This window comes from Dermacentor andersoni, chromosome 3 (assembly GCF_023375885.2).
Source record: "Dermacentor andersoni chromosome 3, qqDerAnde1_hic_scaffold, whole genome shotgun sequence".
NCBI lineage: Eukaryota > Metazoa > Arthropoda > Arachnida > Ixodida > Ixodidae > Dermacentor > Dermacentor andersoni.
The window spans coordinates 60,742,573-60,868,135 of record NC_092816.1 but is presented as its reverse complement, the minus strand read 5'-3'; the positions used below and the strand labels follow the sequence as shown (position 1 = coordinate 60,868,135).

Here is a 125,563-nt window from a genome sequence, read left to right as displayed (position 1 = left end):
ACGTGGGAATCAGCCTCAAAATTGCTTGTTACTGATGTTTTTCTTCCTGAGGCAGGATTTTTAACTTATTGCTTTTGTGTAGTGTTTCAAAGTGATGATGTGCTTTTTAGTGCAATTTTTCCGATTTGTGGACGCGTTCTGAGTGCTGCTAAACTACTGTAAGGAACTAGGCAGCAGTATAAAAGGGGGAAGAGCCTGGCAGGGCTTAGTGAGGGTTGTGCCGTGCTTGCTGACTGAGCGGTTGACTTTTGGCGTGGTTCTAACGCTTGCCGGAAACGAGAACAAAAATGTCAACTCTCCCGAAGTCACTTTGCAGTGTCCTGTGTGCACCTGAACGTGAGAACGAGGCCTTCTCTGTGCGCTGCGCTCAAGAAACGCCCAAGGACGCCCAACTTCGGTTATGAGCATCATCGAGCGACATCCCTCCGGACAGCGGATGCAGTCCCCTGACCATCGGGATCTCCTTCCCCCGGCGGGGCGGTCTGTTACGTTTCGCCTACAACGCGCGGTAATGCCGGCGCGGATGCAACGGACGCCGAGGCTTTGTTCAAAACGGCGGACATTTTGGCCTGTTCGACGCCGCCGCAACGCCTACCCGCCAAGCGTGTCCAGGCGTGTTTCAGTGCCACGTGTCTTCGTGTGTGCGTGTGTGTGTGTGTGCCCTCGCTTGTCAAAGCGCGGCAGCCGGGGAGCGGAGTTCCCCGAATGAGGAGCCTGGAGGTCTCTCGGCTCAACAGTTCGCGCCGTCGTGGGCTCCTGCTGCGCCGTCCCGTGACCTTCATCCCGTGACCTTCCCTCCTTCCCTTTTGGACCGCGACGCCGGGAGTATAAGAGCAGCTGCCCCCGGACGCCAGAGAGAGGCTCCGATTTGTACTGTTGAGTTACGTGCTCTCCCGTCTCTCCAATTCGGTCGACCTGACCGGCCGCTCTTTTGCTATGTTAGAATAAACCAGTTGTTCTGTTACCAGTCTTCTCATGCTTTGCCGGGACCTTCGGATGCTTCCAGTGCCCCAGGCCGCCAGGCCAACGCTACCCTTGGGGCTCGCGACCCATTGGCAATAACGGGCGTCAGCACCGAGACCCCATTCAACTCGTGCCAGCGGTACGATTACAACATCTGGTTGCCAGCGGTGAGATCGCGACAACGGAGGCCAGCAGCGAAGAGATGCGGTTGACTGTATGCTGAGCAGCACAACGACCATCCGGGAGCAGTGCAACGAGCCCTGTGTGATGACTGGTTGCCTGCAGCGGAACGACTGCGCCGAAGTCTTGGCTGCGAGGTTTGGTGAGTGCGGGACTTTCTTCTGCTGAGTTTTGCCAGGCTTTTGTTAGTGTTAGAAACAGAGCTGGTAATTGTGGTTGTCGTTGCTACCGGGTTAGTTTGCGGCAAGACAATAGTAGGCAGTAGAGAAAGCAGCATTCAGAGCAGCCATGGATTTGAAGTCGTTGCGCAAACCGAAATTGCTGGAGCTTGCAAGAGAGTTGGGTCTGGATGTCTCAGACAAACTCAGAAAACCAGAACTGCTAAGGGCTATTCTTGAGTTAGAAGCTGAGGATGATGAGCTGTCGGAATGCCTTGAGACCATTGAGGAGAGGGAGACGGCAAAAAGACAGGAGCGCGAACTTAAAGAACAAAAAGAGAAAGAAAAAGAAGAGCGCGACCGTCAACACGCGTTGGAAATGAAGCGTCTCGAGTTAGAGATGGAACGCGCTCGTAATGGAAGTCAGGCACACGGTGCAGGAGAACGAGTATTGTTCAAAATGACTGACCTGATGCGGCCGTTTAAGCTTGGAGAGGACATTGGTTTGTTCCTGGTTAACTTTGAGCGAACGTGCGAGAAGCAGGGGTTCTCTCGGGAAACGTGGCCACAGCGCTTGCTCACTTTGCTACCCGGCGAGGCGGCCGACGTAGTCGCTCGCTTGGAGAGAGAGGAGGCAGAGGATTTCGACAAAGTGAAATCGAGTCTGCTAAAAAAGTACCGGCTGTCAGCGGAGGCGTTCCGTCGGAAGTTTAGGGAAAATGAGAAAGGCAAAAGTGAGTCATATACAGAGTTTGCGTACAGGCTTATGTCAAACATGCAGGAGTGGCTCAAAGAAGAGAAAGCGTTTGGTGACCACGAGAAAGTTCTGCAGTGTTTCGGGCTAGAACAGTTTTATAGTCGGTTACCTGAGAACGTGCGGTACTGGGTCTTGGATAGGCCAGACGTTAGTACGGTGGCTAGAGCGGCTGAGTTAGCCGAGGAGTTTGTGACGCGTCGGGCTCGCGGAGCTAAGGACGGTCAAAAGGGTGAATTTGGCTCCAAGTTTGAGAGGCCAAAGTTCACGCCCATGAGAGCAAAGGGGGATACACGTAGTGCGGATGCGAGTGAAAGCAGTCCGACCGAACGTAAGGAGACGGCGGCAGCCGAAGCCGAACGCAGAAAGCGGTTCGAGGCGAGGCAAGCGCGCCTGTGTTATACGTGCCAGAAGCCGGGTCACTTTTCGGCGCAGTGCCCAGAAACAAAACCAAAAGTCGTGTTTTTTTCATTAGGCAGCACTGACGAGAACATCAAGCTTCTCGAGCCTTACATGCGAGACCTCCTCGTGAACGGGAAAGAGTGCCGAGTGCTTCGCGATACCGCAGCTACGATGGATGTAGTTCACCCCTCTTACGTAGAACCCGATATGTTCACGGGCGAGTGCGCATGGATCAAGCAAGCAGTGGAAGCTCATAGCGTGTGTCTGCCGGTAGCAAAAGTGCTTATTGAAGGGCCTTTCGGAGCGCTTGAGACGGAGGCCGCAGTGTCATCTATGCTGCCCCCCCAGTACCCGTACCTATTTTCGAACAGGTCCGATCACCTCCTGCGCGAGAAGGGGCTTTTGTTTGGTGAGGCTAGCGTTCAGGCCTTAACCAGATCGAAGGTTCGGGAGCTCGCTGCAAAGGCGGTAGTTGCGGGGCCGACGTTGTTGAACGATGAGAAAGGGTCAGAGGCGCAGCAAGCTAGTATTCAGAGCACGCCCGAACGGGATAAAATTGAGCCTGTAGCGTTAATGGCACCAGATACTGGAGAGGAAATTCCCGATGCGGGAAAGTTAGAAGAGCTTCCGGTCGAGCTTCCGGGACTAGGCTCAGTGACGAACAGGAAAGACACCGATCAAGTCATTAGTGACTTAATAAGTAAAGCATCGCTGTCGCCTGAGCAGAAAACAGAACTACACCAGCTCTTACAAGAGTTTCAAGGTCTGTTCTCTGAGAGGCCTGGTAGGACTTCTGTCCTTACTCATGACATAGAACTTACCTCCCCAGAGCCAGTACGATCCAAGGCGTACCGGGTGTCACCCCGCCAGAGCGATATTATGGAGGCTGAGGTAAAGAAAATGCTACAGCTCGGTGTTATTGAAGCGGGTGAGAGTGATTATACCTCCCCTTTGATTTTAGTTGAGGTACCGGGCAAGGAACCTCGTCCTTGCGTCGACTACCGCAGGCTTAATTCCATCACTAAGGATCAAATTTATCCGATCCCTAACATCGAGGAGCGCCTTGAGAGAGTGAGTAGCGCTCAGTTTATTTCCACCCTAGATCTTGTCAGGGGTTATTGGCAGGTTCCACTTACAGAAGAGGCTAGTAGGTATGCGGCGTTCATTTCACCAATGGGGACATTCCGTCCTAAAGTTTTGAGTTTTGGTTTGAAGAACGCGCCATACTGCTTTTCAAGCCTCATGGATAAAGTGTTGCGGGGACAGCAAGAATTCGCTTTACCGTATCTAGACGACGTAGCGATATTCTCCGCATCCTGGCCTGAGCATATGGCGCACTTGCGGGCAGTGCTAACCCGCCTGCGCGATGCGGGCTTGACAGTCAAGGCTCCCAAGTGCCAGTTAGCACTGGCCGAGGTTGTCTACCTCGGACACGTGATTGGTCGGGGTCGTCGCCGCCCCTCTGAAATAAAGGTGGCCGCTGTGCGAGACTTCCCGCAACCGCGCACGAAGACCGATATTCGGTCGTTCTTAGGTGTCGCCGGCTACTATCAGAGGTACATCCCCAGGTACTCTGATATCGCGGCTCCCTTGACGGATGCGCTGAGAAAGACAGAGCCGCAAACAGTCGTCTGGGACGAGACAAAGGAAAGAGCTTTTAGCGCCCTAAAGAGCGCCCTAACAAGCCAGCCTGTGCTACGATCGCCCGACTACACAAAAGGGTTCGTTGTTCAGTGTGATGCTAGTGAGCGAGGCATGGGCGTTGTACTGTGCCAACGGGAAAATGGAGAAGTAGAACACCCCGTCCTGTATGCTAGTCGTAAGCTGACGAGTCGTGAGCAGGCGTATAGCGCCACCGAGAAAGAGTGTGCGTGTATCGTGTGGGCCGTTCAGAAATTGTCATGTTACCTAGCTGGCTCGAGGTTTATCATTGAAACGGATCACTGCCCTCTCCAATGGCTGCAGACCATCTCTCCCAAAAATGGCCGCCTCCTGCGCTGGAGCCTCGCTTTGCAACAATATTCCTTTGAGGTGCGTTACAAAAAGGGGAGTCTCAACGGTAACGCCGATGGCTTAAGTCGAAGCCCCTAACGTGGGAATCAGCCTCAAAATTGCTTGTTACTGATGTTTTTCTTCCTGAGGCAGGATTTTTAACTTATTGCTTTTGTGTAGTGTTTCAAAGTGATGATGTGCTTTTTAGTGCAATTTTTCCGATTTGTGGACGCGTTCTGAGTGCTGCTAAACTACTGTAAGGAACTAGGCAGCAGTATAAAAGGGGGAAGAGCCTGGCAGGGCTTAGTGAGGGTTGTGCCGTGCTTGCTGACTGAGCGGTTGACTTTTGGCGTGGTTCTAACGCTTGCCGGAAACGAGAACAAAAATGTCAACTCTCCCGAAGTCACTTTGCAGTGTCCTGTGTGCACCTGAACGTGAGAACGAGGCCTTCTCTGTGCGCTGCGCTCAAGAAACGCCCAAGGACGCCCAACTTCGGTTATGAGCATCATCGAGCGACATCCCTCCGGACAGCGGATGCAGTCCCCTGACCATCGGGATCTCCTTCCCCCGGCGGGGCGGTCTGTTACGTTTCGCCTACAACGCGCGGTAATGCCGGCGCGGATGCAACGGACGCCGGGGCTTTGTTCAAAACGGCGGACATTTTGGCCTGTTCGACGCCGCCGCAACGCCTACCCGCCAAGCGTGTCCAGGCGTGTTTCAGTGCCACGTGTCTTCGTGTGTGCGTGTGTGTGTGTGTGCCCTCGCTTGTCAAAGCGCGGCAGCCGGGGAGCGGAGTTCCCCGAATGAGGAGCCTGGAGGTCTCTCGGCTCAACAGTTCGCGCCGTCGTGGGCTCCTGCTGCGCCGTCCCGTGACCTTCATCCCGTGACCTTCCCTCCTTCCCTTTTGGACCGCGACGCCGGGAGTATAAGAGCAGCTGCCCCCGGACGCCAGAGAGAGGCTCCGATTTGTACTGTTGAGTTACGTGCTCTCCCGTCTCTCCAATTCGGTCGACCTGACCGGCCGCTCTTTTGCTATGTTAGAATAAACCAGTTGTTCTGTTACCAGTCTTCTCATGCTTTGCCGGGACCTTCGGATGCTTCCAGTGCCCCAGGCCGCCAGGCCAACGCTACCCTTGGGGCTCGCGACCCATTGGCAATAACGGGCGTCAGCACCGAGACCCCATTCAACTCGTGCCAGCGGTACGATCCCAACAGGATGTATTCAAAGACCTGGATTGGGAAGAATTGGGGATAAGAATTAATGGAGAATACCTTAGTAACTTGCGATTCGCTTATGATATTGCCTTGCTTAGTAACTCTGGAGACCAATTGCAATGCATGCTCACTGACTTGGACAGGCAAAGCAAAAGGGTGGGTCTAAAAACTAATCTGCAGAAAACTAAAGTAATGTTTAACAGTCTCGGAAGGGAACAGCAGTTTACGATAGGTAGCGAGGCACTGGAAGTGGTAAGGGAATACATCTACTTAGGACAGGTAGTGACTGCTGATCCGGATCATGAGAGTGAAATAATCAGAAGAATAAGAATGGGCTGGGGTGCGTTTGGCAGGCATTCTGAGATCATGAACAGCAGGTTGCCATTATCCCTCAAGAGAAAAGTATATAACAGCTGTGTCTTACCAGTACTCACCTACGGGGCAGAAACCCGGAGGCTTACGAAAAGGGTTCTACTTAAATTGAGGATGACGCAACGAGCTATGGAAAGAAGAATGATGGGTGTAACGTTAAGGGGATAAGAATGCGAGTTAATGACATATTAGTTGAAATAAATGAGGAGGGAAGATAACCGATGGTCATTAAGGGTTACAGACTGGATTCCAAGAGAAGGGAAGCGTAGCAGGGGGCGGCAAAAAGTAAGGTGGGCCGATGAAATTAAGAAGTTTGCACGGACAACATGGCCACAATTAGCACATGACTGGGGTAGTTGGAGAAGTATGGGAGACGCCTTTGTCCTGCTGTGGGCGTAGCCAGGCTGATGATGATGATAAGTACATAAAATTCAAATGGCTTCAAGTTCTGAAAGAGGGCATATAGGCAGAAAATTGTTTTCATCAAAGGTTCGAAGGACCGTTCCAAACACTGCAAGGAGGAGAAAAAGGAAAATGGCCAATAGTGGTGAACTTGTAATAATTCAAACTCTGATCATTCAATATTACATTAACTTAAAGGGGCCCTGAAACACTTTCTGACTAACCTCACAAATAAAGGACATCATCTCGAATCTCATGCTGCAAGAATGTTGCGAATCCTTCAACTATAATGATAAGTGGAGTTACCGTTGTAGCAGGGGGCGGCAGAAAGTAAGGTGGGCCGATGAAATTAAGAAGTTTGCAGGGACAACATGGCCACAATTAGCACATGACTGGGGTAGTTGGAGAAGTATGGGAGACGCCTTTGTCCTGCTGTGGGCGTAGCCAGGCTGATGATGATGATAAGTACATAAAATTCAGATGGCTTCAAGTTCTGAAAGAGGGCATATAGGCAGAAAATTGTTTTCATCAAAGGTTCGAAGGACCGTTCCAAACACTGCAAGGAGGAGAAAAAGGAAAATGGCCAATAGTGGTGAACTTGTAATAATTCAAACTCTGATCATTCAATATTACATTAACTTAAAGGGGCCCTGAAACACTTTCTGACTAACCTCACAAATAAAGGACATCATCTCGAATCTCATGCTGCAAGAATGTTGCGAATCCTTCAACTATAATGATAAGTGGAGTTACCATACCGATACTTCTTTTTCATCTCTGTTAGTGTGCTGGAAACTATACAAGGGAGAACCCAAGAGGGCAAAGCCCCGGCCAAAAGTAGGGTGTCCCAGTGGCGAAAGGGCTTGTTGCGGCACCCCATAGCAGTCGCAATAGACTACATGACGTCTAACCAGGTGCAAAATACAAATTTGCAAAGAAATTGACCGTTTTGCGCATTTTTTTTTTCAGAATTTGCATTTTTGCATCGTCTGAACATTCTTCTTTCATTATAAAACAGTTTCATAACATAACTATGTTTCTTATTCCTTAGCACCAAGGTGAAACTGTGCAAAGTATAGCGTTTTTGGAAATTTTTTCACCAAAAGCAGTCAAGGCAGAAAACCTGGAATTACTTTTACAAAACTTTCCCTAAAATGTACAATCTTGTAAAATATTATTTTAGCCTTTTTGCGGCTCAAGGAGTCTAAAATAAAGACCCGAATTTAGCAAAAACACTATTTTTGCCTATGTTTAGACGTTCGTAACACACTAAGGTTTTCCATGAAGAAATAAGCAGAAAAGCAGATATAATTGAGAAGCATAACGACTTTCTCCACAGAAATTCTAATCAAAGTAATTTAGGTCTTTATTGAGAAAGATATGTTGTAATTTGTCCCACCATTGCATTATTTTGGTTCGCGCTTCAGCTTCACCTGATCGCATGTTGGCGGGAAATGCAAACCAGAATGGTGCAGATGGTGGTCTGTGCGGTGAGGAATAAAAGCCGAGATCACCAGGAGTTCATAAAAATTTGAATCTGGAAGGTATGCTTACTGAAGGTAGATTGACATTGCTCACTTCCATGCTACTGGAAGTATACATATGCGGCTGCCGATGCGTGAAGTGATAGATCGGGCCACAAATCACTTTCACGAGCATGAATTGGGAGCACCACTTGAATGTCACACATTCAATTACGGTGTGAGAAAAGACGAATACACTTGGTAAATATTGTTGATATTGTTGAGCTTTATTGAGAATCTTGCAATAGTACTGTGATGTCCCTACTATTCTTCCAGCTACTTCAGGCCAAATAGGAAGCAGTCGGCAAAGGTTTTGCTAGGACACGCACCACAGGGCCTGTGCGATGTCCCGTCTTGGGAAACTATTTTCTCAGATTACTTTTACTGCATGTCCTCATTTGCAGCTTGATCTAAATCCGCTTTTGTTTAGTTGGTCACGTGACGTTTCGCAAATGTGAACTTCCTCTGTTGAAGAGTAGGATGTCATTTCAACAAGAAGCGTGAAGCTAGACCACAGCTTGAAGTGGTGATACTGGCGTGTTCTTATCACAGAAATGATATTCCTAAACCTAGCGGAGAGCTCTGCCCCCCTTTTTTTTTCTGCGGTAGTTCTCGGTTCCTGGATGGTCCCAATACCTTTGATATTATCCTGGGTCCATGTAAAGAGTTGGTACAGTGTAAGTACCTGTCTGTCACATGGTCTTTGCAGGCTGGTTTTCGTCGCTAGACACTTTACTGTTCCACTGACGCTATCACAAGCACTCTTGCTAGGGGATGTGGCGAAGATGTTCCACTCCGCCGAGATGTTTAAATCTGTTTTGTGGTGGCAGAGGTTAATGAGGTTTCTTGTTTTTATAGTGCGAAGCCACCCGTCTGAGAAATAGTGAATGTGCTTAATGAATGGAAGCTCTTTCTTGAGTATCTTGAGTATCGCAGTTTGAAATGTGTAAACAGAAGCCGTGTCATGTTCTAAAAAGTCTAAAATCACAGCAAAGCACAACAGAAATTTGTTCGGAAGTGTCGTCTCTTTGTTGGTAATAAGCAACCACTGGATGCAGTGATGCTGGCGTGTTCACCCAGTGAAATTTCTGTGGTGCGTCCTGTACTAAGAAACTAATTTTCAGCAAAGTCCATCAGCACAATTGCTTCAGTGTCATCCACCTTTTCCTTCATCTCTCTCAAGTACTGTGCCTACTGCTTAGACATGAAGTGGCGGAGTTTCATTTTGCTTAACATGTGAATGGATCTTTCCAAAAATTCATCCTGTGGTAGGAATAGCGTCTCAAGATGAAAGTGCGTGCCGTGCCGCTTACCCACTGCTGAACCTGGAAGGTTTCTCTAACTGCTGGCTCGTGAAGCAGCCAGTTTGCGAGCAATTCTTCAATGTAGCTTCAATGACAAGTGCCCATGCCTCGGCACTTGTCACATTTCTCGAGCATGCAGGCCTCATTCTCCAGACTGCACACTGTTGTCGCCAGTAGCTCTTCTTGTGTTTTTCGTATTCCAGAAGCATGTAGTATCAACTTGAAGTTTTGGCGAGTTGTACAAACGCAAATCGTGTGCATGCCGGCGCCGCCCGGTAAAACACAATACGAAAGACGCAGGCCTGCAAATGTTGAGAAGCCGCATGTCATTTCAGAGTTTTCCTTCCAAAAATCTTTTAGGTTCATTAACGAAATGCACTTTTGATGCCCTTGTAGCACATCCTTCTTTCCGAGAAGGCGGTGTGAGACACTGTCATCTTCAAAAAACTGTTTGACCAAAGACTTTACTTCCTCCACTACTGACCTTTCTTCTTTGGTGGCATACTGAGTATCCCACTTTCAGACCTCAGTTTTATAGCCTTACTTTCTCTTGCTCAGAAGCATAAAAAAAAACTAATAATCTGCTTGCATGTCCATAGTGCAGGTGCCAAAGTCAGTATTTGTATTCTCTTTGCGCGGTTCTCCTCCTGTGCAATCTTGCACCTTAATTCATTAATTAATGAAATGAAGTTGCTGAGGGAGTACTGTTCGTTGTTGTCTGCCGCAGGGTTGTGCGACTCATCCAAGCCCAGGTGCACGGAAATGGTTTTCTCCAAGTTCTCCTTGACTTTCTTAATTTTACATATGGTACTCTGTTTCTGTTCCCACTTTCTGTTAACAGGACTTTCGCCAGTGGTTGCCAGGGCTTCGGTCACGTGGCCCAGAATTCCAACGTGCAGGCCAACTGGATATTTTTGCTCGCTTTTTGTACCTTAGGCGTGATCTTCCGGAAGCAAAGCATCAAAAGCTGTTGTGGTTTGCTGCTCGTAACACCTTCGTGAGCATATCTGGCACAGTCTGTCTCCAGGAATCAAGCCTAGAGAAGGATTACAGTATACGAGAGTCATTGTAATCTTTAACGCTCCGCGACAAACTTCTTTTTGTGTGTGTGCTCTAGAGCTGGGTTAGAACACCATTTTGAAGCAAGAAGTGATGAATAGTTTTTCACGTAGACCTGATAATGGTGGCCACAAACTGCCATAATTTGTTCCTTCTGTTTCGAACGGAGCGTCAGGAGGCGGAAGTCAACGTCACTCGAGTCCTTCACGTTGATTAAGTACTGCTTCTTTGTTTAAGAGGTTCTGTGGCAACCATTGGATCTGAAAGAGCATGGCATTAACTTTTTGTCTGGAGAAAAAGAACGATAAAGCAAAAACGATCTTTTAATTTAGCATGAAGTGTCAACATTTTTGCTGCCCCTCCGTGCAAACAGTACCAGCAGCACTGACCCATTAATTGTTTGATGTGAGCACGCAGGCTTAACCAAACTAGGCCCAATTAATTTATGGTAATTGCTTTGTGCGTCTCTTCATGCGTCTCCAACTATGTTGTGTGTCTCTCTTCATGCAAGTGAATCAACTTACACTTGGTAAAAGAGACCATGACTGTGATTCAAATAAGATCGTCGTAGCCATTAAATCCGTTTCTTCCGTGCGTTCACATAGTCATACCGATATTTTCGTATAGGGAGAAAGAATGCCTCGAATCTATTTCAGTTACTGGCTACGTTTTACAACGTGTGACTTCGTTTTACGGTAATGACTTGCCGTAAAACGGCAATTGCGAGCTAACGCAAAGTGGCAGCTAAAGCAAGAAAAATTGTGAAGTCCTTTGCTTGCCTTGGACAGAAGGAAGTGAAACGTCATGCTGGTTGCCTTCAGAAGACACACTTTATTCTTCCATGTCTCTATTTCACACTTATGCTCCAACTGTTCCAGTTGCACCGGATTGAACATTGTGATGTGGCCACGGAAGCGACGAAAGCATGTCTGACGCATGCAATTACAGCCACGCTCATGCCTGTTTCCGGTTCACGTAAGCCTAATTATGGTGGCTAGAGGAGTAGGCGTGTCGAACGACACGTCTGGAGCGTAGTTCACCATTTCTCTGTATCATGGCCCAAAGTGACGCTGTGTTCAGTACAATGGTTCTCAGCGGCGCATGTCGTCTGGTGCTTGTGGCAGACGGCACGCAAAAAACTAAAGCATGGAGAGTGAAAAACTGTTGTCTGTAGCCGTCAGTTCGTACAACGAGAAGATACAGGTCTCTGTTATAGCGTGTTTGCAAGTTGCTAAAATATGTTGAAGCTTCTACAATGAAAAGATGAGCGGAGTCCGCGCCAAACACATTTCTTCTTCAGAGAAGATTAACAAATGCACCTATTTCCTTGCTCTGAACTATAAATCACGAGGGTCTAACTCAACATTGTTCTCAGTGCCGATAAGAGCAGCAGCGGACATCGCTTGTGGGCGAAGGACACTTTTAGGAACAGCTCCTGGAGCGTGACTTCACCCATTTTTGTCGACTAAGAAAAGTTCACCACAGGTACAATAATATAGTATTTCCGCTCATCTCTATAATGTGATGCCCAAGAAAATAAGAGCGAACATTATTTTGGACTGTGATCACAACCTGATTATGACAGCAAACCCTTGGAAAGATCAGTGCAACAAGCTGCGAATGAACCATGCACAAATCACGACGTCGAGATTTCTGTGCTAGTGCTTGCGGAGCTTGTCATCGTGTACGTGTCGCGTCATGCTGGGTCACTTTATCTGGAAGTGCAAGGTTCCACGGCTACTGCATTTGCTCTTCGAGCAAAATTAGTTTTTAACATCCCGCTCAATAAAATTCAATTTTAAGCATGTGAATTTCTATGCAAGGAACTGACGGCTGCACCCCCTAACTCTGCAGGAAAGATAAGTTCGCTTGTTCCTGAAATATGTGAAATATTGCCATCTACGGCATAAACGGTTGTAAGCGTGCATTACTAAGTTTCAGGAAAGGCAAACAACAATTAATTACATGGGAGCTGTAATTTCAGCACCAAGTGCAACATCCTTGCTCCAAATGGAGTTCTCAGCAGCTGCGATGGCTGGGTGGTTATTGTTGTGTTGCTGATTATGAGGTCATGGGTTCATTTACCCGCCACAGCGGCGTCATTCTAATTGGGTCGAAATACAAAACGCTCATGTACTTAGGTTTAGGCCCACGTTAACGACTCTCAGCTTTTGCACAAAGTATTCCGAAATTCCCTACTGCAGCATCTCTCATAGCTAGCCCGCGTGTTTCTGGATGTTGAGACTCATTATTTGATTCAAACAATACCTGGCTGCACCAAACCTACAAAAAGACTACTCACTAGTTCATAAACAAAACAGCCCCGCCCTCGTTCAGAACTACTTAAGCTTTATTGTGAGGTTGTTGCATAGAAGCTAAAAACATAATACCAGCACTTCGTGTTTTCTGACAATAGCATAATTACTCGTACAGCTTTGCTTGCATTTCACAGAATGGTATTTGAAGCATACATCATAGCTTAAATTAGCGGCAGCAATATCCTCAAACACTCATTTTGTCTTCCCTGCATATGGAGATTACGCCTGCAGGAGAACCGTTGTAATGACCGCAGCGCCATTTTTATGGTCATGATGAGGAGAAGTGATGAACTACACTCGGTCTGTACACCTACCTATCTAGCCACCAAAGCCTCATGGTTGAGACTTCATTTCTTTTTAAGCCAACTGACTGTCAGAGCAGCATGACATAAGTACAGCTTTTAATTAATGGGGACATAGGGATATTTAGGCCAATAATACTGTTAGTTTTTTACTTGTGTTTGAAATCACATTTATAAGTAATACACAAAAATACAGTACAGAAGGAACAACCGAAAACCATATGCTACGGATACAACACCATATTCAGTTGGTTTGTATTTCCCGCCAACATGCTATCAGGTGAAGCCAAAGCGTGAACTAAAATAATGCAGTGGTGAGACTCAAATTCAAAAATGTTATATCAATAAAAACGTAACTTACTTTGATTAGAATTTCTGTGGAGAAAGTTATGTTCTTCAATTATATCCACTTTTCTGCTTATTTTTTCATGGACCACCCTAGTGTGCTACCAATGTCTAAACATAGGCAAAAATAGCATATTTGCCAAATTCAGGTATTTATTAATTCAGTTTTAGGGAAAGTTCTGTAAAGGTGATTCCAGATTTCCTGCCTTGAGCACTTCTTGTGAAAAAATTTCCCTAAACGGTATAACTTTCACATTTTCACCTCGATGCTAAGGAATAAAAACAAAGTTATGTTATGAAACTGTTTTATAATGAAAGAAGAATGTTCAGACAATGCAAAAATGCAAATTCTGAAAAAAAAAAATGCGCAATATGGTCAATTTTTTTGCAAATTTGTATTTTGCACCTGGTTTTCCACCATTTCGTCAAATTGAAATGGCCCTCACGTGGCCCAAAATATTTTACCGCTCAAAATATCTTTTGGAAAATAGCGTGCAAGTAATGCTGACATACGTGTAATTTGAAAATAATTTTTTTAGAGAAATTATTTTTCTCGAGTGCCTCGGTTTGGACAGTTGGCGTGAAATGACACGCTAATAAAACAAAAGGATGAAACTGTGAATTCGGCATCTAGTGTGCCACTTTCCGAAGAAGACCGGAACATTACTAGGATGGCCTAACACATCACAACAAAGCATGCGACATGTACATTGCGTGCTGACCTCTCACGATGATTTTACCATTGGGCCAGAGCACAGTGATGTGATGGAAGTGGCGAACAGAGGCAGTGGCGAAAGAGCACATGAAGGCATGCATAGCCGTTGCCTATCACTTGCAATTGATAATTGACAAAGCAGCATTATTATTTTAACATCAGAAAAGTTTATTTCATAAAGTCTTACAAAATATTGTTGCAAAGCAGTCCGTTGCAATCAGCAATACAGCTGATTCTGGGCCCACACGATCATGTAAAAAACTTGATGCAATTCACTGCGTCAATTAACTGCATCGGCAAGATATGCAATGCTTGCCAATGCCTCATAAAGTAAGACATCATGCTGGCTCTCATGGGACCAAGTCTCTATGTTGGCACTGGCAAAGCGCCACGTCAAGAATTAGACACGTAAAATCCACGTGGCCCAGAGCCAAAGTACTGCCAAGGGAAGAACGTCTCTCGCAGAAGTGTATGTAGAAACTATTTACATGTAGAGGTGCACAAAAAGGCACAGAGGATTGTAAACAAAAAGGTTCAAGTTCGATGCCTGTCACAACTTTAAAAGCTTGTCACTTTTTCATGCACAAGCGTCTTTCTCAAATCACTTCACAACAGTACGATCACAGTTACGGAAGGAACTGAAAAGTTCATAAATGGCACTTGCAGCACTACTTTTTTTCAAACGTGCTTGGGTGTCTGAGATCTCATCGTCACAGCCATGCTTGTTTTCAAATGCAGAAATTTTACTATCCCTTATTCTTAAAGTCCTGCTACCTCAACACTGAACATGTAATCTTTTTGTTTTTCTTTTAATATGCCTGCAGCATCCTTGACTTGTATTGACGCTAAGTGGTCCAAACGCAAGGCAACCTTGAAGTGAGTTCCATAAATTCCACTGATATATGGCATAGAAAATGCTGTTGTACATACAGTTTCAACAAAAGGACAAGACAGGGGTTATATTTTTGGTCAACTACACAGTTATAATTGAAGGCTTTCATATCTCATAACCATATCTGAGCTTAGAGAGATTCTATAGTGGGGATGCAAGATTCATTTTTACCACCTTGAACTTTTACATATTGCGAGTATTGCAGATCGCAGTTACCTAGGCGTCTCTTCATGCTGCCCATACTGTAATGAGGCTGTTTTAGCTAGGAAACAATACTGAAATCTTCGTGCTATAAACAAGCCGAAACAGTCGTCAGCACAAAGCACAGTCCTTGAAAACTAAGTGTTTTTCAAGGCTGCAATGAAAAACTTGGATATAATCCTAACCTTTGCTTTATAGTACTTCAGCAAATGCACTTAAAATTGCAATAATTACCATGCCTTCTCTCTCCTCACACCAGGGTCACTGTGTGGAGCTACCCATTATGTCACATGTCTTGAGTAGGTTTAAGGTCATTCTGAAACATTCAACTGGTATTCTGGTTCATTCAGTTGTTATACTACCTGCAAGAAAGGAGCCACTAGATTGCTTAACATTGTTTAAGGATGTTCCAGCATCGAATGCCATTGTCTTCACGATGGATTTAGCTGTGTTTCGTTTTTAACCCAGAGAAACATGAAACTGTTACAAATTTTTGGTCAGAAACTCTAGTCCTGCTTGATGCAAAGACCACAGATTAAAACGGTGTAACTGACTCTGCCTAAATATAATGGGATGGACATATGTAAGCTAGAATGAATTGGCACTACAAAAAGTTATACTACACTGTCATCATTTAGGAAAGAAGGCTAGATCCATATGTACAAAGTCTAATATTAATTTGCTGAGCTCACAAATGGTGGCCACTAAGATTAATGTGCTTCAATGTGGTCCGTTTGCCTGCATGGCCTCAATGCTAAGTGAGACCTGGCTTGGCCCCTTGTCGTAACGTCTTGTCTCGATTGGTTGAGGGGGTTTAGCATGCCAAAGCAACATACATGCTATGAGACACTGTATATTGGAAGGCTTAAGATTAATTTTGGCTACTACCTGGGTTCGCACATAAGTACATAAGTGTTCTTGCATTCAGTCTGCTTCAAAATATGGCCTTCGCGGCTAGGCATCAAACTTGTGACTTCATACGTACCAGCATAACGCCATACCCACTTAACCACCACCACGACAGGAGACATCTTCCACAAGCTGGCACGGATTTCCTGACAGTCCAGCTCATCTGCAAAATGAATCCAACTTTCTTGTCGCCTATTACTCAATACTTTGTCCATTTTTTTGCGCCCTCTTTATAGATTCATCACCACGCCCATCATTTTGTGTCACATTACCAGTGTACCAGCTTCTGGGGTCACAGCAGTAGCCATTGTGCTCCGACTTAATGTGGCAAACAGGATGGACCAGTTTCAAGTTTTCAGTTGTGAACAGGAGCCGGTAGAAATACTCCACATTGATTGCTCTCCCATCAGCAAGTTGAATGGCTTTGGACATGGTTGGCAGGATCGATCTGGACCTCTCGATTCTGCACATGGAGTTTGGATTAGCAAGCACAAGAACTGCCTAATGCAACGTTGACAAAAAAACAAAAAAACATGTAACTGGTTCTAACTGGGCATGCAAAATTGGGCCGTCTAGTTGGTCCATTGTATTGCTATATCCGCTTCCACTGGTATCAGCCAACAGGCTCACATTAAATGTGATGCCTGCTACAGCAACTGATTGATAATGTGATTGTTCGATAACAGCATGACAGTACGCTCATAATTTACATGCGGCACACATTTTTACAAGTCAGATGCTCTATACGAGTTTCTTGTAGTTGGGATTAGACTGAAAGCAGAGTCACTCGCCTGTGATCCAAATTCCATGTGCTGAAGATGACCAGCTGCTCTCTGCTGGCATATGGGTTGATCATGTGAAGCCGCCCAGAGCACAGGTCCTTACTGAACGTCCCCTGGCAGTTAAACTGGCCATCACTCAGGCAAAGTGCACCCGTGTCGCCACGTACAAAGTAGTGGCCGTTGTGGTCATTTTGCTTGAGTAGCCGCAGAAACTCCTCAAACAGGTGGCGCACGCAGCCCCTGTCATTTTCGCCAAGTCGCTTCTGCATCTCATCTTTGGACTGTACAACCGCAAAAGAAATGAGAAAGAAGTGCGTGACACGTACCAAAGTATTTCACAAAAGCAATAAAGAGCTAGAAGGTTTCTAGTTTTGCCTAGACCACTGTTATGAGAATGGCAAACGATAGAGCAATACACCACGAACTATAATTTTTGGCAAAGCTGTCCTTGGCCACTTGGTCCAATCATAGGGCACTGTTATTTAGATTGTTCAGAAAGTGTATCATGGCCTTTAAATATGAAAGCAACTAGCAAGATTAGTGTCAGCGAAATGTTGCACTTGCCTCAAACTTGTGTTCTTGTTGCCACACTCAAAGAGATTGAAAATAAGCAACCATTCCTTTATTTTTTCACAACTATGGTGTAATGCACGTTGAACACAATTAACAAGGAGAATAATGAACTGCATGTTTCGAGAAAGTGTGGGTAAACGCTAGAGGCAACCAATGGGCAAGAAAATTAATGTAAGGGCAGTGCACTTTCTAGCTATCCAATGTCTAAAAACACACTTTTCCGAATAATGTCTTTATGAGCCCAATGAGAAAACGAAATTAAATACCAATATGAAGAGTCCCAAACATACCTTATAGTAGTAGCCCTTCATTCGTGTCTTGGCCCTCTCTCTAAGGACAGACCTTTTCGATACTGCCCGCTTCTCTCCTAGACAATGAAATGAGATAATAAAATAATTTTTTTGGTGATCCTTCATAGCAGAGGCAGGTACTGCACTATTTAAGCATTTTCTGTTTTTATTTACATAGCCTCGCATAATCAGGGTGTTATTGTACTAGAGTTCTCGAATATAGCATTTAAATATTGCGTTAACCAGATCTTTAATCCATGGCTATGCACAGGTGTTATCTATAAACACTAAACCTAAAAGTAGGTGCAAGTTGTAGTAATCAACTCTCGGCTAAATAAACAGCCTTTTAATTAATTACAGTAAAAGTGTAATTTATAACTACAGCTTCATAAAATTCATCCAGAATAGCAACACACAGCAAAACAAACGCAGAGAAAGAGAAAAAGATGGGGCAAGCACTGTCCTTTCTTTTTTCCTTCTGCGTCTTCATTGTGCCATGCTCTGCCATGATGAATAAGTTCCAAATGACTTGATTTGCCATCTTTGTGCAGGTCATAAGCTTGTTTGTTTCGTGCATTAGTTCTTAGTTTATTGATATCCCTAGTCAAGAATACTAAATGAGTAATCTCTGACTCTGTTTTTCATCAAATTGAAATGAAAAGCACCCCTCACCTCCACCAATATGTTACGCCAATGAAGGATTAAGCACTGGAGACTATTTGCAGAGTATATTTACAAAGGATAACTGCAGCCCTGGCCAGTTCAGCCGACAGCTTGAGAGCCTGAGAGCGTTCGTCATCTTCATCGGGGAGTTCGCGTGCATCGTCCACAAGAAATACACAATATACATGTATCAGTATCCCCGGCGGGCAGAAGCACCATCCCAGTACGTCTAAATGTCGGTGATAACAGGCGAGTAGTATGGTTTGAGGTGTGCGACATGCACGACGTCAGTGGAATTTGGGGCAGATGAGGCACTGGTACTGACAGGGGCGATTTCGTATGTAACTGGAGTTACTGCACGCAGCACTTAATGTGGGCCTGTCTACCGAGACAATATTCACATGGTGGTTAAAGGGGCACTAGAGATAAATAAGTTGAGTTGTATCAGCAAATTACCCTTATACCAAATTACCAATACCAAACAATTCCAGGGAAAACACGGAGATTGCAGGAGATAGAAATTCAAGACGGATGAGCAAAATTAGAACAACGCGAAAGCAGGAGCCAATGTTTCATCTTTTTCAAGGTGACATATTCTCTCCTCGGTACAGTATGTATAGGCGCGGTTCCCCCGGATATCAGTAAACTATCATCTCTCTGGAAGAGAGAATAAATGTAGTGGCAGAAAATGGTGCTCGTGCGAAAAAGAGAAAGAAAAAAACAGAAGAAAAAAATAGAAAATAAAGATGAGCAACTCAGTGAAAAATAACTATAAGTGCTGTTTCCTATAGTTTGAAATTTAGCATAATGAACAAATTCTAAAGCTCCCCTTGAAACGTTTATACCTATTGGTTGCAATGTCATGAACTTATGCATGAGATATGATTCTCTGTGTTTTCTGTCTTGTACAGAATGGAAGTTCGACTGGTACGTAGAGTTTAAGTTATCAAAGTGAAGACCTGGTTGGGTGAAATGCTCGGTGACTGCTTTGAGAAGCTTTTCGCTGTGTCCACATAATAACCGTTTAACCTGATTTTCACTGATTGTCCCGTATCACCAATATATTGTTACATGGATGTTGGGAGTATAGAAAGACTATTTACAATACATATGCAAAATGAATCATAGTAGTTAAGATGGCTGACCAACAACAAGACGTAGCAGCCAGCGTCTCTCGATCTTCTTCCTCTCTCTTTCATCCTTATGTGACAGGACCCCCAGGTGGTGAAGTGCCATCTTGGCGCATTGTAGGCGAAGAATTGCAAGCGAAGTATGGCTTCAGCCACGAGCGTGCACATCAACAGGCATTGGACTTCAGGATGCATCAAACTATGGCAGCGTAATCTTGTAATTTATGTTGTTAACTTGACGTAGGGGCTTTGTAAGGCCCTGTGTAGCGAGAGGGAAGCTTCTGGGAGAGGCCAACCCGACGACATGGTGACCAAAGGAGCATCTAAGCACCTGACGGGAACTTAACATCGCGATGGCAGCAGTCATAATGCTCTTTTTGTATATGCTGCAAGGCTAATAAATGAGATCGGGCGACTTGACATGCCATGTGAGCACGATCGATGACTTCACGAGCGTACTCAGTTGCAGCACATGGCACAGAAGGGAGGATGGTGTCAAACGGCAATGTGGGGTCGCGACCATACAAAAGGTAAAAGGGTGAATATCCTGCGGTGTCATGTCGGGACAAGTTATACACGAACGTCACGTAGGCCAGCACGGCGTCCCAGTCGCAGTGATCGTTGGAGACGTACATCAGTAGCACCTCTGTGATTGTTCAGTTCAGACATTCCATAAGACCATTCGTTTGCAGGTGGTAGGCAGTGGACAGATTGTGCTCAGTGGCACAAGGGCTGAGGAGGTCGTCCACATCTCGAGACACGAACGAGCGGCCGCGGTCTGTAAGTAACTGTCGAGGTGTACTGTGCTGGAGAATGATGTCATGAAGGAGAAAATCAGCGACGTCTGTTGCGCAACTAGTCGGCAACGCCTTTGTTATCGCGTAGTGTGTCGTGTAAGCAGTAGCGATGGCGATCCACTTATTCCCTCTAGTCGTTGTCGGAAAAGGGCCTAGCAGGTCAAGGCCTACGCGAAAGAACGGTTCAGAGGGAACTTCAATTGGATGGAGTTGTCCGACAGGTGGTAGGGGAGGTTTCTTCCAGTGCTGACACAATTTACAAGTTGCGACATAACAACACACAGAGGGGTAGAGACCCGGCCAGAAGAACTGGCGTCACACGTAATCATATGTACGCAAAACTCCAAGGTGTCCCGCCGTCGGTGCATCGTCAAGTCGTTCGAGAGCAACAGGCTGCAGATGATGACGAAGGACAAGGAGCAACTCGGGGCCATCGGGGTTGATATTGGGCTGGTAGAGGATGCCATCGTGCAGCACGAACATGTGACACGTGCCGTCAGTGCTGCCAGATAGCACTCCAGCAACGATGGACTGTAAGGATTCGTCGTGTTGTTGTTCATCACGCATGTCGGTCATATCAGTAAAAGCCATCACGCAGGTCACCGGATCATGTGCAAGGGGATCGACGGTGTGATGAGAGAGGCAGTCAGCATCCTTGTGGAGGCAGTCCAGTCTTGTAATTGACAATAAATAAAAATTCCTGAGCCGCAGAGTCCAGCGACCAAGCCGTCCTGTTGGTCCCAGAGGGAAGATAGCCAGCAAAGTGCGTGGTGGTCCGTAACAACTGAAAACGTGCGGCCGTACAAATATGGCCGGAACTTGGGAACAGCCCAAACTAAAGCCAAGCACTCCCACTTGGTGATGGAGTAATTTCTCCCAGCAGGTGACAGCAGGCAGCTGGCATAAGCTATTATGCGCTCTGTACCATTCTGTTGTTGGGCGAGAACAGCGCCGATGCCATGGCCGCTTGCGTCAGTATGGACTTCGGTCGGTGCAGATGGATCAAAGTGGTAAGTATAGGGGGGGGGGTTCAGAAACCCGATGAGAGCGGCGAATGTGTGAGCTTGCTCCGGGCCCCGTAAGAATGGCGTGTTCTTCTTTAGAAGATCTGTCAAAGTCTGAGCAATGTCGGCGAAGTTTTTGATGAAACGGCGAAAGTAAGAACAAAGGCCAACGAAGCAGCGCACATCAGAAGCAGAATGTGGCACAGGGAAACTGCGTATGGCACAAACTTTTTCCAAATCTGGTTGGACCCCGGATGCATCAACGAGGTGTCCCAACATGGTAATCTGACGGTGCCTGAATGAACACTTCGTGGAGTTCAGTTGGAGGCCGGCTTTTCAGAAGAGTGCAGGAATGGCAGCGAGTCGGGTAAGGTGGCTGCCAAATATGGGAGAAAAAACAATAACGTTGTCAAGGTAACAAAGACAGGTGGCCCATTTGTAGCCTCGCAGAAGAGAGTCCATCATATGTTCAAATGTCGCAGAAGCATTACATAGGCCAAAGGGCATGACGTTGAACTGACATAAGCCATCCAGCGTGATGAAGGCTGTCTTCTCACGGTCCATTTCATCGACTGAAATCTGCCAATAGCTGGATCAAAAATTGATGGACGAGAACTATTTAGCACCGTGCAAACAGTCCAAGGCGTCGTCAATGCGTGGTAGTGGGTAGATGTCTTTTCGCATGATCTAGTTTACGTGGCAATAATCGACGCAAAAACGCCAGGTACAATCTCTTTTTCACAAGGATGACAGGCGAAGCCCAAGGGCTGGCTGATGGCTCGATGACCCCTTTGTGGAGTATTTTGTCCACTTCTGATTGGATGACTTGACAATCAGCATGCGATACATGACAGGGACGGGAACGAATAGGATTCGTGTCTCCAGTGTTTATATGGTGGTGAACAACAGATGTTTGGCCTAAAGGCCTGTCGCCAAATCAAAGATGTCACTAAAAGGTTCAAGCAGGAGATGTATGTCTCTGGCCTGTGCAGAGGTGAGGTCAGGTACAATCATTTTCACGAAGTCATCTGTTAAGGAACCAGAGCTGTGAACTGTAATTGGTGCTAATAAACCACTCTGCATTCAGACTCTCAGTGTCAAATTTGGAACCACTAGAAATGCTGGCCAAGGACATGCTGGCCGGAATCACTTGAGGGCACAGGCTGAAATTCAGAAGTGGTAGAATGATGTCGTTATTAGTAACCGTGACCAGCGTACGCGGAATAGCAACGCTCCGGTTCAAAAGCACATCGGTCATGGGGCAAAGCACACATTCACTGTTAGGAACCTGTGGCTGGGTGGTCAAAGTGACATAAGTAACTGCCTCGGGTGACAGACACACATCATGAAGCGAGCACAAGTGCGGTGGGGCGGTGCTCGGAGCATCGGCGAGTTGAGGCAGTTCTAACTGAAGAACGCTGGTAGCGCCGTCGATGAGAGCAGAATGAGTGGATAAAACGTCCACTCCAAGGATAACGTCGTGAGGGCAGTTGTCGATCACAGCAAAGAGAACAGAAGTAGGGCGGCCGGCTATACTTAAACACGCAGTACACATGCGAAGAACAACCAGCACGCTGACGTCAGCCACACGAAGCACTCGGGCAGCTGCTGGGGTGAGGACCTTCTTTAAACAACTATGTAGGCAAGCACTCATCACAGATACGTGGGTTCCAGTGTTGACGAGTGCTTGGACAGGTACGCCGTCTATTTTAACGTTAGTTACACTTCTCCTTGTGGGCACAGACAAAGAATTTTCTGCAGTAGTCGGCAATGCAGCACTACTTCGGAGGGCTGCATTTCTTAGTTTTCCGAAAGGGTGCGGCCAAAAGCCACAGGAGACGAAAGGCGATGTGGCTGCGGCGAACGGGAAGATGGGCGACTTGTTTGCGGTGAAAGAGACTGGTGTCTGCACGGCGATGGTAAGCAACTGTACCCTGTGTTCCTAGCAGAGTTGTTGGCGCTGTTAGACTCAGCGGTGGGTGAAACAGTGCGGGCATTTCCATCAAAACGGCTCAGGTTGGTGGGCGTGCGAGGTGTTGAGGGCCACAAGTTGCGACAGTATCGGGCTACATCACCAATGCGGTGACAGGTGAAACATATCGGCTGGTCGTCCGCAGTTCTCCACTCATTTGGGTTGCGATAACGTGGAGAGAAGTGTCAGGGTGGAGTGAAAATAATAGAAGGGCGTTCGTTAGCTCTGGGATTGGTGACAGCACAGACAGAATGTAAACCAATGTTTTCAACTTTCTCGTGAGCGATGGCTTGTATGAGGGGAACTGAAAAAGTTGTAGCATCAGGGCTACGCGAACAGAAAGCTGCGGGTGCCATTGCATCCAGTTCACGTTGAATGATTCGCACCACGTCCTCTGATGGCAACGCATGCTGCTGTGCGGGGTGATCTTCACACGTTGACGTTGCGGCAGTATTGGGAAGTCTCGCGAGTGGTTGCAAGACGCGTCGGCTTTTGGCCTGCTCGAATTGTCGATACTCTTTAATGATAGCATCAACTGTAGAGCAGCTTTTGCACATGATCAGATTAAAGGTGTCGTCAGTGCAATGCCCTTAAGCACGTGCCCGACCTTCTCCGCTTCTGATATGTCGTGATTGGCTTTATGATAGAGTGCCAACACGTCCTGGATGTACGAGACATAGAACTCCGTGGGGGATTGGTTATGGGAGGCCAGTTCCTGCTTTGCGGCAATATTATGGCTGGCAGGTTTGCCAAACAACTCTGTCAACTTCTCTTAGCATTGGACCCAGCTGATTAGCTGCTCTTCGTGGTTTTCGTGCCACACCTTTGCCGTGCCTCTTAGGTAGAAGAACAGGTTAGCTAGCATAAGCGTAGGGTCCTATCTGTTGATTCCACTCACGTGTTCGTACATAGCCACCCATTCGTCAACGTCGGCGCCATCAGTCCCGCAGAAAGTTCCAGGATCCTTGGGTGGCACAACCACAACCAAAGGTGACAGCGACGTAGCTGGCAACGGTGATGTTGGAGGCGGCAACGACATTGATCCTGCATGCTCACCGTCATTCATGATACGGATTGTGATGCGACATCCACTGCGGAGCTCCGTTTCCAGCCGCGGTACCCTGCACCTCCCACCAATATGTTTCGGGGAGATTGGGAGCATAGGAAGGCTGTATTTACAATATATATACAAGATGAGTCAGAGTAGTTAAGATGGCTGACCACCAACAACACGCAGCAGCCAGCGTCTATCTTCTTCTTCCTCTCTCTTCTTTCATCCTTCCGAAACAATATTGTTCTTTACAGAAGGAACATTCAAGCAGATAAATTACATCGGAATTAGTGCTAGTAAAGGTAGTTTTCACTTCGTGTGTGTAGCTATTTGTGGTGTTTTTAATTTTAACATCACTTTGAAGATGCTTGCATGTTTTGCACCTAGGGCGAGAACATGCTTTTATTACGGGGGAACGATGCTGGCCTACTTTTGCATGCACTAACATGTCCTTAAAGTTTCTGTTGCGGCGATAGGTCACCCTTGGTACCATCAGGAACACTTTTCTCTGACGCTCATTACCTGATAATATTGGATGGTAATCTCATAGGATGCTGTTTATGGTTGGGAGGACATTAGAAAATTTTGTTATAAAGGCTGGTGGTCTATCAGATTCTGGTGCAAGCTGTTAGCTAATTTCGGCTGCCTCTCCAATCTTGACGCAATGTCATAAGCCCTGTTGAGAGGAACTTGTGGATAGTTTTTTTCTGCTACCATTGTTTTAAGGTCATTTAGGTTATGGATATAATTTTTTGTCTTCGCTAGAGTTTCTCCTTATTCGTCTTGCTTGTTTGACAAAAACTCCTTGTTTGCAGTATCGTGGGTGACGACTGGTGTAGTCTAAAGGCTGCTGGCTATCCATAGGCTTTTGGTAGAGTGTCATTCTCAGTTTTCCATTTCCTATGTAGATGGTCGTGTCGAGGAAGTTGATTTGACAAGGAGAGTGGTGAGCAGTAAATTTAATACTCGGGTGAAAGCAGTCGAAAGGGCTACTCACGTCAGTTAGTGCATTTGTGCCGTGTTCCCATATTATGAATATGTTGTCAACGTAACACATTTAATTTCTGATCTATTTCAAGAAATCGAAGTTTGGCTTTAATTTCCCCTTCTAGCAATCAACCTCTCATTGCAAAATTAATTAATGCTATAGACTTTTCACAGAATACTTTATCAGTTTAAACTGATGAAGTGTTTCTTTTCAATGTCCCTTTAACAACTAAGCTTTTCACAACCACAAAACTTGGCGTAGGTTAATAACAAACTTTTGGAGTGGGGATCACATTCGGAAATGAAGCCAGTCTACCACCATCTTAGTTGAGGCATGAAGGCTTATCGTGGAGAATAAAAAGTGCTTTCTTCTCACTTCCTGTGTGTTTAGGATGGCTAATTTTGCTGTACAGATTCTACTCAACATGCATCATTATGTCACTGGTCTTAGAATAAAACCTAACTGTCTCTGCAAATTTCATGAGAGATCATGATATTGGTACTCAGCCAAAGGTGATGTATCAGCTACAAATAATGTGCATTTATTTTCCAATTAGCCCAGCATTTGCATTAGCAGAGCAAGAGCACTTGAGTTGTGAGCGGACTCTAGCTGGTGGCACGGCTCCCCTTTAGAGAAGTATGGCAAGCGCTGGCTTCACCTCTGCTGGCAAGATGCCGTGGGGGCCGCCAATCCAAAATCAGAATCGAATGATGCAATGCTTCAGAATGCAAGTCTTACCTTCAAACCACTTCGGATCCTCTTCCCTGCTGTCAGCCAACAGCAGATCCTGGGGAGCTTCGAGCGATTGAATATGCCCGAGCATCTTGCTGACAAGTTCATCTTTCACAGGCTTGAATATTTTGTTGAGTTGCTGTGGGTCAGATGCGAGCAACTTCCCAAGGTTGGCAATCATCTGTTGTGCTTTCACTTGAGTGTCTGCAAATCAGTGAGCAAGCATAAGGTAAACCATGGGTGATGCCAAGGAAAAAAAAAGAAAAAAAAACATGCATAGCACATTTATTGGTTCACGCTACTGTTGTAAAACTTCACTGATGGTAGAGTTCAGGCATTAAATTGAGGATGAAATTGAAATCCTGAGGCAATGCAACACAACACATTCACCCCTTAGTAGCAATGCAGCACAAACCTTTCTCCACCAGTCCAAGCAGCTCTTGTAGTATTATGTGAAATTATCTTTGTGAAACTAACAAAACTTTACAGTATGTACATCTTCTTCCGTACTACTATAACAATTGTTTGAGTAGTGACCCTTAAGGTATATACTGCATGCATAAACTTGACATTGTGCACTTTGTCTGCAGAAACAGATGACTGCAATAGCATCAAAAGAATGATGGCCATGCCAGACGCACACTTTATCTGTTCAGGTGCTCTCAGGATGACCAGTACCGTGTAATCACCGCAAGTAGCGAGGTACTCATCGTCGACTTCAGTGCCATCCTCCAGAACAAGTCTGCAGTCCGTCCTGGGCACCTACAATGATTCAATTATGCAGATAGAAGCTAACACAGTTCACATTTTACACCTGTTGCTTGTGTAATTTATCACCGGTGTAAATTATCGCCTTGATTAACAGAAGACGATAATCTAAAAGGCCTACCCATGGTTCGTACCGAAATGCAAATCGCGCTTCCTAAGAAATTTCTTATTAAGAAATTTCTCGTTCATCTTTAATAACTTTATTAGCATGCAGACTCGCGTGGTTTCATTGGCAAACTTCACTACCTTCCCCCATTCCAGACAACAGAACGAACAACCGGGCTAATGATTCCTTACGAGTAAGGTATAGCGCTATTTTACTCAATGAATTTCGCACGGAACAACATACGTTAGTTCGCTCTGCATGGGGCAAGATAAATTTTTTCATTGCTTGACCCGAGCAACCGAACCTGCTTAAGTTAAACATCTAAACATGCCATCGAGTGTCGAACTACGCGTTTTCACATTTGGAGCAACACAAGTTTCCGAAGCTGACCAACGTAAACATTAGCCTCCGGAGATGTTGGCCAGGAAGAGTCGATCATAAACTCGCGAAAACCGGTAATGCAGTAGAGTTCATAACATACGTCAAAAAGTTTGCAGCCAAGTGACAAGAGATCTTCACACGTCGACCCCGTCACCAGCTTCCTCTGTCCTTTAAAATTGCTGACGATGTAAGGTCTGGGCTCTGCCTTGACGCGTCCATGTTTACACTCGACGTGCTGAGCCCCATTAACTTTTCGAGTTTGATGAGTGCCACCAGTCATGTCTCAGCGTTTCATTACCACGGTCAGAGGACAGCAATAACAAGCGACGGACTACACAATAAACTCAGCGCAGCAGAAACTAACTTTTTACAAGCTCACGAAACGACGTGTGACAGTGACACATGCAGTACGCATGCAGTGACAGCTGTTGTTGTTGTCACGTGACTGCTTCAAATTTTCGCCGCAAAAATAATTTGAATGTCCTTCTGGCAGTAAATGTATAAAAAAGAAAGTTATAAATTAATAATATTTAGCAAGTAACTGGAGCGGTTGTCCACGATTAGTCTGTGGCGCTACTTACCGCTGTTGCTGTGGCAACCAGTGTTTGTTTACAAATAATGAGGGGCTGTTTCGTTGGTCGGCGTTCGGCAAGAGCGTTTATTTCAATATAACTGGTTCCTGTAAGGAAATGAGCTATAGGAAACAGCGCGAGGAGCTAAAGAAGGCTATCACGAGACATCTTTCCATCGACATCGAACAATGCATTACGCAAAGCGACGTGAGGACCGTCGAACACATCGTCGCGCAGGTAGCACGCGCGCAGACGTGGCGAAAGTTCCAAAAATCGTACCTGCTTCGCATGGATCCAAACGAAGAAGGCGAGGAAAAAGACTTTATTGCACAGAGCAGCCGCGAGATGGTGGGCACACCGAAAAAAGACCTGGTTCGGCAGGACAGCACAACGTCTATCGCGAGCATACTGAGCGAAAGTTCGTTGATGGGAGGTAACGTCGCCTTGTCTACCGATCACATTCGGGAAGTGTGCAAGCTCATACGGTCACCGTCGCCGTCTTCTAAGCTTCACGCCATTGATATTTTGAACAACGTCTCCAACTACGAGAACTTAGTCGCCAGTGGCGAGTGGCCCGTACTCGAAGAATGGATCAGGTCTTTGCTGCTGCACCCTTCGACGGTCATCAAGCGCGAAACGCTGCGTCTGTTCTGGACAATGCTATCCTCCGGAGGCGTAGTGTTCGAGCAGACTTATACCAGCCTACTGCACGCAGCTAGAGACCAAGTTTGCCAGCACAATTCATCCGCGCCGTCATCAAAACTCCACGGTCGCCCAGCGGGGCCGGTCGACGTTGTGGAGTTGCTGAACGTGTACCATAGAAACTTACCGCGCCAATGGCTGCGATTTCCGCGCAAGGCCATCAGGCACGTCATAGAACAGGCTCTCGCGCTCATGGACGACAGCATTTACGACAACTTTTCTCGCATCTGGAAGTCCTTCGCGTCAGCGGACACCCAGGCGACGTGGCTCGGCAGCTGGCTACACGGTGCCGAGAGTCGCGCTGTGGTCTTCGAGTGCCTCTCCGATCACACGAACATTCTGCTTCACGCCCTACAACTAGTCACCAATTACAAAACGTTTCCGGACTTGTGCCAGCGCGACACGGCGAGCCACGTTTACGCAGCTTGCGTCCTCTTGCGCGTGCTGATGTACAGGGCTGGCAGGGAGCTTTTCGACTCCCTCAGCTCTGGCGGGAACACAGAAAAAACGTGGTTCGACGTTTTCATAAAGGTTGTACTATTCTCCAAAGTTCTGTGGGGATCCAAATTCGAAAATTTCCCGCTACTTCTTAACGTTATGACTAGAGCGGTGTCATTGATTTGCAGCCTCACTGAAAGTCCAATCCTCCCTCAGCAGGCTGAGGCCCTCATAAGCAGCTTGGTAGATTCAAGCAGAAGTAGCTCAAACGGCCAATGCAGCACGCACATACTGTCGGAATGCCTCGGCGCAATGTGCTTGTCAGCCTCCGGCTTGGTGCTCATCACAAACTGCACATACAAAGCTTGCAAAGTACCTCAAATAATACTGTCCTCAACAAAGCGAGCTATAGAGAGACGCAGCGAGCACGGTCTGTGCACTCGGTGTGTGTCTAATTTCCTGAGGGCGAGTGGCAGGATTGTCCAAGATCCGGGACATCTCCTGTCTGGGGGATGCGCAGGCGTCGTCAGGCTCCTGTCGTGTGCATCGGAGCTCACCGCCGTGGCAGATGAAGAGCTGAAAAAAAGTTTGACAAGTTTTGTGAAAGCCCTGCTTACTACCAGTCTAGGAACTGCTCTACTTTGTGTTGGAACCATCCCTGAAGCCTATGAGAAGATTGTGCTAGAGATCACGGATGTGTCTGAGAAAGTAAAATATTGCACACTGCACATGCCTTCGCACTATTCTCACAATGATTTGGTCCTTTGTGCAGGCTGCTGCATATGGAGCTCAAAGCATGAACTAAGGTCAAGTCCTGAAAGAGTTCAGGAGCAGCTGCTGCATATGATGTCACCATTCCGACAGTGCAAAATACTGCTTGGAAGAAGCGCTCAAGACTCTGCTGAGAGCCTGTGGAATGCAGTAACCCTTCTTGCCCCAGAGCAGTGCCTATCGGAGGAACATTTAGTGGTCGCTCTTAATGTGCTTAAAGGACTTGTATGCTGCCTAAAGACTTACGTGTTTCTTCACGCCAAGTATTGTGTGTGTCAAAAGCTACGAGAACTTATTGCTGATTTTTGCAACAGTGAAGGTAAGCCCATTATCTGTGAAGTGACGCTTAAAGCAAACGAAGTTGAAGAAAAAATAAATTCATTCAGCAGAGGCAAACCTCTAACACTGCCACAGGTATCACAAGCATTTACAGGCCAGAAGAAAGCTCGCATTATTGGATTAAAATATGCCAGCAACAAGAAGGAAGATTTTGAAGCTGTCTTAGCGGATAATGGTATATCAGCTGCAGGGTTCTCTGACATCATTGACTTTGAGGACAGCGAAAAAGATAGCATCCTCTCATCTACTAGATCACTCACGGCTGAACAGAAGCATGGTGTTCAGCTGACTGTTGAATGTGGGCTCCACCTTGGACTTCTGTCACATGAAAATGAAGATCATGCAAAGAACCTCGAGAAGCTCATTCACAATGGACGTCACTACTATGGTTCGTCGTGCTCAAAGGACAGCTATGACTTTCTGCTGGCAACCATATTCTTGTTACTAAGGGGAAATGTGACTAAATCTTCTCAACTCCACAAGTTCTTATGTGACAGAGACTGCTATGCTCTTTATTTTCATGACATGGGTGGTATCTGTGACACTTTAGTGTGTGCCTCCTTTTGCCAATTGTTTGTAGTCATTCTCAGGGACCAACTGCCAAGACTGTATCACGCATTCAAGATGTACAGCTATGAGCCCAGCAATGTTCTCAAGCACTGGATAGGGCAGTTCTTTTGGGAATGCCTTTGCTTTGATGAGATAGCAGCGGTGCTGCTGATGGTGATAACCCTGGGGGCAGAAACACTCCTCTATGTCTGCCTGTCAATGCTAAAACACATAGAAGAGCAGGCATTGCAAGCTGCCAATGAGTTTCGCTTCATTGCCATGCTGAGAGAAACGGAGATGCCTGACTTCAAGCTCGCATCCTATGTGGAGTACATCAAATCATTGCTTGAAGAGTACGGAAGTATGGTACAAAAAAGTTTACACATGTATGCACACTAGGTGGCGTACACCAAGTAGGCTACCTCAGTTGCAGTCTTTAGACTGGTCACTCCTTCTCTTCCAAACCAGTGATTTCTCTTGCCCCATTCCTTTTGTTCTTTAAATGGCCATTGTACCCTTTCTGAATGCATTTGCAGCCTGTTTCCTGAATGCTCTCTTTGTTTATTTGCTTTTTATGATACAAGTAAGACTGGAAATTGATGTGTGGAAAGAAATTTCAGTGCCCATGTCGCTATGCAAAGGGTTTACAGCCAGTGTCTGCCTTCGCTATGTGTTGCCAAAAATCAGCACTAAGGGAAAAATTTCAACTAGTTCATTGCTAACTTTGGGCTTCATCCTGAGAGGAGTTGCAGCCGATGATAAGTAAATTTTGTATATGTTTATAGAAATGAATTCCTTAAAAGAGCACTGAATAATTTTAGATACAGTTGTGAAAATTGTGTCTGCCTTAATGAACCACTTGTCATGCATATTCAGCCCTTTCTTCACTGACTGGCATTGCTACAGTAGCTGTATGAACAACGTGCCCATTTATATAGAATAATAAAGAAAATATTATGCAAGCAATGTACTGTGACTGCCAAACCAAATTTGACTAATTCTGTTACAGCTTAAAAAGCTAAGCTGATATGTTACTGAGATCAAAATGCTGCGGATGTAGTGGCGAGGTCGATTATATCACACTACGACATTTCTAAATTGTTGTCTCTGCCGAAAATTGGGAACACCCCACTGAAAACTACAAGCAGGAGCAACAGTGCTCCTATATCGAATTCCATCCGCCGGTACATTCAGTATAGCGAATTCGCCCCTGTAATGTTTGCTTTGCCGCAACACTTTGTTCGGGCTACCTCGAACGATCGCGACACTTGCCGTGCACACAGCCTTGTTTCAGGGCACTCAGCGTTCAGAGGACGATCTGTCGAGACATTTACGCCTGGTGTTGCGACGAGCAATTGACAAGTGTTTGTTCGAGACTGTTTGATATGCCTAGCAATTCTATTCGTGACCCCTTCATATGCACGAAATACATGTTGCTTTCATTCATATACGGCAGTGTTTGCGTTAGATTACAACTTTTGCCAAATGAATGGTGACCACGGAGGTTTAGCCATTCGGTGGCCGCGATCGCACATCGGCGAGTCGCGCGCAGTCATCGCATTTTGCACCGCAATGTGGATCGCGCGTTGAACGCCATCACGTTTGGACACTGTGAAGACGTGGCGTATACTTGCGGCGTTTAAAACGCACGCTGTTGTGGGGTCGTGGAAGCGAAGCTACACGAAGTAGCAGACGGGCGAGCTTAATTGCTATATATACAAGTACAAAACTATAAATTGTCTTTACGCATGATATATTTACCTTGCATCCGCTCACGCCTAGCTGAGCGTTGATCCTTCAGGCAAGCCATCTGAACGACAACAATAAAAAAAAAGAAAACAACGTTAGAGCTCCCGTATACATAATTACCCAGGTTAGGTAATTCAGTGTCATTATCCTCACCTTCCTTCTCATTGTCCGTGCACAGTGGGCCGGACAGTCCGAAAGGACAACTGCATTGACCATTTGTGGGATTACATTTCGAACCACGAGGACATTTGCAGAGCAGAGCGCAGCCTGGGCCGTAGAAATTGTCGGAGCAAGCTGAAAGTAATGACGGCAGATGTAGCACGGGAATCATCACAAAAATAAAAGCTTTTACTGAACTTCTAGTTCAAGCCTTCCTGCACAACAAGGCACCGTAGCGGCGCGGCCTCTCCTCAAGGCCAAAGTGCAGATGCTTTGGCGCGTGGGAACTCGTAGCTGACACTTGCCTGTTTTAGAAAAAATAACGGTGGTTCGCAAGTAGGCGATTTCAGCTGAAGTTAGATACGGACGCGCAATAAAAGTCTCTTCATGGCAGAGTCGTGCGGAAATTTCGATCGCCTTTTGATTTAAGCTACACCCGGGGAGCCTATCCAACAGTGCACCTATTTTTTTGGTAGCGAGGTCAAGCTACCCCGCCATTGTGAGGGAGTTGTAGCATGGAACAAGACCTTGAAGCTTTGCTTACGGGCCCGCACGAACTATACCGTGCAAGATGAAACCGCCTGGCGTTATCGATTTCGTTGCTGCGTCTAGTGCGCCAGCAACGATCGAGGTGCGTAATGATTGCGCTTTGCTGTACGCGCGCAGGCGCCTTGAGTGAAGCATGCGTAATACGCCCTGGCGCTTGCCTTTCTCGCAGTGGCGACCAACACGCCCAGGGGGACATCGGCATTTCCCCATGACGCCGTCGCAGCCGTGGCCACCGCACGAGCACCGAAGCGCGCAGTGCTTGCCGTAGCGGCCTTCGTCGCACGCTGAAATAGACGGAGAACGAATTCATTTCGGCCAGGTCAACCGTATAGGCCCGGAAGAAATAAAAGCCAAAACGCACGCAGCAATGGGACGACAAGCCACAGTGTGACTGTGGCCGTTCGACACGTCGTCCACGATTCTAGTACATGAATGTTGTACGTCATTCTCGTATGGAGGGGTCGTAATTTCTTTTGGTCCCAACCCACCGGCCACCCCCCTTATCTTGTTCAACTTTTGTCTTACCGTTTATAGATGACATGGTTTAGCTCTTTCGCGTTCCCAAATCCTGTGTCACGAGCGTTTAGCCTTGAACGTACAAGAGTTAATGCGTGGGCGCGCATTCTTGTTCGGCAGAATGGCAAAGATCTGTATCAGACAAAAATGAGTAACTTGCGGTTGAAGAAAATGAAAACCTACTATTAGGTTCTCATGCAACAAACTGTGACTTCTAACTAAAGATAAGCTTTACAGCACAATTATTTTGCACATTTCTCTCAGCTGTCTAATACCAGTATTATACTAGTATAATACTAGCATAATACTAGTATTATATTATACCACTATAGCATACTTCGCAGGTGCGAAGAGCGTTTTGTTCGTGCATCTAAAAATTTTGTGTTCGTGACTTAATCCGACGCTCTCAAGCAATTTGCGGGCAATCAATTTCAGGAGGTGGAAAGAATGTTTGCGTCAATTTAGTTCGGTGCCAGCCGCTGAACTAATTACGACGTCTTTGCCAAAAAAGCAAGTCGCAGACAAGGTTCTAAAATTGGTGTGCTAGAGTTCTTTTGCTGCTCTAAATTTGGGCAGCGCACAATGTGCTCTTTACCAACACTCCATCATCAGCCTAATTTAGGTCCGGCGCGGGGCCAAGGCCTCTCCCAGCGTTCTTCAAGTACTCCTGTCTTGAGCCAGCTGATTATGTCCTATGCCTGCAAATTTCCTAACTTTATCGCACTTATTATCACATGTCACGCAATTTTATCGCGCTCGTGGCCTGCGTTTTCCTTCCTTTGGCGCCCATTCTGTTGCTCTAGTAAATTACTAGTTATGCTCTCTGTGCATTGTAAGTATAGCCTAGCTCCCAATTTCATTTCTTCCCTAGCAATCTCAAACAGAATATCTTCGCGCTCTTTGGCCACTTCTGGCCCTTGCACCAATAAAATCCATCGATCATAATTATCAACCAAAATATTTTCTACCACTGCAAGAAGCTCCTGTATTCGTACAACAAACTGAACAGAAGTCCTAGTAGAAATAAGGCATAGTATATCCTCCTCAGATCAAGGAGCTAAGTGACATAACCGCTTTTAAGAAATCCCAGATGATACCTTGTACTCGGAGAATACGGGCTGGAGGGGACCTTGCACTTTCCGTCACCTGAGTATGGGGTCAAACACCCGAAAACCCGTTGAACTGTCCAAAGTGTGCCGCTCCAGTTCGTGCACAGCGGAAATTCACCACCCGTCGTAGCTCGGTCCGACAGAGGGCTACTCGAGAAAGGATACCAAGAGCTACGGAAGGATACTAAGAGCTAAGTTCGCTGAGCCACTACTGCGATTTCTGCGTGAGGAAGGCCTCCACGCTTTTAGTTAAACAAACATATATGCCGCAGGACAAGCTTTGCGAAAAAAAAAAAGCGGTTCTTATTGCCGGCTGTTATGTTAGGAATGCGAAATATCACATTGTTGAATTGCCTGGATTAGATAGGTAGGAGAAGCATGAAAAGTAAAGGTCTTTCCAGGTTTCTCTCTCTCTCTCTCTCTCTTTTCTTGTCGTAAAATCCGTTTTTTTTTTCTTCGCTCTTTTCGTACCTTAGAAAAAATGGCAACTTTTTGAAGGCTTTATATCCTTTATAGTTTCAGTATGTATAATACATATCTTATAGACAGCCAAATAAATGTACTTTCTGAAGACATAGATATCAAAAATACAAGTTAGGATTTATTATAATATGTGGAAAAGAAAGTTTACAGAAGAGTGCAGCAAATGCACAGTGTGAGAGGCTAAGCCATTAATTTCACCAGGGCTGACAAAATAAAGAGTGAGCCGCGATGCTCGTAATGTATGTCCAAGCACTCAGCCCTTCCACGTCACCACCGAAACAAGAACACAAAATAAAATGTTATTGAAAACCAGCGCTACCTTGGCGCTGTTGCATGCGGAAAATTTATAATAATGAAATGGAGCATTACAGAATGAACTCCCGTAGACGTATACAAAGACTCAATGTTATAACCAGCACGGCCAGAGGACATGATTCGTATGAACCAACCGGACCCAATTCAAGTCTCGGTGTCAGCTGCGTACGTGGAACAACAAATAGCGTTTTCTTTTTCTGACAAACCCTGCATTCAACTGTCATCGTTAGCTAAAATGCCCGAGTTTCAGACATCGTAACTATAACAAAAAATACTCAGGACGCGAGGGATTCAGGGAACACATGCTAGCTTTCACCATAGCCAAGTCCGGCGTATGCCTTGCATCCATCTACTTGTGATCCTGCGTCTTCTATATGTCTGATATAATTCTGCGTCTAAGCATACAATTTCCCAGTCCTCGAATGAGCGCCAACTAGGCCGCCATCTTTCTTCTTTGTAGATAGTGTTATGGTCGGCCTCTCAAGTGTGGGAAACATTCAAGCGTGCTTTCCCATGTCGAGATAATTGCCCTCTTCCCCGAAAAATCGTCACACCTCTACGACCTGAGCGCGCACCAAGGGTAGGACCCAAAGGGAAAGACACGAAGGGGAAGAGGTCGTTGACTACACCACCCGACAAAGGCTACGCACTGACACTTCCACAAGTTTCCCAAAGAGACATCGACTACCACAAAACCCCAAGAGGTTATCTAAGGCCGTCCTGGCCCCCGTGTTGGTCAGAACCGCCCGAGACTCGGATAGACCCACAACCATGCACCAATGAAGTGAACGCATTCTTTCTATTTTTTTTTTTCATCATCACGATGCCCGCCTTCGTCTTCTACCGATTCTCGCGGTGACGACCCACCTCACCTAGTCGAGATCGTATCCATAGCTATATAGTTTCCCGGGCTACATGCCTCCCCTTGTCACTCTGCCGTCGACTAACAATCGTAATCCTAGCCAGATAACCTGCCGAGTTTACTACGCTCCTGCTGTTTACTGTCATATAGTATACTTATGCTGATAGCCGTAGTTAACGAGAAAATGAGAGCCCTATCATGATGCACTTACCTTGCTCGCACGCTTCTCCCGTAAAGCCATCAGCGCAGCTGCAGAGTCCTGTCTTTGGATCGCATCGTTCGCCATTTTGGCAGTGGCAGCTCATTGCGCAGTATTCGCCGAATGTGCCCTTCGGACATTCTGAAAAGGAGCGAAAGAAATTACGGGGTTAAATTTCCAGCCACTTTTCGCCTAAGAGAACGGAAATAATGTTCACGGGTGTTAGCACAAGGTAAATACCCAGCGCACCACGTGACCAGGACGTCACAACTTCATTGGGTAGCGCGGCAACGCGGAGGTATACCCATAGATATCTTCGTTCGGGAGACACGATGGAGTGATTAGCGCCCCAGCTTTCGTAAGTGCATCTTGTTGGCAATGGCGTGCAACCCTGCTTCCCGTGGGGTGGAGGGAATAAAGATGGCGTCCACGTCACATCAATAATTTATCTGCTATTCTGCGTCACTCCAGCTCCCCGCAAAGCTTCTCCTTCGTCTCCTGCAAAGTTGTCTTCTTGATGCGCACACAAGGTAATGGGCAAAGCCAGCTTTCCGTACGCCGCTGAAGACACGTTCACGCTAGGGCAGCAGATGTCTAGAGCGGTGCGGAATCAAATTCGGCAGCGGCGAGTTTTGTCGAAAAGGCCTTCTCTGCGCCGATCGGTTCTATTCCGCCGCTACCGCCGGATTCCCTCACCGCGGGCGAGGGAATCCATCGACAAGGAGGTTACAGGAATACTATAGTAGACCGCCATGAGCATGCCAAAATGTTCGCAACGCAATGCGTAATACGCAACCGTTAGGCACTGCCAGAAGTAGGCGTATGCGCAGGTGGAGCCTTGGCAGCACACGTCATGGTGGCTAATCGTGCTCCGCGGTATGCTGAAATGCACTCTTTCAAGTGTAGACAAAAAAAAAAAGGGGGGGGGACACGAACAATAATAATAGCCGGCCGACCGTCGCGCGATGAAAACATGACGCCATAAAGCACTACTGAAGCTAGGGCATCGTAATATGTACAGTGACGTTACTTTGATATCGTCCTAGCAGCGTTTTATTACTCTGTAATCAATGCGCTTTCCCTGAGAAAACTAAATCGAGGCCAAAAATTATAAACAAGCATCATCGGAGCCACTTCTACAGTGTCACATTGCACGCTGATTCTTGAGTGAGAAATATACCCACATAATTCACACAAGTCTTGCATGCAGCACTGTTTCTCCTAAGAAAAATCTAAAAGTCTCTCGAGCGCTTCTTTGTTCAAAAACTTTTGCAAAGGTATTTTAACGCACCAGTATAGCATAAGACGTCCACAAACATATACCAAGAAAAATTCTCGTTGGAAATCGGTCTGCGTCCACCGGCCGCTCATTCGATTCACTGAGCCGCCAAGCGAAGTGAGCGAAGTAGGGCACCGGAGAACCGTCTGAAAGAACTCGTGCTTCGAGATGACGGAACGTACCTTTCGAGCATGTTGGTCCCGTGAAGCCCGGTTTGCAGCTGCAGGCCCCGCTTACAGTGTCGCAAGAAGCATCATTGTGGCACTCGCACTTGAGGGAGCAGCCTGGGCCGTAGTTACCCGGAGAACACGCTGGAGGAAAAGATCGAGAGAGAGAGAGAGAGAGATAAACGGGGTGAGAAAGACAGGGAGGTTAACCGCAGAAGATTCTGGCTTGCTACCATGCATTGGGGGAAGGGTAGCGGGAAATGAAAGACGTCAAGAAAGCGGAGAGGGAAAAAAAAGCAATGGCACGAAAAATAAATAGTGGAGGTTGGGAACGTCCGCGAGAGCTAGAGTCTCTCAAATAGGTTAACGGAACGCAAAAATTTCAGGAGTGATTTGACCGTCTTGTGGTGGCGGGCCGACTGTATAGTTGAGCACTGAAAGAAAAGATCAGGTGTTCCATTCCGATGACCTACCTTCGGAGTTGAGAAATACCGAAACCTTACGCACGGGGAAGCTATTGACTTGTTTCCATCTGTGTACACATACAAAGATACGAAAAAATATAAAGGATGCTGCCGGTGGCCTACGCTTTCTGATGCTTAACATATGGCGGCTCTGGGGTGACGATGGCTGGGCGTGATGTTGAAGGCGTGCACAGTATTGTGTTATGATATGTAGTACCAATGTGCATTCAATCACGAAGAATAATAAGAAACCTTCCTACTTAATCGAAAAGGCTATCACAAGAAGGTATAATTGCTTCTAACATGTGAATATGTGCCACTGGAATCTCAGTGGCAGGCTCGGTGCCAAACAACAGGCTCGACTCGTTCCCGCTCACGCAGCAGCGGGCAAGGGTAGTTTGGCCTACGCGAATTGACGAGGTCTGCAGACATCACAAGAAAAAAAAAAATGACCGCAATGGTATAGAGGTTAGTGGAATAAGCAGTAGTGAGAATGTATCTCTCGAAATGTCCCGCAGGTTTCCAATCCGACGAGGGTGGCGCTATGGGCTTGTGGGTCGGTCATCATTGAAAGGTGTATCTGTACAGCGCAACAAAACAAGGATACAAGAAAAAACGAAGATGAAGACAAATTTTGTTGCGCTGTACAAATACCTTCTAATCCGAAATCCGACACAGTCAGAACCTATTTCACGTACTATACGTAGTTGTGAAATGAGTAGTAAAACTGGCCGCGTGACGTGCGTGTGTGTGTGCGCGCGTGTGTTCGAAATGTAAACACCTTGTGAAACATACGGAGGATAAAGTGAGACAGCCGTTGTCTCGTTTGTCCGAGCGCTTGCGCTTTGGAGTGCACGTATATCCGTCTAATGTACACGCTCACCCTTGTCGCACCTCGTTCCTTGAAAGCCAGGCGAGCACAGACATGCGCCCGTCTTCGAGTCACAGTGACCGTGAGAGCAGGAGCAGTTCAAGGAGCATCCGGGGCCGTGCCTACCAGGTGGGCAGTCTGTGGAGTGCGCGACACCCGAACAAGCTATATTGCAATCTGCTTTCACTCGCAAAAAAGTTATCTGAACAGTCTATAGAAGGAAAGTCTGCAAATGTAGCTAAGCAGTCTGCAGTATTCTTACGAAGAGCCTGCAGACTTACGGTCTTACACATTTTGTCGACCTATAGTTGTATAACATTTCTCTAAACAACCTGTTCAGAACTATGGAGCCCAATAGACCAAATGAAGTAGATGTCTCTAAGGCCTCTGTGTCTAGACAGCGTGTATACATACAAAATGACAAACATATAAAGCGTCAAACATTCTACTTGAAGTGTATATAGATAAACTATTCATTTTTATAAAGTTGACTTCATTTCACGCTGATAGGAGAACTGAAGTTAGTTGGGGAATATGGGATGTGTATTTGCCAGCGTTGTCAGCGAAGACATTTATAGACGGTGACGAAAGTGGTACACATGTGGCATCTATTTAGTCCGTTTATTCTCCCGTGTCTTCTCCAACAGCACTGGCAAATAGGCATCCTGGGGCGCTATAACGTAAAAATATTCCGAAGTTTTCTATTCCTATCCTGCAATAAACCATCCACCATTGGCTAAACATTCTCGGGCTACCCCCACTTTGTCTTTCTGTCACGCGACGTCGCGAAAACCGCGATAGCTCCCCACCTGACATGAAGTGTACGCATTGATTATGCATGATTTGACCGAGCAAAACAAAAATGATTATTTCTTATTCGGCGCCTTTTCGCCATTAGCCCTCTGCTATTGGCCAAAAGCTTTCGGGCTGCGCTCGCTTCGCCTGTCGGTCAGCTGACGTCACAAAACGTCACTTTGACACGGTGAAAACTAACCGTGTCAAAGTGACGTGCACGCTTTAAGGATACGTTAATATGCCGAACAAAACTGCTTTTCTTTTCTGAATAGCCGGAGACTGCGCCGTTCCGAAAGAAATAGAAGATGGCTGCCGGCCATTCGCTCAGCCACTGGATACTCTCACCTGCCGGAGAGCATGGATTTATTTGCCTATAATAAAACTTTTTGCGTGGCAGTATTACGTTATCGAGCCCTTTCGGCACGTTTACGAGCTCGCTCATTCATCTCTCCTTTGTTGAGGATCCGTTTTAGCGGCATTCTTAACCTTCCGTTGCATGCCGGCACAATTTTAGACCAGCCATCACGAGCTAACTAAGGGGAAGCGGACCAATCGCAGACGCCGACAGGACCCTCTTCATACGGTTATCTATTTTCACTGCGATGGCTCGGCGCCGTCGAAACCCTATATACTCGGGCGTGCTCCTTGCATCTTGTCAGCCAATCATATTTAAAAAAACGCTCCATGTAGGCAATTTTATTTGTTTAGAAAGCAAACAAGCGACCTCCTATAAACAAGGAGAGCGTTTGATGGGGCTGTTCAGACAACACTGCGGGTCACCGCCCGACGCTTGCGTCGGCGGTTACGTAAATTTGATGTCAGGAGATCAAAATAAAAACAAATGGGAATAGTTTTACGTTATAGGGCTCCTAGTGCTTTTAATTCATCCCTTCGTAGACGGGTAAGTGTGAAAAATACAGCCGCTAAGCGGTCTACGTTGCACACGTGCCTTTTTCGCAACGCTTTCCGGTGACGCCCGCTGGACAGCGACAACTGCCATCGGTGGAGTCGCATACACCGCCGTTCTGGCAGTTACAGGAGGCGTTGCAGTACTTTCCGAAGCTACCATCAGGACACGCTGCAAGAATGGGAAGTGGACACATCGCTCGACCGCAGACTCCATTGAATATATGTGTATCATATTCATGGCAAGAATAAAATAACGCAGTGACCAAGTGAATTATGCTGTCGGTTATTGCGACAGAAGCTATTCAGGTCGTCATTAATAAAGAGGTAACTTGTGGCATCGGCTTCATGTACAAGCTAATTCACGAGAAAGAACCCACCATAGCTCAACCATTTCTTTGTTGTTCGTATATCTGTGGATCTTCTCGTCATAGAAAGAAGCGCTGGCACATATATCTTTGTTTTAGAAACCCTGGGACACTCTCTTTTCGCATAGAAAAAGACGACACTCAACAAGTACGAAGGTTGGGAAACACTGGTAATTTAATACTAAATTCGGTCAGGAAATATCACCTCTGGCGTTATCGACATTATGGTGATGTCATGACACTGGGCGAAATCAGCTGGCGTCGTGTAACAATACGTCTAGGTAAAATGACGGGCTACTGAAAGGAAAGTTCTCGCAGAACCCATCACTCGCTGACTGTCGACATTAATGCGATTAGTATTCAAGCAATGTAGTGACACGCCCTGGTATTGCCACCACCAAAACGCGTCATGTATGAGCCGTGTACTACAAACGGGATCCTCTCTCTCGTTCCGTGGCGCAACTATGTGGAGGGTATGGACCAACGCCGTGTGCAAACAGAGTCCCGTCGCACACTAACCTTGGTCGCAGATACTTCCGGTATAGCCGGGAAAGCAGTCACATTTTCCGGACGCACGGTCGCAATGTCCGTGTTTGCAGAGACATTTTCGTTTGCACCACGATCCATACGAGCCGATCGGACAAGCTGGAAAGAGATGAAAAGTAACAAGGGCACGAAATTGATACTATGAAAATGTCAACCAGCCCGCGGAAATGTTATACATACTACAGCATAACGGCGGTGCACGCCTTTGTCGCGTGTTTTGCTTCGCGTAATTCTACTGAAAGGCGGCCACCAATGCTTCTACCCACTAGCGTTGCCAACCAGTGCCGGTTGGCAGCACAGGTGATTCCAATGCAGCGTTAATTGTGTCTATTGCTTAACCACTTAACCACCGCGCTGCGTGTTTCTTCTCTCTCTCTCTCTCTCTCCCCGCCCTTTGGGCTAATGATGATGATGAAGACTTGTGGCTGCGCCCTTTGCATCAGATGGGCATTTGGAAACGCCGCAGCTATTTAATTAAAAAATAACATAAAAAATAGCTGCATCCAACAGTGTGCCCACAACCGAAACAAACTGCATGTCACCTTTTCGTGGTATTGTAACTCCTCGTCGCCCGCTACCATTGCACTAGTCATTTCTTAGAAAACAGCCAGAACAGTACACCTTCTTGTATCACTTCTAATCCCCTTCGTAAAGGTCACACGCTGCGCTGCGCTGAGACCAATAAAGGTACCACGATTCTTACCGTCTCACCTCGAGTTACCTGTGGACTCTGAAAGTTCTCCCGATTACTTGATTTGTCAGCAGTTGTGAAGGTGATTGAATCTCTTCACCTCTCAAAGGATTGTGCCGTATGTTCCTTCATAAGCGTCTGCGTACTGCGCCAACGGCACAACCTCGTTACTCTGCGTTTCACTTGCTCGCGGCTCCTATACATGATGATCGAAGTCTCTCCTCCCATTCCGCAAGAACGCACACGTTATAGCGGTTAACAGACGTGGTTTTCCAGACGGTGTCCAGAAATCCCGCTCTTCAGCGTGAAAGGCATGGACCGCCTCGCTTTCTCGTTGCGGACGTGAGACGGTGCGTCAACCATAGTTGTTCTTGTTCATCGTGACTATAGAAATGAGAGGGCATTCATTCCGTCCAGAATCCAGCGTTACCTTCATTGCACTGTTTTCCTTTGAAGCCGCGACGACATAGGCAGTCTCCACTTTCGTGGTGACAGGCGATGCCAGCGGGACAGCTGCAGCGTTGCGAACAACCGTGACCATACCAGCCGACCTTGCACTCTGCATGCACGTGATAATAAAGAAATATTCATTAGTTATTGCGAAAACCCTGTGCTCCCGCCTCTCTTTCTTTTACTCTTAATGAACCCTGAGCTCATTTAAAAGAAGGCACGAGATCAGTACTTTACACGGCAGGCGTGACAATGTAAATACCGGGATCCCAAAACTGATCTCCCGAGGGCAACGTAACAGCGGCGCAAACTTATGCTGTTTGTGACAATGGCTTTTATATCGTCGTTTCTTTATTTATTTCTTCATTTCTTTTGTTACGTCGTCTCTAAACGTTCCACTTTAGTTGGCTATTACAATTCACATGTGAATGTGAGGTTTTTAGTGTACCGGGAAGATTTAAACAAAAGTCTGAGGACGTAACTGAAAGGAGACTAAACGCTAAATCATATTACGCTGACAAAGTATTCCTCCAAGACTCTATTTTCGCTCATTTCGCGGTAATAGGTTAATTATAACATGAAAGAAAGTGAGGGTAAACGTTTCATTTTTTTTTCTAATTTCGCGCCATAACCCACGCGCCGCAACGTCAGTGTGACGTCACGATTTTTAAAGTGTATTTTTGTAGTTGGGACACTTTGGTTAGGTAAATGTTCCCGAAACTTTGCGTGTTCAATCTTTGGCTCGTTTCGAACAAAATGTAGTCCATTTTACCCATAAACAAATAACTAGGCCCTAGCAGACGTGGTCAAAACCCATGACATCACAAGCTGGTGCGGGATTTTCGAGGTACGTGGCATCGCCACCCTTTCATTCCATTCCACACTTTTTATGGCTTACCAAGCTTCTGCTCGCGATACGAATGACGTGCTTTTTTTTTTGTTAAAGGGTAAATTACTTACAGGTGGACGCATTTGTCTCTTTATTGTCTCTTTAAACACGTGAATACGTCGTCGTACAATATAACTCTGTCATGTAGCGTTCCAGGTGCATTAGTTCACTTCACTGAAGAAACAATTATGGTATATATGCAATACCAATGCCAAGGTGCCAGCTGGTATGTCTAAGTTGTTGACTTCGACAACTTAAACGTCAGCAGGGCTTTGGGGTTCATCCTGTATGTGACGTGAACATCCGCTAGCGTTTTGAAGCGCCGACTGCGTACACCTTAGCGTGCAAACGTGACACATATGATGCAGGCGTTAGTAAACAGAAGCTTACTTTGCTCGCAGCTAGGCCCCTCTTTACCGGGCTGACAGCGGCAGGCTCCGGTCACGTGATCGCAGGGCTCCCAGGGCCTACAGTTGCACCTGCGGGCGCATCCTTCTCCGAAGGAACCTTTCGGACAGACTGCATTTTCAATGGCGGGAATATAATGAGAATTGTGTGAGTACGTGGCGAACATTTATGAGCCTCTGGTAGTCATTGTGTATGACGTGTAATAGGCGATACCGTGTGAATAAGTACACCTGGACAGTTGATTTCGCATGTATTTGGCTTGTGATGCATTTGAGACGGCATTGGGAAGGGGTGGGGGAGGGGGGCTACGTGGCACTTGCTGGCGCCATCCGTTTAATGCCATCGAGAATAAACCGCAAGTGGCGAGTTCTCCTTAGGCGCTTGACACTTTTAAACTTTGCGTTGGAGATAGTGTCAGCAAGGGAATTCTTGGGTGGTGAGATTAATTTTGCAGATGTTTCTGTATTATAGCATAAGTAGGTTAGAAAAAGCATTCCTCGAAGAATAAATAATTTGTAAGTGCTCTATGTATGCTCGACCGTTTTCATAAGTCGTGCATGAATAAAAATATTTGGACTAAAGGCATGTGGAAGAAGCTTGGGCTGAAATAAAGGCTATGAAGATAGCCGTTCACGAAGAGAACCAAAGCTTCATATGGATGTCCTTATCGAAATCGAAAAAAAAGAAGAAAAAGGAACCTAGAGACAGACGCTGCAAAATAAGCACATGCGGGAGGGAGCAGAAGGTCGATGTCTCTACGGACATGCAGATGTACCCGACTCCCCCTACAGCATGCTTATTTTGCAGAGTCGTTAGGGGCGTCCAGGGCGGCTTGCACGAACATTTAATAATGAAAATAATAAGTAATTTAAGAACGCTTCGTTAAATGTGCCATAGACAACGCTTAGTCCGCACAAGAACGCGTTCTTAAATTCGTTATTACTTTCGTTATTACATGTTCGTGCAAGCCGCCCCAGGTGTTTATTTCTCTCCCTCTATCTTGCACAGCGTTTCACGTCATTGACTCTTGCCTCTGGGCAAGGGGGAACACGAAATGGCTTTGGTTGCTCATTCTTCCAGATGAGTGAGCAACAATAGTGTCACTGCTATACGCGGAATACAGCTTTCACATTCGTGTTACGATTGATTCCTTAAAAAAGAAAAGGTGTTAGCGGGCCATTTCTCGCTTAATGCACATTTCACTTAAAAAGGCTCCTATGGTGTCTGCCTTGAGCGTGACAGTCGTGGTGTCCGCGCCAGGGCCTTCTTGCCAGCCTTAGAAGCCACATCAAAGCCAATTCCGCGTCGCTATCGGGCACTGGAAGCGTGCGGTACATCTCACACTGCTTACCCGATTCGCAGTGGCGACCTTGGAAGCCCGGTCTGCAGTGACATGTGCCGTCGACTTGGGAACAGGTGGCTCCGTGCTGGCAACGACAATGGGGCTTGGCAGCGATGGGGACCGCAATCAAGGCTTCCAGCTTGGTCTCAGTCGGAGGACTTCTTTCTGCAAACAGCTCCTGAAAGGATGCTGTAAGCAACCAAGGAGTAACTTATGGGTAGTTCAAACGAATCAGGCAAACTTTATTTATCAGGAGAAGGAAGGAAGGAAGGAAGGAAGGAAGGAAAAAGTGGAGAAGGAAAGGCAGAGAGGTTAGCTCCACAAGTCCCGTAGGCGAAGGAAACAGAATGGGAAAGTTCCTTATCGGCTCGGTGCATTTTACAGACGGAGCGCTTCCCATCCGACCTGACCCGATTCGATTGCGGTTCCGTGCACTTTGCTAAGCGGATCAGGCTAAATCAGGCTGCCACACGCAAACAGGGTGAGTCTACCATAGCGGACAATCGCCCATCCCGGATGCCGGTCGTTTGCAAGAGCTCGACAGACAAATTCCAAAACTGACAAAATTGCTCGAGCTGCTTCTGTTGGGTTCCAGTATTGTAAGTGAACCCTACTGGTAGCTTCCAGCTCGGCAAGCCGGCTACACAGTCGAACCCAGTTTTTGCGACCAGGCACATGCAAAAATAGCTCGATGTAACAGGTAAGTAGATCGATATGCCCAAACCCACCATAACTAACTTCTGTGATGTGTTCTTATATTAGGAATAATCTTCAGCAGAGAGGGAATGAAATGCATGCAAGGAATCCATTTGTGCGTAAAACCATAGGGAGAAAGCAATAACCTTTTCCTGTGCCTTGACCTGTTTTTCAGTATCTCTAAGGACTGCGTTCTCGATGCGCGAGTTTGTGTAGGCCACTATGTCGAATCTTGCTTCCATGCACTTTCCATACGCTTTTGGTACGCCTTCTGGCGAGCTACCAAACATTCTCGCACAAATGCCTGAAAAAAAAAAAAAAAAACTCGCCACGATGAATAAATATATTTTTTTCGAACGCGGCGTTCGGTGCATACAAGAAGATTTCTGGAGCTGGCAGGGGACCCGCCGAATTCCATATATTTAGTGTCCAGTTCTTTATGAGCGATGTATTTTGCATTAATATCGTTCAGTAGGTTTCGGGCGTTCGATATAGATAATAAGTTCATTCATCCGCATGCGTTATATCCCCTCAGTGTATACATTTCTGTACGCGACTTATGTTTACCTGTTATGGTTCGACAGCATAGACACTAAACATTTTTACACGCTTAAGAGTGTTAAAAAATGTTGTTCATGTTTACACCCTCAATTACTTGAGCACCCGTTTTACTGATAACGCGCAGTAATAAGGGTGTATGCGAGACATCGCTAGGGTCGCTTTTGATGGGTTACGGCCTGAAAACACAAGCTTTGTTCGTCCGTAACCAGAGCAACTGAGCGAAGGCCTTTGACCATGACTTTGCATATCAAGAGCGACGCCTACGAATTATACTTTGTCTCACCGGTCATGCATGGTGCGGCGTATGCGGTTGTTGCGTCACAAGCAGCATGAGCTTCGAAATGCTCAGACAGAGTTATTACAGCAACGATGTGGTTTTACGTATCATCACCAGAATGTCGGTTTGAGGAGAAGAGCAGAGCGTCAATTCGAGGTGCAAATAAAGAAAAAAAGAACACCAGATAACGTCGCGCCATAATACCAAGTGTCATCGGAACGTTGTCATAGCACCAAAACGTCTGCGTGCTTCTATGGTAATCCTGAATAGATCCTGGAGGTGCATCATGACGACAAAAAAGACCATAAACCTCTATCTGACAGTCACTTAAGTATCCTTACGCGATTTGAACGCGAAAGTATGAGGACTTGTCTAAGTTGTCATATTAAATTAAAGCTCCACCTTGCTCTAATTTGTACCAACCTTAATTAACTATAATCCACATTAATCCATCCCAATCCACTTTAATCGTCCCTAATTCACTTTATTCCACCTAAATCCAATTTTTGGAGTGGGCCAGCTCGGTCCTAATGGGTGTGGGCCCCGGCGTCCAACCGACGCCGCGGCAGTATACCGTGACATATCGCAGTGTCAGCCGCAGCAGGTCTAGCACCGGGAACGTGACATCATCATTTTGTCATGTGTTTTGGTACCATCGGATAACAACGCTGGAGGCCGGATTTTCCGCTTGATGGGGGCATATAATGCTTTCGCATTAGAAGTCGCACAGAGACATCCCTCGTTTACACACCAGCTAAACAGGCCGGTCAACGCATTCCTCGCAAGCCGGTTTATCGAACTCGACGCACGCTCGGCCCTACCCGTTAGCGTTTACATGAACCCGACAATCGATGTTCGGCCCGGCAAGCCCACTCGGCTCGTATTAAAATTGGGTTCACGAAAACATAACTTATGTTATACGAGTTTTGAACATGGACAGTCACAATGTTGGAGGTGCTTTTTGTTACAATTGTTTAGCGTTTTTTTTAATAGTTCACGTATTGTTACGATCGACCAGCGGGGGTCTTCTGGCCTCTCCGACCCCGCTGCGACGAATCACTTAGTGGAGACAACAATGCGCCTCCTTTGGACAGCCCCGCGGTGCCAGTAAGGCTAGCCACGTTTGGTGGACCGAGTATCGTTAGTTGGTCGCTGTCGCCTTCACGGACTAATAGGAGCAAGAGAACGTCTGGAAAAGGGTGTTTTACGGCGCTTTCTCTCCCCCCCCCCCCCCCCCCCCCCCTGTAATCTTCACGGTCGTTTGACAGACACGGCAGCTAACTGCGGGGTCATCTCGAGAATCAAGACGCGCCAGCTTGAGTCAAGCGTGACAACCAATGTCTACGAGGCCCCTCTTCGCTTGGTGTGTTCGGTGAAACAAAAGTACGAGAGTGTGTGTGTGTGAACCCTCGCCCTCACAGGCGGGTCCTTCGGCGACTTTGAAAGCTCTGAATGGACGAAGGTCTAATCGGGGTGTTCAAACAGAGTGGGTTTTAAGGAGTCGTTTTCGGCTGCTTGGTGGGGTTCACTTTCAGTCATGCTGGAGTGATGAAATGTAACGTTCTCCAGCCTTCATGTAGATATTGTAAATAAATCCCGTATTCCTCGTCCTCGATGAGGACAAGTTCCTCCCTTCAACAACGTTCTTAGCGTGGACGAGTCGGACGACGGCAGGGGCAAGCTACCTTTTATTACATGCCCGACCCCAGCTCTTACAGCATTAACTCGAGGGTCTGTTTAAATGAATTAAGCAGCTGCAACTGATACATCAAAATAATAAAAATGACATAAAATGTTTTAAAATATTACCATTCAAATTTAGGGAATTCACACAAAGCCACCAGCTACATTTATGTGGATTGGAAACACTGGACCACCCGAGCTCGAAACAGCGCACGTTCTACGCTTGAACGGTTGTCGTCGTTGTACAGTGTACATGAACCCTACGCGAGTGGGTCGAGTCAGAGATCGGGCTGACCGCTGCATGAGGCGACCGAATTTGCATTTACTCGCCTTCTGACGGCCTTGGACTTCGGCAGCACGTAGTGCCGAGCCGAAACCGAAACATTAACGCACTCTGCAACAGCCCTTGCACCCTGCAAAAGTTGTACTTGATGTATGGTATCGTTACATTGAGGTTGCACTGCACAGTGCTTGTCTTGGTCTTGCCCTGATATCATTCCCGCTGCCGGCACCTAAGAACGCTGACGTCGCAGTGGTCCCGTGGAAGTCTCATCGCTGGCTGGCGCGACTCGGAGACGTTTACATGCGCGCTGCAAACGGGTTTCAACTTAGACTAAGATATGTTTAAGCGCGTAAGAAAAAAAAAATGACACGAAGGCGTGGAGGCAAAAATAGACGACGGGAAAGGTGGAACGCTGCGCTCGACTAGCCTCTTAGTTAGCTCAGACGTTAGAGCAACCGCCCCGAAAAGGTGCTGGTCCCGGGTTCGATGCCCGGGCCAACACGAATTTTTCTTCAACTGCGAAGCTTTCTTCCCGAGGAACCCATTTATTTAGTTTATTTCAGTGCCTGCCCAATGCTGTAAAGCCTTGGGAACAGCTCATTAGTACATACAAGAGAGAGAGAGAGAACGAGAGAAGAAGCTTTCATTCTGAGCAAGAACAGTGTGCGCCCTAGGTTGGCGGGCGTTCCTTATTCCAGGTATCCGCGGGCCTTGGCCATCTCCCGTGCGCGTTCTACCAGGCCTGCCACTGCTTCTCGATTAGTGATTTGATGTCTACAGTATCATGTCTTCGTACACATCCCTATACCATATGGGACAGGGTGTCTGGGTCATCACAGTACATGCACATGTGTGGGTGCTCAGTGGGTGAGATTCGGTTCAATAAGACCCCGCCGACGCAGGTATAGGTTTGCAATTTCCCGAGGGTTACTGTCACTTCTTCTCTTCCCTAATTAGGTTGGGGCAGGTTGGGGTGAAGCGGCGGGTAAGTTCTTTTGCCTAGCCTGTAGTGTTGCAAAATACTGGATGTACTTTCTGGGGACTTCATGTTTCCTCCTCAGCGCGTCCTGCAAGAAAGACCGATGAACGTGAGCCCGGGCAGAGGCGTCAGCTACCTCATTCCCCAGCAGGGGCTTGTGGCCCGGGATACAAATGATGTATATAACTGGTAGATGCTTCTTTGCCGTGGCAGTGAGAATTTGTAGGGCTTGCCTGGAGATTCTCCCTTTCTGAAAATTTCGGCAAGCCGCTTGTGAATCAGTGATCATTATTGCTACTTCTCCACAGGCTGAGATAGTCAGGCTTTTGCTGTTTATTCTGCCGTATCTATTTCTGTTGTTAAGATGGTAGCTGCAGTTTTCTCTTTACCCTTCAGTCGACGACGCTGAGAGCACGTGTTGGAGTTCCTGGACATTTCGCTGCATCGGTGTGTCGTGTGTCCGAATTTCGGCTGTAGCTTTTACAGCGAAGCTTTATACCTCTACCGTTCAAGGAAATTTTCGTGTCGTTGTTGGCGTGGTAAGCGAAAAAACTCCCCATACGTGGGCCGATCCCGGAGATAGTGCAATGCCGGGCCGACCCGCGGCGGAGGTGAAGCAGACGTTAACATTCCCCATACGTGGGCCGATCCCGGAGATGGTGCAATGCCGGGCCGACCCGTGGCGGAAGTGAAGCAGACGTTAACATTCCCCATACGTGGGCCGATCCCGGAGATGGTGCAATGCCGGGCCGACCCGTGGCGGAAGTGAAGCAGACGTTAACATTACCCATACGTGGGCCGATCCCAGAGATGGTGCAATGCCGGGCCGACCCGTGGCGGAAGTGAAGCAGACGTTAACATTCCCCATACGTGGGCCGATCCCGGAGATGGTGCAATGCCGGGCCGACCCGCGGCGGAAGTGAAGCAGACGTTAAGCACTCCCCATACGTGGGCCGATCCGGGAGATGGTGCAATGCCGGGCAGACCCGCGGCGGAGGTGAAGCAGGCGTTAAGCACTCCCTATAACGAGACATTTACTCAAAGATCCCGGTTGTCATACTTTATTTCGTGACCATTGTAATGATTGCCTCATGATCACTGTGGTACACGGCAAGTGATTGCACTTTCACTGTGTTAATCTTCTTTCCGAAGGTTAGGTCGATGCACGATCGGTGACGAGTGGTGGTTACGGTGGCATCGATGAAACACTTGAGGTCAAAGCGTTCAAACATGAAGGTAAATATCCACGCCCGGTCGGGTCTGCTCACATCGACATTGATATCTCCCACGTTGACGATTGATTTTTTGTCGGCGGGCTTAATCTTCCCGAAGACGTGAACCATATATATGTTTTGATCGCAACACGTCCCACACACAGTCTCTTGTACCACGTCTTCGGAGGAGACGCACTGCCGCAACGCACCCGCGGCTTCTCCACGCTCTTGCGCAACACGCACGCCGCCGATCGTGGCCAAGTGTCCCGCGAACCAAAGACGGTCACACACGATTGGTGGATAGAGAGAATGACGTTTTATTATAGCTCGGCTAAGCCAATCACGGCGCGCGCTTTAGTGCGCCGCGCAGGTGGCCACCGAAGAGCGGGCATCGCGGTATTGCGCAATGTCGGGAGAGAGGCAGCGTACGTGGTGTAAAGTATACACAACTTGGGAAAGGGGCGCCGGCGGTGGAGAGGAGTATATATCGTTGGTCTATGGCCACGGAGACGAGATCTACAAGAACCTAGCCATAAACAGCTTCGCTGTAATATTGAGACTACATATTGAATATTCTAGAGAAACTAAGAACACAACCTAGCGAGTTTTGATACAACTTTCTTCGCAAACACATGACCAAAACCCCGCGATGATACTTGAAATTCGTTGCGTTGCACTGCCGTGTCGGATCTGCGGTTTGCTGGCGAAATTCGTTACTAGTAAGTCAGGTTGTATTGCTGAAATATATCCTTCTGTTATAGCAAGAAAGTCACTTTACTGTAAGAGGAGGCGTGGTGAGGTGGCCTTAATTAAAATGAGAAGATGTGAGGGGCCAAGAATCGACTCAAAGACGAAAGATGAGCGACGACACCGCCCCAATGCTCTCGCGCCAGCTTGCCATGATGTCATAGGTTTTGACAGCCCACGTTACTCGGGTGTGGTTAATCGTCCTTTTATCGGTAAACGAAGAGTAAATCTAATTCTAAAAGGACCAATCGAGGACTCGGCCTAGCAAGTTTCGAGAACTTTCCGCGCGCTCCGGAAGTTATCCTCATGCGACAAAATATAAAGCCCGTGACGTCAGACTGGCGTTCCGCCGCTGAAGTTACGGTGGGAAATTTAAGAAAGGGAAAATGTGTCCCGGATTATCTCGGAACCATTCCCCGCCAAATGAATGAAAACATGCTTGACAGAATATTTAAAGTGATTACTAGCTGGTTTGAATTGATTAAGTCTTGCTACTTAGTGTTTCATTAAAGGCCACTTAACATCGCAACGATACATTGCACCGTGCGAGTAGCCAACTTTAAGGTAGTGTATAGTTGTAGACCTGATCCCGTGTGCACAGTTTTACGTTCGAAATGCGAAGCGATGTGTAGCTTTCAAAAAAAGATGTTTATGACACTGAAACCACTGATATGTACTATGTTTTGCCCCCTAAAGTAGACATCAGTGACAGAAACTATAAAAAAGAAACGCCTCCGTTATGCTCGCCGGAAACAACGCAGTCGATAAAACCATCGACGATCAAACCATCGCTTCGGCATGAGCTCCGAGATGAGGCGGCTCCCGCGGTGGGTCGAGAATATCAGAGGTCTTGGATTTGCGTCCTAGCCGCTAACCACCATCTCCGCGCGTCGTCTGCGTGGGTGCTACTTAAAGGTAGCTTATAAGAAAATTGGACAATTATCAGCCCTGCAGCTTCGTCCAAGTAACTCAGTAGTATTTACTACTCATTTATATATATCCAATTCAGCCAAAGTGAAAATCTCGTTGTAGCTGGCCTTCAAACTCACACTCACCGACCGCACAGTCACCGCCGGATGCATCCGTGCACCCGCACTGCCCAGTGACGTGGTGACAACCCCGTCCATTGGGACACCGGCATCGCAGCTTGCAGTCGGGCCCGTGGAACCCGTCGGGGCACCGGCGCTCGCAGAAGCTGCCCACCCATCCGGGCCCGCAGGTGCAGGATCCACTCATGGGGTCGCACACCGCGTTCGCCTCACACTCGCAGCGCCGGCTACAGTTGCGTCCGTACTGGCCCTCGGGACAGGCTTCAGTGCGGCAGAGGGAAAGCGAAAGGTGTATGTAACAATGCGTTGGCGGGCTAGTTGGTGCGAATCCATGAATATTTTGTTTAGCGGAACACAACAGACACAAGAACGACGACCAGGACAAGGCGCTACTCTCAACTGACATCATTTTATTGACATCATCGGATGTTGGTGGCTCCACTGCATGGTGCTCACTGCGCATGTTTCTCTAGTTTGAGCTGTCTATAAAGGAGTGACGCAATAAAATGATGTCCGTTGAGAGTAGCGCCTTGTCATGGTCGTCTTTCTTGTGTCTGTTGTTTTGCGCTAAACAAATTATTCGTGTATGTAACCTGTTAGGATGACACATTGGACTAGACGTGGTAACGACACACCGATGGCCTGCACCACTTGAGATGAAGCTTTTGCTCGGAGCCTCCTATCTATAAATCCATGGAAAAGGAGAAAAAGTTCTCGACAACCACTGCACCGAATTCGGTTAGGCTTGTTACATTTAAGAGCAGAAGTTAGAATCTAGTGATTGTTGGAAGCGGATTTTTTTTTTTTATTTAGACCGATTTTTTTAAATAAGAATTGTTGAAAATTGCAAGATTTGGAAAAATGAAACTATCATGTTTACAACTTCGTAATTCAGCAATGAAAAATTATTTACATTTGATGAAAGGTGCATTTAATAATACATCTAAAGCGTACAACATTTATATATCATACACACCTGTGAAATGTATTAGTAAATTGTGAATATGACTTTGCAAAACCATTGTATACACTGAAACTAGTTAACTTAAGCTATAAATTATTATGCTAAATAAGTCTACTATAGATGCTTTAACGGATGCACTTTATAGATCTCAGATATCTGCTTTTGGAACAGAGTTACATATTTGTAAACTTTGTGCTTCTATTTCTTTCGAACTTACCAATTTTTTGCATTTTCTTTAATCTAGGGCCGTAAATCTGAATTCCGCTTCCTATACAGTCGCTATAGTGCAACTTTCTCTTTTAATTACAAGGAATTCTATTAATATTGGTCTAGGGGTTGTTTCATAAGAGTGATTGTGCGTTTTACATGTACAATATGAGCCATCGGAGTTTTGCCCGAGCTAAAGCTGGACAAGAAAGAGGTCACCATAGGATTTGCACATGTGCCGTGGTTCTTTTCAATTCGTGTCGTTGTCGTTAGTGGTTCTGCTTGTAATAGTGGCCCTCAAATTTTAGGTCGTAGCAGGCTCCTTGATCGGCTATGTGGCTGTGCAAAGAAGACCATTAACGAGTTTGTCTCCACACACTTTTCCCCCCATCATAATACATTTGAAGCTCAGACATTCTTGTTTCATAGTTAGTCTTAGTTTTAACAAGTCATCTTGTTGGGCAAGTTGGTTCATAAGACGGAATATATAAAGGAGCGCAAAAAAGAAAGAAGAAGCTTTTGCGCTATCCTCCATCTCGTCGGCGTCTTTAGTATATTTATGTGGTCTACTAATTTGTTTTATCTTGATTTTCTATCACATTTATAATTTAATGGGATTTTTTTTTTTCATGTGTGCAGATTACCGGCCCTTCCATGGGCTATTTCTTCAGCCTCGCGTCATTTTATAACCCGCAACAGCAACAATGGCAGTCTAGGATAACGAGAGATTCCCGAAATGCCCCTAGATTAGGTGCCGTAATAGAGAACGGCGAAGTATAAATCTCAATGGAGGGCAATTGAAGTTGAGCCTATACATTGTATCTTGTTTTCAATCTCAACTGTTTGTTAATGTAGCGAACGCACCGATTCTGGTCGTGGCAAATGTATCTTCAGACGCGACCTGCCTGCTCCGATAAGGTGACATGCTCCTTATATTGAAGAGAGCCTACAGGTCAGGAAAGGTATTCTGCAAGAGTCCACCTAGTGGACATGTCCGTTTTGTCTGCTGCTGAAGCGCTGATTGGTTGTGGCGCATGTCTGCTGCGGACGCGCAGCGCAGCCCAGCCAATCAGAACTTCAACAGCAGACGAAACGGACATGTCCACTAGGTAAACTCTTGCAGAATACCTCCCCAGGTATCAATGCCCTGAACACCGATGCTGTCGGTGCAGTTTCGAAATTCGCGCAAGTTCCGTTTTGAATACAGCTGCCCGCAGTCTTACGCATGGTGCAGTGAGGTCCGTGCCAACCGGAAGTGCAGGAGCACTGGCCCGTGACTCGATCGCACTCGGCATTGTTGGCGCAGCGACACTTCTTGGAGCAGTTGGCACCAAAAGTCCCCGGAACACAAGCTGCGTTGCAAGAATGCAGAAAGCAAGTTCACTCTCAGCAACACGTGTCAAGGAGCTAGCCCCCGCAGAAAACTCGTGTCCCCACAAATACGACAAGTTCGCGGAGCCTCGTTCACAATTTAAAATTTATTATCTCTGCAAATTTAGACTACAAAATAAATTGCTCATGCAAACACGCAAACAGTGAGGTCCGTATGCAATAACTCTACATGTGTAATATGCAACGACCGTACAAATATGTCAAGAGATCCACAGACTTCACAGGTCGTCACACCGTAATGTTGAGGTGCAATAGGTATAAGGGAAATGGCTGGAATCGTTTCAGCGACATGGCAGACGAACTAGATCGATCACCTGCCACATCTGAGACACGTGTATATCCCTTCTGTCGGATCTCCGCGCTCTCCACCAAGCATTGAAATCGAGCCTCCGAAGGCACATGCGTGCCGGCTTCTTCACCCCGCGTGTCTGCTTTCTTCCCCGTAACCTTACTCGGGCGCAGGAGGTATCTCTCCAGAAATTTCGAGATGAAGTGGCCCTTACCCCATCATTAATTAGCTTGTACTTGAGAATCGACAATAGAATGACCGAGAAATGTGCCCTAAGTATTCGGCTCCTGAGGCAAGGTCACATGCTCGACACCTGCTGCTTTGGATGTGTCCTGGAACGCGGGCGATCAGACTTAACAATTTTAAAAAAGGCTGGACTGAAGCCAAACATACCTGAGAACTACGATCGTTGGGTGACGTACGGGCAACGAATTTGCAAGGACACTGCTGCAGTCCTTGCACCATGCAGAGTTGGAAACTTTTATTTAACTTTCTTTCATTCTTGATACCCTGCGGCAAATCCTACCGAAATGCAACGCTCATGCATTCACTCAGTCAAGCGGCGTTTGATTTACTTCTGATCGTCACAGAATTTTTGCGCAATATTGTCGCTGTTCAGAAGTACGCGTGGCCAGCGAACTCCGGGTGGTGACCATATTGACACGGTGGTTCAACGGGAAGGTGAAACATTTTTCACCCGGCCGTCAAGAGAAGCCACAAAACCCTCCCCCTGAAATCAAGCTGGTCAGGGGTAGACGTTTGGAGAGAAAGAATTCGATGCAAGTCTGCTTAAGTTTGCGTGCGTTTAGCAGTTAATCGTGGCAGTGGAGACACTTTGACACCTTCTGGCCGGGGAAGTCTTGAGCGTATTGTGTGGTATCCGCCGCAATATGATAGTGTCTATACGGCGCTCAGCGCGGCGTTGCGGGCGCGATTGCCGGCTGGAGCGGCCGCATTCCGATGGCGGAATAAGTGATTCAAAAACACCTGCGCACCGTGCTTCAGGTGCACTTAAAGCACCCAAGGTGGCTGAAGTTAACCCGGAACCCCCACACTACGGCGTCCATCATAACCCGCTGCGCAGTTTAGGGATGTTAAACTCCATAACTTATCTTATTTTAATAAACATGTGGTCGAAGCAAGTGTGCTTGAGCACGTCCTATTATGGATGCATCGGCTCATCTCAGGACTTGACAAGGAGACAGTCGTGTTGTTTCGTTTGCGCACACCTGGGGAAGAGATATACCGTATTTACTCGTGCGAGGCCCGCATCTTTCTTTCTTTTTTCTTTCGGGATGTTCACCGGGTGCGGACTTTACACGAGGCAGGCTTGTATGGTTATACATGGAAGCCACGAACTGTGTTCACACTGCCGTGCAAATAAATGCAACCACTGACGGCCGACTATGATCGCATGAGGCCACTCCTGTTTTTAGTTTATATTAATGATTTACCTAATTGTCTTTCTTCGACAAAATGCATTCTGCACGCTGATGATACCACAATATTCACATTTCATAAAGACATCTCATCTCTCGTTAATAAACTAAATGCTGACTTAGAAAACATTCTAAGGTGGTGTAATGTTAACATGTTATCTATTAATGCAACTAAGACTAAATTTGTTGTATTCTCTTCACATCAGCGAAACATAGCTTCCATTCCACCTATCAGTCTTGGTCCCCACTGCCTTCATCCAAGTTCATGTTCATCTTGGCGTTCTACTTGACTGTAATCTGAAATATCACAATCATATTGCTCACATAAAAAAGAAAATAGGTTATGGTATACGCAACTTAATTAAAGCACGCCCTTACTTCACACGTACCACATTGCTCTCACTTTACCACTCTTTCGTCCACTCTCACATTACTTATGGTATCATATGTTGGGGAAACACCTATAATACTCATATTACGTCTTTACAAAGAATTCAGAACCGAGCCATCAGAATAATTACCTATAGTTCACGCTTTCCTAATGCCACTTCCTTACTACACGAGAATAACATCCTTACTATATCTGGCCTCACTAAGTACAACCTAGGTATTTTTTCTACAGATTTCTACATAACGAGCTGCCATCGATCACATTTTCACCATCTAACCTGGCAACTAATAGTACCACCAGATTCGCGTTGAATAACAATTTTCTTTTACCACGAATCCGCACTAACTACGGTAAACAAACCGTGGAATTCACTTCCATATCAGTGTGGAACACTCTTCCTCTCATTATGAAAAATACAAGATCTTTAGACCAATTCAAAAGGCAACTCAAAATACATTTATTATTGACAAACTAATGAGAAAATTTACTGTAACCGTTTTTTTTTTGTCCGTTCTTTCTTGCTTTTTTACTTTTTTTGTGTTTTTGTTCTTGTAAATAAACCACTGGTACTTTCTTCACATACAATTCCTTATGTCACCGTGAGATAAGCTAAACCTCGTTATTATTTGTAATGAATTCTGTATTTTGCTCTGTCAACGTTCATTTCCTGTTGCTTGTATAATACCTTATTATATGCTACTGTTGCTTTGAGATGTCAATTATCATAACTATTCTTGTACAGGAGGTCCCGATACAGTCTTTGACTATGGGACCTCCTCCTGCATACTAAATACTTGTAATTTGACCCAACTTCTAACAATAAATTCTGATTCTTATTCTGATTCTGATTTACAGTCGCCGACAGATTTTTTGGGCACCGACTATAGTGTGTAGCAGCTTGCGTTAATTAACCATCACACGAGTATATGCTCGTGACGTTTAGTGGAATTTCTTTTCGAAATTTTCGCACTCCAAAGGGTGCGGAACTTACTCGAGGTAGGGCATTACGCGAGTAAATAAGGGGTGTATTTTGCAGCTGTTTCCTGTGTCTGTGCCCTGCGACCATGGGTGGTCGGCCAGAGGGTGGCAGGAACCGCGGTTCCGTTTGTACAGAGCGCGTAGGCTTTCAAGGATTATCAAACGATTTATCCAAATATCCCTTTATGAGTTACAACGCAAGCTAGGGCAGCAGCATGGATAAGGAATCAAACGCAAGCAGATGATAACCTATAGACTGAGATTAAAAAGACACTGGGAATGTAGGCATTGTGTAGAGAACGTTCGACACCTTAAAGTAACAAAGCGTGTTCCAAGGGAAGGAAAACAAAGCAGAGGACGACGCAGAATTATCTGCGGTGATAAGAACATTATATATGCACGCTCAGGTAGCGTTCGGTTCTCGCAGAAACACATAATTTGGATAGAGATGTTAAAAGTTTCATTTCAATTAGTCGATTTAAGTATGCCTGTTGATGGTGGCCTGAATATGACGATTATAATGATGATGAGTTAGAAAGAGTTTGAGTTTTAAAGGGTTTAAAACGCAATCCACTTACGTGGGAAAGCTTAGAATAACGCACGCTTCACATAACGCAGCGTATTCTATGACTCACTGTGTTCGCAGAATACTCCTCTGTACCCTCGGGCACAGCGGCATTTCCCAGTTTTCTTGTGGCAGGTGCCTCCATTTCTGCAGTCGCATCGATGTGGTTTTGCACAGCTTTCGCCCCGGCAGGAAACTACGTGAAACAACGAAAAAAAAAAAAGAAAGAGCAGTTCATAATGACTAACTTTCGTGATCTAGACGCGGGAATGTCGCCACGGCTGTTTCTCCCCGCCGTTCCAGATTCGGAACGTACTATCGTACTATTAACACGTACTATCGCGAGCAGTATGAGTGGGAACGCGGGAACGCGTGGCAAGTAGCCTCGAAACCCAGTTGGAGCGATGCGCGGACCGCGCTGTCGAAAACAGAGGGCAAAGGGGGGCGCTCTTCCGCTAACTGTTGGCACTCCCACCGCGCCTGCGTTTGTTGAAGACGGCAGCTTACGGCATTTCACTGGCCGCCGATAGCCGATAAGACGGTTACGTGCACAGTAACTTACAGCGAGTCATTTTTTTTTCAGCTATGCGTATTTTTTTGTTTTGCTTTTTAAGAGCGCAGCTCCTAGGCCGTTCCTGCGTTTAGCGTAAGGTATATTCAGATATACCCCCATAGGAGCTGGTGTATATCTTATGGAGCGCATCGTGTAACGCGTTCCAGACAGACGGACTGATTTCCCACGGAAGTAGCTTTCGAACGCTTACGTTTCAAAACAGCACTACTATTAGCCACGCTTTGGTGCAGAAAGTTATCAGTAACCGCGATATCAAACAGCTTTATCAATGTGCGCTGGCGATGCGAAGTTCCGCACTTTGTATAAAAATACGCATGGTGTGAGTGCCAACAGTTATTAGAACAGTGTCCTCCTTTTCACTTTGTTTCCGACGGCGACCGCCACGTGTCGCCCATAGAAGGGTTCGAAGCTATCTGACAGGCTCTCCTGTGTTCCCGCTCATATCGCTTACGACAGTGCGCGGTCTTTACCTGTTTTACTACACCGTGGCCACATGTGTCACGCACAAAAAGCGATTCGTGCACTACTAGTACAGTACTTGAAGTGCACCGATTTAAGAGACCGCTTGTCCCTGCGCATCCTCCCACGTGCAATCAGTGCTCACCCTCTTCCTCTTTCTATTCACCCTTTCCCTCATTCTCAGTGTAGGGTAGCAAACCGGACACTCGTCTGGTTAACATTCCTGCATTTCCTCTCCTTGCTCTCTCTTTCTCTCTCTCTCTTTGCTACAAGCTGTGCAATAAAGAAATGCATTTTTCATCTCGACACCTCATGCAGCACCGGTCCGTCGCGGCGACGTCAGAGATTTTGATTTGTTATCTTTTATTTGTGTTGTTCTGACGACATAAATTCTGAACTTATTAGACTTAGTCCCGATTCGTTCATAACGCACTGTATTACCGGTAAACTGTTCTACCGACCTGAGTTGCTACTATTAAAATCAAAGATGCCACGGCAACCTTGCGGGCGGCACTTCAGGTCAGCGTCGCCGCGCGACTTTCTAACTCACTAACGCCTAGCCTCTTCCCACTGTAAGAGGTGCCGTTTTGCTCTTACTGAACCGCAATTTAATAAATAAATAAATAAATAAATAAATAAATAAATAAATAAATAACACAGACGCACACGCGCACACACACACGATTGCTGCCTTGCCTTTGCTGCATTCTCCGGACCGCTTGCAGTCAGCAGCTGCCGGGGGGTCGCACTCTCCGGTGATGGGATCGCAGCTGGAGCAGTTGTTGCATTTGTGGGCACACAGGGCGCCCCAGGTTCCCTTTGGGCAGCGGTGCTTGCACTTGGCGCCCGTGAAGCCCGCTCGGCACACGCACTCTCCGCTCTGCACGCAAGGTTGACGAGCGAGGAGTTATTAGCGAAACACGCGGGAACAAATTGCTTCGCGTTTTTGTTTATTTAAGTATTCTAAAGACCCCAGAGGACATTGCATAAAACGTGGGTGGTTGGGGCTGGAAGCATTTCGCGCGCACATTGTGCGAAGTCCCTCGAGCGGCCAGTCGCGCGGCAGTTCTGCGTGTATTCGCGGACTTCTTTCCGGCTCGGAAAAACACTTTTATGTAGCACGTATTGAGCAACAGAAAGCTGTGTTAGAAGCTTTCATGTCGCTCTGCAATTTATCATTGACACCTTTTCATCTAATTGTAATATTTGAGAAGTGTATTCATAAATTAAGACTAATGATCTAATTAGGCGGAATGAAAAAAAAAATACCTCTCCAAGCGACGGCAAACAACATTACCTTGGTTTGGTCCAGCTACGTGGCATTCGCGTATTTTTAAACTCTGGCTAAAGTTAGCTGGGAGATCGTGTATAGCTAGCCTACCGAGTAAATTTATCGTACTTAGATACCATCAACCCAAGCCATGATTCGAATCGCTGCAGTCGTATACATTTTAACCTTAGATCTGACAGAAACTAGAGAGACAAATTTGAATTTTTCAAAAATCTGCGTTATATTTGTTTAATCTGGGTTTTCTAATCATTTTTATTCGGTGTTATCTTCAGGCGTTTTCCCGCTTAGCATGCAGATGGCAAAGGTCACAGTAGTGTTAAAAAAAGGCAACAAGAATTATCTTTCAAATTACCTCCTTTTATAAGTGCTGCCCGTTTTTTCAAAAAGCTTAGAGAATGTGATTATAACACGGCTTTGTTCATTTACATGATCAGTTTAATATTATAAGTCCTGCGCAGTTTGATTTTTGTAAAAGCAGGTCCACTGAATTAGCCCTACTGACCCAGAAGTAATTTATATTACAAAAAATTAGGGAAGAAATGATGCATGGAAATTTTATTGATTTTTTTCAAGGCCTTCGACCTTATCAGTCATAACGTTTTACTTAAACTCAATCGTTACGGCATTCGAGGCACAGATCATAGCGGGGGACCATTCTGAGTTGAAACCGGTAAAAACAGGCGTCCGACAGGGCAGCATCTTGGGTCCATATCCTTTCATGCTATACATCAATGAAATGTTGATACATCTGCAAAGTGCGTAATTTATGCAGGAGACACCAGCCTGTTTTTTGATGGCGACTCAGGTTCTGAGACAGACAGAGACAGAGAAGAATACTGGAAGGCAGGGATGTTAACCAGCCACTAGTCTGGTTGGCTACCCTACACTGGGGAATGGGAGAAGGGGAAGAGAAAGAGGGAGAGAGAAGGTGTAGGTACGTGTACGGACAGCACTTCAGTTAAAGTCGCTCGAGCTAACCAGAAGTTCTGAGAAAACACAAAAGTGCCTTCACTGCCTTCTGAGCCGATGATCGGTCGGGACGATGCTCTAATATTGTCTGTTCACTCAGAGGATCAAATCGAGCCAATGAGACCCTTGCAAACATACACACGCGGGCGACAAACAATCATCTGAATATTAACGCAGAAAAAACAAAGGCAGTGATGTTTCATACACGTAACAAACAGTTTCAACTATCCTCCATTCATTAACAATACTGAAATAGAAATAGTGCCGTCTTTCAAATCCCGGCGTATATTTCTCCGAAACTGTCATGGGATCGCCAAGTAAATAATTCAGTAAGCAATTTTTCTAGAGCAATAAGTACTATGCATCGCCATTGTAGTTATCCTCCTACATCCATTAATATGCTTTTATATTATACAATGTTTTATTTCTTTATTTCTGTATGGAATTCTTGTCTGCAGGGGAACGACTTCAGCGGAGAATATGCATAAACTGACGATATTGCAAAAAGAACAATACGCCTTGTATCCAAGGCCCCATATTTCTGACACACCGCTCCTTTGTTTGCAAAGCTTAGATATATAAAAATTGAATCTTTGTACAGATATAGGTTTTGTCGCTTATATAGAATTGGAAAAATTAAGAATGATAGCGTGCTAAGAAAGCTGGCATCCTTACACCAGCATATTTCTTTTCGTAAATTACGTCAGCGAGAACCTTGGTATGTTAACACGAGCAGAACTAACTACGGTGACCAAATGCTACATGTTTGTTTGCAGGCACTGTTAAATCGAATACACAAGGAAAATGGCCTCAATGTATCTATTTTGCCTCTAAAAAAGCTACGCGATATATTCGTGCGATGGCTTTTGCTGCCGTAATAAGCTCATGTTCATTCCTTCTTTTTTTTTTTTCATCGCTATGGCGTTTTTTCTCTTAAAACTGCGCAAAACGTTTCCACGATAATTTTGTTGAATAACTCTGACCATGGTTGTTCTTTCTTTTAGTATGAAGCTTGTTATGCATTTTGTATAACACCTGCTTTTGCTTAACCGCTATGAAGCTGCCCTGCGTATCGGGTGGCCCTGTCGGTTCTCCTCAAGCTTCTGCTTGAAGCTTTCGGCATAGTAATCCTCGCAGCCTTGTTGTTGCAGAATAAGCTCAATTCAATTAAAAAAGTATGCCTCGCGTCAAAGCTGCTCCGAAAATGATAAGAGGGGAACGAATAACACTTCACTGGCGACCATGCTAAAACTAATATGGCTCGTACCACGGGGTCGCACCGCACGGTGTTGGCACGGTCGCACTTGCAGACCCTGGCACAGCTCGGTCCGTGCGTGAATGGCGCGCACGGGAGGTTGCAGAATCGGCCGTGGCTGGCGGGAGGACACTCGCAGTAGCCGAAACGTCGGTGACAGCGGCCGCTCGGGCAGTCGTCGGGACACAGGCGATCGCACTTGTCACCGAAACGTCCTGCGTATACGCATAATGAGAGTTCCAGGAAAAAAAAAAGTAAAGACAAATGACATGGTATATACTTTAGGTGCATGTTCCTGCTGTTGAGGTATATGCGCACGTGATAAGACAGGAACAGTTTATCGTGGTTGGTGATTGGCTGGACATAGGCGTATACGTACAGCCAACGAAATCGGACAGCCATGTATATATACGCACATTTCGCCAAAGGGATCAGGTTTAGTAATTGAGTAATCTACACGCGTCATGCAGATTTGTTAAATAAAACCGATCGGACTCTCACTCAGCCAGACGCATCGACAAGCAAATTTCATCCCCAAGTCAATATATGACCATCTTCTGACCGGCCATGCGCTATAATTGCAGTTTCGGCCAAAACGTGAAGGAGTGACGCAATAGCGAGCGCAGTAAGGTTCGCTCTATTTCGTTTGGTATTGTAGTTGGAGTAAGGAAGCGCCGGTGTAGGAGAGCGCTACGCTTTCCAGAAGAAGAAAACTTTAATCTCGACTCCATAGCCATTATGCCTTCTGTTGTGGAGGTGGCGCTCCCAAGTGGTGAAAAAAATTGAGAGACACTGCTTCTTCCTTGTGTTTGTTACCCTGCATTTCATTTCTTAATCCGCGGCCTTCGTTTACGTTCTCTCAGTTAGACGCTGGTTTAGCGCAGCTGTACAGTGCGTCGTCAGACAAGCACAGCTCTCCAGGTACGCCCTTTTTTGTTGTTGTTGTTGTTGTTCACATCACCGGCCGAAGCCTAAAAATATGCGCAGTGGATCTTGCGCCGTTTCGTGCGGTATTAATTGCCTCGTGCGCGACCATTGGCGGCACTGGTGACATTAGCCGGGGATGACCTTTGTCGTCTGCTACGATTCTGTTGGAACGCCTACCTTCGTGTGTTTGCTCGTGCACTTGACTGCGTGCTTAAGCAGCACAGCGCCCTCCAATACTATTTACCTCCCTGTCTTTCCCTCTCTATTTCCCTCTCTCTCTCTTTCTCTCCAAGTACTATGTGTACTTTTGTTTCTAGTGTTAGCTTCACAAGAGCCAGCGTAAGGAGGACAACAAACGTCGTATATTGAATGTATCCTCCATATAACAACCCGATGTGGTAGACCAGTTGCTATGGTGTCGAGCCGCTAAGCTCCAGGTCGCTGAATCGACCCCGTTCGCGGTGGCCGCATTTCGATGCGGGCGCAATGCGAAAACACCCGTGTAGCCAGGTGCTTATTATAGAACCCAAGATAGTCGAAATTATTCAGGATTCATCCACTACGGCGTATATATATGATTGCAACCGTAGTGGATGAAATCTTATGGTGAGTGCGGCTCGTAAATTCCCAGAATTTAGTCTTCTTTTACTTAAACAAATAATATATATTTTTTCATATAACTCGAGCCCTCGGGGGCAGGGACGCGATATCTAAACTCAGTCGTAAAACACCGCTCCGAGCAAGTAAACGAGTCTACGCAGCTTTGGAAATGAAGCACGATCGCATGGCTTGCAAAATTTAGCGTCGACTAAGCGGCGTTGTAGTTGAAGACAAATTTAACATTTCCCTTCTAATTGTAGTCGCTTGGTTTTGCGCATACGAAACTTTTGGCTCACAAGAAAAATCCCATTATCTCACTGACATGCATATTATCTTGAACATTTGTTGCACCTCGCACTCTCACTTTTCGGGGTCATCAGGCAGGATTCGCACTATTGCAAATAAATGTCATTACCACATTTACAATGCAAATTTCTTGTTTGTTTACGTTAGCATGAGGCTATCCCTGTTCAACGCACTTTCAGACTACCGGCAAACACTGGAAAAATCCACTTATCAGCATAAGAATAAAAAAAAAGAACATGTTATAAAAGAACGAAAACTTAAGAAGGTCTGTGAACATCTTATTGCGCCGTTAGTCGCTTCCATTTTTTTGTGCGTGCGTGTGCGTGTTTAGCGCTCCAGCTACTTATTCGGTCAAGAACAATGCACATCTAACCTTCTAAGTTTTCCTCCTTTAGTTTTAAGTACGTATGGCGTGCTTGCAGAAAAATGTATTGATACATTGAAAACGGTTATCTGAGCAAAAGTTGTCGCCTGTTCTTGTTAAACGATAGCACTAATTCTCATTGCTGGACGAACCTCGCCAGCAAAATGTGCTCGTTACACATTGTATGAGCAAATGAAGAAAGGGTTACGCTGAGCCGACTAACTTGCCGCGGCAAGCTGCATCACGGTGGAAGTAATCAAGGTTACTTAAGGTCATTTCGCGAAGGTCAGGACCGCAGCACTGCACACTATTACAGGCGCACATACAGTGGCTGATGGCCAAATGCTGCAGTTTATTCTCAAAAAAGGGCTGAGAAATAATTATGAATGCGCCACGTAACTTTTGTGGGCCTTTAAAAAAGTTCTCAAAGTAAAAAGAAAAAAAAAGGAAGAAAAACATGACAAAGGATGGGCTCGCTGAGGCAGCGGGGCCGTTTCCGTTCAAGTGAAGCTTGCAATAACCTGTATTACAGTCGGCGATCGAAATAAATCAAATGAAATAAATAAATGTACGTAGTATAATTAGGTAACGTGTCATGTTTTAATTACTTCCTGGTGACTAACAGTAGACCTTGCCAAGCCTGGAACCTGCAAAAGGTTTAATAGTCTGTCTTTGGACCTAGGGCATTTCAGTGCGGTTGTCCTCTGTGTCACTATAAAGTTCTCTACCGCATAATGACGCTGTTCTTGTGAAATGCGAACAATGGAGACGCGTGGCGCAGCTGTAGCCAGGAATTTCGTGTTGTGGCAGTTCCGCCACACCTTGCCAACGAGATGGAAGGTATGGTCACCACTCGATAGCCCCTACGAGCCTAGTCCCCTTGCAGAATTAAGCTGTTGGCTGGGTTCGGTGATGGGAACAATATACTCCGGTTTACTCATCATTGGTAGAACGTATTTTGGTTGGGAAACACCTTTAATTCTCTCGCATGCACGGCAACATTTGAGCAAATAATCGCTTTTGAGCAATGGAAAGAAATATCTGGGCTGTAACTCTCGCGGAACCATTGTTTTTGCGAAAGCTATGGGTGACTGAAGCCGAAAAGACATTTTTTTTTTAATTTACTCATTTGCAGTATGTCCAAACGTCGTGCGTTCGTACTCATTCGAACTCGCGTTGGTCCGGAGAAAGTCACGTGGCGTTGTTCTTTAGTAAATTGCGCCTAATAAAGCTTTCGTCCCCATCAACCTGTGTCCGCGTTTCATTCCTCGTCGGCGCTGCTGCAGAGGGTTATGACAAGAACTCCGTCTTGTTTTTATGAAAAAAGTCGGCTGCTATTTTTGACATTTACGCGTGATTTTCTCCCTACTGCTTCAGTTCTCCTCGGTTTATCCGAATTCAAACAGGTGTCCTCAAAGTGCATCCCAGCTTTTAGATTCACCGGCAGCTCACGCAAGTTGCGCGAGATGTGGTAGAATTAGAACTCGTGCATGGCATGCCATATCGCTGTCCCGAAGCTCGAAAACTCCGATTATCAGAGTACTCCGTTATTCAAGCTGGTGCAAAGCTTAGGAAATGCGTGTGGCACAAGGGTAAAATTGTCGTAAGAAATAAGAGGAGACAGAAAGGGGCGCCAAACTCGCAACTAATTTTTCCATCCTTCTCTGATTTTAGCTTGGAGATTACAGTAGAGCCTGCAGCCTTGTATATTGTGGGCACTTGCCTGCCAAGGCAAAAATGCGTTCATTATGAGCTGAAACACGGTGCGCTCTCTCATAGGGGCTCCAAGCAGTTATGCCTGGCGCCGACATACATACATACATACATACATACATACATACATACATACATACATACATACATACATACATACATACATACATACATACATACATACATACATACATACATACATACATACATACATACATACATACATACATACATACATACACACACACACACATACACACACACATACATACATACATACATACATACATACATACAGCGATTTGTTTGTTCATGAAACCCTGTACGGGGTTCAGTGTGATTTAGTGTAGTGTCAAGTTGTAAGTGAAGGTTTTAATTTTATAGGATGTATATATCACCAAACATCATTATTGTTTGTTTGTTTGTTTGTTTGTTTGTTTGTTTGTTATTACGCGCGCTAAAATTAGAGTTCACCCATCGTTCTGGCAATTCCATCCAATTGGTGTGCGATCGCGTAGGTTTATGGTTGCTGAAGCAAGACAGCTGCCGGTCCCCTATATTCGCCCATTTTAAGAACAGGTTATCAAGTTTTACTCGTGATGCATTTGCTTGTAAGTCATTTTGCGCGACATTACTGCTATGAGATTTCTCTTACCTCTCACACCGACGCAGGTAAGCGAGACTCAAGATCGTTCGGTATAGTATGGGCACGAACATTTCACCAACGTGAAAGAAAGACAAACAAGCGAGAAAAAGACAAAACGAGTTAAGAGAAAGCAGGTCACGGGCTCACCGAAAGGGCACACGTCGTTACAACGATGCTTGCCGTTTGCGTTCGGTGTGCAGCTGCATCGGCCTGTCTTGTGATTGCACACGGCGGAAGCGTTGCAGAGGCACTTCTCTTTGCAGTCAGCACCGAACATACCCTGCAATACCGGACGGCCGAGGTTGCGACTCGAGACCAAGGAAGTGAAGTTATGCGATCGCATAAACGGAGCGAATACGCGTATACCAGGCCATGAAGGCTAGTGTGGCTTTTGTGAAGAATATAGAACTGTACATGCGATTGTAATAAGTGTTTTCCGTTATACCCTTTCTTTCCTGCATCATCATCATCTTGTTCAGTTTTGCCCTCGCTGTTCGTTTCCCTCTCTAGACCCCAACGCTGAGTAATAGGATAGAACACTGTAACGCAGGCCGGCCTCGCATCCTTTCTGTTATAATGAATCGCTCGCTATCTCTGAACGAAGTTCAGTGTTGTTTCGAAATGCGTGTCACTGTCTTGATTGGGACCTTTGTGCACCAGCACCGAATACTTCAACATTGCATGCCCATAATCACAGTCCAGTACTATTGTCAATTGTCCGCTTCCATCATCCAGAGCTGAGCAAATGTAAAATGCCGAGTGACGAGCCAGAACAGCCTTTATGCGCAAAAATTTTCACTACGCTCTCACTTAAAAGAAAAAGAAAGAATGTACGGGGCTCTCAAAATAACTACGCTAAAGCGAGTTCTTATTTTGAGCGCAGTTTCTTTTTTCACAATAAATGAAGCGTTACGAAGTACACTGTTTCTTTCAAGTAATTATGTTTGGGTATACAAGTATACTGAGGTGCAGTTATACGGTTATTTAATTTGAGTAGGTATTTTTAATACCGACATTCAGAGATGCTGGGATTTCTCTTCGTGATGATCAGTTACTTTTCCTCATTTGAAAAAATGAAAGGTGGGAGAGGCGGGTGGGAGCGTGAGAGAAATGAAGGAAGGGAATGGCAAGGAGGTCGAGAAGAGGCACGCCCGGTTTGCTACCCCACACAGGGGTAAGGGGGGCAAATGGTAAAAAGAGAAAATGAAGGCCGTATAAGGACTCATGGGCGTTGCTGCGGTTCTTCGTGAGGTAGCAAATGTACATCGGAGCAAACGTGCATGGTAATCCACATAAAGATCTCCAACGATCAGTAGTGCGTTTTTAGCGTCGGCGACAACTGGCGCCAAAAACGAGCTTAACGACACTTTACCTGGGGACACTTTGCGTTGCAAAATTCTCCGACGTATCCCGGCAGACAGCGACACATCTTGGCGGCAGAATCGCACGCGCCGTGTTTGCAGGCACGACATGAGTGCTCACATTTCTCGCCGAATAGTCCCTCCGCACATTCTGGAAACGAAAACGCGGGACGATGCAATAAATTATTGTCAAAAAAAAAAAAACGCGACCCACATAGCCGTTAAGTAATTATGCGCTCTCACGTAAACGTGAGAAGTTACGTAAGAAGTTCCCGACGACTTACGAGCGAGCTTGCACGTCCTGCCGTCTTCGGCTAGCTGCAGGCCAGCTGGACACGTGCATCGGAAGGAGCCGTCCAAGTTTTGGCAGCGATGTTCACAACGGCCCGGCTCTTCGAGACACTCGTCGATGTCTCCGTTTGAAGAAAATATGATTATAAAAACACTAAGGCGTGATACAATAAGAGATATCTTGTTATAACTCTTAGTAAGCATTTTAACAGCCGAGAATACGTAACTCTATAAACAAAAATTATTTGACGGCAAGTCACTTGCGATGTCATGGTTATATGCACTGTCACCGACGTTAGCAGTTGCGCTCTTTGTAAGTAGAAGCAATCTTCCGCGTTTTCGGACGCATGCTTCGACTGAGATATGTCAACGAACAATGGTATAATGCTAAATCCAGTTTCATAAAAGGCTCTTTCTATATTACGCACCAACTTCGTTTAGGCGGCGGGGCGATCTTAACATGCTCCGAACAAAGACGTCGAGGAAACAGCTTAAACAATGCGACGTTTAACATGTCGTTAGATTGAACGTTTCTACGATTGCTTGATGCTGCTTAATTTGCCTCTCAACATTGCTGATTGTTGTGACAATTTTCCAGTGCGTAAAAGGACGCACTGGAAAATAATCATCCGTACCATCTGTTAATTTATTTTAGTTCGCTTAGCTTATTTGAAGTATCGCCAGTGATACGTACTAGTGCTGTTACGCTTTTACGGGTGGATCGCGGTATCGAAGTGGCTGATTAAAACATTCATCAATTAACTCAAGAATTAATTGCTTTGTGATTTACTTTGGATACACGTTGTATCTGCAAAACTGAGCCAAGCAAAAGTGACACCCTCATGTCTGCTTAACAGAAATCATTATTCTAGCACCACTTCCGAGATAGCCGTCCCCAAATGAGATAAAAATGCGTAGGCATTGCAGTTAACATCGTCCTAAACTGCTATGCAGAGTAATACTTCAGATAAACCGGTAACTGCAACGGAAATACTATGTACGAGATTTCTTTACGGATGGATACCTCGAAAATAGCGCTAGTCATGTAATCTCTGTTAAGCAGGCGTCACTTCACCACAACTCGGCCTCGATTTCGCAATCTTTCTGACATGCGTCATAATGAATAAAAAGTTAATTGATGTATCTCTCCAATAGGCTACCTGTGTACATTGAGATTTATCGTACATGTGATGTCCGCTTCTTCAGATCCACCCCAGCAGACCAAGTGGCGTTATCACGTGCACTCGATGCGATTAAAGAAAATGTTCGAACTAAGAGAAACCCGGCGGTGTAAGCGTACAAGTGTGCGCAAGCGAAACGTTATCGACTAAATGAGAAAAGATGGAGATAGAATAATATAAGAAAACAAAGCACGAAAGGCTACCTTCGCAAGACTTCTTGTCAGAAAGAAGTCTGTAGCCTTCGCGGCAGGAACACTCCGGTCCGGACCGAGTGATGCGACAGTTGTGCTCACAACCGGCGTTGTCAACGCCACACTCATGTATCTCCTGTACATCGATGCCTGTAACGAAATAATCGTTATTTATACAAAAATGGCGAAACAGAGCGTCGCCGTAGCCGAATCACTTCTTTTTCAAGTTTTGCAAGAGGTGTTCTCGTATGCGGAAGCATCTCGTTTACTGCCTCCAGAGCCGCAAGCAAAACATCAAAATATTAACATCTGTGCGCACCAGCGCAGCACATTGTGATATTCATAGGCAACGTTCGATGGCAACCGGAAAAAAGAAGTGCTCGTACTTTGATTACAACTAACAAAAGAAACATCTTTTTGCTTAACGAGAAAACTAGCAATAAAGGAAATGCTACCCCCACTCCGTTCAGCAATTTCATCTGTCTGAAACCAAACTTGATTACAAAGTCAAATCAGTCGTATAAGTCAGAACGAATTGATCTGGATCGGCTGACCTGTATTCCATCCCACTTGCCAGTTTGTACATTCGTGTGTACTACGTGCTCGACGAAATATGAAAGGTGATGCCTACACGCATCAGAGAAGCTACAACATCGCTCTCAATGTAGCTCGTGCTTTCGTGCGACTTTATCAGGACACTAAAAAGCAACACTAAATCGATTGTTAGGTATCGTAAAGTATTCTCTCAAATCCACATGTTCATCCAATTCGCCCGACTTGTGATGATTACTAGGGGAAAAGAAACGAAGGCCGAAGTTTCCTTTTGAATTGATCGAATGAATTTAGACCACTTGGTCTAAATGATCTTACACCTATACCTCAAGCGTTTTTGCTACTCACACGCCCAGGAATTAAGCGACCGCCATGGGTCCACTCGAACCCACGACATCATGCTAAGCAGCGCAAGGCTGTGGCCAGCCGCTAAACTACCGTGACGGGTCCCGTCACCACGCATAGCGGTGTATTCCAGGCGTGCGGGACTTGATCACATGCGTCACACAAGTAATAGACAAATGACCATACGTTCTCTGAGCGCTTGCTTGTAACCCAGAGAACGCTGTGTTCTGACCCATAGTTTAAGCCCTGGAGGTAAGAAACACACAGCCAATAACTCCAGTACAAGACACAGGCACTCAATTTTAGTGCAGCCACTTGAGCTTGGCAGGTAGCAAGCGTCTATTTCCACAGGTAAAGGTGAGCAGGTAGCACAGTCTATACTCTCGACATGCTGCGGCGACGGCGCGAGCTTTCAACCCGCTAACGCAACACGCGCCTGCTTGCCAGCTGGCACTGCAACTTGCGCTGTTGCGAGTTGAGAAGAAAGTAGCAAGGACATTCGGGGCTGTAGTGTATGAGGGGGGTGCGTTTGCGTCATCCTTACGGAAACAGGAAGCCCCGTCACCGGCGAGCTGGTAGCCCGGATGGCACGAGCAGCGGTACGAGCCGAACGTGTTGAAGCAGTCGTGGGTGCAGCGGTTCTCGGCCAGGCACTCGTCCACGTCTGCGAGTCGAGCACGGATGCGTCACGATACGTTGAACGAAAAACTGCATCCTCGCACGCAGAATGGTTCGAGTGCAGGACGTTCTCGGACGGTGACAGAAACCAACGAGGTCAAATGTGAAGTTAACCCGTTGCTATAGAAAGCTTTGTCGGGACGCTCTTTTCATCACCTGCGGCTGCCCAACCACCCCGACTTAAGCCGATCCTAACGAGTCGTCGGTGCTGAGTTTAACACGTTTCCCATTGCGGCTAAATGTAAACGGAAGGCGTAATCAATGCGGTAAGTCGTAAACGACAAATAATTAGTTGCTCCATCACCTTCTTCAGTCTCACGAATTGCGATCGGCTGTAGATAAATGTGCGAAATTTACATACTTTTGCGCCAAGGTACTGGAGACTCCATAGAAAGCAAGTCAAGGTGGGAGAATGACTCTGTGCATTTTATATGGTGACCCATCATAATTACATAGCAATTAAATATTAATTTATAGTACAGTCAGTCATGCTACGTCTCTTCAATACAAATATTAAATCACCCGCTAGAATTGGATGCGCATGTTAATTATTGGGTGCAAGTATTACAATAAGGTAAAAAGGAAGATCTCTCGCAATTATCACCGAAACGTCCCACTTCAAGCGTCCCGTCAAACATGGCAGTGCCTTCACTAAAGCGGTCATCTGAAGTGACATATTTCACTCACAATTGAAATAGGTGTACTTAGGAAAGCAGAATGTTCAATTTACTCAAATCTTAACGTTCGTTGTCTATTTATTGCAACCACTGCACAGAAATGGCGAAAATAAGTCGCATCCACAAACGAGTACGCAGTGACTGAAAGGATTACCTTGTTCAGGCTGCATAGAACAGAGTACGTAGTCATGGAAGCACAGAAACAGCTTATACGTACAACTGTACGGCAGCACAACAGTCCTTCATGCGAGGAACGGCAACTTCAAAAGGGCCTGAACTTGACCTTGTTGGCACGGCTTCCTTACGGGGAAACAGCGCGAAAAAAGAAAAGAAAAGCGAGACAAGACGGACAGGACAGTCGCTGCCCTGTATGTCCGTATTTCTTGTCTCGTTGTTTCGCGCTGTTTCCACGCAATTAGGAATGACAACCTTGCCCTTGGAAAGAACGTAAAGAAAGCGAGTTGTTTTCAAACGTTTAACACGCCAGTCGGGCATCTGCCGTAGGTCACATTGCGATTCATGTCGTTTACTGGGAGTGCATAGGGGAAAAAAAGACCCTTAAATTGCTTGAGAGTACTTGCGATCGCGAAATTTAAAGGGACTGACAACCAATTTTTAAGAACCTAGTCTTTTATGGCGCAACGCAACGCACACCCTCGGTAGTGTTTACATCTGCAGCAGTTACTTTCAAAAGCACGTGGATATTTAGTAAGCACAATTTTTCGATCTGAGCAGCCACTAAGTCCCTCCTCCAGCAACACTGAGAAGTGAGAGCGACGTCGATAGCCCGCCTCGCAAATTGTGAAAGCTGCCCATCGTACTGCTTTCGTACTGCTGAGTGAGTGTAACATTGGTTAACCACCCGCATTTTGACCTTTTCAACCACTTTAAAAAAAAAAGAAAAGCTGGTGCAATAAGTTCGAGCTGTTGTAGAGACCTTTCTTATAATTGTACCGCATTTCTCCCCCAAGTACACGCCTGCGACATGGCTGGCTGGCCTCCGCCAACATTGTTCTGTCGATAGACGAGCCAAGCCAACTCATCGAAAACGAAGGTGGAGGCAGCGCCACTTTTCTGCTCACTACAAACGAAGGCTTGTCTGCACATTGTAAGTCAGGAAAAACTTATAATAAAAAATATGCTGCATTTCAATACTAATAGAAAGACCAAGAACCGCGTACACTAGTAGAAGGTCACGTTGTGGATCGACCTCTTATGCAGCTTCATGTTCTTCCCGCGTGGGGCGCCAAAGGTTATTTTTCGCGACTTTTAATGATAAAATAAAAATATAAATCGACCTTTAATGAGAAAAATGTGGCTTGTTTTAGCCACTATGATAGGGAGTAATTCCATCAGCGGGGTTATCTCGATTCATGTGAAAAAGGTTTGCAGGTTTGCTGCTCGATTCATGTTCTGAGCGGTTGTCTGTCTCTTTAAGAGTCGATCCCCCCCATCTCCAAACAAAGTGTGCTTTAAGTCACCAACTTTCTTTATTTCTCCATTTAATCACCACTGAAGTGCTTGTTGCTATATGTCGATAGCATTTTCTTGCACTGTGAAAAATGAAGCTTTACCAACATCTCGCGCATTATCTTTTCCTCAAATTGAGTTATTGTGAACACCGCGATCTGAGTGTTTCTAAAAGCATAGGCGCTGATATTGTGCTTGGTCGCTACTGACATTTCGCTTCTTGCGTGCCAAAAGAACGGATGAGCTTGTTAAACACATCCACTCACATCTGTTCTTTCATCAAATTATTTCTTTACAGCAAGATAAGAGAGACAACAGCAGGTGTGACACTCACCGGACTCGCACTGAGGACCCTGGTAGCCGGGCGGGCAGATGCAGTGCGGCTCGCCGAACTGCCGGCTGTGCCGTCGACTGCGGCCGCCGTTAAGGCATTGCGCGGCGTCCACGTAAGCCAGCGTTCCTAGAAGGACGAAGCAGCACACCAGGAAGATGAAGGAGCCGAAAGCGCCGAAACGAACGCGAACCCCCATCACAAGCGAGCGTATCCACTCTTCGAGATTAGGCTTTCTATTGTTTACGCTTTGCCGCCGCCCTCCCCACCCCCTCAATTCATCATCACGGCGCGTCGTAACTACCCTGACGTCAGAAGAAGACGTCCTCTCCCGCCGGCTGAGACGCACATGGTTGCCTCCGCGTTAGCGTGGGCAACCCTGAGAGAGGAGGTCTGTGCGACGGTTGCTTCAGCGAGACTTGGGAGAGAGAAAGAAAGGGGTGCAAGAAGCTTTTGCTGTATGCGCACGAGGGACGGATAGGTTCGGAAGCTTGAAAAAATATATATATAGTGAAGGGAAAGGAAGAGAGAGAGAGAGAGAGAGAGACTGCCCGGCAGAGGGCCGTTGGCGTAATTCGGCGGCGGGCTGCTGCCTGGGGCAGCGCCAAAACACCGCGCGCGCTTTAGCAAAAATAGGAACCGCCGCCCAGGCAGGCATTCGCTTCGAGAATTCCTCGACGGGGCGTGCGTCTGTGTCCGTCCGGACTCTTCGTCGGATCGGCCAGCGTTGGCGGCGTGCCTGGCTGCTGCTGCCCTACGCGAATCGAGGGTAGGAACTTCTGATGTAGAGCGCCAAAGGACTACAAGAGAAAACGGAGTATAAACGCGGATGTTCTGTGACACGGACCGGTCTAGTTTGCACTGCTATACACAAACAAATTACAGGCTGTAAAGGTAAATGGAGTGAAAAATTACACAATTTAGCGTGTATGAGAGTTACGTGGATTTTATTTAACTCTGAGCACGTTGCTACTATCCTGTCTCGAACGCTGTTGGACCCTGAGGCGAGCGTGTAATTTCCTGCAAAGGGGAAGACGTGCTCCCATGTCACATGTGATTTGCGTACAGGGCGCGCAGAGTTAAAGGGTGCCTGCAGCACTGTTTTATTTAGAACCAAAAACATACTCGAATGAGTGTGAAACCTCTGGAAGTTTGGATTGCCAGCACTAACGTTATGCGAGGTACAGACGAAGGGCTCTGCAATGTAAAGCTATTCCTATCTGCTTCTATTCTATTTCCGTCACTAGCCCTCCGCGATTGGCCAAAAAATTTTCGGTCCACATCCACGACGTCTGTCTGCAACGTCAAGTCATGCAACACGGGGAAATTCTCCATGTCAGAACCAAATGTACAGGCCGATTACGCACGATGACGCCGAAGTAAAACAAAAAAGTTATTTCTGATTCTACGCTTTTGTAGGCATGCGACCACCGCTAATTGGTCAACATTTTCCAGGGCGCGCCCACTTCGCCTGTCTGTCACGTGAAGTCACGAGACCACGAAAACTCACCACAACAAAGTGGCATGTGCGCATTAAAGATACGTAAACATGCTGAACCAAACTATTTTTTTTTCTTAATCGCCCGAAAACTCCTCGCTCGTAAAATAAAGACAGCTGTCAGCTGATCGCCCTGGAGAATGGTTTTCCTTGCGTACAAAATTTTTTTTTCGAGGCAGTATACCGTTTCCGAGCTCTTTCGGCACGTGTACGATATCGCTCTGCCAACTGCTTTCCTGAGAAACCATCTTGGCGGCATATTTAATGCCCCGTAAGCTAAGCAAGGGGAAGCGGACCAATCGGAGACGCCAGCACCACTCCTCACCAGGCTATCTGCTTCCACTGTGCTAGCTCATACCCGCCGAACCCTCCCCACTTCTGTGCGCTCCTCGTCTGTAGTCAGCCAATCAAATAAGAAAAACCTTACGGTAGGCAGTGCTGTTACGGTAAGCAATGCTATTCGCTTCGAAACCAAACAAAAGTCACCTCCACAAATGCGGAGAGCGTTTGATTGGACTGTTCGAGCAAGTATAGACAGGGGAGCGCGAAAAGCACGGACGAAAAAGGTACACGTAAACAGGACGAGCCCATTTTATGTACTCAAACAACTTTGCAGGTCACCGCGTGCTTGCGTCGGTGGCTACGTAAGTTTCAAATCAGGAGCTTAGAGTAAACTCAGAATGGAACGGTAGCTTTACTTTACATAGCGCCCCAAAAAAGTGGAAAGTGTGGGACACAATGCTGTGTCCCAGGTGTCCAGCCAGGATCCCTGGACCTGCATATATACGGGCCTTCCTTTCAGTCTCGCCTAACGTTCATCCTGCGTTCTGAAAAGTGCCGCGCCTCCTTCTCCATACCCTATCCTTTTTTTTCACTCCACTGCTTTGAGAGCTATCGCATTGCGCTGCTGAGCTCGAGGTCGTGAGTTGGAGTCCTGCAGCGGCTGCAGCATTTCTATGGTGGTGAAACGCAAAAAAAAAATAATAATAAATAAACGCTCGCGTACTTAGATTTAGGCACACGTTAAAGAATCTCAAGTGGTACAAAATTAATCCGGAATCCCCCACTACAGCGTGCCTCGTAATTAGTGGTTTTGTCAAATAAGATGCCAACATTTAATTAAATTTAATTTTAGCCTTTGCCGAAGAGAAAGCGTGGTGACGTAGACCGAAAACAAAAGTGTCTGACTGGCCACCCTGTGCTGAGAGAGTACATTGGGAATAGGAAGACGAGAAATATAGGTACGGAAAGGGGGAGAGATGACGAGTATGTGCAAGCGCTTGGACAGCGCCGCGAAGTCAGTAGCGTTCGCATATAGGCAAGTCGCTTTAGGAACAAAACTTCCTTCATTGCCTGAAGAGCTGGCTATAAATGGGGACCGTGTTCAAATATGGCACTTTAGAGCTGAAGGTTGGGCTAGTTAATTCTGCTTTAAGTGCACAATAAGAATTTCCAGCGAAATAATAAAAAAAAATGGCTGTGGCTTAGCTAAGGTTAAGCCCAGGATGCGAAGCATACTAGCCTTTATTTTAGTTGTTGAACCACTGTTTAGCCTGGTGAACTGCTGTTGCTTGGCTATATTTGGTTCGGCTAGACGAAGAAACAACTCATGCGTTACTCTGCTTCGCCTTCAAGAGTGGAACGCGACAGCGTTTCCGTCGACCCGCCAAGGGGTGTAAGACAATGGGCTACGGCGCAGCGACTACGCGCCCCGCATTGGACGCGGTGAGCGTCGAGCAACGCAGCGTTCGGCGCGGCAACGAAATGTGCGCCTGAGCAAGCGACGCACGCCTGAGCCTTAGAAACAGCTCGTTTCTAAGGCAACACCGCATTCACTAGAGGCGCTTTTGTACCGCTTTGAAGCATCGTACTCGTGGCTCAGTGGTAGCATCTCCGTCTCACACTCCGGAGACCCTGGTTTGATTCCCACCCAGCCCATCTTGCAAGAGTTGAGCCAAAGCCACCTAGAAACAAACGCAGCTGCTTATATACCGCCGCGACGCCGCGAGCGACGGCGCGAGTTGGAGCCCCGTTTCTCCTCTGTCGTGACGTCACGGTGTCACGTGGTATGGCATGGGGTCACTAAAGGTCATTGAAGGCGACACCGCCGCGCCTGAGGAGCTGGGTTGAGCTCTAGTAATATGCTTCGCATAAAAACTCTAGGAAAGGAAGCAAGTGGTCAGAAAGACGCTGGATCTGTTTGAACAGCGTCTTTCTGTCCACTTGCTCCCTTTCTTAGTGTGTTTATGCGCTGGAAATTTTCATAATGCGCCTAAAGTATGGCACGTGGCACGGACAGGGGACGATCGCCAATTGCGCAGAATGCTTTGGAGCATTCTGCGCATTGTAAGTCAAAGCAAGGGCACTAACACAATGTGTGGTGGATGTTCTCTTCGCTGCCACAGTCGTCGCATGCACGCAGCACTGTTGGCCCATGCCTCGTAAGAAGGTGCGAACATTTTTTGCGTCAGAAGTGGGTTGCAGACGCCGAGGTGTTACTCGCGATATGCGACGAAAAAACTTATCGGCCAGGTTTAGGCTGGAAGCACTTACGCTGCAGGCATCCTTTCTCGCCTCTGCGCCTCGTCCAGCCCTCGCAACATCCGTAAGCAGTGGTGTACCGACGCTCCAGCCCGTTTTCGTACGCCACGTAGTGAACTGTCCTGGAAGGAAGCAAGGCCCGCAAGCGACTGAGCAACTCATACTCACCAACGCTGTCATCAGTCTAAGCACACCACAAAGGACAGAGGCAGCCCTCAAGTGTTTCCAGTTACTCTAATCCCACACCAGTTGAACTTAATTGTACCTATGCGCAATCACTCCATCACAATGTTTCCCTTCCCTTAACCCCATTCTGTTAGTCTGATAGGCGCCACTAGTTATCTGGCATATACGAATTACGCGACCTGCCCAGCTCTTTGTTCCCGCTCTCGTCAAAAGTCTAATAAACTCGCGTTAGCCCCGTAGCCCGTACAGTGACGTATCTTTATTCAAACCTATCGTTTTTAGTTCCATTGCTCGTTGTGCCACCCTTTGTTTCTTCACAAGTTTCCTTTCTTTCTTATTTTTTATTGGAAGTAAAGAAAAAATAACATTTAGTCACCCTATAATAGCAACATCTGCTTTTTGTAAAACCGAAAGAAACCCCACGTGTTCGCAAAATTCTACAGCGAAGCTAGCTAAAGGGATGACTTGAGGTCCGCATGTCACATTATACACACTTTAACTCAGAGAGAAAAAAAGGCGAGGACAAGTTGCACCGCGCACTACATTGAGTCCAGACACACCCGTGCATACCGAGTTTCGAACACGTACTGTACGAGAAGCCGCGATGCGTCCCGAGTAAATATTACTTCGAGCTCGCCTTCGAGGGTAACCGCTTGGTTATCCTAAAAGCTTCAGAATCACAGGTTTGTTTCGGAAAAAAATATGCAGAGGTATTATTATACAGAGTTAATTAATCATAAGTGCTCCCTTAACTAATGCTTAAATATAGCCAAAGAGAGATCAGTGTATACAGTGCTGAAATATCGCGGCACGCTTGTAGCACCTTTCGTCGAACGATAAGCGCTGACAAAAAGCTGTCGCGGAATTAAAATGTCGGCCTCTTGGCATTGGTGTCGGTGGCGCGCACGAGCAGTCTAGAGGCACTGAGTGGTTTCAGCCACCGGCATGATCTGAAGGGAGGCACGCCGGAAGAGGCCCGTCGATGTGATTTACAGCCTGGCGCTTGCTTGCTCGATCTGCTTGGAGTACGCCGGTACGTACCGGCGAGGAGTTTATTTTGAAAAGGGGCCCGTGGTAGAGAACCCGGAACTGGACTTTCGGCTGGCACGTTGCGGGTATCATCAATTACCCCTCCGCCTCACACCCCATGGCTTTGTTATTGCTAGTACGCTCCTCTGCAGGGCCCGAATTCACACCCGGATTCACAGATCTCATCGTTCGTGTCATAGGAAAAAAAAAGTAAATGGTCGGTTATTTGCGTATAAAATCGAGGCCACATTAATTTCGCTCCGATGGCGCTAGCGCTAGCGGGACTCGGGTATTTCACACTATATTTTCGCGAATTCGGGTGGCTTTTATGCAGGGAGTGCTCTGAAGACCTTGGAGGCCGTGATCTTGCTTAGTTTTTCATCTTCATCACCATCGTAACATCATCGCATCTTGTTAACATTGAAATGGGTCGAATGCAACCTAATTCTTCTCGGTTAATGAACGATGAACAATCCCCAAGCCAACGTTGTTGAAATTCAAGCCGGCCCGGGCTATCGTGTGGGAATGACAAGGTGGCGTCAGCAACCGTATTCTCACGTTTTTTTTTTTTTGCATACCTAGCCTCTACTCAAGATGAGACTGACGACGTAGTAGGTATAGCAGAAGTGCCATCTAAGCTAACGCTTATTATTTGTCCTCAGGATCTCTTTAACCTTAGCATCACCTCATTCGGAAACATTTCGCGTTAAGGAACACTAAAGAGAAAAATAATTTGAGCTGTATTAGTAAAGTTAACATTTCCCAAGACAAAGACATGAACTTGGAGGGTGCTGAAGCTTCGCCTTTAAAAGAGTCGAATCGCTGACTGCTCCTCACCATTCCCGGGAAGTGCAGCTTATGTAACCGTAATGTTTACCGGGAAACGCTGGCGGCGAACGCTACGCATGAAGGCGAGCTTTCTGGTAGAAACGCGGCCTCTTAAGTGGACTAATTCCGGAGGTTGTGCACAGCCGCGCCAAGAAAGAATGACATCATTTTCGAGTTTCTGTTACTGTTTCGCACTTTTAATATTTAAGCCTGTGGAGATTTAACATAAAAGGCATGGGCTGTCAGTGTTTTGTTTCTCGACATTTGTATGCGGGCCGTCAATCTCAAAATCCCGAGGAATAACCTTGTCAAGAATGTAAGACAAGGTATGAGCAACTTTAGTGATAGAATGGTGCGGCAATATAGCCCGCTTATACCGCATGTCATTCAGCAATATACCGGTACTTCTCCGTGTGGCCAACAATGCCGAAGCCGACACCGGATTTTCTGCGACGTGGCGCTCTCAACGCTATCGCATTAAAAGAAAGAAGAAATCCACTCTTACCGTGAGAATAGGCTTGGTAAGCCAAAGAGGGACACAACACAAAAAGAAAAATGGAAGACAGGTGGCGCCGCCGCCTTCAAGTTGCCGCACTAGCTCGCAGTGACGTCACGTGTTTTTGCCTGAGTCTACTCGGGTCTAGTCATTTCTTCCCGCCTAGGATGTGGACCACACCGTGTTCCAAAGGAACCAAATACTGAATTTACCAAGTTTCGAGTACTTTTACAAAGCCACGGTGACCCGAATACGCGAAGATATTCCGCACTTTGTGACGTACGTCATGCTGACGTAAACCGGCGTTGGTGTGTCGGCATGAAATAAACAAGAAAGTGAAACTGCCCTCCATTTTCTGTTCTAATAATCAGCTTCTTGACACGAAATTAAAAAGAATGGTGTTTTGAAAGAACACCTTATCGGTAAAAAACTGATTTAGCGTTTCCCTTCACTCTTAAGCAAATTTTACACCCTTTGGGGCTTATCTTGACGCACAACAGTAATCGTCATCTGTCTTGCTTGCGTTTCCTTTCTTTTAAACTCAGCGCTGGCTACGCTACTTTCCCGTCGAGAATACTATGTCACGCTGATAAAGCGCAAGCCGTTCGTGACCTATAAATACTGGGCTCGCCACGTTAAAGAAAGGAAATGCGGGCAAGACAGATGACGCTTACTGTTGTGAAACAAGACGCGACCCAAAGGGGTGTACACCTTCTTAACAGTGTTTAGTGTCTTTTTTTCCGGGTACTTTACCTCGGTTGGTACTCGAAGCACTCCGCCTGTGCGTGGGAGCAGTTGGCGATCCGTATCTTCACAATCTGCGTGCGTGCTCGCCGACTCGGCTTCGAAACGCGCACCGTCTCAGATTTTCGGTAGGCACACACGTTGGGCCTGCAGAGCGGAGTGAACGCAGGATGAGGTTTCCGAACGTCGAAGTAAAAAAAAAAAACGAGAGTAGCTGTCAGACACGGTTGCGAGGATTTCGCAAACACGCGTCTATACTCGATTTATAATGCTCATTCTGAATTGGTCACCTTATTGAGCGACTCTGTGATTTGTGATTATTTATAGTTGCTAAATTGTTAATCCATAAAAGTAAGAAAGCTTATAATGAGAGCGGGAAGAAAAATCTTCAATAGCGAGCACGCTCTTATTGACTTAGACAGATTGCTGGTAGCTGATGTACTTTCCTCCGATAGAGAGAGAGAGAGAGAAAGAAAGAAAGAAAGGCAAATACAGGGAGGTTAACCAGAGGATATCTCCGGTTAGCTACCCTGTACCGGGCAAGGGGAAAGGGGTGCGAAATGTGAGAGAAAAAGAAGAAAAGAAAAAAATACTCAATACAGAACTATTTCTGTAGCAATCATGAATCAAAAGGTACTGCCTACAAGAGCGCGCGGTGACCTTCACTTTGGTACTCTAGATGCTGGAGGGCGCATGCGCTTAAAAAATAAGAAAAAAGGCAGAGGGGAAGGGGAGGACTGCAGGAAAGTTTGCATAACACGTGTAACTTGAGCCCAGAGGGGCTATTTTCAAACGTGCGAAACTACGCGTGCGTATTATTTTGTCCTTCTTGTTCCTTAGAACAAGGTTCAGTTGACAGTCAGTGCTCTGTGTGCTCACTTGGTTTCTGTTCTCTGTGTTCCTGTCGTACTGTAATTACAAATGAAATAGTTAAGCAGGTAAGAGGCGCAGAGATGAGAACATAAGTGCATTGATATAGTGAAAATAGCTTTTTTATTGTGATATGGTGCCTTGGGGATGTTGTCGCCTTTAATTGGCGCCGGCCACTCCTTTTGGCATAGAGATACGCAAATGAAGTATGCAGATATAAAAAAAGAAATCTCTTAAAAGCACTAAATCTGATAGTCATTTCCGAACCATAGTAACACAAAGTACATTGACGTAGGTACATACAATAAGGCCACACTAAAACGGAAACTCAACTCAGGAACACAGCAACAAAAAGTCCATTCACACATGTACGCTAGAGTCAACACAAAGTCCGGTCAGATAATTGCAACAAAGTCATTAATGCGTTGTTCTAAAAGATTCTGCGCAAGGCAGGAGCACTTTCACATTAAAAATTGGTGATTCCAGGGAGTTCTACTCGTCTGTTGTGCTACGTCAGAGGGCTCGGGGAGCCCCGGTCCGGGTCCTTACATTCTTCGTGCTGTGGGGTATGAACTGCGCAAGTTTGGTGAATGGCAGCGGGGAGTCGTGTCTACCTTGTCATTTTTTTTAAGAGTCTGTACCCGCTTAATGTTACAAATAAAGTCGCACTCTATTTCTGCTCGAATATTAAATACACTCTCTTAATCGTTACATCGACGTATGGAGTTTTGCCCATGAAATCGGCTGCTTTGCGAAAACTTTCTTGTCGGACGTGACTACTGTGTCAAAAAGCCGAATATGCAGTCATGCATTATGTTTCAGCGTATCAACGAAATTCGTGAAACTAATATTCATCAAAAAAGAAGAAAGAAAGCTTCACAAAAAAGATTACCAACTGGAAAATATCGGCGAGTGTTCTAGGAAATATGGTCACTGCAAAAAGAGAAAAAGAAAAACAAACCCGAATTTTCGGGTGGCTACAAAGACGAAGAGAAGTACACAGCATTAAAAAAAATGTTAGATTAAAACCAATAGATCACGAAATTCAGCTTCTTTCACTCTGTCTTCCTGGTACCGCAGCATATTGACGTTTCAACGTGGCGGTAAACTTCGCATGTATTTTGCTTGCCGGCTTGTATGCATGGCGCTTGTATACATGGCGCCTGGCGCGCGAACTGCAGGTATACGTGCCACAGTTTGTCCATATTAACATGGCGTGTGTATACCGACCGTAGAACGTTCTTTCACAGCTCATTGTACAACTGCCTTTCAACTCCAACCATTAGTTCCTTTTATTTCGCTCTTCGCTTCCTGCTTGCTTCCACGCGGAGTAGCAGGTCACAGGCACGCCACTCCTGCTCATTCTGGGCACATCAATACGCTTCTCTCGGTCTGTCTGAATGTCTCTCTCTCTCTTTCTAAACACGCTCAATGAGAAGAAAGGGGCTTAACCGAGGGGCCCGATTTTTATTAATCGTATCATAAGAAGCCAACAAACAGGGACACCAAGGACAACCTAATTACTTGCACTTACTAATTTAATTAAAGAAATGATAAATTAACTGAAATGAAAGTGGATGAAAGAACAACTTGCAGCAGGTGGAGAACGATCCCACGTCTTCGCATTACGCGTGCGATGCTCTTACCAATGGAGCTACCGCGGCGCCGTTTTCCCATCCCCTTTTTTTTAGGTATTTAATGCTTTACTACTACTACAACTAACCCTGGGAGTGTTAGCCAGCGCCACCACTCACAAACCTTGGCGGCGGACGTGGAACATCCTTTCTGTCGCAAGCTGGAGCACTGAAATGCGTCCAATAAAACGCCATGGCAACAATCACCACTCACATGCTTGGATCGAGCTGAATCTCGTCCGCGCCGAGCGCCAAGTCGGTGACCGTGCATACTTGTAAGCACAGCACCGCCCAGATGGGACGCATTGCTCGGGTGACCCTTGGCCCACTGATGAGACCTTTAGGCCGACGACGAAAGCGTCAGCGACATAGGCCCACCGTGTGTTGTTTCCAGCTTCTAGAGAAAAAAAAAAATGAAGGACTCATTGAAAGCTCTGGCTTACAGCAACATCATCGCTATCGCGCATGCTCGGCTATTGTGCGTGACTGGAACAACACGTCTCCGTAATTCCGCTTGCAACATTACAATGTTAGGTTGGCCTCCGAAGCATTAAGCCTCACTCCTTACACAATTAAGGAACACACGAGCGTTTACTTGCGAAAATTGACCCGTTTGACACGTGTGTGTCAATATGACACGCGTGTGTGACACACACACAACCACATATGAAATCGCAAACACATACAATATACACACACGCACGCACAGCAAGTGCCTGCCAATGCTGATGCCGGACATATTAAAGAAGGCAGCCGGTCAATGGCAAACGCTTCTTACTAACGAAAAGCGCTGTGAATCCAGTCCATGTTCTCTTACAGTTCTTCTGAAGACGAACTGTGCTGCAACTAAAGAAGCACACGCACACATACTAAAGACAACCTTACAAGTGCGAAAGGACTCACATCGCTAATGACGCCAGAAGTCCTGGTTAACAAACGAGCTGTCTTGGGGCCAAGGTGAAGCAGCCACCTCATGCAAATTTTCAAGTTGGCTTGGGGGCCGTTCTCTCTCCTCTCGACTGTTTCGCAGCGCCCAGAGATTCTCGAGCAGCAGCAGAAGCAGCAACAGCAGCAGCAGCCTATCGCGGCGAGCGGGCACTATAACGGTGTTTGGCCGCCGCGCACGGCGTGATGGAAAGAGCAGAGGAGGGAAGAGGTGCTGAGAGGGCAAGCTTGCCCACCGACAGCAGCGTAAACACGAGCCAGCCGGCAGCGGGCTGCGTTGAAAGGAACCCCAGAATGGGAAGACGTGTAAACGAAAGCTTGTGCTTTTAATGTATACCCCCTTTCCCCTCTTTTTATTTCAGTGTGTCCCTCGAATAATATTCTGTTCCTTATAGGGGTCACTAAAGAGTAAAAAATCGTTTATACTCACAAAGTAGTTTGTTAGAACACCATTTTCGTTAATTTTGCGGCGCCAGCTCGATTATAAGAAGAGTAAACGAGTCGATGTCAAGGTTACATTGTTTGAATTCCGCGCCAAAACATCAGCCCCCCCCCCCCCCCCCCCTCCCGAACTTACAAATAAGTACTTACGCTAGAATTCTCCGATGAACCATTAGCGTATGCGGCGACAGGTCAATAGAAAAATGGCACTTATGAGGGAAAAGCTTTGTGGATTTGGTTCCAGCGCCAGCGAGAGGTCGCGTCCAGCGTCGACCATCTTGTGAGAGAAAAATCATTTCGAACCACGTATATCAAACCACGCTGGCCCTCCGTGTAACGCAAAGACGTTACGGAACTAATTGAATTTCTCAAAGTGAAATGCGTCAGAAAAATTGTAAAATACGACTCACACAACCTATACAGACATGATAGCGTTGGATTGTAATTTTAGTATGCGGGAAAAATTCTAATATGCGGAAACTCAAACACGAACCCCTTTTCCAGCGTTTTTACCATTCATAGGACGTCCCGCCCGCTTCCTTGCAACACCATCCAGATGGCGCTCGCCCCCGCGCGTCCGCGGCTCGCGCAAGAGGCCGCGTTTCTACCAGAGAGCTCGCCTTCATGCATAAGCGTTCGCTGCGGGTGTTTTCCGGTAAACATTACGGTTACATAAGCTGCAGGTGCCGGGAGACTTGAGAAGCAGTCAATTATCTTTGAATGCTATCGCGTTCCACTCTTACAGGCAAAGCTTAAGCGTCCTCCGAATTTTAGCAGATGGTCACTAAAGAGTAAAAGTAGATGTTAAACTGGTATTAGTAAATTATGCTTACGCAACAGCGAACTGCCATTCTCACTGTGAGAGGATGCTCGGTAAGCGTAAGGAAAAAAAAAATGATAGACCGGTGGCGACGTCGCCGTAAAGTTCATGTACCAGCTTGCCATTGCGTCACTGATTTCTAAGACGTCTGCTTTGGTCCAGTTAACTACTTATTGACAAAGAGCTTTCTTCCATAGATATCAAATATTTGACAACATTTTACCTGCGTCGAGACCGCCCAAACGCAGGTATATACTAACTTCATATGCGTTACCTCACAGTGACGTAACGACGCTGAGATTTCGGCCCTAACTAAAAGACAAGATAGAGGGAGAAGTTCGGCCTTCGTTCCTCGTGACGAAAATTCACCTGCAGCAAAAACAGACAAAATTGTTAGCGCGGTGAAGTCGAGTGGCCGTGACCACAGCATAGCAACGGGCAGTGAGAACGGAGACGGTGTTTGTTGTTCAAAGAAGTACCACAGATTAACTTTTTCTCTTTCTCTCTCCTATCTCTTTCTATATACATATATATATATATATATATATATATATATATATATATATATATATATATATATATATATATATATATATATATATATATATATACATATTTCTTGAAAGGTTGGTTGAAGCGAAAACGAGCCATGGCTTGCACTTGTTTTGTTTGCCGACTCTTGAAGGTTTTGTGCTAGGTCGGCCGCAGTGCTTTCCAAAACAAACTCACCCAGCAGCGTATCGTTGTTCCCAGAATAACATCGAACTTCTGTACAGAATCAGAAGGAGTCGGCAGAGCTGACGCACTCTGCGAGCACACAAAAGCGAAAAAGTGGACAAGAATGAATACATTACAATGTTTAGTACGCTAGAGTGCTTTTCGCGAATTTTCAAGAACGTATAGCGAGGAATTAGGGACATTTCGTTCAATTTCCTTTGTTCCCCCACCAAGCGGCTTATCGACCTTGAATAATTCGAAATTCTCTCCATGGCGTATGCCATGACACACTTCTGAAAAAAATAAAATAAGAAGCACACCCCCTGAGACTGCCGCTTCCCCTCGGTTGTTGGAAACGAGTACACTTATGTATCAGCGTTATCTCGATGACGGCAAACTAGTTGCTCGACTGGCAATGAATAGACAGTTTTGCTAGACACTTGGCCAGACAGCTCGTCTGCATTGTGGATGAGATGTCTGGCCCAGATAACTGCTCCGGCGGAGTTCTCGCTGAATACTTTCTTTTTTTCTGAAGTTTTCTTTTTTCACTTGCGCACAACTATGGGTGGCCGCGGGCTGGCGTATATTCCAACGTTCTGTTTCGTGGATTTCCCACAGAACCAGCGTGCTCAAAGAGGAAGCTTTAGCTCGAGCCCATCTACGATGCCACCTATTCAAATACATGTAAAACGCGGAAAGGCTATTATAAAAGAAAACCGTTGGACCGATTTCAATTTAATTTGTTGCATTTAGGAGAGAAAGTTATATTCTAGTGAATAGAAGAAGGAAATCTTTTTACTTTTATTAGGGCATGGAATTTTTTCTCAAGAATTGGCGAATATCGTAACGTTGAAAAAGATAGAAGCCCGAAGTTTATCATTTCGTAACTCAGTATCAAAACCAGGTATTCAATTTCTGCCAACTGCGTAAGTTCGAGCATCTAAAGCGAACAATTAGACGGCTAAGTTTGCATTTTATGTGAACTTGATACAACGTTTGCAAAGGTTCTGCAAAGGTCTATTCCTCAACTAGTGTTTTACTTGTATGCATTAGTTGCAGTTTACAGAATTGTAATATGCTTTTTCATTGCTGATGTGGAGTTGTAAACAAAGCTTGTTTTTGAAATTCCGCAGTTGCGATAAACTTTCGTGAAAATTTTGGCGCCTAAATCATTAATTCGCTCGTTGCAATATCTAAATTTGAACTTTTCCTTTCGAATTCATCAAACCTCATCAAATTCTGTGCAACGGAAGCTAAGTAAACAATTTCTCCATTCCCATGTATTAGACAGGACCCCCAAAATAAAGCTTCCTCGAAAGCTTCTTTTTAAACTTTGTTTGTAGAGCAATACGTGTGATGTATAAAACACCAATTTTAAATTTCTTTTTTGCAATGTCAGGTTAAGCAGACTATTGACCGTACCCGGTTAATTTAGTGTTTGTTAAAATACACCGAAAATCTATTTTAAAATATACAAGCTATTTGTTCAGCTGCAATAGCGATCTGCATGACTTGTTCTCTCGAAGTAAAATAACAAAAATTCAGTGTTTAACTATGTAATTCCCGTTTTACATTCACTGAGTTACTTTAACGCTGTTTTAAAGTTATTTGGCTATGTGCAGACCGACTTAAGGATAGGTCGCAGCTAGGCGACATGAAAACCGTTATCGTTCATTTTCACCCCGGGTCAATTCTGCGCGCCAATTGCTTAGGATTTCACGGCGAAGCTGTATATAGCTAGGTCCTGAAAAAAAATTGCGTGCGTCGATCGAGCCGGGTAGAACGAGAATTTAGTGCCCTTCCACTCCGTCTTACGGACGCGTGTTCTTACTTCGGGCCGGCATGTGGCCACCAGTCGTACTGCCTCGCTCCATCCTGCATGCGTGAGCCCTCGCGAAACGGAGCCGTGAGTAGGGGCAAGAAGGACGGGGGAGGAGGGGAAGAACTGTTGATTGTTATCTCGCTCGCTTGTTCGTGGCGGGGAAGGGCTGCGAAAGGGCGCGTGCACTTGGGCAAGCGAGCATCGCCCTAGCGACGTTATCAGCAGTTTGGACTTGCTACGGGCAGGATGCGCGTAGTTCGCTCTGAGGAAGAAGGACGTGCCCTCAAGGAGCGACAACGAGAGCGAAAGCGTGAACGGGCGCGAAAGAGACGAGAAGCCGCCGCCCCCGAACTCGTATCCAGCGGCCTACGAGTCCGTACACTAGAGTAGGTGCCGTGCGGAGGGAAGATGGGACCGTCGTCGCGACCGTCTATGTCCCTCCGGCGACGTCCAAAGGAGACGTGGAGACCTTTTCAATGGACGCCTTCGGTTGAATATCATCCCTCGAAGACAAGTTGATCGTCATAGTGGGATACTTTAACGTCGACCTAGTGCTCCCCATCGGCAAGTGGACTGTATCCTTCCTGGTGGAACCGGTTTGTAATTGAGTGATGCACGGACGCCAATGCTCTGGTCGTGAATAGGTTTAGCCTTTGGTAAGAACGTGTCTAGCACAGCAGTACAACCGATCGCGGTGTTCCACAGCGACCACTAAGCTATGGCCACTGTGGTAACAAATGAGCCGAAATAATGGCGATAACAACCAGAAATTCCGATAGAAATTCGAGCTAAAAATGGGCATCCTATACCGAGGATGGACTCGGGGAAAATTCTAGGTCTCCTCATTAATGCCAAGGGCTGTGGTAATGGCTACTGTGGTAACAAATGAGCCGAAATAATGACGATAACAACCAGAAATGCCGATAGAAATTCGAGCTAAAAATGGGCATCCTATACCGAGGATGGACTCGGTGAAAATTCTAGGTCTCCTCATTAATGCCAAGGGCTGTAACTCGACGGCCCTCAACAGGCTCACTGGACAGGCTAGTAATGTCCTAAGACTTGTAGCCCGCGTCTCAAATCGAAGAGGCGGTCTCAAAGAGGACAATTTGCTCAGAGCCTATCAAGCATTCTTCCTGAGTCATGTTATCTACATCGCACCGTACCTTAATTGGGGTAAAGCGGAAAAGGCCAAGCTCGACTCCCTAATCAGAACCGGCCTCAAGCGCGTGCTCGGCCTTCCGCAGTCCACAAGCACTGAGAAGCTGCTGGAGCTAGGACTCCATAACACCATCGATGAGCTAATAGAAGCTCACACAGCGGGTCAAATAATGAGACTTTCATCCACTAAGCCAGGGATCAAGATCTTAGAAGAAGCGGGAATCCAACCAAGACATGAACCGGCGACCAAAGTTAGCTTGATCCGGGAAACCAGAAATCTCATCATGGTTGAGCCCGTTCCGCGAAACATCCACCCAGTGCATAACGAGGGTAAGAGATTAGCGAGAGCCAAGTCCATCCTTAAAAAGATAAATCAGAAGAAACTAGATGCCCCCTTTGTCGATGCTGCCAGATATGACAGTGGGGATAAGTTCGCTGTCTCGATGGTAGACGCGGCAGGCAACCTGGTCAATGCAGCCTCTGTTTATACGAAGTTTGCCCATGTGGCGGAGGAAGCGGCGATCGCTTTGGCTTTTCACAGCTCAAAAGTTCCCGCTATCATCTTCTCGGACTCGCGCACGGCGGTTAGATCCTTCTCGTCCGCTCTCGTATCTGAACAGGCGAACAGTATTTTGCTTAAAGCACTTCAAAAGACTAGGGCGAGCAGCGAAGGATACCACATCTCGTGGTTCCCAGCCCATCTAGATAGCTCAGTTAACCCGCTTGGATGTAATCCTAACGAGCAGGCCCACCGGAGAGCGCGTGATTTCACGTACCGCGCTGTCGCGGGTAGCCAGGCTCGTAACGAGGTCAACATCCACAAAGATCCATTATGTACTTTCCATGAAATTGTTTCCCATTATCGACTGGGCAGGAGGACATTTCCACCCCCTCACCCTAAATTGAACAAACCTCAGGCTAGCACACTCAGACTTCTGCAAACCCGTTCGTATCCCTCTCCTCGGTCTCTTAACAGGATAGATCCTGCCCACTCACAGTCGTGCCCCAAATGTGGTCATGACTCATGCTCTTTTGAACACATGCTCTGGCTGTGCCCAGCCCTTAACGCCTCTCCACCCATCACGAAAGAACAATGGCAGGAATCGCTCAAGAGCAGCAATCTCCACATGCAACTCCAGGCTGTCCAGAGGGCCCACAACATTGCGGCGGAACTTCATCTCCCGGTCCCATCGTGGGTGGCGCCACCGGCTTGATCTTCGGGAGCCTTCGGTTTTAGCTCCCCAAGATCTCAGTCCCTCAGGACTCAAATAAAGTTCTTGTCTTGTCATGTCAACAACCAGAAAGCTACCTGTGTGTGTCTTTGTTCAATCAATATAGCAATAACCATATAGATAAATATACTTGTCAATATGGTCATCCCAATAGAGCTTCGCTTGTTATCCCTGTTCGCAGAGTGCAAGGGCACACATTTTTTTATTCATAGTTATCGCGCCAGCTAATTTTGGTAACTTCGAAACGAAATAAGAAAGTACTTTTCCGTGCACAGCAAGTTATGCAAACACATCAGTGTATCTGGCCTTTTCTTCCGCAACTCGTGACACTCGCAAGAAGCTCATAGATTTTGGGAAAGCTTACGGCAGTCACCGCTATTCAAACTCAGCTACGAAACAGCACACGTCATCAACAAACGCTTCAAGTATAATGCGCAGACTAACCCTTGCCAAAAAAAGTGAAGCCGTTAGCCGGTATTAAGAGGAAGACCTAGTGATATCAACACTACGCCTTCTGTCTCTAAGTAGAAAAGAGAAGTATGTAGCGGCTACCTGCCTCAGTATTCAATACCTATAATTTACCCTATAAAGTAAAAAAATGTTCTTACCAAATAGGCATTATTATCATCCCCAAGTGAAACATTCTCAACACATATCATTCAATGGACTTAAGCATGACTGTCGGAGCATAATGCTGTTATATTTTTTGTTTCTATAATGCTGTTAATATTTTTATATACCGCTTTGATTCAATAGAGGAATGAGTGGAACACCTCTCCTCATCCCTACTTTAAGTGATTATCAGGAAGAATGAGGTCGGAGAACACTCTCTTCAAGTAGCACCTTTCGTTCTATGTTCACGTGCATACACACTCAACCTGATTTGACAATTGCTTAGGCCATCTTGAGTTTTGGTCATCCGGGAACAATTACTGGTGTATGCTATCACCCTCCTTCCTCATTCGATATTTATGGCCATAAATTACCTGTTGTAAATATGATGGATAGACAAAGTTTCCCGCAACACCCTTTTATCTATTTGGTGACATCTACCTTCCAAACATATCGTGGAATAATTATGCATCTCGTCCGCCCTAGTTTTCAATGCAGCCCAAGGATATTTAGATGTATGTTCAGCCTTCAGGCATACTCAGCTCGTAGAAGAACGAAGAATAGCTTCTAGTTCTTCGAACACGCATTATTTCATCCTAATGAATCAAACTGAATTAGGAGAGAAGACAAAGGAAAGGAAAGACAGGGAGGTTAGCCAGTGTAAGTACCGGCTGGCTACCCTGTAAACTGAATTAGGTTCCCTTGATGCGTGTGCACCCGACATCAGCGATCATCCATTACTAACTTTTAGCCTTATTGCTTCAACCTCTAAGTGTGCCATGAAGAGTACAATTATTTAGTACTACAACAAACTAATTTTGATGTTGCACAGAGGGAACTAATTCTATTTATTGACGTGCATTTTAGTGATTTCAATATTCGTTATATTTAATTGGAACATGTTTGTGACCGAGGTAGACCGGCTAACGACGCCATGCGTACGAGTCTGCGCAATCACTTTACATCTGCACGAACATTGGCACACCACACATAATAAAAGATTACCTAACAGAAAGAAACGGCTTTATGGTTCTGCTGAGCTCTGACCTAGTCGTTCACGTTGGGTAGCTTTCGAGTCTGCGCTTCGATTATCACGCTTACATACTCAATCTGAAAAACGCAAAGAACCGTATTTTTTCTAAAACCCTGTCTACGATGTTAAAAACGAACGTGGGTAATCTTGGCGATGTTGCAAACCCACAATCTATCAGCTTTATTCCTAAGACTCCGTCTGGTTAAACCAATCAATCTGACCGTTCTGCAAGCGCTTTGAAGGACTTTTTTTGCTAACATTCGGTTTCCCCTATTTCAAACAGCTCTTTACCTGTGATAAGTCATCATAATTAAATAGTCCTGCTTGTTTTTTAATTGTGCACATACGTGGAGTACCTTTTCTGATCGAATCACTAAAAAGGCACTCTTCCATGGGATACGACTCAATCAGTTCAAATTTATTTAAAAAGACGACCGTTCTGTATGCGCCATATTTCTATCCAAGCTATTTCAGAAATATTTCCCTACACATACCCTGCCCAATGAATTAAAGTTTAAAAACCCACACCATAAGATCGTCACCAAAAAATTCCCTAATTACCGACCCGCATCGCTCACTGTAGACTACTTGAACACATTATACTAAATCACTTAGCTTTAATTCAATGAGTCGAAGTCAGTTTTCTATTCATCAGACCACGGTTTTCAAAAAACATTTCATTGGGAAAGACGCTCTTCACTTCTAAGCTATACACCGTGCTGTAAATAATTTTTAAAAATTTTTTCTCCAACCCTACAACATCTTTCGCAGTGACCGAAGTGAACCTAAACCAAAAGGTGATGGCATACTGACTGCCGTTGACAGTTCACTGAGATGTTTTCAGCACAACGATATAGAAAGTATACAGGAGTCAATCTGGCTAGAAATCAGCTTAGCGCGCTGTGACAAATGGTTCTCTTTCTATGCACAACCGCCTATTTTTCCTCTCTTGTTTGATTGCGTCATCTCTTCTATTAAAAGTTTAATATCTTTCCATAGCAAGCCCAGGGTAATACTTGTTGGTGATTTTAACACATCTAGAATTGATTGGAACCCGCTTAGATATTCTCATTACAATCATTACAGAGAGCACAAATGCAGCCTGTTGTTGGATTTCCAGTCCTGTTACCTTCAGCAGCATAACTTGATAACATAACGGCGACGGCGACGGCAACGGTAGAAATGCGCCTGGAGTGTCCATATAATTGCTATTGCCATAAAAACTGATCATGATACACGTTGCGAAAGCTGACAGTTTGTTAGGGCGGGTACTGCCCTGCGCCAGGCTTTCTTTGCAACGCGAACGTGCATGGCGAATCCCGCGCGTCCTCCGCTACAGATGGTCCGGTGAAGGCACAAAAGACAATCCTCGCTGTCCAAGCAGATGATGCGTAGAAGAGGAAAGCATAACTTAAGTAGTCACTCTATTAAGAAATAAAGTTTAGCTTCATCTGCACTTTTGCTGGACTTTCTAGCGTGCTGCCAAAAGTGCCCGCTTTCAAAAGGGGGGGGGGGGGAGCAAGTGACATACTTAGCCCCCCTACTTTTGACAGTGGGGGACAGGAAATGCCTCCCTTAACACCTCCCCCCCCCCCACCACAACCCCCTCGGGGGATACGCCTATGCAACTGGGACGGAACAAAACGCAGCTTTAAACCATTGTACTGACATTGTCAATTCGCTATTCTGATGGTAGGTTTTGTGGCAAACAAAGAAGAACCATCCGTGCACTTTATCGACGCTAAGACGACAGCTATCACAGCTTTTATCCAACTAACACCATACACGACGTGTCACTTCGACCAAGGCGCGGCAGGTAGGGCTCGATCAGGATCTCCTTCATATCGTTCTGATTAAGTAAGAAGAAGCCTGTTCGAGGGCGTTGTTTTATGATTGGCAGTGGGAGCGCCGTCACGTGGTATTTCACATATTTCGTGGGGTTTGTTTATCAGTTCGAAAAATTTATTACGCAATTAATACGTCTCTGAATATACCGCAGTTAGATGTACCTTGGCAATGCCTACAAATGCCTCACTGAAACTTTGATGATTAGGATAGTACGTCTCGGGGTAGATAATTATTTACAATTACCTAAATAAGCCTCAGTAACGAAAAAAATTACTTGCGGCTGCTTCGCGATTCTGGAAACAATAAGCACTAGATTTTCTTCGAGTAACGGAGTTGCTCTTTCTTTAAATCTTGCAGCATCATACTTAATTTGGGCACCCTGTATATATTTATGACCTCTGCGTGCAAGTGACAACCTTTCTATCCCTATTAAATGTTGTAACTTATTAAAAATGGTTTTCTTTTTTTTCATGAGTCCTTAGCATTTCTTACTGGAAAGAGAAGCTCTACTGAAACTTATCATTCACGTGCATTTCACAAGCCGTTGAGAGACTGCCGAAGGGGTCACTGAAGTCTGCAGGTTTTTTCAGAGTGAAAAAGCCACGCAAAGCAATTTGAAGCGAAGTGAACATACTGCAACATATTCATTATTTTTGCATATGCTTGTCCATATATTTAGGAATAATTGTTAATTGGCTGCTTCCTCCTCTTTCAAATATATAATAAACATGGCCCGGTGTACAGATTAAATATATTGTGCGTGTGCAGGGTGTTTACAGTGAAAATTTAAAACAACGTTGAAGTGCAAAAATACGGATGAGACAGCTGCCACTGGTGCTTTTAATGCGCTTGCCATCATATTGTCAGGATTTGTCGAAATAAAGTAAAATGATGAATTACAAGCCGTGCACGTCCGCGCCAACATGATGCAGTAAGCTAGTAGCCCCAACAAAATTTTAGGTGGAAAGGTAGAGACGAGTCAGAAATGTCAAATGACATTTAGGTGTGTGTGTGTGTGTGTGTTGTGTGTGTGTGTGTGTGTTTTTGTGTGTGTGTGTGTGTGTGTGTGTGTTGTGTGTGTGTGTGTGTTTTATTTCGGCAGTCGAGAAGGGAAGGAAGACAGGGTATTCGCTCCGATGATTTTTTTTAATTGCTCGTTTTCGCTTGTAAAGCTTCCAATTATGTACGTTTACGCAATTATAACGATTGAATGCATTAACGAATAGAGTTGTTTTAAAAGATATGAAGAAGCATTAAAAATTGTTTTCTGTGAACTTTTGTTTTGGCATTATTTGTATATCTAATTAGATATAAGGATGAATTTTGCAGAGAAGCCTGAGAAATTTCGGTGCTTTCTCAAGATATCAAACCTTAGCAGTGTGCGGTTAGTTGGCTCCATTGGCACTGCAGCCCTTTTACCGTATTTGCATTACAATATACCGTGTATACACACACAATGTATGAAACAATTTTTGAAGCTCCTTCTTAATACTTTACAATGCTTTAGTAGTAAGCTATTTCTGCTCCTGATGCAACACAGGATGCCGTGTATAGACGCTGTATTAAAAACAATTTTTGAACCTCCTTGTTAATATGTGAAAATGCATCAGTAATGCGCCTGTTCGCATTCACCCGTGCTTTAGAGTAGTTGTTGAACCAGTATAGTACGCAGTCTCCGAACGCGGAAATGCCTAGACAAAAATCAGCCCACATGTATTACATCAAAGCGAAGCTGCATGAGTGACTTGTCACGCTCTTCACAAGTAGTAAGGGTTTATTTGACAGCAGTTCTTATGACAATTCAACACCCCAGGCCGCCTGCGCGTCATCACAGACTCCACGGTCATACACTCGCTTCGGGGCTTCGACGCAGATGGCGTTACTGAACAACGCCACCACCTTTAACTGCCGCAGCCGTACAGTCTCCTAGGTGACCTACAACGTGGAGGCGGTGAAGTGCGATGGGAGAGGCAACAATTACGGATACTCGAAAAAAAAAAAAAAAAAAAAAAACTCGCGAAGAACTTATGTGCTTTACAGTGAGGTATTCGCAAGGTAAGTTCTATTTTTGTATCCTTTGCTGTTCGTCATATATATATATATATATATACTCCACTATGCGGAAATGCACTACCTCCGGGATCGGCCCACATTTTCGCCCACGGATGACAAGACAAATGTCGAGCAACTAGAGACTAATGGTATCGCTGCAAAAAAGACTACAGAAGTGTGCGAGTTTGGAGAATTGCAACCCGATTTCCAGCGAAGCCGTTTCTTTCGAACAGTTACAATAAACGTTTCCATTTCTTGTAATTATTTCGCATACACTGGCGGCGAACGCTATGCCTCGTGTATGAGTGACAGCTGTTGCAAGCGACCATATCGCCGACGTCACTCTGCCATAATTTTTTTTTTACTTTTCGAGTAACATGTTTTCTCGTATATTCAAAGTACAATCCTAGTGTAGGTTTGTGTAATCCGTATTTTACGATTCTTTTACGTATATTGAATTGAGAAATTCAATAAGTTCAGCAACTTCCTTGCGCCACATGGAGGGCTTGCGTGCTTGGGTATGAGTGGTTCGATATACTTGTTTGTCGAAACGACGTCCGACACTTGACACCGGACGCGCGACGCCGACACCGCGGATTTTCTAGGAACCCGCAACGCTATCGCGTTGGACACAGTATTTCATCAACACACATGTTACTTCACCATAACATTTACGATGCCATTTTCCCCCTTCCCTGCCTTTCCACCTACATTGCCGCTAGAATTAATACCTGTTGAGTTCACACTTCTTCCAGGGCAACGGGGCAAATTCTTTGTTAGCAAAACACATTCATAAAGATCCGGATTTCTTCCATGCGTAATTTACTGCAAATGTCATAATTAGTCTCCTGTCTTTGACGTTTAAGTATACATATTGCCCATAACGGGCCATTTCTTTTCCCCAAATTTAAACAAGATTTCTTGTTCACTGAGGACATCGCTAAAACCAAGTTGGAACATGTTATGACGCATGAAAGCAGGGAAAGAAAGACGACGGCTCCGTAATTATTAGCAACACTTCTAACCGGACCAGGAACGTAAAAATTTTGTCGCGCATAGCAGTTATCAAGTGCCCCCTCCGCTTTCCAACATTATAAACTTGTAAACTGTATACAGCTATGTCGGGACACTGACAACCATAGCTAATAGTAGCCATAATACACACTCTAGCTATTGAATAAAAAGAAGAAGAAACTTTCTTAAGGACTGGTCCGGCAGTTTTTGTTTTGGTGGCCTCAGGTGGCGGCTCGAACTCCTTGGACGAGGGCGGCATCTTCGGCTTGCCGGACAGCGCAGAGCTGGTCTGCCAACTCTGCACTTTTGAGAGTCGCCTCCCAGCGACGGCGACACGGATGGTGAAGGTTCCCGGCGGCTCCCGCAGCCGGGGCGGCGTCGGGAAGAAGCGAGCTCGAGGCTTCCCGTACTCTGGCAAAGGCCGCGACTTGTGGGCGCGTCGCGAACGGGGGGGTCTCAGTACCGTTGTCGCCGGCACATGCGCAGATCATGTGTCGCAGCGTTGCTCTCTGTCCGCATGCTTTACACGCATCTGTTTGATTTAAAACCCGGGTAGCAGCGATGCAAGAGGGCGGGGCTAGGGTAGGTGTGTGTCTGGAGCAAGCGTAAAGTTACGGCCTCGTTCCTGTTTAACTTATCGTGCGTTGGCGAGAATGTGCGTTTCTCGAGTCTGTATACTGTTGGGTGGGGTCTCTGAACGTGGTTACGCGATCGCCCCACGTCCATTGTGATTCTTGTTGCTGCATTTCTGTCGTAGTGTCCCGATCCAGCAGATCCGATGCCCCGCTCTCGGTGGCGGTGGCGACGGCCACATAATCTGCGCCGGCTCGGCGTGTGAGACCTCGAGCCGTGGCGTGGTGCACCTCCATGAACACTTTGTTTAGCGCAAAACACCAGACACAAGAAAGACGACAGGACAAGGCGCTTTGTCCTGTCGTCTTTCTTGTGTCTGCTGTTTTGCGCTAAACAAAGTATTCATGGATTCGCACCAACTAGCCCGCCAACGCATTGTGCTGAACTATCTTTCTTCTACTGTGGGCCCTGATATTTCTGTGTCTGTGTCATCTCCTGAACCTGCTGTTCTGGTAAAAAAAGCGCTTTGTCCTGTCGTATTTCTTGTGTCTGTTGTTTTGCACTAAACAAAGTATTCATGGATTCGCACCAACTAGCCCGCCAACGCATTGTGGTGGTCCACCTCGTTGACCGCGAGCGGTAGCAGACATTGGTGTGCGCCGGGGTCCAGAGGAAGAAGAGCGTAGAAATTTGGGGTTGCTAGGGCGATGACGAGTCGCCGTCGTCACAAATTTGGAGTATGCGGGCCGCTTCCCGCTAGACGCGACCGCGTGCGAAGTCGCCGATTGCTTCCTGCGAGTCGCTGATCACGATCGCAGCGTTCGGCACAGCGGCGAGTTCAAGGGATATCGTGGCTTCTTAGGCCGCCTCCATGTGGCCCGTGGTCACGGTGGCGCTCGCGAGGCACTTACCCGTGCTGTCTACAACCGCGATCGCTTGTGCGCTTCTGCCTCCTCCATACCGCGCAGCGTCTACGTTCACCGCCTCTTTGCTGTTGCCAAACTTCTGAAGATCGCTTGCTCGTTTGTTGCGTCTCCCGGTGTGGTGCGTCGGGTGCATGTTCTTGGGAAGTGGCGGGATGATCAGGCGGTCGGGGACCGAGGCCGGAACCGCCGCCTTTTCTCCATGCTGAGTGTGGTACGCGATGCCGAGCGACTCGACGATGCATCGACCTGTCTTTGACTTCGATAACCGTTCGCATTGCGCAACGTCGTGCGCCTCGATTAACTCGTCAAGTGAGTTGTGAAGTCCGAGCTCTAGAATCTTGTCGGTACTCGCTTTGGTTGGAACGCCGACCACTGAAAAACCACTTGAAAGCCTTTCGTATCATGCATTCGACCTTTGTTTTTTTCGGACCCTATCCACTTCAGGTAGGGAGCAACATACGTTATGCGGCTTATCACGTACGCCTGCACGAGACGGATCGCGCAGTTTTCACGCATACCATTGAGTCTATTCGTGATGCGATGCAATAGTCGGATCGTGTAATCTACCGAACGACGAAGTCTTCGCACCGTCTCTCCGTTATGGTCATTTGCCTGCAGGTGTAACCCCAGCATTCTAATTTTGTTTAACTGTGGTACGGGAGTACTCTTCAATAAGAATTTCTTTTTATAAATGTAGTGAATGATCCAACCGCATTTAACATCGTACAGGGAGTTTCCATAGTGTACCACCAACATCTATTAAATTTGGCCTCGGCGGCTTTTATAGCAAGGGCAGCGGGATGAATTCTTACCCGCTCGTTGGACACGCTCAAGCACTCTAGAGTGCTTGCATGCGTGATTTCTTGCAAAAGCCTCAATTACCCATTAATTTTGAACTTCACCTACATTACCCGCTAACTTGTCCTTACAGTCAAAAAATAAAACGACGCTGCCTCTTTTAGTTCAGGGAGGACCACAGGCGAAACTAATATATCATGTCTGAACAAGTAAGAAAATAGATGAGGGTTCAATAATTATTCGTAACGCTTCTTAATAAGCCAGTAACGTTAAACCTGCGGGAAACATTGCAATTAAAATGCTGCCAATTCCTTCAAGCGTTATATATTTGAAACGAAAAGTTCACTCGGGACGTTGGGAAACCTGCATAGCAGCAGCGAAATACTTTAGAACACTTGCTTACAATTCTTTTAACGCTGTATTTCATGGACACGCATTTACCACCACACATAATATTGGCGTATTCTTCCTGCTATGTTCGCAAAATTTGACTTCAGTTGTAGTTGTAAATTACGCCAGCGCAGCCATCTACGTCTCAACGCTTGTAAAACAGACCAATGACGCTATGAACCACTCGCATATGTATTCTACTGGAAAACGCGCATTACACCCACGGATGTGTAAAATTGCCTACACATTGGCCATAGTATTGCCCTAAATTTTCGTAGATAGAAACAAAATCGCTTTTTTATCTCACCGAAGACACCGGAGAAACAAGCTTTAAATCTCGTAGTATACATGCAGGAAAATACACGAAAAAACGAGGGTTTAGCAATTATCTGCGACACTTGCGTTTAAAACAGGAAAGTGATAGCTTCGCAACACATTGTGCTTAAATATTTTCCTACCTTCACGTCATTTCACGTCCGCAGCTCGTGCTGTTGTTTTAGGACTCTGCGAAACATATATATTAACGGCAGTATGACGCCTTATTACGCTTTAATGAGTAACTTTCTACAATGATTGTAATGAACCCACACAGAACAAGCGTATCTCCCTCGTCACTCCGAACATTGTTTCGTACTTCAAATAAATATAAACACCGTGTCCCGCATATTTTACTGAGGATGCCAGGGGAAAACAACTAAATTCCGTGTATAACACATGAAAATTGAGAGAAAGCGACAATTCAGTAAATGTTTTCAGACCACATAAACAACTAACACAGTGCAAATTTTTGGTGCACGTCACCAAAAAGTAGCCATCATTATTTCAAAATGCCAAATATCTTCTATATTCGCGCCTGCCGGGAACCAATAGTGTAGCTCTTAAAGTGCAATCATCAAAGTCAGAAGGAACACGTTCGTTGAAAAAATTCAAGTCAGTTCTCGATTGGTATTGAAAAGCTATGCACGTTCGAGCAAAGTCATTTTTATAAGCATATCTACGATAAGTAGTGATTACACAATTAAATTTGTCGGTTATACCTGTAAGAGGTTTTATTAGATTTCCGATGTTGATAAGATCACGACACTGCAATGCTATGTAAGCTATTTCTGGACAGAGATTACATATATCCAGTATTTGATAAACCATCTATTTGATACCGTAAGACATACCAGTCACAGGGAGCGGCTGATTATAATACTTTATCGGAACTTCCCCCTCACCGTAGGTGAAATGTAGCAAGCTGGTCGTGTTTTCGAATACGAATATAGCGGTACCAAATAAGGATAGTAGTTTTATCGGCCATATGAACTTGTAAACATTCGCTTACTAAATGAATTAACAATGATGGAATATGTAAGCCTGACTCTACGGGGACTTAGAAAGAACCAGACACACAGAGACATGCCTTTGTGTGTCTGGTCCTTTCTACGTCCTTGTCCAGCCACGCGTACATATTCTATCATGGATTCAAACGAACTAGCCCGCCAATGTGTTTTAACTAAATTAACCAGCAGGGTATCACGTGCTCAAGGGTAAACATGAACAGATCACGCTCTATGAGCGCGGAATCTCGCTGTCAAAATTCTGGAGCGAGGAATCGCGGCAGCAGCAAGCCAACCGACCTTCATGCATCTCTCGATTCAACGCGAACGAAACGTCGAAAGCATAGCGCATACGAAGCTACCGGCACTACGCATACACTGCAAGCATCAAAGATCGCTTTCAAGATCATTGAGGCCCTTGTGGGCGCGCACGTCGGCCACGTCGCAGATCGCTTTCAAGACACACGAGCGCCGCCAACGCGTCCCTACGGCGTCCGCCAAAGGCATCCACTACGGCGTCCGCGCTTCGCGTGGTCAACGCCGTGGTAGACGCCGCGGTTGTCTCCACTCTGTAGAGAGCGGCGGGTGTGGAGGCCATTGAAACATCCCAGCAGCCGTTGGAGAAGAACGCCCCTCCTCCCTGGCCTGACCCCCCTGCCTCGCGTGCTACAGGACAGGACACGCATCTGTGCCGCGTTCCTCGACCGCGGACACGAGATTTAACCGCGTTCGCCGTCTCACCCTCACAAGCTTTCACTCATACGTAACCTCACGGCGACGGCATCGGCAGCAATGTGCCTGGAGTGTCCATATAATTGCTATCGCAAAAAAATTCTGGCCCTTATGCAAGTTGAGAAATCTCACAGGTTGTTAGGGCCGGAAGTGCCCAGCGCCAGGCGTTCTCCGCAACGCGAACGTGTATGACGAATGCCACGCGTCGTCCGCTACAGAGTGTCCCGAGAAAGCACAAAAGACTACCCTCGCTGTCTAAGCAGGGGATGCGTAGTGGAGAAAAGCATCACTTATGTGGTCACTCTATTAAGAAATAAATTTTAGCTTCATCTGCAGTTTTGCTGGACTTTCCAGCCTCCAGCCAAAAGTGCCCGCTTTCAAAAGGGAGGGGACAAGCGACATACTTTGCTCCCTTCCCCTACTTTTGACAGTGAGGGGGGGGGGGGGTAATTGCCTCCCCTGCGTCCCGCCTCGGTAGATACGCCTATGCAACTTGGACGAACCCAAACGCCCCTTTAAACCTTTGGACTGACGTTGCCAATTCGCTTTTGCGATGGTAGGTTTTCTGGCAAACAAAAAAGAACCATTCGTACACTTTATCTACGCTAAGACAACAGCTATCACCGTTTTTTCCAACTAACACCAAACGCGACGTGTTACTTCGACCAAGGCACGGCAAATAAGGCTCGATCACGATGTTTTTCTTTATCTCCTTCATTTCGTTCTGACTAAGAAGAAGCCTGTTCGAGGGCGTTGTTTTATAATTGCGGGTGGGAGCGCAGCCACGTGGTATTTTTCATATTTCGTGGAGTTAGTTTATCAGTTCGAAAAAGTGGTACGTAATTCGTCGCCGAAAATACCGCCGTTAGATGTACCTTGATTGTGCCTATAAATGCCTCAGTGGCATTTTGATAATTAGGATAGTACGGCTCGAGGTAGATAATTATTAACAATTAACCCAATTACACTCAGTAACCAAAACTTGGCTGCTTCGCGATTCTGAAAACAATAAGCTCTAGGTTTTCTTCGAGTAACGCAATTGTTCTTTCTTTAAATCTTGGTGCGTCATATTTAATTGGGACGTTCTGTATATATTGATGAACTCTGCACGCAAGTGACAATGGTTCTATTCCTAATTAATGTTGTAACTTATTAAAAGAGTTTCTCTTTTTTTTTTCATGAGTCGTCAGCATTGTTTACTGGAAAGAGAAGCAATACTGAAACTCATATCATTGACATGCATTTCGCACGCCATTCATAGACTGCGCCGAAGGGATCACTGAAGTCTGCAGATTTTTTTCAGGGTCATAAAGGCACGCAAACAATTTCAAGCCAGGTGAACATACAGCAACATATTCATTTTGTTTACATAAACTGATCCATGCCTTTAGAAATAATTGTTGATTGGCTACTTCCTCCTCTTTCAAATATATAAGAAATTTGTCCTGTGTATATATTTATATATATTGTGCATGTGTAGGATGTTTACACTGGAAATTTAAAACAATGTTGAAGGGAAAAAGTACGGATGAGGCAGCCGCCATTGATGCTTCTAAAGCGTTAGCCATCATATTGTCATGATTTGAAGAAACAAAGGGAACCTATGGATAAAAAGCCGTGCCAATCCGCGCCAGCACTGATGCAGTAATGCTTTTAGTACCAATAAAATTTTAGGAGGCAAGGTAGAGACAAGCCAAAAGAAAACTCGAATGATGCGGGTGACAAAACTCTCGTAATGACATTTAGCTATGTCTATATGACATGAACGACATGACAATCACGTCCCGCTGCCGTGATGCCGTCTTGGTCGATACTATACCTAGATATGCCCGGTGATCAAAATTAAGCTTTATGGAACCCTTAAAATTCGGCACTGGGAGGCACGCGAACACCACCTGTGCAAATTTCTGTGGCCAGGGTGACGCAAAGTGAGGTTATAATTATCGCTGTGAGCCGCTCAATTTACTAAAATTAGATAATTCACTTTTTATTGACTGCGGTAAGTGTGTATGTCTGTATTCAACAGTTAGAGGCAGTCGTGTTAATAAACAGTTTCACTTGGAAGAATTCTTCTAGCATGTCTGTACAAACTCTAGCATATCCAACTCCAGATGTTAATTGTCGTTCGCATGAGTATGCATGGAAGAGAGTGAGCATCGGCACAAAGCTACTCCCTGATGTGACGCGGATGTTGCGTGCGGCGTTTGGTCTGACAACCGGGCGGAGGCATAGGCAAAGACGATATCTGTTCTCCTTCACCACTCGGCTGGCGAAATCCATACATGACAGCGCGGTGTGGCGTGCAGTTGTTGCTCGTGATTTCAATAAAGCTTACAATACCTGGGAATCAATCAGCAGTCACTTAATTTGTGTAGCCCAGGCAAGGAACATGCCTGCTCGTCTAGTCGCCATTGCGCACGCGCACTGCCCTCCGGTTTCGGCGCTCGCGCCATTATCTCTGCATGGCAGCTGCCGCCGTCGTTCCAGGCTGCGCGGTGGCGTACTACGACAGCGGTTCCGGGTTCTCCGATATTTTATTTCGCCAATCGAGAGGGGAAGGAAGAGAGGGTATTCTTTCCTATAAATTTTTTTTAACTTGTTCCTTATCGCTTGTAAAGCTTCTAATCATCTACGTTTACACAAATATAAGGATTGAATGCCTTAACTTGGGAAATTACGCATTTTTCCGCAGATACAAGGTATTATACACTTTTTACGTGTGGGAGCTTGGGTACTCGCCATAGAACGCTCAGGCATTAAGAATAAAGAGGAATGCGCATCAATACCATTACTAGAAACTCAATACATGCAACTATAGATTGCCTAAATAATAGGTTGTCGTTACATGCGGTTTTAGTAAGTGACCCCGAATGCTGACCATACTGAAACACGTTTTGCGTCGAAACATAAAGTTTCAGGCAAATTAAAATGCCAATAGAGTTGATAGTTTAAAGGATATGAAGAAGTATGGAAAATTGTTTCCTGAAACCTTTTGCATCGACATTGTTTGTAAAGTTAATTAGATATGAAGATTAAGTTTGCAGATTAGTGAGAGCAATTTAGGTGCTTTCTCAAGATATCATAGGTTAGCAGTCTGCGTTATTTTGGCTCTATTTGCACGGTCGTCCCTCGGCGTCCACGACAATGCATGAAAATATGTTTCTACCTCTTTGCTAATATGTTGGAAGGCGTTGGTAGTAAGCTGTTTCTGCTCCTGCTGCAATGCAGAATGCCGTGTATACACGATGTTTAAAAACAATTGATGAACCTCCTTGTTAATAAGTAATGCACCTGTTCGCATTCATCCGTGCTTTAGAATAGTCGGTGAACCAGGATAGTGCGCAGTCTCCGAAGGCGGAGATGCCTAGACAAAAATCATCGCACATGTATGCCAATGGAAACCGATACATCAAAGCGAATCTGTATGAGTGACTTGTCACACTCTTCACAAGTACGAAGGGTCTATTTGATACCAGTTCTTATGATGATTCTGCACTCCAGGCCGCCTGAGCGTCATCACGGACTTCACGGTCATACAGTCGCTTCGGGACTTCCAGGCAGGTGGCTTTGCTCAACGACGCCACCTCCTTTCACTGCCGCAGCCGTACATTCTCCTTGATGACCCCCAACGGGGAAGCGGCGCAATGCTATGGGAGAAGCAACAACTGTGGATTACTGAAAAAAAAAAAGAAAAACTCTGGCAGAACTTATGGTACATTGCACTGAGGTATTCACAAGGTAACTTTTATTTTTGAATCACTGCTGCTTGTGACCTATATATACGTATATGTACTGCCCTATCCGGTAATGAACTACCTCTGGGATCGGCCCACATTTTTGCCCAGGGATGATGACACGACAAATGCCGACCAACTAGAGGCTAACGGTATCGCTGTAAAAAAGACGGCAGATACTTACGACATTGGAGAATTGGAACCCGATTTTCAGATAAACCGTGTCTTTCGAACAGTTACAATAAAAGTTTCAATTTCTAGTAGTTATTTCGCCTACATTAAAAGATTGCCCGATTACATACATACATACATACATACATACATACATACATACATACATACATACATACATACATACATATGACTGATCCGTTTGAAAACTTGCCCGCATGCAATGATTTGGAGCAGTTCTTGATGGAAATTTACAAAAAAACTGCAGTACGCTTAAGCTTCGCCTTGAAGAATGGAACGCGATAGCATTCAAAGATCCCCGACTGCTTCTCACGCTTCCCAGTAACCACTTATGCAACCGTAATAGTTACCGGGAAACACTGGCGGCGAACGCTATGCTTGGTGCATGAGAGACAGCTGTTGCAAGCGACCATATCGCCGACGTCACTCTGCCAGATCTTTCTTTTTTTTTTTTTACTTTTCCCGTAAGAGAATTTTTTGTTTTCTCGTACATTGAAATTACAATGCAATTACAATGCAATTACAATGCAATTACAATGCAATGCAATACAATGAAATTACAATGAAATTATGTAGGTTGTCAGTAAGTCGTATTTTACTATTTTTCTACGTATTTTGCCTTGAGAAATTCAATTAGTTCAGCAACTTCCTTGCGTCACATGGAGGACTTGCGCGCTTGGGTATGAGTAGTTCGAAATACCGTTTGCCGAAACGACGTCCCACGCGGGACGCGCGACGCCGACGCCGGATTTTCTGCGACACGGAGCCCGCAACGCTATCGCGTTCGACACAGTAATTCATCAACACACATGCCACTTCAACGTAACATTAAGGCGGAAGCCTTTAATGGCTCATTGTCAAGGTCATCTGCCGTTAGCAGAAACTGTAACAGCTTTCTGTCCACCTGATTGGTCTCCTCTGTATTCTGACGTCACTGTCGCTAGGCACAGGTGTGCGCCTCCTGATCGGCTCTCGTGTGTGACGTCACGGTCGTCAAGTGCGGGTGTCTGGGTGGTTCGGTGCCGCGCGGGATGACTCATCACATCGGCACGCGTGGTGGCCGTGTATTCGACGGTGCGCCCTGACGTCACGGTCGTCAGGTGCTTGAGGTGGCCTCCCGATTGGGAGCTGTTTGGCCTGACATCACTGTCGTGAGACACGCGTGGCGACCGTCTGCTTGGGTGTGGTGTGGCGGCAGTGGGGGGGGGGAGAGAGAGAGAGAAACAACTTTACTAGTCCATTATGAAATGAAACGCGTTAAGCGTCTGATGGGGTGGCTCCCTCTTCGCGGTGGCGGCAGTTTACTTTGCGGTATCGTGTGGGAAGGATGCCTCGTCTCGCCAAGCCAGCGTCGCCAAACACGCAAAGTGCGACAGCCGCTGAACGAAAGCATCGCTCAAGAGAGGTTGAGCGTATACGTCTCATGCACCAGGGCGGCGAGGCGCGTCCAACACCATGCGATCCAGGGATGCGACGGCCCAATGCAAGAGAGGCAATGCGTTTAAGTGACTTGCTGCATCTCCAGGTACCAAGCCAAATGAAGCTCGGAAGCGCCATTACCGCCATCTTGTCGCGGCAAGCCGAGCAAGTACAAGTAAACCGAGCGAAGCGGATGATGAGGATGGCCAACTACACCCCGACACCGCCATGGAAGACGCGTATCTTCCTGATCCACAAACGGCGCTGGTTTGTGGTCAGTGACTTCAATCAAGATGCTAGAGTAAACCACGATTTCATCCAAGCAATGTGTAGCTCCCTTATGCTCAAGTTGGATACCCCGCCCAGCAATGCCACTAACAACCATGGGAGTTGTCTAGACCTCGTCTTCAGCACTCGCAGTAGTGTGATCAACCTTGACTTCATATCTGTGCACTTCAGTGACCATCAAGCAGCCATCCTGGATGTGGACCTACTAAAGCACAAGGAGTTAACCGGCCATGAGTTGCAAGCCGACATCCTCCCAGATTTCAGCTTTGAAATGATTGATTCAGAAGACATCGAAACGATAGACATAGGTGCAAACGACGTTGCAGCCATTTAATAAACAAACAAACATTGGCAATGGTGTCAGGCTTCCGCCGCTTCACACTTTACTCTCGACAAAGTGTCTTCCGTTTTTTTACCATGTCATCCTTCGCCCTTCCCTGCCTCTCAGTTGCCGCTAGATATGATATCTGTTGAGTTCACACTTATTCCAGGGCAACGGGGTAAATTCTTTGTTTGAAAAACACATTCATCAACATCCGGATTTCTTGCATGCGTGATTTACTGCAAATGTCATAATTAGTCTCCTGTCTTTGACGTTTACGTATACATATTACCCATAACGGGCCATTTCCTTTCCCCAAATATAAACGAGATTTCTTGTACACCGAGGACATCGCTAAAACCAAGTTGAAACATGTTATGACGCCTGAAATTAGGAAAAGAAAGACGACGGCACCTTAATTATTAACAACACTTTTAGGCGGACAAGGAACGTAAAAACTTTGTCGCACATAGCAGTTATCAAGTCCCCCCTCCGCTTTCCAAAAAGTATAAACTTGTTGTAAACTGTATACAGCTATGGCGGGACACTGCAAACCATACCTAATAGTGGCCATAATACACACTCTAGCTCTTGAATAATAATAAGAAGAAACTTTATTAAGGAATGGGGGGTTCGGAAGTTTTCGCTGTGGTGGCGTCCGGTGGCGGCTCGAAGGCCTTCGGCTGGGGCGGCATCTTCGGCTTGCCGGACGGCCCAGAGCTGGTCTGCCAACTCTGCACTTTTGAGAGTCGCCTCCCAGCGGCAGCGACGCCGATGGAGAAGGTCCCCAGCGGCCTCGCAGCCGAGGCGTCGTCGGTAACAAGCGAGCTCGAGGCTTCCCGTACTCCGGCAACGGCCGCGATTATGGGCGCGTCGCGAACGGAAGTTGTCTCAGTACCATTGTTGCCGGCACATGCCCAGAGCATGTGTCGCAGCGCTGCCCTCTGTCCGCAAGCTTTACACGCATCTGTTGGATATAAACCCTGGTCGCAGCGATCTAAGACACCGGGGCTAGTGTAGGTGTGTGTCTGGAGCACGCGTAAAGTTACGGCCTCGTTCCTGTTTAAATTATCGTGCGTTGGCGGAAATGTGCGTCTTTCGAGTCTGTAGTGTTCGGCGAGATCTCTGAAAGTGGTAAGGCGATCGCCCCACGCCCGCTGTGATTCTCGTTGCTGCATTTCTGTCATAGTGTCCCCATCTGGCTGATCCAATGCAGTGCTCTCGGAAGCGGAGGTTGCGGCCACATAATCTGCGGCAGCTCGGCCTCTGAGAGCTCGATCCGTGGCGTAGGCCGCCTCGTTGCCCGCGAGCGGTACCTCGGTGTGTGGCGGGGTCCAGAGGAGGACGACCGTAGAATTTTGGGGTTGCGAGGGTGATGACGAGTCGTCGTCGTCACAAACTTGGAGCAAGCGGGCCGCTTCACGCGAGACGTGACCGCGCTGGAAGCCACGGATTGGCGCCTGCGAGTCGCTGATCACGATCGCAGCGTTCGGCACCGCGGGGAGTGCTAGGGTTATCGCGGCTTGTTCGGCCGCCTCCGTGTGTCCCGGGGTCACCATGGCGCTCGCGAGGCACTTACCCGTGTGGTCTACAACCGCGATAGAGTGTGCGCTTCTCCCTCCTCCACACGATTAAAGAGCCGAACGATCGTCTTCGCACGACGACGTAAAGGCGGTGTTGTGAAGCCGCACGAACTGTCCAGCAATGCTACGGCATTTTTTTCGTCGTCGAAACGTCTACCGTCGAGCACTCTTTAAAAACGAGCAAGTTAAACGTATCATCGGCGATGCCTTTCAGAATGTGCCTCACTTTGTCAGCCTCGGGCATACTGGCATCGACGCGGCGGCAGAGAGTTAGGACATCAAGGATGTACGCAACGTACGACTCGGTAGGTATCTGAGCCCAATAGGATACAGAAATGAAGCTCTTTCGCGGCGGCGCACTTGCGACCAGCGAGCTTGCCGAAGAGGTCACGAAGTTATTGCTTGCATACGTCCCAGCTGGTCAACTCTTCTTCGTGTGTGTCATGCCAGGTGCGTCATTGTCCCTGGAGGTAGAAGAGAAGATTTGCGGGAATCACTGTCGGTACCCATCTGTAGGGTGCAGCGACGCGTTCGTATATGCCAAGCCATTCAGCGACGTCGACTTTGTCGGTGACGTTACCAGAAAAGGTGCCGAGGTCGCGCGGATGGGTCAAGACGACTGATTATTGCGGTGTCGCGGATGCTGACGGCCTGGGTACGCCGGGTACTGACACCGCGCTTAACCCAGTGGCCTCGTCGTCTGTCAGCATGGTAGGACGGCCGAGGAAAAGCCCACTGCGGAGTTCCGTCTTGTGTAAATACCCAGCACCTCCACCAAATGTGAAACGGGCCGAGATATGTTTGCCGCGTCTCCCGGCGTGGTGCGTCGGGTGCATGTTCTTGGGAAGCGGCGGGATTATCAGGCGATCGCGGACCGAGGCTGGAACCGCCGCCTTTTCTCCATGCTGAGTGTGGTGCACGATGCCGAGCGACTCGACGATGCGTCGACCTGTCTTTGACTTCGATAATCGTTCGCATCGCGCAACGTCGTGCGCCTCGATTAACTCGTCAAGTGATTTGTTAAGTCTGAGTACTAGAAACTTGTCGGTGCTGGCGTTGAGTGGAACGCCGGCCGCCCTCTTGAAAGCCTTTCGTCCTTGTTTTTTTCGCACCCTATCCACTTAAGGTAGAGGGCAACATACGTTATGCGGCTTATCGCGTATGCCTGCACGAGACGGATCGCGCAGTTTTCGCGCATACCATTGCGTCTATTAGTGATGCGACGCAAGAGTCGGATCGTGTCACCACTGAACGACGAGGTTTTCGCGCCGTCTCTCCGTTATTGCCATTTGCCTGACGTGTAACCCCAGGATTCTAATTTTGACTACGTGTAGTACGGGAGTACTCTTGAATAATATATATATATATATATATATATATATATATATATATATATATATATATTTTGCGAAAGTTGTGTTTGATCCAACCGCATTTAACTTCGCCCAAGGAGTTTCCATAGTGCACCACCAATTTCCGTTAAGTTTGGCCTCGGCGGCTTTTTTATAGCCAGGGGCCCTATAACGTCAAACTATTCCAATATGTTTTAATTTAATCTCCGAACGTAGAATTTGCGTAACCACTGTCGCAAGCACCGGGCGGTCACCCGCAGGTGTGTCTGAAGAAACCAATCAAGCACTGGCCTCGTTCATAGGAGGCCACTTTTGTTTGCTTAAAAAACGAATAACATTGCCTACACTGAGCGGCTTTTCGTATCTAATTGGCTGACAAGAGGCGAGGAGAATGCTCAAGTGGAGAGGGATTCGATGGGGCAGAGCCAGTGCTCTGAAAAGCGATGACCCGATGAAGAGGGTGGTGCCGGCGTCTGCGATTGGTCCGCTTTCCTTAGTTAGCTTGCGGCGGCTGGTCGAAAATCGCGGCGGCATGCAACGGAAGCTTAAATATGACCCTAATACGGATCCTGAGCAAACAAGAGTATGCCGAATGAGATCGTAAACGTGCCAAAAGTGCTCGAAAACGTTACACGGCCACGCAAGAAGTTTCATTATATGCAAATAAACCCATGCTCTCCGGCAGTTGCAAGTAGCCAGCGCCTGAGCTATCGGCGGCAGATATTTTTTATTCCTTTCGGAACGGGGCAGCCTGCGGCTATGCAGAAGAAAATTCAGTTTTGTTCGGCATAATAATGCATCTTTAATGCGTACACGTCACTTTGACGCGGTGAGTTTTCGCGGTTTTGTGACGTCGCGTGACAGGCAGGTGAAGTGGGTACAGCCCGAAAACTTTTGACCAATAGCCGCGGGCTAATGGCGAAAAGGCGTGGAATCAGAAATAACTCTTTTTCTTTTTTCGATCAACTCATGCATAATCAGTGTGTACACTTCATATCAGATGGGGAGATATCGCGGTTTTCGTGACGTCGCGTGACAGACAGGTGAAGTGGGGGTGTTCTAAAAAGGTTTTCGACGAATCACGGAGGGCTGATAGCAGAAATGGAATCGAAAAGGTTGGAATAATTTTACGTTATAGCGCCCCAGGGCAGCAGGATCAATTCTTTCCCGCTCGTTAGACATGCTCTAACACTCTAGAGTGCTTGCATGCGTAATTTCTTCGGAAATCCCCAATTACCCATCCATGTTGAGCTTCACCTACACATCACCCATTCAATTGTCCTCACAGTCATTAAACATGACGAAACTGCCTGCATTAGTTCAGTTAGGGCTCCAGGCGAAACTTATATAACATGCCTAAAAAAGTAAGAACAAATTAGATGAGGATTCATTAACCATTCGTAATGCTTTTTATAAGCCAGAAACATAAAACCTACGGGAAACATTGCAATTAAAATGCTGCCTATTTCTTTAAATTATAAAATATTTGCAACGCGGAGTCCTCATCAGACATTGGGAAACCTGCATAGCAACAGCGTGATACTTTCAATCGCTAGCTTACCAGTTTTCTAACGCTGCATTTCATCAACATTCATTTACCACCGCACAGAAGCTTGGCGTATTGTTCCCCTTATGTTCGCAAAATGTCACATCAGTTGTAGTTGTAAATATGCTAGCGCAGCCGTCGGCATCTCACACCACTTGTAAAACAGACCAATCACGCTATGGACTATAGTCCATAGCGTGATTGGTCTGTTTTACAAGCGGTGTGAGATATATGCATACGTATTCTATAGGAAAAGCGCCTTACACCCACCCATGTAGAACATTGCGTACCCATACAATTACGTATGCCATGACGCATGCCATGACGCACAACTAAAGAAAAAATAAAAAGCACACCCCCTGAGACTGCCGCACCCTCTCGGTTGTTGGAGACGAGTGCCCTTATGTATCAGCGTTATCTCGATGACGGCAAATTAGTTGCTCGACTGGCAATGAATGGACAGTTTTGCTAGACACTTGGCCAGACAGCTCGTCTGCATTCTGGATGAGATGTCTGGCCCAGATAAATGCTCCCGTTGAGTTTTCGCTGGATACTTTTTTTTCTTTTCGGAAGTTTTCTTTTTCACTTGCGCACAACTATGGGTGGCCGCGGGCGGGCGCATATTCCAACGTTGTGTTTCATGGGTTTCGCACAGAACCAGCGTGATGAAAGAGGAAGCTTCAGCTCGAGCCCAACTACGATGCCACCTATTCAAATACATGTAGAACGCAGAAAGGCTATTATGAAAGAAAACCGTTGGACCGATTCGAATGAAATATAATGCATTTACGAGAGAAAGTTATATTCTAGTGACTGGAAGAAGGAAATCTTTTTACTTAAGGCACGGAATTTTTCTCAAAAATTGGCGATTATCGCAACGTTGAAAAAAAAAATAGAAGCCCGAAGAATTTTTTTAATTGCTCGTTTTCGCTTGTGAAGCCTCCAATTATCTACGTTTACACAATTATAACGATTGATTGCCTTAACAAATAGAGTTGTTGTTTTAAAAGATATGAAGAAGCATTAAAAATTGTTTTCTGTAAACTTTGGCATTGGCATTGTTTGTAAATTTAATTAGATATAAGGACGAACTTTGCAGAGAAGCCAGAGAAAATCCGGTGCTTTCTCAAGATATCACACCTTAGCTCTGTGCGGTTATTTGGCTCCATTGGCAGTGCTCTCGAGCTGCTGTCCACCTGTTACTATGCACCGTGTATGCGCACACAATGTATGAAACAATTTTCGAAGCTCCTTCTTAATACGTTGCAATAGTGCGATCATGCTACTGTCCTTCCATTACAATATGGCGTGTATACACACACAATGTATGAAACAATTTTTGAAGCTCATTCTTAATACGTTACAATGCTTTAGTAGTAATCTGTTTTTGGTCCCGCTGCAATGCAGAATGCCGTGCATACACAATGTTTATAAAAAAAATTTTACCTACTTCTTCATATGTGAAAAGGCATTAGTAATGCACCTGTGCGCATTCGACCGTGCTTTAGAGTAGTTGTTGAACCAGTATAGTACGCAGTTTCCGAACGCGGAAATGCCTAGACAAAAATCATCGCACATGTATTACATCAAAGCGAAGCTTAATGAGTGACTTGTCACGCTCTTTACAAGTACTAAGGGTTTATTTGATAGCAGTTCTTATGACAGTTCAACACCCCAGGCCGCCTGCGCGTCATCACAGACTCCACGGTCATACACTCGCTTCGGGGCTTCCACGCAGGTGGCGTTACTGAACAACGCTACCACCTTTAACTGCCGCAGCCGTACAGTCTCCTAGGTGACCTACAACGTGGAGGCGGTGAAATGCGATGGGAGAAGCAACAATTACGGATTACTCGAAAAAAAAAAAAGAAACTCGCGAAGAACTTATGGCACTTTACAGTGAGGTATTCGAAAGGTAAGTTTTATTTTTTAATCATTGCTGCAATCCTAGTGTGGCTTTGTGTAAGCCGTATTTTACGATTTTTGTACGTATATTGAATTGAGAAATTCAATAATTTCAGCAACTTCCTTGCGCCACATGGAGGGTTGCGTGCTTGAATATGAGTGGTTCGAAATACTTATTTACCGAAACGACATCTGAGGCCGGATTTTCTTGGAGCCCGCAACGCTATCGCGTTGGACACAGTATTTCATCAACACACATGCTACTTCACCACAACATTTACGATGCCATCTTGCCCCCTTCCCTGCCCCTCCACCTACATTGCCGCTAGAATTAATATCCGTTGAGCTCACACTTCTTCCAGGGCAATGGGATAAATTCCTGGTTTGCAAAACACACTCATAAAGATCCGGATTGCTTGCATGCGTAATTTACTGCAAATATCATAATTAGTCCCCTGTCCTTGACGTTTAGCTACATATTGCCCTTAACGCGCGATTTATTTTCGCCAAATATAAACAATATTTCTTGTTCACCGAGGACATAGCTGAAACCAAATTGGAAAGTGTAATGTCGCCTGAAAGTAGGGAAAGAAAGACGACGGCTGCGTAATTATTAGCAACACTTCTAACCGGACCAGGAACGTAAAAATTTTGTCGCGCATAGCAGTTATCAAGTCGCCCCTCCGCTTTCCAAAAATTATAAACTTGTTGTAAACTGTATACAGCTATGTCGGGACACTGAAAACCGTAGATAATAGTGGCCGATGCACACTCTAGCTCTTGAATAAAAAGAAGAGGAAACGTTATTAAGGTATGGTCCGGCAGTTTTTGTTGTGATTTAGGTAGCGGCTTCAGATTGATTCAGGTAGCGGCTCGAAGTCCTTGGACTCGGGCGGCATCTTCGGCTTGCCGGACGACGCAGAGCTGGTCTGCCAACTCTGCACTTTCAATTGAGAGTCGCCTCCCAGCGGCGGCGACGCCGATAGAGAAGGGCCCCGCGGCTCCAGCAACTGGGGCGGCATTGGGAAGAAGCGAGCTCGAGGCTTCCTGCACTCTGGCAACGGCCGCGATAGTGGACGCGTCGCAAAGGGAGGTGGTCTCAGTAGCGTTGTTGCTGGCACATTCCCAGAGCATGTGTCGCAGCGTTGCTCTCTGTCGGCAAGCTTCACACGCATCTGTTTTATATAAACCCGGGTAGCAGTGATGTAAGACGGCGGGGCTAGGGTAGGTGTGTGTCTGGAGCAAGCGTAAAGTTACGGCATCATTGGTGTTTAATTGATCGTGCGGTGGCGGGAATGTTCGTCTGTCGAGTCTGTAGTGTTGGGTGAGGTCTCTGAAGGTGGTTAGGCGATTGTCCCACGCACCCTCCGTGGTTGCTCAATGGCTATGGTGTTGGGTTGCTAAGCACGAGGTCGCGGAATCGAATCCCGGCCACGGCGACCGCATTTCGATGGGGGCGAAATGCGACTACACCCGTGTGCTTAGATTTAGGTGCACGTTAAAGACCCCCAGGTGGGCGAAATGCTTGGAGTCTTCAGCTACGGCGTGCCTCATAATCAGAAAGTCATTTTTGCACGTAAAACCCCATAATTTAATTGAATCGTCCCACACCCGCTGTGATTCTTGTTGCTAGATTTGTGTTGTAGTGTCCCGATCCGGAAGATCCGATGCACTGCTCTCGGAGGCGGAGGCAGCGGCCACTTAATCTGCGGCGGCTCGGCGTGTGAGACCTCGAGCCGTGGCGTGGGCCACCTCGTTGCCCGTGAGCGGGACATCGGTGTGTGCCGGGGTCCAGAGGAAGAATACCGTAGAATTTTGGGGTTGCGAGGGCGATGACGAGTCACCGTCGTCGCAAATTTGGATGACGCCGGCCGCTTCCCGCGAGATGCAACCGCGCGCGAAGCCGCCGATTGCTGCCTGCGAGCCGCTGATCGCGATCGCAGCGTTACGCACCGCGGCGAGTGCTATGGCTGTCGCGGCTCCTTCGGCCGCCTCCATGTGGCCAGTGGTCACCGTGGCGCTCGCGAGACCCTTACCCGTGCGGTCTACAACCGCGATCGCGTGTGCGCTTCTCCCTCGTCCATACCGCGCAGCGTCTACGTACACCACCTCGTTGATGTTGCGAAACTTCTTCTGAAGATCACTGGCTCGTTTGTTGCGTCTCCCGGCGTGGTGCGTCGGGTGCATGTTCTTAGGAAGCGGCGGGATGATCATGGGGTCGTGGAGCGTGGCCGAGCACGCGAGGGTTGGCCCCTCCCGCCTTCTCGTGTCCTCTCTCATATTTTTCTCCCCACACCCCTTTCCCTGTGCAGTGTTGTTGAGGTGTCTTCCTGTGAGAGACAGTTACAGCACTGCACTTGTCTCTTCCATTCTCTTTAAAATCACTTCACACACACACACACACACACACACACACACACACACACACACACACACACACACACACACACACACACACACACACACACACACACACACGCACACACACACACACACACACACACAAGGCCGGAACCTCAAGCCTTTTCTCCATGCTGAGTGTGGTACGCGATGCCGAGCGGTTTCAGGATGCATCGACCTGTTACTACGATAATCGTTCGCATTGCGCAACGTCGTGCGCCCCGGTTAGCTCGTCAAGTGAGTTGCGAAGTCCGAGCTTTAGAAACTTGTCGGTGCTCGCGTTGAGTGGAACGCCGACCGCCCTCTTGAAAGCCTCTCGTATCATGCATTCGACCTTGTTTTTTTCGCACCCTATCCACTTCAGGTAGGGGGTGTTGGAATCGCACCGCTGGCACGAGTTGTTGGGGTCTCGGTGCTGACGCCCGTTCTTGCCAATGGGTCGCAAGCCCCAAGGGTAGCGTTGGCCTGGCGGCCTGGGGCACTGGAAGCATCCGAAGGTCCCGGCAAAGCAAGAGAAGACTGGTAACAGAACAACTTGTTTATTCTAACATAGCAAAAGAGCGGCCGGTCAGGTCGACCGGAGTGGAGAGACGGGAGAGCACGTAACTCAACAGTACAAATCGGAGCCTCTCCTCTGGCGTCCGGGGGCAGCGGCTCTTATACTCCCGGCGTCGCGGTCCAAAAGGGAAGGAGGGAAGGTCACGGGATGAAGGTCACGGGACGGCGCAGCAGGAGCCCACGACGGCGCGAACTGTCGGGCCGAGAGACCTGCTGAACCGAGTGTAGTGACGCATCGCCAACCCTCACCCACACGACGGCGCGAACAGTTGAGCCGAGAGACGTCCAGGCTCCTCATTCGGGGAACTCCGCTCCCCGGCTGCCGCGCTTTGACAAGCGAGGGCACACACACACACACGCACACACGAAGACACGTGGCACTGAAACACGCCTGGGCACGCTTGGCGGGTAGGCGTTGCGGCGGCGTCGGACGGGCCAAAATGTCCGCCGCTTTGAACAAAGCCCCGGCGTCCGTTGCATCCGCGCCGGCATTACCGCGCGTTGTAGGCGAAACGTAACAGACCGCCCCGCCGGGGGAAGGAGATCCCGAAGGTCAGGGGACTGCATCCGCTGTCCGGAGGGATGTCGCTCGATGAAGCTCATAACCGAAGTTGGGCGTCCTTGGGCGTTTCTTGAGCGCAGCGCACAGAGAAGGCCTCGTTCTCACGTTCAGGTGCACACAGGACACTGCAAAGTGACTTCGGGAGAGTTGACATTTTTGTTCTCGTTTCCGGCAAGCGTTAGAACCACGCCAAAAGTCAACCGCTCAGTTAGCAAGCACGGCACAACCCTCACTAAGCCCTGCCAGGCTCTTTCCCCTTTTATACTGCTGCCTAGTTCCTTACAGTAGTTTAGCAGCACTCAGAACGCGTCCACAAATCGGAAAAATTGCACTAAAAAGCACATCATCACTTTGAAACACTACACAAAAGCAATAAGTTAAAAAAAATCCTGCCTCAGGAAGAAAAACATCAGTAACAAGCAATTTTGAGGCTGATTCCCACGTTAGGGGCTTCGACTTAAGCCATCGGCGTTACCGTTGAGACTCCCCTTTTTGTAACGCACCTCAAAGGAATATTGTTGCAAAGCGAGGCTCCAGCGCAGGAGGCGGCCATTTTTGGGAGAGATGGTCTGCAGCCATTGGAGAGGGCAGTGATCCGTTTCAATGATAAACCTCGAGCCGGCTAGGTAACATGACAATTTCTGAACGGCCCACACGATACACGCACACTCTTTCTCGGTGGCGCTATACGCCTGCTCACGACTCGTCAGCTTACGACTAGCATACAGGACGGGGTGCTCTACTTCTCCATTTTCCCGTTGGCACAGTACAACGCCCATGCCTCGCTCACTAGCATCACACTGAACAACGAACCCTTTTGAGTAGTCGGGCGATCGTAGCACAGGCTGGCTTGTTAGGGCGCTCTTTAGGGCGCTAAAAGCTCTTTCCTTCGTCTCATCCCAGACGACTGTTTGCGGCTCTGTCTTTCTTAGAGCATCCGTCAAGGGAGCCGCGATATCAGAGTACCTGGGGATGTACCTCTGATAGTAGCCGGCGACACCTAAGAACGACCGAATATCGGCCTTCGTGCGCGGTTGCGGGAAGTCTCGCACAGCGGCCACCTTTATTTCAGAGGGGCGGCGTCGACCCCGACCAATCACGTGTCCGAGGTAGACAACCTCTGCCTGTGCTAACTGGCACTTGGGAGCCTTGACTGTCAAGCCCGCATCGCGCAGGCGGGTTAGCACTGCCCGCAAGTGCGCCATATGTTCCGGCCAGGATGCGGAGAATATCGCTACGTCGTCTAGATACGGTAAAGCGAATTCTTGCTGTCCCCGCAACACTTTATCCATGAGGCTTGAAAAGCAGTATGGCGCGTTCTTCAAACCAAAACTCAAAACTTTAGGACGGAATGTCCCCATTGGTGAAATGAACGCCGCATACCTACTAGCCTCTTCTGTAAGTGGAACCTGCCAATAACCCCTGACAAGATCTAGGGTGGAAATAAACTGAGCGCTACTCACTCTCTCAAGGCGCTCCTCGATGTTAGGGATCGGATAAATTTGATCCTTAGTGATGGAATTAAGCCTGCGGTAGTCGACGCAAGGACGAGGTTCCTTGCCCGGTACCTCAACTAAAATCAAAGGGGAGGTATAATCACTCTCACCCGCTTCAATAACACCGAGCTGTAGCATTTTCTTTACCTCAGCCTCCATAATATCGCTCTGGCGGGGTGACACCCGGTACGCCTTGGATCGTACTGGCTCTGGGGAGGTAAGTTCTATGTCATGAGTAAGGACAGAAGTCCTACCAGGCCTCTCATAGAACAGACCTTGAAACTCTTGTAAGAGCTGGTGTAGTTCGGTTTTCTGCTCAGGCGACAGCGATGCTTTACTTATTAAGTCACTAATGACTTGATCGGTGTCTTTCCTGTTCGTCACTGAGCCTAGTCCCGGAAGCTCTTCTAACTTTCCCGCATCGGGAATTTCCTCTCCAGTATCTGGTGCCTTTAACGCTACAGGCTCAATTTTATCCCGTTCGGGCGTGCTCTGAATACCAGCTTGCTGCGCCTCTGACCCTTTTTCATCGTTCAACAACGTCGGCCCCGCAACTACCGCCTTTGCAGCGAGCTCCCGAACCTTCGATCTGGTTAAGGCCTGAACGCTAGCCTCACCAAACAAAAGCCCCTTCTCGCGCAGGAGGTGATCGGACCTGTTCGAAAATAGGTACGGGCACTGGGGGGGCAGCATAGATGACACTGCGGCCTCCGTCTCAAGTGCTCCGAAAGGTCCTTCAATAAGCACTTTTGCTACCGGCAGACACACGCTATGAGCTTCCACTGCTTGCTTGATCCATGCGCACTCGCCCGTGAACATATCGGGTTCTACGTAAGAGGGGTGAACTACATCCATTGTAGCTGCGGAATCGCGAAGCACTCGGCACTCTTTCCCGTTCACGAGGAGGTCTCGCATGTAAGGCTCGAGAAGCTTCATGTTCTCGTCAGTGCTGCATAAAGACAAAAACACGACTTTTGTTTTTGTTTCTGGACACTGCGCCGAAAAGTGACCCGGCTTCTGGCACGTATAACAAACGCGCGCTTGCCTCGTCTCGAACCGCTTTCTGCGTTCGGCTTCGGTTGCCGCCGTCTCCGTACGTTCGGTCGGACTGCTTTCACTCGCATCCGCACTACGTGTATCCCCCTTTGCTCTCATGGGTGTGAACTTCGGCCTCTCAAACTTGGAGCCAAATTCACCCTTTTGACCGTCCTTAGCTCCGCGAGCCCGACGCGTCACAAACTCCTCGGCTAACTCAGCGGCTCTAGCCACCGTACTAACGTCTGGCCTATCCAAGACCCAGTACCGCACGTTCTCAGGTAACCGACTATAAAACTGTTCTAGCCCGAAACACTGCAGAACTTTCTCGTGGTCACCAAACGCTTTCTCTTCTTTGAGCCACTCCTGCATGTTTGACATTAGCCTGTAGGCAAACTCTGTATACGACTCACTTCTGCCTTTCTCATTTTCCCGGAACTTCCGACGGAACGCCTCCGCTGACAGCCGGTACTTTTTTAGCAGACTCGATTTCACTTTGTCGAAATCCTCTGCCTCCTCTCTCTCCAAGCGAGCGACTACGTCGGCCGCCTCGCCGGGTAGCAAAGTGAGCAAGCGCTGTGGCCACGTTTCCCGAGAGAACCCCTGCTTCTCGCACGTTCGCTCAAAGTTAACCAGGAACAAACCAATGTCCTCTCCAAGCTTAAACGGCCGCATCAGGTCAGTCATTTTGAACAATACTCGTTCTCCTGCACCGTGTGCCTGACTTCCATTACGAGCGCGTTCCATCTCTAACTCGAGACGCTTCATTTCCAACGCGTGTTGACGGTCGCGCTCTTCTTTTTCTTTCTCTTTTTGTTCTTTAAGTTCACGCTCCTGTCTTTTTGCCGTCTCCCTCTCCTCAATGGTCTCAAGGCATTCCGACAGCTCGTCATCCTCAGCTTCTAACTCAAGAATAGCCCTTAGCAGTTCTGGTTTTCTGAGTTTGTCTGAGACATCCAGACCCAACTCTCTCGCAAGCTCCAACAATTTCGGTTTGCGCAACGACTTCAAATCCATGGCTGCTCTGAATGCTGCTTTCTCTACTGCCTACTATTGTCTTGCCGCAAACTAACCCGGTAGCAACGACAACCACAATTACCAGCTCTGTTTCTGACACTAACAAAAGCCTGGCAAAACTCAGAAGAAGAAAGTCCCGCACTCACCAAACCTCGCAGCCAAGACTTCAGCGCAGTCGTTCCGCTGCAGGCAACCAGTCATCACACAGGGCTCGTTGCACTGCTCCCGGATGGTCGTTGTGCTGCTCAGCATACAGTCAACCGCATCTCTTCGCTGCTGGCCTCCGTTGTCGCGATCCCACCGCTGGCAACCAGATGTTGGAATCGCACCGCTGGCACGAGTTGTTGGGGTCTCGGTGCTGACGCCCGTTCTTGCCAATGGGTCGCAAGCCCCAAGGGTAGCGTTGGCCTGGCGGCCTGGGGCACTGGAAGCATCCGAAGGTCCCGGCAAAGCAAGAGAAGACTGGTAACAGAACAACTTGTTTATTCTAACATAGCAAAAGAGCGGCCGGTCAGGTCGACCGGAGTGGAGAGACGGGAGAGCACGTAACTCAACAGTACAAATCGGAGCCTCTCCTCTGGCGTCCGGGGGCAGCGGCTCTTATACTCCCGGCGTCGCGGTCCAAAAGGGAAGGAGGGAAGGTCACGGGATGAAGGTCACGGGACGGCGCAGCAGGAGCCCACGACGGCGCGAACTGTCGGGCCGAGAGACCTGCTGAACCGAGTGTAGTGACGCATCGCCAACCCTCACCCACACGACGGCGCGAACAGTTGAGCCGAGAGACGTCCAGGCTCCTCATTCGGGGAACTCCGCTCCCCGGCTGCCGCGCTTTGACAAGCGAGGGCACACACACACACACGCACACACGAAGACACGTGGCACTGAAACACGCCTGGGCACGCTTGGCGGGTAGGCGTTGCGGCGGCGTCGGACGGGCCAAAATGTCCGCCGCTTTGAACAAAGCCCCGGCGTCCGTTGCATCCGCGCCGGCATTACCGCGCGTTGTAGGCGAAACGTAACAGGGGCAACATTCGTTATGCGGCTTATCGCGTACGCCTGCACGAGACGGATCGCGCAGTGTTCGCGCATACCATTGAGTCTATTCGTGATGGGACGCAATAGTCGGATCGTGTCATCTACCGAACCACGAAGTCTTCGCTACGTCTCTCCGTTATGGTCATTTGCCTGCAGGTGTAACCCCAGCATTCTAATTTTGTCTACGTGCGGTACGGGAGTACTCTTGAACAATAACTTTTTTTACAAAGGTTGTGTTTAATCCAACCGCATTTAACTTCACACAGGGAGTTTCCATAGTGTACCACCAATATCCGCTAAATTTGTCCTCGACGCCTTTTATAGCCAGGGCAGCGGGATGAATTCTTACGCGCTCGTTAGACACGCTCAAACACTCAAGAGTGCTTCAGTGCATAATTTCTTCCGAAAGACCTATTTACTCATCCATTTTGAACTGCGCCTACACATCACCAAATAAATTGTCCTTACAGTAACAAAAATGTAACGAAGCTGCTTCCTTTAGTTCAGCGCGGACACCGTGAGAAACTAATATATCATGCCTGTATAAGTAAGAAAATAGATGAGGGTTCAATAATTATTCGTAACGCTTCTTAACAAGTCAGAAACGATAAACCTACGGGAAAAATTGCAGTTAAAATGCTGCCTATTCCTTCAAAGCATAAAATATCTGAAGCGCAGAGTTCTCTCGGGACGTTGTGAAACCTCTATAACAACAGCGTAATGCTTTAGAACACTTGCTTACAATTCTTTTAACGCTGTATTTCATCGACACGCATTTACCAACGCACATAAACTTGGGGTATTCTTCCTCTTATGTTCGCAAAATTTGACTTCAGTTGTAGTTGTAATTATGCCAGCACGGCCGTCTACGTCTCACACCGCTTGTAAAACAGACCAATGTCGCTATGAACCACTCGCATATGTATTCTACTGGAAAACGCGCATTACACCCACCCATCTGTAACATTGCGTACACATTGGCCATACAATTCCCCTAATTTTCCGTAGATATTGTCACAGTCGGTAATGTGAGAAGAAGAGGACGATGATGGTGGCTTTGGAGATGACGAAGAGGAGTTTAGTATTATCGCTGCTCTACGCTTGTTGGCTCAGCCATTAAAAGCCATCTGTGAATACACGCACGCTTCTTCCTTGTCGTAACACTATTTAGCTCATTTTTTAGCTCTTCGACCTGTTTGACAAGTTCATCCTGGAAAGCCTCCATTTTC

General features: G+C 46.7%; 4 protein-coding genes across 4 annotated transcripts; 1 reads left to right on the top strand and 3 right to left on the bottom strand.

Moving 5' to 3' along the window:
• Nucleotides 1-14,148: 14,148 nt before the first annotated feature.
• Nucleotides 14,149-27,630, bottom strand: Drep4 (DNA fragmentation factor-related protein 4). The gene is made up of 6 exons (XM_050194942.3): nt 27,344-27,630; nt 26,630-26,750; nt 25,995-26,192; nt 17,652-17,728; nt 16,798-17,069; nt 14,149-16,469 (listed from the first exon to the last, which is right to left on the bottom strand). Exons 1-6 carry the CDS (start codon nt 27,521-27,523, stop codon nt 16,202-16,204), a joined length of 1,116 nt encoding a protein of 371 aa, XP_050050899.1. The 5' UTR covers nt 27,524-27,630; the 3' UTR covers nt 14,149-16,201.
• Nucleotides 27,631-27,865: 235 nt separating this feature from the next.
• Nucleotides 27,866-31,580, top strand: LOC126547064 (uncharacterized). Its single transcript, XM_050194913.3, has one exon. The coding sequence runs from the start codon at nt 27,933-27,935 to the stop codon at nt 31,011-31,013; it is 3,081 nt and encodes a 1,026-aa protein (XP_050050870.1). The 5' UTR covers nt 27,866-27,932; the 3' UTR covers nt 31,014-31,580.
• Nucleotides 29,443-55,698, bottom strand: LOC126543818 (uncharacterized). Its single transcript, XM_055062933.2, has 14 exons — nt 55,615-55,698; nt 53,227-53,481; nt 45,741-45,920; nt 44,372-44,500; nt 43,073-43,201; nt 41,925-42,050; nt 41,081-41,209; nt 39,349-39,474; nt 38,017-38,145; nt 36,568-36,696; nt 33,230-33,355; nt 32,517-32,657; nt 32,376-32,424; nt 29,443-29,531 (listed from the first exon to the last, which is right to left on the bottom strand). The coding sequence occupies exons 1-13, from the start codon at nt 55,616-55,618 to the stop codon at nt 32,393-32,395; spliced, it is 1,635 nt and encodes a 544-aa protein (XP_054918908.2). The 5' UTR covers nt 55,619-55,698; the 3' UTR covers nt 29,443-29,531; nt 32,376-32,392.
• A 5,210-nt stretch (nt 55,699-60,908) lies between these two features.
• Nucleotides 60,909-86,538, bottom strand: LOC140216721 (uncharacterized). Its single transcript, XM_072287166.1, has 12 exons — nt 86,356-86,538; nt 85,667-85,849; nt 82,958-83,095; nt 79,678-79,787; nt 75,630-75,755; nt 73,015-73,134; nt 71,586-71,723; nt 70,195-70,323; nt 69,922-70,061; nt 68,697-68,829; nt 64,006-64,208; nt 60,909-61,358 (listed from the first exon to the last, which is right to left on the bottom strand). Exons 2-12 carry the CDS (start codon nt 85,756-85,758, stop codon nt 61,035-61,037), a joined length of 1,653 nt encoding a protein of 550 aa, XP_072143267.1. The 5' UTR covers nt 85,759-85,849; nt 86,356-86,538; the 3' UTR covers nt 60,909-61,034.
• Nucleotides 86,539-125,563: the final 39,025 nt, after the last annotated feature.

Bases quoted from the DNA above. Each gene is read 5' to 3' on its own strand.
- LOC140216721 (XM_072287166.1), bottom strand. From the start codon at position 85,758: ATGCGTCCCATCTGGGCGGTGCTGTGCTTACAAGTATGCACGGTCACC. The intron at 79,788-82,957 runs GTAAAGTACCCG...GCTTCCTTCCAG, and splicing joins TGCTTCGAGTACCAACCGAG to GACAGTTCACTACGTGGCGT. The intron at 64,209-68,696 runs GTGAGCCCGTGA...GCGTATACGCAG, and splicing joins TAACGACGTGTGCCCTTTCG to GACGTTTCGGTGACAAGTGC.
- LOC126543818 (XM_055062933.2), bottom strand. The intron at 39,475-41,080 runs GCACGTGTGCAA...CGCACTCCACAG, and splicing joins CGGAAAGCGTTGCGAAAAAG to ACTGCCCACCTGGTAGGCAC. The intron at 36,697-38,016 runs GTACGTTCCGTC...GCTCCTTTTCAG, and splicing joins GGGACCAACATGCTCGAAAG to AATGTCCGAAGGGCACATTC.
- LOC126547064 (XM_050194913.3), top strand. From the start codon at position 27,933: ATGAGCTATAGGAAACAGCGCGAGGAGCTAAAGAAGGCTATCACGAGA.
- Drep4 (XM_050194942.3), bottom strand. From the start codon at position 27,523: ATGACTGGTGGCACTCATCAAACTCGAAAAGTTAATGGGGCTCAGCAC. The intron at 26,751-27,343 runs GTATGTTATGAA...GAATCATTGTAG, and splicing joins TTGGCTGCAAACTTTTTGAC to GTGCCCAGGACGGACTGCAG. The intron at 16,470-16,797 runs GCGAGTGACTCT...CTCCATGTGCAG, and splicing joins ACATGGAATTTGGATCACAG to AATCGAGAGGTCCAGATCGA.